The sequence below is a fragment of the Trematomus bernacchii genome, unplaced genomic scaffold (genome assembly GCF_902827165.1).
Source record: "Trematomus bernacchii unplaced genomic scaffold, fTreBer1.1, whole genome shotgun sequence".
In the NCBI taxonomy this organism is placed as follows: Eukaryota; Metazoa; Chordata; class Actinopteri; order Perciformes; family Nototheniidae; genus Trematomus; species Trematomus bernacchii.
In genome coordinates, this window is record NW_022987621.1 from 1,523,082 (window position 1) to 1,645,754 (window position 122,673).

At 40.2% G+C, this 122,673-nt stretch overlaps 3 protein-coding genes and 1 long non-coding RNA gene across 5 annotated transcripts; 3 read left to right on the forward strand and 1 right to left on the reverse strand.

Moving 5' to 3' along the window:
- Nucleotides 1–1,262: 1,262 nt before the first annotated feature.
- On the forward strand, nt 1,263–4,069 carry LOC117484286 (zinc finger BED domain-containing protein 1-like). Of its 2 annotated transcripts, none has more exons than XR_004556101.1 (3): nt 1,263–2,276; nt 2,607–3,206; nt 3,376–3,706. XR_004556101.1 is itself a non-coding variant. In XM_034132759.1 (3 exons), the coding sequence occupies exons 2-3, from the start codon at nt 2,766–2,768 to the stop codon at nt 3,787–3,789; spliced, it is 855 nt and encodes a 284-aa protein (XP_033988650.1). In that variant the 5' UTR covers nt 1,263–2,276; nt 2,607–2,765; the 3' UTR covers nt 3,790–4,069. The 2 variants fall into 2 exon arrangements, 1 of the variants encoding a protein (XP_033988650.1); XM_034132759.1 differs by having other exon boundaries at nt 3,376–4,069.
- A 7,376-nt stretch (nt 4,070–11,445) lies between these two features.
- On the forward strand, nt 11,446–17,942 carry LOC117484285 (ras-related protein Rab-1B-like). Its single transcript, XM_034132757.1, has 6 exons — nt 11,446–11,614; nt 12,437–12,509; nt 12,646–12,741; nt 15,569–15,664; nt 15,770–15,901; nt 17,230–17,942. Exons 1-6 carry the CDS (start codon nt 11,598–11,600, stop codon nt 17,461–17,463), a joined length of 648 nt encoding a protein of 215 aa, XP_033988648.1. The 5' UTR covers nt 11,446–11,597; the 3' UTR covers nt 17,464–17,942.
- A 51,568-nt stretch (nt 17,943–69,510) lies between these two features.
- Nucleotides 69,511–121,256, reverse strand: LOC117484287 (leucine-rich repeat and fibronectin type III domain-containing protein 1-like protein; the record flags this gene model as incomplete). The annotated part of the gene is given in 6 exon segments (XM_034132760.1): nt 69,511–70,190; nt 81,143–81,417; nt 81,509–81,719; nt 114,624–114,807; nt 119,857–120,167; nt 121,044–121,256. Coding segments are annotated over 5 exon segments (1,044 nt in total), but the record flags the coding sequence as incomplete, so codon positions are not given.
- LOC117484288 lies at nt 110,121–111,541 on the forward strand. Its single transcript, XR_004556102.1, has 3 exons — nt 110,121–110,179; nt 110,432–110,531; nt 111,084–111,541. It is a non-coding gene; the product is annotated as an uncharacterized LOC117484288 (long non-coding RNA).
- Nucleotides 121,257–122,673: the final 1,417 nt, after the last annotated feature.

Below are 122,673 nucleotides of genomic sequence, written 5' to 3' on the forward strand. Positions count from 1 at the left end.
GGCCATTTCCACTGATCATAATTACATTGTTGAGGTATACTAAAATAGATTTATACTGTGCAATTTTCCAAACTCACATTGGTTTCGCATACAGCATCTCTGTCAAGCATGTGTATTCAGCAGTATTCACTTTCTCCACTAAACGACTCGTTGGAGCTCTTGCCCCCCCCTCCCTGTGAGCCTAGTGTGCTCCGATTGGTCAGCTCGGCCACTCGTTCTGATTAGTCAACCACCAGAGAGGCTGCGCCCATGTCAGTGCTTTTCCCGGCTGCTCTCAGCGTAACATCAGTCTTATCATGGCGTCGGTACAGCGGTATATTTTATATACATATATATTTTTAAACTGTTGTTATAGAAGAGTGTGACGGCCTCAGGGCCTTTGTCTTACGATGGGGTGGAGCTGAAGAGGCTAATCAGCACGATCACGGACACCTCCGGACACAGTCTCTCTCCAAGCGGCTGCAGGAAGACTAACTCTGCGATCCTCTCAACCACCTGTCTCTGCATTTACCACAATAAATGTGCCGTGGTTTTGTAAACTCGTGTATGTCTCCTTGTCTTTCCGTTGTGGCCTACGAGCTACTCTCATAACAAAGAGTAAGTTATTTTTACCCGTTATAAACTACTACTGTTTGATGAGAAATCAAATCATGGTTTGCTATATATGAATTCAGGGAAGAAAGGATAGGCCTACTAAGTATTTCCATTAAACTTTATTTTTAGAAATGTACAAAATGAACATAAATATACATATATACACGGTATATCATCCATTCCTCCTCCTCGCATCTTGCCTGCGCACAGCCGGTGCGGTGCGGTGCCTTTTAGCATGAGGCCTCAGTAGTAGTAGAATCCCTTCCCCGTCATGGATTGTCCGCCAGGATCTGGCTGGACGAAATCAAATGCAAATCACAAAATATTAGAGAAACTTAGTTGTTTTAGATTCGTTAGTAGTAGTTGTGTAATGAACAGCTTGCCTGCTAATATGCTAACCTAGCTTTGTTTACCTTGGTAGCTAACACGATATGAACGTTAGCTTGGAGGAAAGGCAACTATAATGCAGTGTAATAAAACTACTATGAACAAAAGCTAGTGGTTCATATTAGGCTAGCAATAACGTGTTTATAATTGCAATCGTATACGGGTATTCTGCTACGTTCGGTCATACAATGTAACTTGCATGAATACATTGTTTTGCGCTAGCATACAGCTAGCCTCGTTAGCTACATGCAGTATATGTACGGTCACAATGTACGGTAGGGCTGTGCAATTAATCGTATTTTAATCGCGATTACGATTATGGCTTGCGACGATTATGAAAACAGCATAATTGACAAAATACGATTATTTTGCTGGGTGCGCTTTCGCCCCTCCCTAAAAGCCCACTCGGCCACGTGGGAGTGACATGTGTGAGTGTTCAGCGCGAGCGAAGATGTCAGAACAAGAGCAGCAACTCGTTAAAAAGAAGGGTAAAACTATTTCCACTATTTGGAAGTACTTTGGCTTTCAGGAGTCCGACGTGGAGCAAAACAAAGTACAGTGCAGGATTTGTTACCAGGTTGTGTTGGCACCACACGCTAACACAACCAATCTCTTTAATCATCTGAAATACAACCACAAAGTGCAATACGACGGGGCAATAATACAACAAAAAGCAGACCAAAAAGATGCCCGCTCGACTTCATCCACAACATCATCACAGTCATCGATTCAGGACGCATTGCACAGAGCAACGGCCTACGCGACGAGCTCGCAGAGACACAGAGATATTACAGGTGCCATTACATTTCACATCGCTAAAGATATGTGCCCAGTTAGCACTGTTAGCAACCAGGGCTTTAAGCAACTTGTCAACACGTTGGACAAGCGTTACGAGATGCCGTCTCGGTATTATTTCAGCAGGTCTGCGCTGCCTGCGCTATATGACAAATGCCGTGGGGAAGTTGAGAGAGATGTGGCTTCAGCTGACTACTTTGCCACCACAACGGACCTATGGTCTAGCCGCACCATGGAGCTATACATGAGCCTCACAGTTCATTATATCGATGCCGATTTCAATTTGAAGACAAAGTGTCTCCAAACCGCATTTTTCCCTGAAGACCACACGGGGCAAAACATCGCCCATGGACTGAGGGAAGCGATGGCTGCTTGGGGGTTAAAAGAGGATAAACTCGTCTGTATGACTACGGACAATGCCGCAAATATAAAGCTGGCGGCTGAGGTCAATGGATGGATGAGGCTCCAGTGTTTCGGGCATAGACTCCACTTGGCCATAGGTGAGCAGGATTCCTTCCTCCTGTTGTATGTAATATGTCATTTTAACAACAGCAACAACAATAATAGCAATAGTAAGTCATTAACATTGATGATCTCTCTCTTAATATGATAATATTAATTACATATTATTATTATTATTATTATTATGTTATGTGTGAGCTACTCTGTCATCTCTCTCTTTTTTTTCTCTCTCTCTTTCCCTCTCTCTCTCTCTCTCTCTCTCTCTCTCTCTCTCTCTCTCTCACACACACAACACACCAAATTATGCTTTGATGAAGATCATGATTATCATCATGATACTAAATAATATGTATTTGTTGTAATCTTAGAGAATGCAATGAAGGATCCCAGGATCGGCCGTGCAGTGGGGCTTTGCAAGAAGCTGGTCAGCAGCTTCTCCTACAGTTGGAAAAAGAAGAGGGAACTTGCATCTGCCTGAACACTCCCTAAAGACAGAATGTCCAACCAGATGGGGATCTAGGCAGGCCATGATCGACAGGGTCCTCGAGCAGCAGAAGGCCATTGCCCAGGTCCTTTCCAGCGACCGAAAAACCAGACATCTCTCCCTCACGTGGCAGGACGTTGATGTACTGGAGGCAATCAATAAGTCGCTTAGCCCTCTGGTGGAATTCACAGACGCACTTTCTGGAGAGAAGTATGTAAGTGTGTCTTTTTTTAAACCAACCCTGCACCTCTTCAACAACTCATTGCTGGCAGTGCAGGAGGATGACACAGACCTCACAAAAAGCATAAAAAAGAAGATACTAGACTATCTCAATGATAAATATGATGACGCAGCGACACAAGAGCTGCTTGACATGGCCTCTGCCCTGGACCCGAGATTCAAGCTCAAATATGTCAGTGAGGACAATCGAGGATCCATTGAAGCCAGCCTGACAACTGAGATGAGGAGGGTGATGACACTCATGGTAATAATAATAATAAAAAATAAAAATGTCAGATTTGACAGTAAATACAATTAAGTGAATGAATGTGTTGTCAAAGTGTTATAATGTAATTCTAGGTATAAATGTTAATACCCATAACCATTTAGTCTGATTAAACATGTCATTCTTATTTTCTTTATAATACTCCAAGGAGAACGCCCCTCTTGAGACGGCAGCGGTGCCTGCAGATGACACGGAGGATGCTGCTGCAGCTGCACCAAAGAAGAAAAAGAAGGGACTGGGGAGCTTCTTCAAGGCCACCGTAGACCAAGCTGCAGAACCTCAACCTGCTCTGGAACAGGACAAGGCCATAGCTCTTGAGCTACAGTCCTACCTCCAGGCAGTGCCACTGGATGCTGAGGAGGACCCACTAAAGTGGTGGAGGGAATCCCGGAAGTTCTACCCACGGCTCTCCATCCTGGCAAGGAAGTATCTGTGCATCCCAGCCACAAGTTCCTCTTCAGAGAGGGTCTTCAGTACAGGTGGCAATATTGTCACCTGCCTGCGCTCGTCTCTGAAACCAGACCATGTAAACAGGCTGGTTTTTCTTGCAAAAAATCTTTAAGAGATGACATGAGCAGCCCTACCAGCATTTGCCATGGTGGCCATGTTGGCTATATGTTAAGGAGTTGTCAGTAGGTTGTGACAGTGCACTGCAACATATTTGATTTAATTTATTTTTGTCTAATTTATTTTTATTTATCATATTAATATATGTTTAGTATGGTTTTGGAAGTGCGCTCCATTATGTGTTGACCTTGTTTATTGGTAAAATATTATTTGTTTTAAAGTTTAATAAATGGTCAATGAATAATCGTCAAAATAATCGTGATATCAATTATTGACCCAAATAATCGTGATTATGATTTTTGCCATAATCGCACAGCCCTAATGTACGGTAAATCACAGTACAGTATACTGTATGAGTATTCCGTGTGTGTGACTGCAGACATTCTCCTGCCATGACAAACATGTAAGGCCATCTGCTGACATTGTAGTTGATATATTTAAACGCTAGCAACGTAGCATCACAAAAATGTTTTTCTGACCAAAACTAGCTCTAGCTCCGTGTGTTAGATCGCTACGCCAGCTATAATGTAATTACGTTTCGCGACTGACCGGCAAATCACCCGGAGTATACTGTCAATAGGTATTTTGTGTGTGAATGCAGACATTCTCCTGCTATGAGATACATGTATGCAAGGCCATCTGCTGATATTAGAGTTGATATATGGAAACTCTAGCAACTTAGTTAGCACAGTTAGCACTGTGTCAATGGCTTAGCAGTCCAACACAGTTTACACATTTAAACAGTCTTGTTTGATAAATACACAAATAACAATGCAAACTTACAGGTTGTATACCCAGATCTTCCCCTGCTCCAAACGGTCCAAACAAGCTGTGCATATCCGGCCTCAAACTGGGCAATGTTTTGGAAGCTTTCGTCTGTGAAATGCCGGTTCTTCGAACCTCTGGAGGAGGAACACGCCACTGCTGGTGTGGCCATAGCTCTTCGGGATTGGTCCATTTCGTTCCGGGTACCGCATGACATCAGGCGGTACCCGGAACTAAATGGAAGACTCAAATGGGCAGTGACGTATCTCCAACGAGGCGTTTTGGGGAGGTATTTTCTGTGTTAGAGTTTTACTCGCTACAGGGTGTACTTTGAGGGTTTTGACTCTGCACACCGTTTACATGCATAAAAACCTTCATAACACACAAGGGGACGGGTAATAACCGGAAAAGCATGACATGGGAGCTTTAACATATTAAAATATGAATAAGTATGACTCACCGAAACTTTAAACTATACCTCCTTACTCATTTTGAGTAAGTTTTCTGTTTATGTTTAGTGTTGTTGCATTGAAACAATATATTAATACTGTTGAATTATTCTTCAGGTTGGAGAGCAAGCTACTGCCACCGAGTCTTCTGAGGCTGAGATCCCCAGTACGAGTGAGCCAGCTCCTCAGAGATCTTCAATCTCCAACACACAGGTAGTTCTTCAATGGATTTTCCCCTTGACATAATTTCCCTAATAATTCAGTATTTAACAATTGCCTGTTTTATTGATATTTGGTATTGGCATTTGATGGTTCAATTGGCTTTTCTGTAGATCCGTGTATCTCTGAATGTGTGCTGCTGAACACAGTCAGGTTTTTCTGATTAAATGGGGTCCAGTCAGGGGGCCTTTAGCAGAATACTCTCACACACACATGTCAGGGGTGCTGTTGTTGTGGGGTCCACGTAACTGTGTTACTAGAACCACATTAAACTACACTTCTTTCTGTTTTTCTGACCATAAACTGAAGGAAACATCATGTTTGACATGTGTGCTCTAACGCTAGCTCAGTTTGCTTTGTACCAGTCATACCAACTGTACGTGAGAGGTCAATTCATGCTCCCAGACTTCACCTACACCTCTTTTTAACTGTTTGAGTTACATGAGGCAACACATTTATAGCAGACATCAGAGACAACTTAACATATTAAAATATGAATAAGTATGACTCACCGAAACTTTAAACTATACCTCCTTACTCATTTTGAGTAAGTTTTCTGTTTATGTTTAGTGTTGTTGCATTGAAACAATATATTAATACTGTTGAATTATTCTTCAGGTTGGAGAGCAAGCTACTGCCACCGAGTCTTCTGAGGCTGAGATCCCCAGTACGAGTGAGCCAGCTCCTCAGAGATCTTCAATCTCCAACACACAGGTACTTCTTCAATGGATTTTCCCCTTGTCTTAATTTCCCTAATAATTCAGTATTTAACAATTGCCTGTTTTATTGATATTTGGTATTGATGGTTCAATTGATGGTTCAATTGGCTTTTCTGTAGATCAGTGTATCTCTGAATTTGTGCTGCTGAACACAGTCAGGTTTTTCTGATTAAATGGGGTCCAGTCAGTGGGCCTTTAGCAGAATATTCTCACACACACATGTCAGGGGTGCTGTTGTTGTGGGGTCCACGTAACTGTGTTACTAGAACCACATTAAACTACACTTCTTTCTGTTTTTCTGACCATAAACTGAAGGAAACATCATGTTTGACATGTGTGCTCTAACGCTAGCTCAGTTTGCTTTGTACCAGTCATACCAACTGTTGGTGAGAGGTCAATTCATGCTCCCAGACTTCACCTACACCTCTTTTTAACTGTTTGAGTTACATGAGGCAACACATTTATAGCAGATATTAGAGACAACTTACACATATCAAAATAAAGAATGATTGTGAGTCATATAAACATTATCCAATACCTCCTTACTCATTTTGAGTAGGTTTTCTGTTTCTGTTTATTGTTGTTGCATTGAAACAATATATTAATACTGTTGAATTATTCTTCAGGTTGGAGAGCAAGCTACTGCCACCGAGTCTTCTGAGGCTGAGATCCCCAGTACTAGTGAGCCAGCTCCTCAGAGATCTTCAATCTCCAACACACAGGTACTTCTTCAATGGATTTTCCCCTTGTCTTAATTTCCCTAATAATTCAGTATTTAACAATTGCCTGTTTTATTGATATTTGGTATTGGCATTTGATGGTTCAATTGGCTTTTCTGTAGATCAGTGTATCTCTGAATGTGTGCTGCCGAACACAGTCAGATTTTTCTGATTAAATGGGGTCCAGTCAGGGGGCCTTTAGCAGAATACTCTCACACACACATGTCAGGGGTGCTGTTGTTGTGGGGTCCACGTAACTGTGTTACTAGAACCACATTAAACTACACTTCTTTCTATTTTTCTGTCCATAAACTGAAGGAAACATCATGTTTGACATGTGTGCTCTAACGCTAGCTCAGTTTGCTTTGTACCAGTCATACCAACTGTACGTGAGAGGTTAATTCATGCTCCCAGACTTCACCTACACCTCTTTTTAACTGTTTGAGTTACATGAGGCAACACCTTTGAGATATTCTCCTCTGAAACTTTCGCAAAAAAAGCTTCCGTCCACACGCAATAGACACCGGATAGTGTCTGTTCACACGAGACAGCTCCGTTTAGCTCCAACCGCTGGAAAAGCTGCAGTACATATGCCGAGCCTGTACGTGGCGCTGTAACTTCCTCCACAAAAGCAGCAACTTCCTCCACAAAAGCAGCGAAGAAGAATGGTTGTCATGGCTGCACTTCTGTTTATTCTCCTTGGTGGGAGCCGACGGAACCGGGCAGAGTTTTTCGCCGGTCAACGTGTGTTAAATTCAGCGTCAGCGTCTGTCTCATGCAGCAGCTGATCCAGTAATGAGTGACCCGACAGTAAAAATAAACATATTTATAACTAGTTTAGGTAGTTTGAGAGGTAATTAAAATAGCTAAGGGTGATGATCTGACTTGAAGTGTGTGTTTTGCTCCCGCTGCATCACAGCGGGAGGAGCTGCGTGTCTCCGTCCTGTCAGATTAGACTTCACTCGCGTTTATGTCCATATCGAGAGAAAGATAAATAATCTGAATTCAGTGTGCAGTGTACTTTGACGCGGGGGTGAGCAGCAGAGGTGGGGGGAGGCGGGGCTATTGCGTCATCATTATCAGAAAATGATCGTATAGGGGCGATCACACGGAGCCGTTGGACCCCCCAGAGCGCTCCGTTTGCAGATCTATCCACCTTGGGACCCGTTATCGTTTGCGGGGTCCGTTTCTATCGTTTAGTTACGGCCTCGTGTGGCAAAAAGGGCTATACGCAAGAGAAATATGCGGATACAACCCGTTTTCGTCCTTGTGGGGCACCAGCCTAAATCTCATCTCTTTTTTGTAATCTTCCTTTCATCTCAACTACCTTATCATCTCTTCTAGTTTCTCATATTATCTTGTTTTTTTCTTAACACAATTTAATCTTGTCCCTTTTCACACTTTCAATTTCCTTATTTCTTTCAATGTCCCAAATATCACATCTGGTGTCCTCGTCTGTATCTACCATTTTATTGTGTCATTACCTTTGAATCGCATATCATTACTTAAGTAATCTCCCTTCATGTCTAACATAAAAGTTTTGAAGGTTAAATTCTTCCAGTGACCTTACACCCTCATTTAAATCAGCCACAAGTTGTTTTTTAAGTCCTTTTTGGGACCTCTGTTATATAATAATGCCGTTCTTAAATGGCGATACCTTTTTGTGTACACTGAATACAGTTCTTCTTTTGAAAATTAAAAGTCTAATAACGACAATCTCCTTGTATTTACTGGAAAGCTCTATAATAACATTGTATTGCTTAAATGGAAATTACAATTACTATTTAAGCAGAATAGCCTTATAAGCATGACTTATATGGCTTCAATAATTAACACTTAGAACACAAACCCCTCTTTATTTAAAAAGAAGGAAACTGATGCAAATTCAGTAAATGTACTGTGAGTCTCATTCACGAGTTCAGACATCCCAGTGTAACAGTGGGTAAATAGACTAATAAAAAACATTACTATAATAGCTTAAATATTAATTAAAATGCTATCAGTACATTGGAATTCAATATAATTGTGTCACTCAACAGAAGCTACATGTTGACACTAAAGGTGAAAATCATTCTGCATCATGATAGCCCTCACTTTGACAGTCAAAGGTGTTTCATTGTTACCTAAAGTAAGTTTAGTAATACAGTGTGCAAAGTGACCCCACTAATGTTTTAAACCAGACAGTGTATTTTTGGAGCCCACACATGACTAAAAGCTAGACAGTGTGTATATATGGACCCCTCCTGTAACTCTGTACCTGACAAGACCCCATGAAACGGGTTATAGTCCGGTCAGTGACCTCTACTTTCTCTGATTGATAATTTGAAGTGAAATCTTTGTTTGTGTCCACTTCAGGATTCTGCCTGATTTTTTACAGTGCTGTACAACCTTCAGAAAGGGTGGATCCCAAAAGTGATGGTCTGGTCAGGTACCCCCAGAATGCAATAAAGACAGGGATGTGTGTGTGTGTGTGTGTGTGTGTGTGTGTGTGTGTGTGTGTGTGTGTGTGTGTGTGTGTGTGTGTGTGTGTGTGTGTGTGTGTGTGTGTGTGTGTTGTGTGTGTGTGTGTGTGTGTGTGTGTGTGTGTGTGTGTGTGTGTGTGTGTGTGTGTGTGTGTGTGTGTGTGTACACTGTGATGGCTCGTTGGAGCGTTGGAGCTATGTGCAGCTCAAGGCATATATGCTCGAACGGGAGCTGCCTGGACGCTGCAATCATGTTGCGCGTACTATCCGTGCTGAGTGTGCTGACTTTTCGTACAATGTCCCACTGTCTGGCTACCTGCATAAAGTCAAGTGCTCGGCGCAGTTGTCGGCGAAATGTCATTGAAACAGCTCCTTATATCCGTTAGCGCAGCTAGCTAGCCCCAGATGCTAACAACAACAACACGTAAGGTGTGCCTCGCTCGCGCGAGTCGCGCCACACATACACACTCCCTCCCGGTCCTCCCGATGGCCAGTCCGGGCCTGCCAGTGAGCGTGGAAGTGTGGTCTGCCACAAGCAGGCAGCAGGAGCGGGGCTGTCAGCATCAGCTTGTCGATGGTATTTTACACTCTGCGCTCTGAAACTACGGCGGCCGAGGACAAAAAATACACATGCGTTAATCGCGTTAAAATAATTAGTGGCGTTAATTTTTTTTTGCGTTAACGCGTTATTAACGCGTTAACTTGACAGCCCTAATTTTAATACGTAAAAGTGGTAGCTACAATTAATTAAATACTTGAAATACTTTGGTCGTATAGGGAGCGTGAGCCTAAACACATTGCTAGTTAGCGAACGTTAGCTTACCAAGTAGCATTGTAGTTAGTAGTGATTCGAGTCGTCCTGTAGTCTCTGCGGCGTAGGAGGACTGCCCGAACTCTCGCGTCAGCTTCTTCTATACCTCGTCTTGCTATACGTCGCCTCTTTCGAAACAACTCTTGTCTATTTCTTGTGATAATAAACCACACAGCAAAAAACAAGCAAACGATCGCTTTCACATCTCCACATCCTCCATTGTTGTGTCGCATTGAAGATGACGTCACGGCAGTTTTAAGCAGCGTCGCTCCGCCTACACTGCGTTACTATAGATACTACCCCAGTTCCTAAACTGTAATGGAAACGCGCCATAAAGTGAGCTGGTCCTAACGAGGCCAATCGCGGCCCAGCCATACCGAGCGGGGCCGAGCGAGGCCGTGTAGTGGAAACGCGCCATAAGTGTACTCACAGTTTTACCTCCATGGAGTGATACAAAAACTGGCCTTACAGTTAACAACCAATCAGATTCAAGTCCTGTCTGTCTGACTTTTTAATAGATTTTTAAGATAAACTTTGGTGAGTACAAAGTAAAACCCAATAGACCCGATGGCAAAAAAAAAAAAAAATGAGACCAATCAATATACTTATATAACAATGAATCACCAGGTTGGGTCCCCTTGTAGAGCGGGGGCCACATGTGAACAAGTCCTTTCATCAACAAGTCATTGAATCTAGCCCCCAACCCTTGGCACAGTTCGTCCCCACTCTCTCCCGCTGTCCTGTTATCTCTGTCTGTCCAAAAAACGCAAACAAAAAAAAATACATCCAAAATGTTGTTTGTGTTGCCTTTAAGGTGATCATATTTCAGTCTTGTGTTTAGAGTTTGTTTCCACTGCCCCCAAGAGACCAAATTAGAGCCCTATGATCAAAGACTTAGGAGATACAAAAACACGAATAAATTGAAGTAAATATGTGTAATAAAACCATTGGCTGGCACCCTTCTGTTTTTTCTCGTTTGAAGTCTCACGCATCGGTTCCAGACAAACCACAAGAGCGGTGGTCTGTCCCGTGACGTATAACAGAGGAGACGCTGTGTGTTAAGAGAAGAAACACACAAATATCTTAGTTTAGACTTAGGGTTATTGTAATCAGCAATGCAGGGTTTGTGTGTGTGTGTGTGTGTGTGTGTGTGTGTGTGTGTGTGTGTGTGTGTGTGTGTGTGTGTGTGTGTGTGTGTGTGTGTGTGTGTGTGTGTGTGTGTGTGTGTGTGTGTGTGTGTGTGTGTGTGTGTGTGTGTGTGTGTGTGTGTGTGTGTGTGTGTGTGTGTGTGTGTGTGTGTGTGTGTGTGTGTGTGTGTGTGTGTGTGTGTGTGTGTGTGTGTGTGTGTGGGGACGTCTTGGTTCCAGGTGCTGTCCCCAGTGTAACCTGAGCTGCTCTTTATTAATAAATAATGCTCAGCCATCGCATATCCCAGAGCTCATCAGTCAGCCGGTTGCTCCAGCTTATTCTGCCATTTGCCCTCCAAAAGGACAAACACACACACAAACACACACACACACACACACAAACATACACAAACACACACACTCATACACACGCTCATACAAAACAGTACACCACTTCACAGAGTCTGAGATAATCGGACTGTTTTCACCTTCAGGATTGAATTATTTGGTCGTGTCACCAGCCACCTCTCCGATGATGAATCCTGAATAGTAAGTGTTGTTCTTCCTGTATGCTGTGTGTTACTGCCAGGTACACACTGACATCCACTCCTCACAGTGAGAGCTGACCCAAAAAGTTAGGAGAGCATTCAGGTGCTTGTTTTTGTCCTGGACACAGTGTTCAGGGGTCTCTGCAGTGCTGTGTGTGTTTGTTGATGCGTTAGCTCTCCCCTTGCTGTGTGATTTAATCCAGTGCGTGGGCAGGCACCAATGTTATACTATATGTGTGTATATTACATTAAAAATACTGACTTACAAGTATACACAGCTCTTAGTTACAGAGAAAAACCATCTTCTGCACAGACGATTCTAGCAGTTGGATCACTAGGCCCCTGTGGCTCATGGGAATTGTAGTTCTTACAGGCACTTCTCCCAACTGTGCCTTGTTGTATAACTTTCACAACAAGTACAAGAGTGTTATTTTTTCCTCTGATGATTATTTTAGTAATAACATTCTTTTTCACAATCTGCCACAATCTCTAAATATAAATATCAGTTAGTTCCTACATAGATTTCGCTTTGAAAAACATAAGCAGTTCCTCTTCCTGAATCTTAATAAACCGGACGGTCACATTCTGTGTGTGTCTGTATGTGTGTGTGTCTGTATGTGTGTGTGTCCGTACGTGTGTGTGTGTGTGTGTGTGTGTGTGTGTGTGTGTGTGTGTTGTGTGTGTGTGTGTGTGTGTGTGTGTGTGTGTGTGTGTGTGTGTGTGTGTGTGTGTGTGTGTGTGTGTGTGTGTGTGTGTGTGTGTGTGTGTGTGTGTGTGTGTCTGTGTCTGTGTGTGTGTGTGTGTGTGTGTGTGTCTCCTACAGTGACTACTTGTTCAAACTTCTTCTGATCGGTGACTCTGGAGTCGGAAAGTCGTGTCTGCTGCTGCGCTTTGCGGTAGGCCTGTAACACACACACACACACACACACACACACACACACACACACACACACACACACACACACACACACACACACACACACACACACACACTTTTAATAAGATAATGCTTGTTTAATGAACCCCCCCCAGGATGACACCTACACTGAGAGCTACATCTCCACCATCGGAGTGGACTTCAAGATCAGGACCATCGACATGGACGGGAAAACAGTGAAACTACAGATTGTAAGATTTTGTTTATCAGGCATAGTCAGTGGTGTGGGTGTGTCTTTTTTTATCACAGAAAGAGTCCTGTGTAACAGCAACAGAAGTAAGCTGTTTGCCCCATTGCTGTGTTTCAGCTGGCTACATTTTAGCTGCTACATCTGCTAGGAGTAGGTCAGTCTCCCAGAAACATGACTGCAGTCTTCCTTGTAACTGATTCACCAGCACTAACTATGCTATGATCTTGTTTGAAGTGAATATATCTGCACTTCCCTTGTTGTTCGGAGTTTGATTCTTTAAGGTTTTTGCACTTATTGTAAGTCGCTTTGGATAAAAGCGTCAGCTCAATTAAATGTGATGTAACGTCTCCTAACAGTGGAGAGGACAAAAGAAGAAGTCATATTCAGGCTTTTTCTCCTTTTGATTGAATTTAATAAAAATAGGAGAATGTACAGACCCAGGACATCCCTCAGTGCAGCTCTCCTCCTTTTTCCTCTCATGTTGCACTGATGGCAAACTGTGTGCGACAGTATGAGAGGTTTGTCATTACAGGAAGGGTTGGCTGCTTAGCATGCTAATTTCAGTAGATATCTCTGCAAAACAATATATAGATGCCAAAGGTCTGAGGTCATCACTGTTAGTTCTACACATTCCCTTGATAATCCGTTATTTATGATTTCAACCAAGATTCTGGCCATATCTTACACATAGCACCTGTTTCAATTCAGACGACCCTCTAAATCTGTTTAAGCGATCCCGAAGGATTTTGATATCAGTAAATGAGGTGTGGCCCTACACTAAGGCGTTGTGCACACAGGAACGTTTGCGTTTATGCACAGTATGCGCTTTCAAAAAAGTCTTCCGTTCACATGCATTCGTTTCATTTAACGTGTCTGTTCAAACGAACTGGACACACTGTAGTACATATGCCGGGACTGTAAGTGGCGCTGTAACTTCCGCCACAAAATACACCAAAAGCAGCGAAGAAGACTCCGGAGCAGCCCCGCAGCAATGTTGCCATGGCTACCCTTCTGTTTATGCCCCGCGGTGTATTTAGCAACATGTAGTTCATGTAATTCTCCATGTCCACTTGTTGCTGATGGTTGTGGTAGAGGAGCTGTAGATTTTGCACTAATATCTGTAGCATGGTCAGTAGCAGTAGCACTAGCAGTAGCTACTGACAGGAGGAAGTGTGTGTGGCGATTGCTGGTATTCAGCGGGATATAGTAATTTCCTCAGCATATGGATAAATGCAACGGGGAAGTTAACTGAAAGAAACCGAATCTGTGGATATTGCATCGACCGACCAAGAAGCACGTCTCCGTGGAGAGGACGCGCTCAGAAAGAGAGATATTCTCTACAAACACCGGGTGAGATCGCTCCTCTGGGACACGCCGGTCCTCTGCCTACAAACATTTCTCTTTTTGCCACCGACGGGCGCAGGAGCAATGAACAATAATGGCCTGGATTAGGCAGTAAAGACAAGTTTGGTGTATCGCAGAGCGGACTGTTTAATTTTGTTTGTGTTGTTTGGCTGGAAAATTGTCAATATAATGGATCAATGCATGAAATCTGACTCTGTTTATTTTGTTTAAGGAGTATATTGGGCGTTAACAATTCTGGTTTGCCTTTTATAATATTATTTCATTCAAGAACCCCTTGTGCGTTTAATTAACACAGCTATTTTTGATAGTTGATCGTTACAGATGGCTACTGGCCATGCTACAGCAGTGAGCAGCAGAGGTCGGGAGAGGTGGGGCTATCGTTATTTTTTCAGGAAATATTCGTATAGAGGTGATTACACGGACTCGGTTGACCCCCCAGAGAGTTTCGTTTGCAAATCTATCCACCTTGGGACCCGTTATTGTTTGTGGGGTCCGTTTCTATCGGCCTCGTGTAAATAATAGGGCTATACGCACGCGAAACTATGCAGATACAAGCAGTTTTCTCCTCGTGTAAACGGCGCCTAAGTGTGAGTGTGGCAGTGTGCAATCTTACCTTTGAAGCAGGAGAGGCGAGCGCAGATGTCTTTTAAGTTGTCCCAATCCAAAAGGTGGGATCAGTTTATTTGAAGAAAAATGGTCCAAACGTATACAGGGTTTTTACCTTCTCTCGTTACAACATTATAATCCTACAAAACATATCATGCTGGGGTTATTTTCTAATATGCAACTCTAATTCACAGTTTTACATTTATTACATTAAATTGTAACTTCAACTGCCCAATTCAGTTGTGATTTTTAAATCTCCCGATAGAATTTAGAGGCATTTCCTCATAAAAGACCGGTGATAATAAAAAGCACATTCAAACTTTCATTCTCTCTCTCTCTCTCTCTCTCTCTCTCTCTCTCTCTCTCTCTCTCTCTCTCTCTCTCTCTCTCGTTTGCTCCCTCTCTGCCAGTGTCTTTATGCTCAAAAACAGGATATAAAGACACCTCCTCCATACCCATATTTGTGGAAACTGGGCATGGCCTCTGATGTACAGGACTGGACATGACCAGACATATTCTATGGCTATGGCATAAGACACACCTTCCCATGTTTGTGTAAAAAGGTCATGATTGTATTTCTCCTTAAGTCAGGAGCCCCCCTCCCTGTGTACTGCTGCGAGGGGAGAGGGAAGAAACTGTCTCTCCTCTCTTATCAGTGACACCCATAAACCATAATAGGCCTTACACACTCAATTTAACAAACCACTTGTGTTTTGTTTATACTGTAAATATAGAAAATCATAAAATATGAAGCATTTTCATTGTGGGTTATACAAGAATATAATTGATTATATTTGATTATAAATAACTTTCGTTTTAAGTATTCAACCTAATATGGAGATCTCAACATGTCTCAGTGGGACACGGCAGGTCAGGAGAGGTTTCGAACCATCACCTCCAGCTACTACAGGGGAGCTCACGGCATTATCATCGTCTACGACGTCACTGAGCAGGTCAGCCATTGTTTCTGGCACATCATCCTCAACATAGTAGGAGAGAGTGTATTAAATATTAACTTTTCTTCCCCTGCTTCTCTTCTCTCTCTCTTCTCTCCACAGGAGTCCTTTAACAACGTCAAGCAGTGGCTGGATGAGATCGATCGCTACGCCTGTGAGAACGTCTCCAGGCTGCTCGTGGGAAACAAGTCGGACCTGGTTAGTAAGAAGGTGGTGGAGCTCTCCACCGCGCAGGTAAACTTCCAGTGTTCCACTTCCAGAAACTAAACTATTACATGTAATGATCATTTAAAGTGGACCTATCATGCTATATTATAATAATATAGTGTAGGACCATACCTATATAAGGCATATTTATACTTTTTTTTTTTTCAAAATACCAAACAGATCATGCATTTTAGCCATGCCTCATTTTGCTCAATTTGCACTTTTTTAGCTCTGTTTTTGCAAGGGCAGATTCAGTGAGAACAGCACCACCTACAGGCCTGGCATATGTACTACAGCGTCTCCAGCGCTTTCGAACGGCAATGGCCGTGGCTGTCTCCTCCTGATAGGTGGAGAGTTGGCCCAATAGCCGTAGCGCCACCGTCCTGACGTCAGGACAGTGTTCAAATCTGGATCAGTTTTGATCAGATCCGTTGCAGCCCCTTTTTTAGAGATTTGGGTATGGAGGAAAATAGAGAGGGTTGTGTTTTCTGACACTTAGTGAGTTCCCTGGAACACCGGGGACACATATTCATGTATAAAAGACGTACAAAAGTGCATTTTGCATGATAGGTCCCCTTTAAATAAATGGGTTGCTTTAAAAAGGAAAGACAACATTGTTAGCAGTATCAAATGTAAAGTTTGACAACCTTCAGTTTAGTTTAGAGTAACAAAGTAAAATAACTGAAATCTTGACACCGTCATAATCAGGGTCATTTTAAATATAATTCCAATGAGAATTTCCACAAACCTATTATTGAATTATTTATAACAATATTATGAATTTATTGATGTGTTATATTGTATATTGTGCTAAAAATAGCTTCAAATTTGACATGGTCATAACCAGTGTAATACTGAACAGAATTTCATTAAACAGTTCGGCAAGCCTCTGTAGGAATACATTTCTTTATTTAATTGATTAATACATTATTGAACGGAGAAACTATATATGTAATTACAGTCAGGGATATTGAGCAGAAATCATATTTAATTCCCAGCAAACCTGTTATGCTAAATGTTTTATAAATGTAAGACTTATTTGCTTTGTTATAATTGGAATTAAATATGAGAAATTATTGCTGAAATGTACTTATTTATTGATGACAACTCCTCAATAAATAAGGACACTTAGGAGATTTATTTTCAATGTACAGTAGGTGTGTACTCAGTTGTCAAACATGAGTACATGTTACTGCTGATACTTTTAAGTTGAATAATGTATGCAGACCATTATGGAGTATGTTTACACTGTATGAATGTATTGTTGACTTATCATATTAACAGATTTGTACTCTTTGTTCCACTCCCCCTGCCCCCCCCCCCCCCCCCCCCCCCCCCCCCCCCCCCCCCCTCAGGACCTGGCATCCTCTCTGAAGGTCCCCCTCCTGGAGACCAGTGCTAAGAGCTCTGATAACGTGGAGAGGGCTTTCCTCACCATGGCCTCGGAGATCCACAAGCGCGTGGCCACTGAGGGGGCGGGGATGCAGGGCGAGTCCAGAGAGGCCAGGGCCCAGAGTGCCAAGATCAGCAGCGCCCCCGTGTGGCTGGGGGGGGAGAAGCAGGCGCCGGAGGCCAGTTCCTGCTGCTGAGCAGGAAGACAGGGGAGAGAGACGTGTCAATCTAACACATGTCTAGCCTCAGGACTATGGACACACACCTTGTCAGAATGTTGACAGCTTTGCTATCAAATAAATACAACATATTTATATATAAAAATATGACTTTTCAGGAAGGAAAACTTGTCTATGATATATTGGAGTTTGGTATATTTGAGTGAAATATACAATGGCTTTTTTGGTTTATTATCAGCCGATGACGGAACACAGAAAGATTAGAAACTCAGACACAGTGTGGGTTTGGCAGGAGTTTTATAAATACAACTATATATCATATCACAATTTTTCTCAAGATAAAAGTAAAAACCTGATATCAACTGTTATGAATTGTTTGATTTGCAAAGTCAGTTTCCATCATCTCCCTCCCAAATGATGTGTTGTATTTACCAGTTTGTGTTGTGTTTGGCATGTTGATTGTTTGTGTCAATAAAGACATCTCAATGATCAACAAATTAAAAGGTACCTGAACCACATTAATATCCTTCACATAAATGTATGCTTAAATATGTACTGTATTAACAATTTGTTGACAATCAACGTGTTGCTTCAGTTTCCTGTCGCTTCCTGAGGAGTGTGAGAGGCTGAGAACAGTCTACAAGTGTTTAATGAAGAGAAGGAACAAACAGATGAGTGTTTTTTTGAAAATATATTTATTTATTGACATAGTATTTTGGAGTTCCTCCCACAGCATGTGTTTCTGCCTGACCTTCGTCTCCAGACAGCTCTCTTCAATATGAGCAGCGATAGAAGCCAGGTCAGAGGTCAAAGAGATGGAGAGGTGCAGCCAGGAGGAGTCCCTGCTCTTCAACACATAAGAGCTCCAACATCAGGCTGTTACTGCCGTTTATTCACTGGAGCTGCAGGCTGCAGTGCTGCTGGAAGATGGAAAAAGATAGAGATGAGCGGCTGATATGAAGTCCACTGTTTCAATACTTTGGTGTCGGTTCCTGCTCGAATGACGAAATGTCACCTGACTGATGTCGTGTGAAGCTTCAAACATCGGATGGAAAGAAAGGAGACTACTGAGAAGTTGGAAAGCACTTCCAGTCAAAGGTATTACGCACAGTCTTGCTCTGCATTTCCGCTCTCACTCCTGGAGCTTTCATAACCCACTTTAATGTCTTGTTTCTCCATCACCCGGGAGCAGGAGAAGAGAAGGGGGGGCCCTTCTCTTCTCCTGCTTTAGGTAATGCTTCCAACTTTGTCTAACATCTGCTCTTCTTTCTCTCTTTTTGTTTTCCTCTTCTCTCTGTTCTGTTCTTCTGTCCTCTCTCATCCTACATCCTTTCCCCCATATTTGTACTCTTCATTTCCTTAAGCTCTCCCTCTCTCTACATGCTGTTACTCCTTATATCTTTCTCTCTAACAAACGCTCTAATGTTCATGTAATACCATCTGCCTCCCCTCCACTGAAAGGTCAAATCCAACCGCTGGAACACCAGGAGGAACACAAACAAATATCCAGAACAAATAAAGACAAACATATATGAAAGTGATCTTGAATATTGTGGTATCTTACCTTGTGTTATTATTACATGTTATTGCATTTGTCCAGCAGGGGGCAAACTCACTCTTGGTATTAAAAGAGCCTGTTGTACATGTTCCCACGAGGAAGTCCCGGAAGCATGTTACCAAAGTAAAACCAGTTAAATCTACTCTTATGTTGTGGACATACAATTATTGATCACAAGATACAACAAATATGTAGCAGTGTTGGTTTTTAAATATAGCAGAGATTTAGTTTATTTCACATCAAATGGACCGCACCAAGGAGTTAACTTACTCTTTAGTCGTTGGTAGAAAACCATCAAGGCTGTTTTTATCCAGTGTTGGTGGAATCCTTTTACATTGGGATATTCGCCCAAACAAATATATGCCATGGTTATGTTAAAGTATTTCCCAGCTCTATGTATGCACACATGTCACACATGTCACCAATGCCACGTTTCCACTTCATGGTACAGCTCTATCCTTTTATTTATTTTGTTTATTTGCAAAAGAGTTACTATTAGCTAACATCAAATGTTGGATTTCATTTACCGATCCTGCAGACACCGGCTACACTTGGTGGAAAACCCCAAACGAGCAGACTGGACTTTCAGGGCAGCGTTATATACTGAGGGGGTTTAGGGGTTACGAGTAGGGTTGGGAACCGAAACTTGGTTCCAGATGAGAACCGATAAGAAAATGCCGGGTACCGGGTACCCATACAAAATACACAATTTCGGTTCTGCTTAACGGTTCCTAAACGCGGTAGACCCTGTATTCCAGCGTGTCCGTCTGCGCTGCGGTGACCCGGTGGAATACAGGGCGGACTATGAGGTGTGATTAGTGCCAAATACTATGAGGTGTGATTAGTATGAGGTGTGATTTGTGCCAAAGAACAGATAACTAAGCTCACTGAGCGGAGAACTGACGTGTCAACGTGCGCCAACGCCTCCATCAATTTAGAATGGGTTGACGTACAATACAGGCGACGTCACGACGTTGTCAGACGTCAGACGTCACGGCGACGTATCATAGGTGCGCTCAAAGTACGCGCTCAAAGTACGCGCTCAAAGTACGTGCTCAAAGTACGCGCTCAAAGTACGCGCTCACGTGGCGGCGGCGTAGCTTAGAAAGTGCTATCTTAGATATGCGTGTTGATAACGTACGTGTGGATATGCGCGTGAATAACGTACGTGTGGATAAGCGTGTGGATAAGCGCATGAATAACGTACGTGTCGCCTCCGTTAGCATTGTATAGCATTATCCTATATTATATTTTTCGAATGATTCCGCTCCTAGTTTGGAGAGTGTTACAGGTACACTTTCTCATCGGCACAGTATTGGTATCAGAAGAGAGGGGAATAATAATTAATAATCATTAGTATGAGAATATTTGCTGGTGTTGTACTCGAGACCGGTCTCCAGACCACTTTTTAACGGTATTGGTCTCGGAATCGACTGCATTTGGTTTCGTATTGTCTCTGTATCGGACCTATAGGACTCGAGATGTTATGTCAAGACCGGTTAAGACCACGGCTGTGGCTGGGGATGTGATGAGGATCGGGAACCGAAATCCGGTTCCGATTTGGAACAAATAACAATTGTCCGGTACGGGGATTAATAAGAGTTGTGTCTAGCAGCTGTCTCTCTCTCTCTCTCTGCTCGGGAACAGCTGATCGCTGCACTGCGATCAGCTGTCCCTCCCTCCCTCAAGGTGTGTGTGGGTGTGTCTGTGTCTGTGTGTCTCATTCACTGTCCCTCAGGATGTAGCATGTTTCGATTGCCAGTTTGTGGCTGGTATGTCTTGTGAACGCAACGCTGGCATGATGTGATGTGGCCTGCTGACATGGCCTCTGATAAACACACAGGACTAAAATAATACGTGTTTAATTCAGCCCAGATGCGGTGACTGCAGGCCAAATCCATTAATGCGGCATATATTGAAGGTGTTCAAAGTTGCACCGGTATGAAGCGCAGTGAGAACCACGCACCTGTCAGACCAGACCTTTATATATACAGTCTATGTGTCAGACTAGCGAATGGGCACATTTACATTTCAGGAGAATAATGAAGATGTGATTGGTTGTTCCGCTCTCCGTTTCTCACGAGACCAGCGCGCTGCTGTTTACATTAGTGTGGACTGGACCGACTGAAACTGACGGCAAGGTTAATCATTGTGGAAGGATGGACCCCCATCCTGCAAAAAAAGGCAGCGAAATGTGCTAAAATCACTGATTTATTCAGAACCCCGTATGGTATAGAATGACGAAGCAGAAAGTAAGTGAGCGAACATTATGAGCCACATTTCTTTCTATATTGTAGCCTGTGCACATCGACTGTCAACAAAACAGTTTCTCAGTCCAATGCTAAGGTAGTGGCAGGCCCTGTGTGGCTGGAGACTATAAGGCTACACAAAACCCAAACATGTCCCTAATGTTACTCAAGGCAAATATATGTAATATAACTGTTAGACTGTAGCTAACTGTGGGGCTACAAACCCCTCATACTGTGAGGGAATCACTTGAGATGGTTATGTTGTCTAAAGGGGAGACAATCATTATGGTTTTAGGCCATGCACATACAGGGTCAACTAAGTGATAAAATAAGTGTTGCATAATGTATGTTCTTGAATAATGTTATTTCATAAATAGTTGTTAATGTAATGATTACATGTTCTCCTTATTCAGTTCCACTATCAGATGATGCTGATGGTGATGGCCCTGAGGGAGAGATGCAGGCAGAGCTCAGTGGACAGAACTGGCAGGTACAGAGGAAACTGTTTCAATAGGCTATGTCTATGAAAACACTGAACAAAACAAAGGAAATGTAATGACAACAGTATAAGCAAGCTATGTTCATGTTCTCTCAATAAGTTACTATAGTTATTGATCACAGTTTAATCCATTTGAGGTCCACCCCCAAATAAAACATGTTCACATGGAAAGGTTCCCAAATACATATGCACACCTTTTTTTAACAATATCCTATGTCCATATGTTTCTATTTAAGTAGTAGATTCAAACTGTAGGGCTATCACTACGGGCAGCAACATTGTAAATATTGACGAGACATCCAGCAAAACGCCCCCAAACAAAACTAGTAGTGGCCTGGCTGGGTGTATGATTCCCGGCCTGCTATGGTCCCAGTCCGGCCCTGCTGACACATCACACACCCGTACACTACACACATTACTGATGAACTGATATCACAATTGAGTTACTCTCTTTAAATAAATATACTGTAATTGGAAAATAATCATGTGTGGTGTCCTTGTTTTGTCCGTCCTTGAGCCAGGGCTCCCTATTGTTGTATGTAGGTTATTCTTGGTTTTAGAATGAATTCAGTAATGGTGTGTGTGTAACACAAACATAATAAATCATTGGATAGTGTTTCTATATAATAGAAATAAAGTAATGTATTAAGACTCAGTGCGAGTTATTACTTTCTTCCTTTACTTGGCATTCTTCAAAAATACACAGACATTGCAGCACATCGTTTCACGTCTTTGTACTTTCTCAGCATTAAAGTGCAATGTGTTGGCGAACCTTTGTTTCCTCCTGACAGCTCACTTAAAGGTATACTCAATTCAATTCAATAGCTTTATTAGCATGACCTCAGTTACATATAGTATTGCCAAAGCTCTGTATAGTTGCAACATCTATACAAAATATATATATATATATACAATATATATATACACTCCCTCTTGTGGCCAAAGGGGGACACAACTCTTGTCTTCAGATGTATGCTTGAGTGCAGCAAAATGTAGCACAGTGACTATTTTGACAACTAAACATCATAAAACAATACATATTTTAGTAAACGGCATAGTTCACGGCATGGTAGGCGACGATCGACACGATTGTCTGCTCAGTGAGTTTGTTCTTTGGCACAAATCACACCTCATAGTTAGTGGCAAATACAGAACTAACTGAGCAGCCAATCGTGACGATCGTCGCCTACCATGCCGTGAGAGAAGTAACGTGACACTCTCGTCGCCACCCCTCTCGTCTGAGAAGCTACGTGACGTCTGCGTCTGAAGTTACTTTACTTTGGTAGTTATCACCAAATAACCCAGTAATGTTACAGCTACTTAGTTGCTGTTCAAGCTAGACTCTATTTCAATATAGTTTTGGTATTAAAATAATGTTACACCTTTGTATGCCCTGAACGCCAAAACAACCACAGACAAGAATATATATTTGTAATGATCAAAATGATAACAAAGGCTGAAAAAACAGGAGAACCTGTCTTCCCTTGGTCTCCAGGAGAAAACTGTATATCACCAAGTTTTCATATAGTTTTGTGTGTGAAATAGATCGCTGCAGTGAACACGACTTTATGTATTTGTGTATGGTTTATTTGATTTGGAGGGATGCAGTATACATAGAAGTTCAGAGAAGAAGCAACCCCTATATATTGTTTATTTCATTTCATTTTGGCACCATGGCAGAGGCAAATATAGAGTTAATGTGCGGAGATTATAATGTCCCGTTTACTAAAATATGTATTGTTTTATGATGTTTAGTTGACAAAATAGTCACTGTGCTACATTTTGCTGCACTCAAGCATACATCTGAAGACAAGAGTTGTGTCCCCCTTTGGCCACAAGGGGGAGTATATATATATTGTATAGATGTTGCAACTATACAGAGCTTTGGCAATACTATATGTAACTATGGTCATGCTAATTGAATTGAGTATACCTTTAAGTGAGCTGTCAGGAGGAAACAAAGGTTCACCAACACATTGCACTTTAATGCTGAGAAAGTACAAAGACGTGAAACGATGTGCTGCAATGTCTGTGTATTTTTGAAGAATGCCAAGTAAAGGAAGAAAGTAATAACTCGCACTGAGTCTTAATACATTACTTTATTTATATTATATAGAAACACTATCCAATGATTTATTATGTTTGTGTTACACACACACACCATTACTGAATTCATTCTAAAACCAAGAATAACCTACATACAACAATAGGGAGCCCTGGCTCAAGGACGGACAAAACAAGGACACCACACATGATTATTTTCCAATTACAGTATATTTATTTAAAGAGAGTAACTCAATTGTGATATCAGTTCATCAGTAATGTGTGTAGTGTACGGGTGTGTGATGTGTCAGCAGGGCCGGACTGGGACCATAGGTCAGGCCGGGAATCATACACCCAGCCAGGCCACTACTAGTTTTGTTTGGGGGCGTTTTGCTGGATGTATCGTCAATATTTACAATGTTGCTGCCCGTAGTGATAGCCCTACAGTTTGAATCTACTACTTAAATAGAAACATATGGACATAGGATATTGTTAAAAAAAGTGTGCATATGTATTTGGGAACCTTTCCATGTGAACATGTTTTATTTGGGGGTGGACCTCAAATCCTATAGGGGGGTCCGGGGGCATGCTCCCCCGGGAAGATTTGTTTTTTATTTTGGAGTTAAATGCATCAATCACTTTGAGTATAGGCTACTGATATCAGCTCTGCTTGCTCTCAGGAAATATGCATCTGCACTATCTCGATGCAACCCGCTTCTTTCATGCTCTTCCATTCTTTGGTGAACATGCTTCCATGCCTGCATGCCTCCTTTAACAAAAGCATTGTCCCCGGCAGGCTTGGCAAACATGAGAAACAGCGGGCAATATAGAGAGTGCGATGATTCACAGTAAGTTAACCATTTTCTATTTGTCCCATCCTTGCTGTGGAATACTTTGGGAATGGCTTTCTTGGAAGTTTGTTGTGGGTGGTTGGCTGAGGGCGAGCAAAATAATCAAAAGGCCTCTCTGTGTCAACTTCCTGTGCGTCTCTTTCGCTGTCTTTCTCCTCAGTTGCAATTTCCCTTGTGCTGGACCCTGAATCTTGACTTGTCTTGTCAACCTCCTCAGCATCTGCTGGTACTGAATAAGAACCAACATTGGGATGGATTACACTCTGATCAATAACTATAGTAACTTATTGAGAGAACATGAACATAGCTTGCTTATACTGTTGTCATTACATTTCCTTTGTTTTGTTCAGTGTTTTCATAGACATAGCCTATTGAAACAGTTTCCTCTGTACCTGCCAGTTCTGTCCACTGAGCTCTGCCTGCATCTCTCCCTCAGGGCCATCACCATCAGCATCATCTGATAGTGGAACTGAATAAGGAGAACATGTAATCATTACATTAACAACTATTTATGAAATAACATTATTCAAGAACATAATTATACAACACTTATTTGATCACTTAGTTGACCCTGTATTTGCATGGCCTAATACCATAATGATTGTCTCCCCTTTAGACAACATAACCATCTCAAGTGATTCACTCACAGTATGAGGGGTTTGTAGCCCCACAGTTAGCTGCAGTCTAACGGTTATATTACATATATTTGCCTTGAGTAACATTAATGTAACCAGTCTGTCAGGTGTGTGAAAACTGGACCAGTATTCCAGGTTCTTAAAGGATGGGTAATAAATGAAGTCGAACACCAGAGTGAATGAAGTGAATACTGAGATTTTATAAAGAAAAAAATATATATATTGGCACAGGAATAAACAACATTCTTCTAAATAATTCCAATTGTTTCTAAAGCGCTTGACACTTGGGTGCACCCCAAATCAAATAAAAATAAACCCCAAAAGAAAATAGTTCTTTGTTCAGTGATTTGTTCAGAGGTAAGGTCCTCTCAAAATCCTACCACTGGTAGCGGAAAGATGAGGCGTTCAGGTTATCATTGGTAGCTCGCCATCCCCCTCGTCAGGGAGAAAATCCAGAGTCCACAATCCAGAATCCAGAAAATCCGGAATCTTCATATCCAAGGGTATCATAAAAACCCAGCCTGTGTAATATAACACGGCTTAAAACATTGCAAATGTATCTTCAACACATGTGCATCAAATATCATAACTGTGCAGTGCTAAATTATCAATGCAAATATACAACACATTTAGATACCATAATATGGAAAACTGTTGCATTGTAAATAAAAGATTAATTCTAAATGCACTACTAAAAACACACTGACTTCAATAACCATGAAATCATGAAATGTAGATCAAAATAAGCATTTACAGTTTAAACATTAATGCTCAAAACATTGTAGTAAACAAAATAAATGTCTAGTGCTTGTTAGCACTGTATAGTAATACACAATTGTAAGAGTCGGGAGGAGCTGATAATTTATTCCGGCAAATTACTCAGACCTCCTAATTGACCTAACCGAAGTTATTGAGTCTATGTAAGTTTGCTGCTTGGCTCAGATCCACCAACGTCAGCAAGATCTCACCTCTATTAACTCCCCGAAGAACCAGGTTCAATTAACTGCTGTTTCAATTCAGACAACCCCCTAAATCTGTTTAAGCGATCCCGAAGGATTTTGATATCAGTAAATGAGGTGTGGCCCTACCTAAGTGTGAGTGTGGCAGGGTGCGATCTTACCTTTCAAGCAGGAGAGGAGAGCGCAGATGTCTTTTAAATTGTCCCAATCCAAAAGGTGGGATCAGTTTATTTGAAGAAAAATAGGTCCAAACTAATACAGGGTTTTTACCTTCTCTCGTTACAACATTATAATCATACTAAACCTATCATGCTGTGATCATGTTCTAATATGAAAACTTTAATTCACAGTTTTACATTTATTACCATCATTTGTAACTTCAACTGCCCAATTCAGTTGTGACCTTTAAAATGTCCCGATAGAATTTAGAGGCATTTCCTCAAAAAAGACCGTTGTTAATAAAAAGCACATTCAAACTTTCATTCAACAAATCAGTTCATTTTCTCATTTCCACATTCGTATACTTCAACTAGTCCCGCATGAATTCAGAGGACCTTCATTGTGGGTTATACAAGAATAAAATTGATTATATTTGATTATAACTAACTTTCGTTTTAATTATTCAACCTGATATGGAGATCTCAACACAATATATAGCTACTGTAACTCTATCAACCATAACTCATATTTGCTCAATTGAACTGAACTCTCAAAAGAGCTAGGTGGCTAACACACCACGATGGCCGCAGCATGCAGGCAGCAGCTAACGGCTGATGTGTTGGGACCATATGGCGCATTTCCATTGCAGCGCGTAGCTCGCTTTAAGCGTGCCGTGTCGTGCCGTCCCCTTTTTTGGTTGCGCTTCCACTAGGCCTCGTTCCGGCACGGCACGGCGCGGGGCCACTTTTTCACCTCTTTTCTGGCCCTAGAAAATTGTGGTTCTATCGGGGCCAACAAACAGGGCTGAGTCGGGCTGAGTATGCTAAACTAGAGAGAGGAGCGCTGGCAAGAGGGCTAGAACTACAACAAGATGGACATATTTGACCGTGATTTAATTGTAATACACGTTTCAAAATGATGCCGAAGTAACAACATACTGATACCGGTTAGTAAAAACCATGAATTAATGCTTTGTCAAGTCTGCAGACAGACGGCAGGCGAAAAACCTTTTAAAATTCGTGTTTTTCTAGATGGAGATTGGCTAAGCTAACGCAGTATATGCCCCGACCGTCCACACTCACAACAACGGCCTATACAGACATAAATAAAGCAGCGACTGTATTCACCATGACACAGGCAGTCTGTGGTGTGTACTTGTTTAACTTTTGTCGAGTTTCTGAACATATATAAGGAGCTGTGAGCTCTGAGTGCTCACAGCTAACGGCTGTGTTGTGTTTCTGGATTTCTCATTGAAGATGACGTCACGGCTCCGCCTACACTGCGTTACTATAGTAACTACCCCAGTTCCTAAACTGTAATGGAAGCGCAGCATGAAGTGAGTCGGCCCTGTTAAGGCCCAACGCGGCCAAGCCGTACCGAGCCGTACCGAGTGTGGCCGAGGCCGACCGTGTAGTGGAAATGCGCCAATAGACTGTATATATAAATGGACGTAGGGTCCGTGACGTCACCCATAGGATTCTGCAGAGTTGCCGAGAAGCCCTTAGTAGGCGGAGTCGGCCACTAACGGCTCGACAGTGGCGTCAGAGTCTAACTCCCGCCTGCTACATCCTGATCCAAATAAGGGCAAAGAGGCGGAGCCGTGGCGGAGACGAGGCGGGACAAGGCGGGACCTTCTGCCAACGGCCGTCAAGTTCCAGACCTAGCTCAGGCTAAGAAGCTAAGCTAACATGCTCACAGTATTAAGCTAACAACCCAGCTTCCGGTCACTGCTCCTCGTTCCCGGCGTTCTGAAGGTAAGATCCCCTGTAACTTTACAAAACTTGTCCTTTTGATTTAAATGTTCTTGAACCTACACTATACAATTGTTTTTTAAGTGCTTCACCGTTTTTCAAATATAAATGTCATTTGTAACAACTTTGTAAACTAGCAGAGATATGGCCAGTGTTGCGTGAATTAGCCTATGGAATTAGCCATAAACTGTGGCCTATACAGTATGTAAAGGAATTAGCGTATTGTGAATTAAACAAAGCTTTTCCCTATGATTTAACTGTTCTTGATATTACACTATACAAGTTTAAAAACGCTTGTCCATGATTCAAATATAAACAGTGTAATATGCATGGGCTAACAAATGCAAAATTTGCATATTTATACTTTTTGACCATCAATTGTATATACATTTAATCCAACGTTACTGTTTCAACAGCGCTGTGAGAGTATAAATTAAATATGACTGTAGAAAAAGAAAGGCGCTTTTATATTGATTAAACCATTTTTATTTCTTTCAGCATTAAGAAAAAAAGATGGCAACCTCCTCCACAACCTGTAAGTTGATGGTCCTGGCTTACTTTACATGACTTCAGATGGTTGACATTACACACAAACATACTATATATATATACATATATATATATACGTCAGGTGTGATTTCATATGTTATGTTGTATGTTATTGTCAAAGGAACTAAATGAGCAACCCTTTATACTTAATTTGATATTCCTCATTATCTGAAGCATTTGTTACTCTCATTTATTTTCCTCCCATAGTGACTGTATGGATAATCGGAGACAGCTATGTCCGGCGTGGAGCCCAGAGAGCTACAGAGACCATCGGCAGCAACCTTGGCCTCGACCTTCGCGCCTGCTGGTTCGGTTGGGGTGGACTGCGCTGGAGAGGTCTCCTCCCCTTCTTTTCCAACTCCCTGCGAGGAAGAGCAGCCCCGGATGTCCTCCTCATCCACTGTGGCGGCAACGACTTGGGGGATGTGCCCAGTGTTCACTTGGTGAATCAGATGAAGGAGGACCTGCACCAGCTTCACCATCGGCACCCTGGCATGAAGATCATGCTCTCCCAGATCAACCAGAGGTGCCGATGGAGGGCTGGTGCAAATCCTGTCAAAATTGACAAGGCCCGGAAGTTTGTTAACAGTGTTATGGCTACTTTTGTTCATAGCCTAAATGGTGCCATTGTTGACCACTCCAACATTAGACATGACAGTCCTGGTTTTTTTTTGCGAGATAGAGTTCATTTCACCCCTAGGGGAAATGATATTTTTTTAAAGTCACTAGCCAATTGCCTGAAAGACCATCTCCAAAGACTGTGAACTGCTAAAATGTCAGTATCACTGTTTTTGGATTTGGCCTTTAGAGTATGTTTTCTAAGGCCCTTGCTAAGCCCAGACTGTCATGGCTAATGTTGAGTTAGATATTACATCTGTAGCCATAACACTGTTAACATGGCTGCTCTTCCTCTTCCCCACATCCCACCCCCCCCTCTTCCCCCCAAATGGACTCTGTAGCTCTCCAGGCCCATGCTGGGCATGGCTGTCTGTCAAACTTTTTTTTTTAATTTGTTATTATGTTTTTTGTTATTTTATTTGTTAAAATAATTCTGTAAATATTTAAAATAAATCACATTCATATTTTCACTTCTTTTGTCTACTGCTTACTGAAAATGTTAGCTATCACATCCAAATCTGACTATCAAATGAAAGGATAAGCTAACCATACAATACAGAAAACATTACACATTAAGGCTCAAATCTTTTCCCAAGCCGTAGCAGTCTGAAAAGAGTCCCAAGTTTAAAAACACAAAATCTTGACAATGAATACTACCGTGTCATTTATCAGTGACAATGCAAACACCAAGAAGGTCTCCCCTAATCCCATGTATTTTGGCATTAAATATGTCATAAGCATACCATAGAATGTAATTATGAAATGCAATACCCACAATCCCTACAGGGTCGTAACATCACAGAAAATAATACCTTTTAGAGAGTTTCTAAATTGTTCAGTATGCAGATAATTATTTGTTTTACAATAGAAACATTTTTCTCAATAAATGTTCCCACATGTTGTGAGCATCAACTTTAAATCTTTTGTCAACAAATAAAAAACATCTTAATTTCCTTTACGACAACATTTTGTTTACAGATGGAGCCTCTTATTTTGGACCCCAGCATACAGCTTCCTGCCGACTGCCAGCCAGTTGCCAGCCAGTTGCCTGCCAAAGACCAGTATTCAGGAATGTTAGGCCCTCCCACTATTCTCCAATTTCAGGGTTTAACCAGGAGATGGCGATATATATTAAATAACTAAGACTTAGTTTTTCACAATAGAAAATGCAGATATTATATAAAAAACTAAAGTTAAAATCTTGTTTTTAATGCCCCAAGAGCAATAACATCTTGTCACAAGCTTTTTGGAAGAAAAAGACTGACTCAAGAGACCTGTAGTTGACTAATTACAGGCCTCAATAAAGTTCTGCCATTGGTTGTGAAAAACAACGGTGGACATAGTGGAAAGTGAAATTGACATTGTCGAATTTAATAAAAATACAAAATAATGTATCTGTGTACGTGTTTTACTATGTGATCTGCACTTATCAAACATCTAATTAAGGCGAGACACCCCAGGTGAATAGGGTATTTTTAACTTAAAGATATCAGCTAAATATTTCTCCAGTTAATTACTTACAATAAGGCAATTGTTTTTTGTATTACAAGTTTTCTGAAATAGCATGTTTAAATATCCAAATGAACCATTATCTCATGAAATATGCGCATATTTTAACACATTTCAGGAACCGAAATCTGAACTTTGGATAAAGCCAGGATCAAAATTATTGTTTCATTTTGTAGTCATATTAGTATCTAAGGCTTTTACAGAAGGGATTTTGGATATCTCTTTGTATCACTCCATAAATCAGAAAATACTGTCAACAGCCCTAAAATATCAATTTTCACCATGTTTTTAGGTATAAAATGTTATATAATTCAGGCTATGAATTATATATGACCAAACCCTTCTGTAAAAGCCTTCATAATATTGATAGGAATATAACTGGAAGGTTTGGTGTATGTAACTGCTGAGTGATTCTACAATTTAGGGTACATTCCATGTCCATTGATGTCCATTGATGATAATTATAATTATTCTAACTATTTTCTTCAAAAATATCATATTTTGCCTATTATTGGAAAGCATGTTATAATATCACACAAACATTATGTGCATCCTATGCTTTATTTAGCTTGAAATGTGTCATGATGTTCTTAAATTGTCAGTTTTTGCTATGTCCGTTTTTCAGTTGAGGGTGTCTTGGATTCAAAATAATGAATAAAAACCATTAAAGTAAATTTTAAAAATGATTCATTTATTTCAAAAGTCTAAATACTAAAGAATAATAACATATTTTTAATTGATTTCCCCCTTTAAATAATTTAAATATCTTAATATATGAATGTCCGCAAAAGTTCTGTCAACTATGTTACTAACAGAACTTGCCCCTTTAACTCAAAAATTGTTTGTCCCAATACCATGTCACCAGCATCACATGATGCCATGTTCCTCTTTGGCAGACATTTTGAACACACTGTGGTGATTGTCCTCTACATTTTTACAATATTTTATGTATAATAGCACATGGTCAATTAATATACTCATTGACAATCAACAATGTTACGTACATTGTTATGGTTTACAATTGTTTAATGATTTTAATTCAATTATATGTGCAAATGTGATGTTAACCTGTTCAAGAAAATGACATGTGGTCATCCAGGCAAGGCCTACCATTGAAATGATGGGTCAAAATAGGGAAATTGTCAACTAGGTTACCTGTCAACTGAGTTACCCAGTACTGTAATAACTGTAGTAACTTAGTTGACAGGTAACCTAGTTGACAATTTGTACGACATGTAGACGTCATTACACATCATTATCAATGGAATTTTGCACTTCTGCCTTGAAATTAACATAGTGCTGATGGTTAATAATGTGTCCAGTCAACTATGTTATTTGCGTCAAATGTTTGACTTTCATTGTCAACTATGTTGCACCTCATTTTTTCAAATTTAAAATATCTAAAATAGTGCTTCTGATATCCTTTATAGTATAATGTATATCTACACAGGTTGGAGTTTTACATGACATCTCTTAAAACTATCAAAATGACCTGTATGGTAGTTTTATAATACAAAATATCCCTAAACTTAATGACAGTGCTGAACATATCACATGAAAAAACAAAACTTTAATACAATTATTTTTTAAACTTTAAAAAATCTTTGGATATATGGTAGAATAGACTCAAGAGCCTTTCAAATTTGATTTTACTTGAAGTGCAGGACTTAATCAAATGATTGTAATGACATCAAGTTTGTCCGTAACATAGTTGACAAACTGAGTAGTGAAAACATCCTTTCCCTTAAAATAAAAAAATATATAAAAATGTTTAAGCTTTGCAACTAGTGGATATGTTACACTGAGGAATATACTAACTTGAACCACTGATTGTTCTATCTATACATTTTATTTGGCATTAGTAAATAATTATGCACATTTACAGATATTTTACATGATATGAGTGATAACACGTGTTATAAGGGCTATTTCGCACAATAGGTGTGCCTTGAGATTTTTACTTGTCCTTTGGTGTGCCTTGGGCACAAAAAGTTTGGGAACCACTGCTGTAGAGAAATGTAAACGTTCACCATCCCCCACCCGCCTACTGTATGTTGCTTTTTGACATGTAAATGGGTAACTACCCCCCTCTGAGTGAATACCTGTTGTACCTGTCCGGGGCTAAGCCCATAGGACGATGCTCTGATGTCATCACCCTCGCACATTGGTCATATGTTTACAAAAAACGATGTTAACACTTTCTCGTTCTTAATATATGCTATATTTAGGGTCGATATGTGTTGAATTTACTTTAAAATAGCAGATCACTGTGATTCACTTCTCCGCGGCTCCTCCGTGCAGAGAGGCCCCCCCCCCGTTGACAATTCACGAGCGTCTAACTCTCTCCCCCCTGTGAAGAGATATCACAGGGGGGGGTTGGGACACACACATTCCGATGGCCAATTCGTTTTAAACAAAGAGTGGGGTGGGGGCTGGTGAACGGTATGGTCAATGTTTGTAAACACTGTGACATTTTGACTTTATTTGATCATTTCAGTTAAAAACTAACGTTCATATTTCATATTACTGTTTTGCCTGGCTGGACCTGTAATTTACAGGAAAGGAGTGCACGCTACTAAAGAGACACGCTACCATGGAAACCAAACAATGGTGTTGCTGTATTGAAGTCCGAGTGGAAACAGTCATATTTGGAGCGTTATGTTAGAATGAAACAGCGAGGTCGTGACTCACAAAAAAAAAGTGTTACTTCACTAACTGTAAGCTTGTCACTCAGAGTAACCTACAGTTAACTTAACTGTTGGAAAAGAAAGATCAGAGTTAGGAGTGTGAACACACAGCTGAGAGCTGCCGTTTCATTCTGACTGTTTAAAAAACGGTAACAACGGACTATTTTTCTTAGCGGATGCATGTAAATTTAAATCAATACATAGAACTATGTTTTAAATCAATAAAAATATTTTCTAAATCCATAAAAGCATTTTAATTAATATTGGGAGTCATGTCGTTACTTTGTTGAGAATGTGGCCATGTAATAAGCGGGATAATTTGCAGCGACTTGGTCATTATGGGGGAAAATAACACCCAGGGATCAAGATCCCTCCGCGACGCGGAGGGATCAGTAATTTTTAGTGAATTACTGAGTTTAGGCACGTTAATAACATTTTAATGAAGTTGAATACAGTATATTCATATTTGTCAGTGATTTCATGTCAATTCGGCGAACATAAACGATTAAATTAGGATTAAAAATCGAGAGCCGGCTGCTGTTCGTTACGGTAACCCAACTAGGACACTTGACACAGTGGCTTTTGGCAAAGCACACAAAGAAAACAAAAAAAAAAACCGAGAGAGATGAGTTATTGTTATTACAACGTGACTTCACTATTATTTAACAACTATTTTTATTGGGTTCTTTTATTTGGGGTTAAGTACATTGTCAGAATAAGTGAGAAATGGATTTAACTTCTGTTAGACAGCTATCATACTGAATAAATATTTATGCAAAAATGTATGGCATTAATAATGTATATCTAATTACATTTAAAAATGTATGGCATTAATAATGTATATCTAATTACATTAACTGTGAATGTCTTTCATTTTATTTAAAATGAAATAAAATTACATAAAACATTTTCCATAAAAAAGTTGATTCAAGAACAAATCAGTACTTTTCTTATATGACTATTATTGCTAAATTTGAAAGGTCTTTACCAGCTTTGGAATTATATATATATATATATATATATATATATATATATATATATATATAGCACCTTCTGCCATCCCATCTCTACTGACATATGGATCTTAACAAAGATCCGCTATACATTAGTACCAGATATACTGTACACGGACATTTTAGTGAACCAGACCAGCTGTTTCCGCCGGGTCTTCGCTTCCCGGGCATCACGTTGTTTACAAGTGTGTTCAGATGCTAAATGACAAGTGCAAGTGACAATTGTTGTCGTCTTCTCTGTGAACGTTTTTTTCTCCGTTATTTTGCCATTTTCAGATTTAAATTTCGAGCGGAAAGCTAACCAGGAAGTAATAATTACTTAAGCGGAGAACGGAGAAAGTAAACGTTACAGCAGGCATAACAACAGCCGGTGTTTATTTTATTATAATATATATCATTTGTTTTAAAGCTCAATATATAGTTCTATCCGTGACATATGGATCTTAACAAAGATCCGCTATACATTAGTACCAGATATACTGTACACGGACATTTTAGTGAACCAGACCAGCTGTTTCCGCCGGGTCTTCGCTTCCCGGGCATCACGTTGTTTACAAGTGTGTTCAGATGCTAAATAAAAGTTTAGCTTGTACTTTTGATACCCCGCCTCTCGGCACCACAACATCCAGTTTACTGTATTTCACATGAGCGATGTCGAACATTGAAAAGTCCTTATAACATTTCTGTTATTAGATCAGTACTTTTCTTATATGACTATTATTGACTTGAACACTGAGAATGTATTTATTAACTTCAGACATTTGAAATATTTGAAATCAGATGAAAACAAACTGTAACGGACCCTGCCGTGTTATCTATGATTACTATGCCTTACTGTACATTCATAATTTCAGCCGGAGGTAGGTGGTAGGCGTTGCGGAGGAGCAGATTGCGAGTGAGGTGCCTGTTCTAAACGAACTATTCCAGCTGTTATAAAGCATTAAATAAAAAGTAAGCAAGGAATACAGAATGTTTCGTTACGTAACTTTGTTGAGAATGTGGCCATGTACATGTAATACATGGGATCATTTGCAGCGACTTGGTCATTGTGGGGAAAAATAACACCCATCCTGATCGTTTCAATGAAGTTGAATACAGAATATTCATATTTGTCAGTGATTTCATGTCAATTCGGCGAACATAAACATCAATGATGATGATTAAATTAGGATTAAAAATCGGGAGAGGCGGCTCGTTCGTTTTTTCCGACTAAACAACATCTATTATTTAGAAGTTGATTTCACATGACTCCAGTGTGGAACCCCACTGCACCCCCTGGTGGATCAATGATCCATTGCAGCTGGCTTCACAATAATTAAATGTATTTATCATGGGGGCGGTATCAAGTCTGACTGGGGGCCGGCCGGCCATCACGGAACGTGCATGAACCGATCACGACCCTCGCACTTTAAACTGTCCAAAATAAGACGCTTCATCTGTATAACACCACTACATTAACAATAAGCATAGGACAATTATAAATGTATAATTTAAGATTGTGCTTTTACTCTATATTTAATCAGATCTATTTCACATTGAAAATGTACGACTTAAGTACACTAGAAAATAAATTAAAGATGTGCAACAACTGTATCAGTAATTAAAATGATATAACTTATGTTCAGGGTTGGGAGGGCTACTTGCCAAAAACGCAACCAGTAACTTAATGTGAGTATCAAGATATAAAAGTAATGTACTGTAACCTGATAACTTTATTTTTCTTTTGGATTACCTCAATATCAAATGCAATGCAAATAAACACAGGAGAGAAGAAATATTAATATGATTTTTTTACTTAAATGTATAATATACATAAAGCTGACTCAGGCAGTAGGTGTATAGATTCACAATTAAAGTATTAGCCTACAGAACAGTACCGCTTCCAGAGAAGAGAGAACATCTGATCATTTTACAACAAACACTATATGCTCTTTTCAGGTTTTGAATAAGATTGTAATCCTGAGTTTCCCTATTATTAAAAAAAGTCAAACTAATCCGATTACATCTTTTCCTATGTAACTAAGGATTACACTTTCCTTTTTTTCTATACGATCTTGATTCGTGTTGGATGTAATCCATTACTACCTAAGCCAATAAAAGTCATAACATTTGGAAAATTGTCTCAAGTTATAAATTATGCCTTCAATCTCTTTCACGTGGGGAAGACATCACATTGGCCGAGGCGTTGCAACTTCCCTCAAGCGTCCTACATGAAAGAAAGATCACATGTTAAAAATGTGTGCACAGACTATTCAGTATGACCCGTCTTAGTTTAAAGCCCACTCACCACGACAAGGTCAATCAGCAATTTTATATGTTCAAATGTCTACTGTGAAGGATATCATAAATCCTTAATGCAATCGAATGTAAAACAAAAAAGTTATGATTGATGAAAGTAGTAAATCGGTCAGATTTGACCCGAAGACAACAGGAGGGTTAATGCCATATTCACGGCGAGACACCCCAGGTGAATAGGGTATTTTTAACTTAAAGATATCAGCTAAATATTTCTCCAGTTAATTACTTACAATAAGGCAATTGTTTTTTGTATTACAAGTTTTCTGAAATAGCATGTTTAAATATCCAAATGAACCATTATCTCATGAAATATGCGCATATTTTAACACATTTCAGGAACCGAAATCTGAACTTTGGATAAAGCCAGGATCAAAATTATTGTTTCATTTTGTAGTCATATTAGTATCTAAGGCTTTTACAGAAGGGATTTTGGATATCTCTTTGTATCACTCCATAAATCAGAAAATACTGTCAACAGCCCTAAAATATCAATTTTCACCATGTTTTTAGGTATAAAATGTTATATAATTCAGGCTATGAATTATATATGACCAAACCCTTCTGTAAAAGCCTTCATAATATTGATAGGAATATAACTGGAAGGTTTGGTGTATGTAACTGCTGAGTGATTCTACAATTTAGGGTACATTCCATGTCCATTGATGTCCATTGATGATAATTATAATTATTCTAACTATTTTCTTCAAAAATATCATATTTTGCCTATTATTGGAAAGCATGTTATAATATCACACAAACATTATGTGCATCCTATGCTTTATTTAGCTTGAAATGTGTCATGATGTTCTTAAATTGTCAGTTTTTGCTATGTCCGTTTTTCAGTTGAGGGTGTCTTGGATTCAAAATAATGAATAAAAACCATTAAAGTAAATTTTAAAAATGATTCATTTATTTCAAAAGTCTAAATACTAAAGAATAATAACATATTTTTAATTGATTTCCCCCTTTAAATAATTTAAATATCTTAATATATGAATGTCCGCAAAAGTTCTGTCAACTATGTTACTAACAGAACTTGCCCCTTTAACTCAAAAATTGTTTGTCCCAATACCATGTCACCAGCATCACATGATGCCATGTTCCTCTTTGGCAGACATTTTGAACACACTGTGGTGATTGTCCTCTACATTTTTACAATATTTTATGTATAATAGCACATGGTCAATTAATATACTCATTGACAATCAACAATGTTACGTACATTGTTATGGTTTACAATTGTTTAATGATTTTAATTCAATTATATGTGCAAATGTGATGTTAACCTGTTCAAGAAAATGACATGTGGTCATCCAGGCAAGGCCTACCATTGAAATGATGGGTCAAAATAGGGAAATTGTCAACTAGGTTACCTGTCAACTGAGTTACCCAGTACTGTAATAACTGTAGTAACTTAGTTGACAGGTAACCTAGTTGACAATTTGTACGACATGTAGACGTCATTACACATCATTATCAATGGAATTTTGCACTTCTGCCTTGAAATATTAATATGATTTTTTTACTTAAATGTATAATATACATAAAGCTGACTCAGGCAGTAGGTGTATAGATTCACAATTAAAGTATTAGCCTACAGAACAGTACCGCTTCCAGAGAAGAGAGAACATCTGATCATTTTACAACAAACACTATATGCTCTTTTCAGGTTTTGAATAAGATTGTAATCCTGAGTTTCCCTATTATTAAAAAAAGTCAAACTAATCCGATTACATCTTTTCCTATGTAACTAAGGATTACACTTTCCTTTTTTTCTATACGATCTTGATTCGTGTTGGATGTAATCCATTACTACCTAAGCCAATAAAAGTCATAACATTTGGAAAATTGTCTCAAGTTATAAATTATGCCTTCAATCTCTTTCACGTGGGGAAGACATCACATTGGCCGAGGCGTTGCAACTTCCCTCAAGCGTCCTACATGAAAGAAAGATCACATGTTAAAAATGTGTGCACAGACTATTCAGTATGACCCGTCTTAGTTTAAAGCCCACTCACCACGACAAGGTCAATCAGCAATTTTATATGTTCAAATGTCTACTGTGAAGGATATCATAAATCCTTAATGCAATCGAATGTAAAACAAAAAAGTTATGATTGATGAAAGTAGTAAATCGGTCAGATTTGACCCGAAGACAACAGGAGGGTTAATGCCATATTCACTTAACCTGTTCCACTCTGAGCCTGTTTTTCAGGTCTCAGGCTCGAAAATGACATTCCCAGAACAAATGACCATATCTTCCCTTCTAAAAGGGTTAAATTAATAATCTTTTCTCAAAGTAATGATAAACCTGTGAGTTGGATGTAGAAGTGTCAGAATCAATATAAATGTTTTTTATTTTAAAGAAAATTCAGATTTTACATAGTAAAAAACTGTAAATTATAGTGTCCGTCCAAAAATTATTTTTTACAGATAGTGAAAACTACCCTTGGATGATGGGTTAGTAGACTAAAAGCTTTAGGAATCCAAAGTACAACATATAATAAGTACCCTGTATCAAGATTGATGCAAAACAAGTGAAATTTGACCTTTTTAGAGAGATTTAGCCAAAAACTGGGCCATCTGGGGTCATTTGGGTGGATTTGACCTATCTCTGGCCCCCCTTGCTCGATCTGGTTGGTTGACATACCCTTGTGACCGTTAGAGCCAATAGAATCGAAGGAGGAGACTCACATAGACACACATTGTAAAGAAAAAATGTTGCCGCTTCGCGTGTGGAAAGCGAAACTAAACTGGAGGAATGTCTCCTTCTGGAGTTTGGAAACTAAAACGCAGTTGTATTGCTTATGGATTATCAGAAATAATTTCAAAGAAGGCACAGACACATAGGATGAACCTATGGATTAACTGCAGCATCGTTTTTTTATCGTTTTAATGCCATTGAAGACCACTTTTGACCAAGGTAAGCCATATTTACATGTTTAGCTTCTTGGCTCCACATGTGATGATGTACGCTTTCGTTGATAGCGTCGCGAATGTTTATCACTGAGTGTTGAGGTGGGCACCGTTAGATTCAGTGTCTCCAGGACACCAAAAAAGAGTCTTTGGTTGTGCATCTAGGATAAGTAATAAGGGAGTTCTGAGTGAGTTTATGTGCCTTTGTAGGTTACGTTTATTCGTCGAGGCTAATTCAGAGGCTGAGTGCTAGCATTGTGGGTTTTTTTTGAAAAAAAAAATTAAAAAGATCAGTTAGCTGAGTTTCTTCCCGTTACATGGATATAACACATTCATAGTTTTATTCAATATTAAGATTCCTTAGACGTTGTTTCCTGCAAATGACGCGTTTATCCGCCCGGTACCGGGGGGAAGGCGTGAAACAGGTTAATAACGCATGAACAACTTTTACAAATATTTCTATATAGTCTGTGTTGGTAAATGTCATCTAGGTTGCACATTTCCTGCTGAAATACATGCATACCAAGTTACTGCGTGGCACTTTGGTTTTGATAAAACAGTGTAGTTCCACTATATAAACGTTACATTCATAATCAAACGAGACAATCTGCAAGATAATGAGCTATTTGTTGTTATTTGTAATGCTTGTCATTCACACGTTAATAAAATAAAATAAGTACCGATACATAGCAGAACAATTGTGGCGATGTTCAGCTTAATAAGCCTTGTTCAACATAATTTATTTAGCTAATACTACAGCGGGCTGCAGGCGAACCAAGTCTGCGTTTCGCTGCATTCCTTGATCTCCAGTTATAATGCCGGACTCCGCCGCCGGCCGAAGCTAACGGAGCCGCCGGGACGCGCTAGCGAGCTAGCCCCCTGCGGCTCCGTTAGCTTCGGCCACCACTGGGATAATTGGGTCCCCTTTTAACATTTGCTCCCGTTTAGCATTATGGGCGTCACAGCCATATACTATAAAAGGCTGAATCATAAACTAAACTGTATATATATATATACACATGTATAAAGGGTTACGTCCTTAGCTGGCTAATAAGCTACATAATAAGCTACATAACAAGCTAAGCTAACAAGCACACAAACACCTGCTAACGGGATTAACATGTATAATATTATCATTTTACTCACCGAAAAAAGCTGAGAGTAGACTTCTTGGAAGGTCTGTTAGTACATTCAAGCGCACAGCACGACATTTTAATTGTCTGGTATTTGTAACAATATTCCCTAAAAGGCACAATCACCACGAACACGGCTAAAGGGTCAAGTACAGTAACTACAACAAACTAACGTTGTAGCCTAGCAGAGTGGACAAATTGCTGTTAGCTGACAGTGAGGCACGTACCTGTCCATCAAAGTGACCACGCCCTAATTTATGCAAAAACTTTAAGACCTAATATAAATAAAAGGGTCGCGTTAGAAAACAATTCACTCACAGATTCATAATCACGAAGGTGGAATCTAACTATATACATAATAAAATGTATTGGAGCCAGGGCTAGAAACGTTTTTTTTCTGCTGTGAAATTGGGCATTTTAACATTGGGGTCTATGGAAATTGCTCCTTTCTGCAGTCATCGCCTATCGGCCAATATATGAACTGCAGTTTGTGGCACTTCCGTATTGGCGTCCCGGCTCTTCCCCTGAGTTTGCCGCTTGGTTGGGACATATAGCTGTTAGCACACACTCAGAGCTCACAGCTCCTTATATCTGTTCAGAAACTGGACAAAAGTTAAACAAGTACACACCACAGACTGTCTGTGTCATGGCGAATACAGTCGCTGCTTTATTTATGTCTGTATGACGCTGTTGTGAGTATAGCCTGATGGATCCGATTCCATTCAGAAAACACGCATTTTAAAAGCTTTTCGCCTGCCGTCTTGTCTGCAGACTTGTCAAAGCATTAATTCATGGTTTTTACTAACCGGTATCAGTATGTAGTTACTTCGGCATCACTTTGAAACGTGTATTACAATTAAATCACGGTCAATATGTTCATTTTGTTGTAGTTGGTATCTCCCATAGAATTTACATGGAGATACGCCCCGCCCCCTCTGCAGCGCGTCTTGTTTGAATGACAGGAGCAAACACAGCTGACAGCCGCGGTGAAACTCGAGCGATTAGAGCGATGCGAATATTGGGTAGTCTACCATAGTATTTACATGGAGATAAGCCCCTTAACCTGTTACGCACCGCCCCCCCCGGTACCGGGCGGATAAACGCGTCATTTGCAGGAAACAACGTCTAAGGAATCTTAATATTTAATAAACTATGAATGTTTTATATCCATGTAACGGGAAGAAACTCAGCTAACTGATCTTTTTAATTTTTTTTCTCCAAAAAAACCCACAATGTTAACACTCAGTCTCTGAATTATCCACGAGCGAAAAAATTTAACCTATCACTGCACCTAAACTCACTCTAACTCCCTTATTACTTATCCTAGATGCACAGCCAACCACTCGTTTTGCATCTACTGGAGACACAGAATCTGGGGGTGCCCACCTCAACACTCAGTGATAAACATTTGCGACGCTATAAACGAAAGGTACATCATAACATGTGGAGCTAGGTAGCTAGAAACGCTAACATGGCTTACCTTGGTCAAAACTGGTCTTCATTCATTCATTTCATTTCATTTCAATCTTTATTTCGAACAGATTAAAAAATAACAAATGTGAAAAAACAGAATACCGTATTGTTAAAATACAGTATTTATCCACATTCACGATAATATTTATATATTCAACAAAAAAAATCTTCATATTAATAATAATAATAATAATAAAAAATAAAAATAAATCATATGTGTCCGAAAGGGAGTAGGAGAAAGCAAATGCTTATTAATTCCCACCCCTTACTTGATCAATGATTGTCCTTTAAGTCATTGTGCAAGTTATTCCTACTTGCATTTACATTTATACATACATATACAATAATTTCTCATCTTCAATCACCTCTCTTCATTCTCATAGTTTTCCAAAAAAGTGTTTCTGTACATCCTTTTAAACTGAATTATGCTTGTGCTTTGTTTTAACTCCTGCTCTAAACCATTCCATAAAATCACCCCACAGATAGTTATACTCATACTTCTCAGAGTTGTTCTGACCTTGAGTTGTTTAAAATGTAGATTTCCTCTCAAATGATACCCACCCTCTCGGTCTATGAACAATGTTTTTAATTTCCTAGGAAGTAGATTATGTCTTGCTCTGTACATGATTTGTGCCGTTTTAAATTTAACCAGATCAGTGAACTTCAATATGTGTGACTTCAAAAATAATACATTAGTGTGTTCAAGATATCCAACATTATTGATAACTCTTATAGCCCTTTTTTGTAATGTGCATAACGGCTGTAGGTTGGTTTTGTACGTGTTTCCCCAAATCTCCACACAGTAAATCAGATATGGCAATATTAGTGTGTTATATAGAGTATACAATGAGTTGTAGCCCAGAATGTGTCTGGCTTTTCCCAATATTGCGATAGTCTTAGCCAGTTTTGCTTTGACATGAGTGATATGAGGTTTCCAGCTGATTTTGTGGTCTAAAACCACACCAAGGAACTTAATTTCATATACTCTTTCTATGTTTATGTTATCTAGTATTAATTGCACCTGTGGATTTGTTTTATGTTTTCCAAATAACATAATCTTTGTTTTGCTTATATTTAATGATAATTTGTTTGTGTCAAACCAATGTTTTACTTTAATCATTTATGCTGTTATCACTTCCATTAGCTCTTTCAAATTGTCACCGGAACAAAAAATATTAGTGTCATCTGCAAATAAAATAAATTTCAATATATTTGATACTCTGCAAATGTCGTTGATGTATATTATGAACAGCTTTGGACCCAACACGGACCCCTGAGGTACTCCACAAGTTATGTTCATGTATTCTGATTTATGTTCACCAATTTCAACAAATTGTTGTCTGTTGCTTAAATAATCTCTCACCCAGTCTAATCCCACCCCTCTGATGCCATACCGTTCCAGTTTTGTCAGTAAAATATTGTGATCTATGGTGTCAAATGCTTTTTGTAAGTCTATAAATATTCCCACTGCTTGTTTTTTATTGTCCATGCAGTTTGCTATTTCCTCACTTAATTCCATTAGTGCCATAGATGTTGATCTATCTTTCCTGAATCCATATTGACTGTCGTCCAAAAGCTGATGTGTTTCCATGAAATTGTCAAGTCTTTTTGTAAAAAGCTTTTCAAGGATCTTGGAAAACTGAGAGAGCAATGGAACAGGTCTGTAATTTGTGTAATGGTGTTTATCCCCAGTTTTATATAATGGTATAACTTTTGCTATTTTCATTTTATTTGGGAATTTACCAGATTGAAAAGACAAGTTAAAGAGATGAGTCAATGGTTCTGCAATTTCTTCAATAATGTCTTTTACTATAATCATATCAATATGATTCCAATCGGTCGAGGATTTGCTTTTACATTTTCGCACAGTATCTATGATTTCTTTTTCTTCGACTGGTGTGAGGAAGAAAGAGCTATTATTTTCATTCCAGAGGTCCGTATCTTCCCCTTTAGTTGTTTCTACGGTTTTAATTTTTTCTGCCAGATCTGGCCCCACATTTACAAAGAATTCATTAAAACCATTAACCACATCATCTGTATTATTAATAACATTATTTTTGTCCACAAAAAACTCAGGGTAACCTAAACTTTTTGCTCCATTTCTAATGACACTATTTAATACTTTCCATAAACCTTTCATATTATTCTTATTATTCTCTAATATTTTATTATAGTATTCTTTTTTACATATCCGTAGAATATGGGTTAATTTATTCTTATATCTTTTATATTTATTTTCTGCTTCTGAAGTTCTATATTTTATGAATTGTCTATATAATGTATTTTTCTTTTTGCAGGCATTTTTTAGGCCATTAGTGATCCATGCACTGTGAGTTTGTTTGTGTCTCTCTCTGCATTGCTTCACAGGACAGTTTTTGTCATAAAGTGATTTAAAAATGTTTAGAAATTCATCATAGGCCTTGTCAATATCGTCTCTCTCATATACTACCCTCCAATTCTGATTTAGTAAGTCATTTTTAAATGCAATTATGTTATCTTCAGTTCTCAATCTTTTGTATTTGAAATGGCTGGCGACTTTAGGTTTCTTAGAACTGCAGTCATAGACAATAAAAACAGGTAAATGATCACTGATGTCACTATATAATAGTCCGCCTACTGTATTGTTTTCCATAATGTTTGTGAATATGTTGTCTATTAATGTAGCAGAATGAGAAGTGATTCTACTAGGTCTGGTAATTTTAGGATACAAACCCATACTGTACAATGTATTGATGAAATGTTCTGTCATTTTATGCTTATTTGGATTCAATAGGTCAATATTGTAATCCCCACAGATAAACATAATTTTTTGTAAACATGTTTTCTACCCTATCTGTAAATGTGTCAATACAGGTTCCAGGAGCTCTGTATATACAACTCACAATAACATTTTTAGACTTTTCCATACAAATTTCTACTGTAACACATTCAAACAAATCGTCAACAGCTGTTGTCATGCTCTCCGCCACCTTATAGTTCATTCCTTTATCCACATAGATTGCCACACCCCCTCCACTCTTATTCCTTCTGTTTGTATAATTCAGTTCGTAGCCATCCATCTCAAAGTCCACACCTTTCTCAGCACTGATCCAGGTCTCTGATATTGCTATGATGTTGAATGGGTTCTTAAACTGACTTAGATATTCTTTAATGTTGAGGAAGTTGGCATATAGGCTTCTGCTATTGAAGTGGATAATTGATATGTTCTCTTCTGATTGACACGTTACATTGAATTGCTCTTCTGTGAAATAGTTGCAGCTGTTGTTGATATTGTTCAGTAAGTTGTTTTCCGGATCAATGTCATTTTCCATGTCCTGTGCTTTATGCTCTGTATATGCAAAAGTTTCTAGTCTTGATGGAGATATGTGTATATTAACTGGAATTGTCATGGTAGTGTTTTTTTTTCGTTACCTTGTCTGATTTGCTTCATTGGTATTTTTCCAGTTCCTCCAGGTCCCTGATGATTAACACTTTGGCTTGTTCTGGTGATCCGTTAAGCTTGATGAAGATTCTGCAGTTTGCAGTCCATGTTGATTGTATTTTTTGCTGTTTTCTCAGGAATCGGGCCTTTCTGGCGATCTCAGCATTTCTTTTAGTGAGGTGTTCATTCATATAAAACCCACAATGCTAACACTCAGCCTCTGAATTAGCCACGAGCGAAAAAATGTAACCTATCACTGCACCTAAACTCACTCATAACTCCCTTATTACTTATCCTAGATGCACAGCCAACCCATCGATTAGCGTCTCCTGGAGACACAGAATCGTTTGGTGCCCACCTCAACACTCAGTGATAAACATTTGCGACGCTATAAACGAAAGGTACATCATAACATGTGGAGCTAGGTAGCTAGAAACGCTAACATGGCTTACCTTGGTCAAAACTGGTCTTCAATGGCATTAAAACAAAAAAGATGCTGCAGTTAATCCATAGGTTAATCCAATGTGTCTGTGTCCTCTTTGAAATGATTTCTGATAATCCATAAGCAATAAAACTGCTTTTTCGTTTCCAGATGTCAGAGCGAGAGATAGGTTCGCTCTGATGCAAAACTGCATGCGCGAAGCCCCCACCTTTTCTTTTACCATGTGTGTGTGTGTGGGGAAATTCCCCTTCGATTCTATTGGCTCTAACGGTCAGAAAGAGATTTCATTCGTCAAAATCGACAAAGGGGGCCAGAGATATGGAAAATCCACCCAAATGACCCCAGAAGTGGTTTTTGTGTGCTAAATCTCTAAAAAGGTCAGATTTCACTTGTTTTGCATCAATCTTGATACAGGGTACTTATTATATGTTGTACTTTGGATTCCTAAAGCTTTTAGTCTACTAACTATCCAAGGGTAGTTTTCACTATAAGTAAAAAAGAATTTTTGGACGGACACTATAATTTACAGTCTTTTACTATGTTCAATCTGAATTTTCTTTAAAATAAAAAACATCTATATTGATTCTGACTTTTCTACATCCAACTCACAGGTTTATCATTACTTTGAGAAAAAAGATTATTAATTTAACCCTTTTAGAAGGGAAGATATGGTCATTTGTTCTGGGAATGTCATTTTCGAGCCTGAGACCTGAAAAACAGGCTCAGGGCTTAACAGGTTAACAACCTTTGTTTTTAACAGCATAACCCCTTTTTAGTTTCTTAAAATGTTGTACCTGTTAATCTTAACCATACTCATGACACTCACATTCTCAACCATAAATGTGAGAAGTGTGAAGTCGAGAGTTATAGCCCAGACTGTTTTATCCTTTCTCAACTCTTTTAAGTCTGATGTTTTTTTAATACAGGAATGCAGCCTGCCGTTTTTAACCCACTATAGGCAATGGGAGGAGCTATGGCCACAAACATCTTTATGGAGTGGATCCAATAAAAATTAAAATGATGTAGTAGCCATTTTAATAAAAAAAAAACAGATCTTGGTGAAGGGCAGCACTGTGATGAGAGATGGTCGGGCACTTCTAGTACACTTGACTTTCATGGGAAAGGATTTTAACGTCTTAAATATTTTTGGCTTTAACGACAAGAATGATAGGTACGACCTTTTAGAAGACCTGCAGACCCACATGCTAGGTAGGGCACCTTTAGTTGTAGGTGGAGATTTTAACTGTATTTTAAACAAAAGTGATAGGAGAAGAACAGGAAATGATTTGACACTTGATAAAACATTGGTCTTATTACAGAAAATGTGCAAAGATTTTAAACTAACGGACTGCTTTAAAGCCATGCATCCTAGGGAGGAGGGCTTCACCTGGATCAGTGGTGATGGCACCAGAGCCTCTTGTATAGATTACATTTTAGCACGAGATAGCCCACCAAAAGATGCTAGATTGACACCTGTCTTCTTTTCTGATCACACAATGCTCTCCTGCACCCTCTCACTCCCTCATGGTGTGACAGCAGGAAGAGGTCTGTGGAAGCTCAACTGCTCCCTTCTAGAAGATAGGGAGTTAGTTAGACAGTATAGGGAGCAGTACCAAGAGTGGCAGACCCTTCAAGACTCAAACGATACACATGCACATTGGTGGGAAATGGTGAAAAGAAGGACTCAGACTTTCTTTAGACAGGCAGGTCAAATAAATAAACATAGGGACAACAGACGCATGCTGGGACTGCAGAAACGACTCCAGCGATATTTTAAATTAAACCAACATGGGATGGATTTTAATGAAGAAATAAAACAAATTCAAACGGAAATGTCAGTTTTAGCGGAAATTAAAAGCAAAGGTGTCATTTTCAGAAGTAAAGAGAGGGAAATAGAAGAAGGAGAAAAGTGCACCAGATTCTTCTTTAAAGGTCCCATGTCATGGCCATTTCTACTGATCATATTTCCATTGTTGAGGTCTACTAGAATAGATTTAAATTGTGCAATTTTCCAAAATCACATTGGTTTCTCATACAGCATCTCTGTATAGTATGTGTATTCACCAGGTATTCACTCTCTGTCCTAAACGGCTTGTTGGAGCTCCTGCCCCCCCTCCCTGTGAGCCCAGTGTGCTCTGATTGGTCGGGACGTTGCGAGGCTCGTTGCTGCTCGCCGCTGCTGCAAGCTGCTGCGAGCTGCTGCGAGCTGCTACGAGGAGCGGACAGGTTTCCGGGTCGGCGATACAGGGAGACACAGCTAAACTCATCCTGAGCACACATTAACACTCACAGCCGAAGTAAAAACAATAAGTGTGGCTTGATATTGAGTAAGAAAAGGTTTATAACGCTGTGAGAATGGGTCTGCGGAGAGCATTTTTCCGCCATCCCAACTCGTCTATTACCAGCGTTCAGGGAGCTCTATGCAAGTCAATGGGGACTCCCTGTTAGTTAGCCAAGGGATCCTGGTGTGTGAGGTGCTCGGCGGATTGGTCCATTTGGACCAATCGGTTTCTGTGTTAATTTTACTCGTTGCAGGGTGTACTTTGAGGGTTTTTGACTCTGCAGACCGTTTACATGCATAAAAACTTTCATAACACACAAGGGGACGGGTAATAACCGGAAAAGCATGACATGGGCCCTTTAAACAAATTATAAATAAAGGGGGTGCATTTTTAGGCTGAAAACTGAAAATGGGTCCACAGCTGAAATGACATTGGAAATAATAGAAACTGTTGAGACATTTTATAGTGAACTCTATAGGAAAAAAACTGTGAATGAGGAAATAATGACAGAAGTTTTACTTTTTATCGAAAAAACAGTGGAGGAAAAGTTTATTTTAACCCAAGATTTTAAAATTGAAGAATTGAACGAATGCTTGAAAACTTTCAAGGTAGGGAAATCGCCAGGGGAAGACGGGATTCCCTTGGAATTTTACTTGACCTTTTGGGATTTCCTAGCACCTGACCTTCTTGATGTTTTTATGGACTTTGAAAGACTAGGCCGACTTCCTGACAGCTTCACAACAGGGATAGTGACACTCTTACACAAAAACAAGGACAAGACGGACATCAAAAATTGGAGACCTACAGATGGAGCAGCTTATTTCAGACTCCAGCATACAGCTTCCTGCCTGCTACCTGCCGGCTACCTGCCAAAGACCAGTATCTGGGAATGTTAAGCCCTCCCACTATTTTCCAAGAGGGTGTTGCCAGATTTTCAATTTCAGGATTTAACCAGGAGATGGCGCTTCATTCACAAAAACAGGAAGACAACTTTCATGGACTTTCAGTTTTGTTTAGAAGAGCATTTGAACACATCAATATTTTAGATCAAATAAAGTATATCTAATCTTGTAATTCAATAATATATAGTCTTTATATATTAAATAACTATGGCCAAACTAAGACTTAGTTTTTCAAAAGAGAAAATGCAGATATTATATAAAAAACTAAAGTTAAAATCTTGTTTTTAATGCCCCAAGAGCAATAAAAACACTTGGTAAAAAAATCCTGAGTGAGGCTTTCATAAATTGCATTTAGCTGACGCTTTTATCCAAAGCGACTTACTATTTAATAAATGATAAATGATTATTCATAACAAATATGACTGATGTGTGATTATTATTCATGCTATATACTGATATAGGGCTAAGTAAGCAATCAATCCTGCAAATTAACCCTTAGTTGTTCAATATATTTATTCAGACAATGTGAGTAGAAATACAGAAATTCTGCTCCCTCCCACCTAAGGCCAACGTTGCAATATTACAACATTTCCCTAAAAACTTACCAAAACGTAAACATTTTTAAAACTCTTTCATTTCTGCTCCAGAGGCTATACAACAACATCTGAAAGGTCACAAAAAACAAACAGGGCTAGACAGCCATTTGTAGCATATGGGAGAATGGTGAAAAGAACCAACTGGACTGGGACCAATGGGAAAATGCCTCTTCCCCTCAATGTGAAGCAAAAGATTGAGTCCTATGTTTCCAATCGGTTCCCAAATGTGAACATTATTTTGTATTTTTATTAAATTTGACAATGTCAATTTCACTTTCCACTATGTACAGGTATCTTGGGTCAGTCTTGTCTTCCAAAAATCAGGAAGTAAAGTCAAGATGTGAACTCAACACGTAGTCACTCAGAGGGGGGTACTAATTATTTTCAAATGCATATAGGCAATGCCATCCATTTACATGTACTGTAGGCTCTTTCAGTCAAGAATTAGAATTAGAATTTGAATGGGATGGGGAGACGCTCTGCCAACACTGACCCAATCTTCTGCTCCTTACAACCCACTCACTGCCTGTGTTTTAACATGTTTTAACATGTTCTTTTGTTTTGTTTTATTTGTTTTGTTTTAATGTTCTGTATTTTAAATTGTTTTATTTAAGTATCCCAGTAATGTACACTGTAAAAATAAATACAGGGGATTTTACAGTAAATTACTGGCAGCAAAGTTGCCAAGAAGTTACTGTATTTTTACTTTACAGTAGCGATCTTGTATTTTGTTTACAGTATCAAAATCAGTGCTGTATTTTTATATTACTGTATATTACTGTAATTTTGTATGTTGCTGTAATCTCAAAAACAATATTTTACTGTGATTATACAATACCGGTATTGTGAAATAACAATACATTACTGTTCTGTATACAGTATAATTTTACAGTAGTGTATGCAATAAAACAGTATATTACTGCAGTTTTCTCTTTAACCAATTTTAGATCCTTGTCTCATTTGCAATAGGTGCTACCTGAAACGATAAACAAAAACTGGGATACAATTTAAATAAAATATGTTTATTGATTTCATTTCAATATTAAGTTCAATATGAAAAACATGGTAAAATAGGACAGTTCATAACAGATATAAATATAACAGTTCATAACTGATATAAATACAACAGTTCATGACAGATATAAATACAACAGTTTATGACAGATTCAAATACAACAGACCAATTAAAATACAAAATCACAAGTAGTGAGGTCACAACATCAGATCACAACAGTACATCTTCTGTAATTATGTGAAAGTAAAAGGGTCCCCTGCAAGAGAAGGGGACAAAATGGAAAAGGCAGCATATCATTGAAAATGTTTTCTACTTCAAAACTGAAAAATTAAATACTATAGAGATCATACATGTATGAAGCACACATACAGATGGAGCAGCTTATTTCAGACTCCAGCTTACTGCTTCCTGCCTACTACCTGCCAGCTACCTGCCTAAGACCTGCCAAAGACCAGTATCTGGGAATGTTAAGCCCTCCCACTATTTTCCAAGAGGGCGTTGCCAGATTTTCAATTTCAGGATTTAACCAGGAGATGGCGCTTCCTTCACAAAAACAGGAAGACAACTTTCATGGACTTTCAGTTTTGTTTAGAAGAGCATTTGAACACATCAATATTTTAGATCAAATAAAGTATATCTAATCTTGTAATTCAATAATATATAGTCTTTATATATTAAATAACTATGGCCAAACTAAGACTTAGTTTTTCAAAAGAGAAAATGCAGATATTATATAAAAAACTAAAGTTAAAATCTTATTTTTAATGCCCCAAGAGCAATAAAAACACTTGGTAAAAAAATCCTGAGTGAGGTTTTCATAAATTGCATTTAGCTGACGCTTTTATCCAAAGCGACTTACTATTTAATAAATGATAAATTATTATTCATAACAAATATGAGTGATGTGTGATTATTATTCATGCTATATACTGATATAGGGCTAAGTAAGCAATCAATCCTGCAAATTAACCCTTAGTTGTTCAATATATTTATTCAGACAATGTGAGTAGAAATACAGAAATTCTGCTCCCTCCCACCTAAGGCCAACGTTGCAATATTACAACATTTCCCTAAAAACTTACCAAAACGTAAACATTTTTAAATCTCTGTCATTTCTGCTCCAGAGGCCAGGGGTTAAATTGGGATTTGATATGTGGGGGGGCTCTGTTAGAAGGTGCGACGGAGGGGGGGGGGGGGGGGGGGAGAGAGTTAGACGCTCGTGAATTGTCAACGGGGGGGGGGGGGGGGGGGGTGTTGTCGGCCGTAAGCGAACCGGGCCGTTGGCGTCCGGCTGTTCTGTGATTCTCCAGAACTCACAGCTGGCCAGCGGCCCACCGGGATAAGTCCCGACTCTCCCGCTGCAAACTCTCTGCACGGAGGAGCCGCGGAGGAAGAGACACACGTTCACTAAGCCGAAAAAACTATATCCGGTCACAGTGATCTGCTATTTTAAAGTAAATTCAACACATATCGACCCTAAATATAGCATATATTAAGAACGAGAAAGTGTTAACATCGTTTTTTGTAAACATATGACAAATGTGCGAGGGTGATGACATCAGAGCATCGTCCTATGGGCTTAGCCCCGGACAGCCCCGGCCCAATTTAACCCCTGCCAGAGGCTATACAACAACATCTGAAAGGTCAAAAAAACAAACAGGGCTAGACAGCCATTTGTAGCATATGGGAGAATGGTGATGTGAACTCAACACGTAGTCACTCAGAGGGGGGTACTAATTATTTTCAAATGCGCATAGGCAATGCTATCTATTTACATGTACTGTAGGCTCTTTCAGTCAAGAATTTGAATTTGAATGGGATGGGGAGACGCTCTGCCAACACTGACCCAATCTTCTGCTCCTTACAACCCACTACTCACTGCCTGTGTTTTAACATTCGTACATTTCTGAATGAGCCCTAACATTCCGAGGTTATTCTGTATTTTCTGAGTTCTTGGTCATTTTCCACGGGGGCGTTGGGAGATGGCACATCAGCATAAATACAGCGCTGTGACACCACACCTCAGCAGGAGCCGAGGTAGCGTGCAAACCATAGGCGGCTACCCTGAGTTAGGAATTTCATGCTTAGTCACACTGCAGATGGCCGTTTCCAATTTAAAATCAGATTTTATCACGCTGCAGCATGCACTTCTTGATTCCAAACTGCTATTGAACAGTAAGAAAACCAAAGCAATGCTTTTTGCTCCCAAGTCAGCATCCTTCTCTTGCCTCTCCATTGACACCCTTGATGGCGTTTCTGTTGAGTTTGTTGGTACCTACAAATATCTGGGCTTTTGGTTGGACAGTAATCTGAACTTTAAACACCATATTGAAGTTTTAACAAAGAAATTGAAATTCACTCTTGGCTTCCTTTACAGACTTAAATGTTGTTTTTCAATTTCATCCCGTAAAAGGTTGGTCTCTGGCTTATTGATTGATTGATTGATTGAAAAGTTTATTAACAGCTTGTATATTGGGTACAGTACAGTACAGCTCAAAACATACAATTGTTAAGGGGATGCAGACCAGAGAAAGACTTTCGTCTTGTTTACATCAGGGTCCCCCATTTCCAATTCATCATATCATTTAAGACATATAAGACATATTTGACATACAGATGGCTTATTTACAATTTACATACAGGTGGTTTTTTACATACAGATGGCTTATTTACAATTTTCATTTTAGATTTCGTTCTAATACATCTTAACCGGACATTTAAGACATACCAAGTCTACAGATATACAGTTAGTAACAGAGTCTAAAATGCGAGTATATACATAGATGGGGGGGGGGAAGCTGTCCATTGTACGACAGGTTGAGATTTGTACCATTACCGGGGCCAGTTTTGCAATGCTTTCCCCCGAAGGTGCTCTTTAAGAGAGGTTTTGAAGGTAAGTATAGTTTTACTTTCCTTTACAGTTGTGGGAAGAGCGTTCCACCTTGATGTGGCATAATTGCGATATGTGTATTCCCCTTTTTTTGTGCCAAATCTGGGTTTTACATGATTTGTGGAGCTCCCTCTGGTGTTATGATCATGGTATTCCTTGACCTTTGGGAAGAATTTTGACATGTACATGGGTACCATAGAGGTGTAGTGGATCTTGTAGACCAGGCCCATTGCAAGTAGCTGTACTCTGTCGTCTACTCTAAGCCATCCTAGGTTGTCAAAGTGGGCAGAGGTGAGGTGGGTTCTAGATGAAAGGTCAAGCAGTAGTCTGACCAGTTTATTTTGCGATGTTTGAAGTTTTATTTTTAGCGCCTTGGAGGTGCTATGGTACCATGACGTGCAAGCATAGTCATAGTACCCTTGAATGAGTGCTCCTGCCAGAGTTTTCAGGGTGTTTTTGTTTACCAGAGAGGAGATCCGGTATAGGAATCTAGTTCTTTGATTGACTTTTTTTATTACATTGGATGCCATTTTGTCACAGGAGAGGTTTGCCTCAAGAATAGATCCTAGGTATGTAATTTCCTTCTTACTTGTGACAATAATGTCACCCACTGCAACTGAGAAGTCGTCGGATTTGCTGAGATTATGTTTCGAACCGAAGAGAATGGACTCTGTTTTACCCAGGTGTAATGATAATTTATTATCGGCGAGCCAGGTGCAGATTCTGCCGAGCTCGGAGCTGAGGGTTTTTTCAACCTGCAATCTGCTCCTGTCAGAGACCAGCAGGGCTGAGTCGTCCGCGAACAGGAACAAGTTGCAGTCACATGCTGATGACATGTCATTTGCATAAATTAGGAACAGTAACGGACCTAATATGCTTCCTTGTGGAACACCACAGCTCACTGGGAGGGGGGGGGACAGAGTACCGTTTACCTCCACCATCTGTTCTCTCCCCTCCAGGTAGGATTGCATCCAGCTCACCGATAGTTTATCAAAACCAATTGCTTTTAGCTTGTCAATCAGAATGGGGTGATTGACAGTGTCGAAAGCCTTTTGTAGGTCCAGCATCACCATGCCGCAGTATTTACCCTCGTCCACCTCTTGTTTGATGTGGTCGTTCAAATAAAGAAGGCATGTGTCAGTGGAGTGGGATGTTCTAAAGCCAGATTGAAATTCATAGATTAGTTTCTTTTCTGCGAGGTACTTTTCGACCTGTTCATATACTATTTTTTCCATGACTTTCGAGATGGAGGTAAGTATAGAAACAGGGCGGTAGTTGCCTGGGTCCAATTTGCTGCCCTTTTTGTGCAGGGGGGTTACTCTTGCAGTACTTACTTATTCCTGTCCCAGCTGGACTACGGTGATACAATCTATAGATTTGCCTGTCCCACTGTTTTGGCCAAACTTGACCCACTTTACCATGCTGCACTGCGTTATATATCATAATATATAATATATAATATTGGGAGTCATGTCGTTACTTTGTTGAGAATGTGGCCATGTAATAAGCGGGATAATTTGTAGCGACTTGGTCATTATGGGGAAAATAACACCCGTCGGGATCCTGATTTGCCTGACGAGGCTCCATTGAAATATAAATATGTTTAGTGAATTACTGAGTTTAGGCACGTTAATCACGTTTTAATGAAGTTGAATACAGTATATTCATATTTGTCAGTGATTTCATGTCAATTCGGCGAACATAAACATAAATGATCGTGGTGAAGATGATGATTAAATTAGGATTAAAAATCGAGAGCCGGCTGCATTTCCTCTAAACTAAACAACATTATTTTGTTAAATAACAACATGGTGATGTTTTGTAAATTATTACATGTCTCTTATTTAGCACAGACTATGATCCTATCCGTGACATATGGATCTTAACAAAGATCCTCTATATAGTAGTACCAGACATACTGTACATCCAGTTTACTGTATCGAAGTTGATTTCACATGAGCTCCAGTGTGGAACCCCACTGCACCCCCTGGTGGATCAATGATCCATTGCAGCTGGCTTCACAATAATTAAATGTATTTATCACGGGGGCGGTCTCAAGTCAGACTGGGGGCAGGCTCTTCATCACTGGCCTTTCACGGGCCGTTCACGACCCTCGCGTTTCAAACTGTCCTAAATAAGCTGCTACATCTGTATAACACTTTTCAACCTTGACTGCAAACTCTGTAGTAAACTCTTAGCAGCATGCAGGGGCGGACTGGGACTACAAATCAGCCTGGGACTCTCGACCGGCCCACTTCGGTACCGCCGGCCCACCTCGGTAAATTATCCTACGGGGGGGGGGGCACCTCGGTGCCGCAAGTAAATACCGCGAGGAGATTGTCGGCCGGGGGGGGGGGGGGGGGGGGGTTCAGCCTGGGGCCATATCGTTTTCTGGCCCACCCTGTGGTGATCTGGAAAGCTAAATGGGGATAAATGGGGAGTGTGTGGGTGTATGTAGAGTGTTTTTGTAGTGTTGTTGCAGTATGATCATGTTCGTATGCATCCAGTTTATAGTGTTGGCATGTATCTGTGTGTGTGTGTAATCAGTTGGGGTAGATGGTTTGATAAATGCAGAGAGTCTGGTGACTTGTCTGAGCATACCTGGGGGGAAGATGTGTGTGACAATGGCTTTGTCTGTGGATTATGAGATGACGTTTGGTAGGTATGTCAGCACAGTGCCCCTATGGTGATTATTTTTTTGCCGCACACATTGAATAGAAAAATACTCTGAGCATGCGCAGTGTAGTTTTTGACCCACGTCGCTCAAAACGGCTCAATAGACACACTGTAGACACTAACAGTGTGCCCCACCTGCCCCTAATGACCAGTCGCCACTGATGATAGCTACCAGAGTGTATGACAGCTTCCGGTTTTGGGCATTCTGGCTACGCATCACTCATTCACCAATGGGTAATGTTTAGATGGATTTTAGGAACTTCCCCTCGATTCTATTGGCTCTAACGGTTAAAAAGAGGTGTCAATCATCAAAATCTGGAGATATGGAAAATGCACCCAAATGACCCCAGACGTGTTTTTTTTTTGCTAAACCTCTCTAAAAAGGTCAAATGTCACTTGTTTTGCATCAATCTTGATACAGAGTACTTCTTATATGTTATAGTTTGGATTCCTAAAGCTTTTAGTCTACTATCCCATCATTCAAGGGTGATTTTCACTATAAGTAATTTTCTTTTTTGGACGGACACTATAATTTACATTTTTTTACTATGTTCAATCTGAATTTACTTTAAAATAAAAAACATCTATATTGATTCTGACTTTTCGACATCCAACTCACAGGTTTATCATTACTTTGAGAAAAAAGATTATTAATTTACCCCTTTTAGAAGTGAAGATATAGTCAATTGTTCTGGGAATGTCATTTTCGAGCCTGAGGCCTGAAAAACAGGCTCAGGGCTCAACTGGTTAAGAGTCACATTCTTAAAGAAAATCTACCAACACAAAGTACTTCATTTTCTAGTTTTCAGCTTTTATCCACAAAAGTGTATCTTTCAGTAACTTTTTGAGAGAATTAAGCATAAATCTGTCAAATGTTAAAAACGGCATTGTCTCCCTGTAACAGTCTTAAAAACATAAACTGCCATGAAAGAAAACCAATTCCTTACATAGTGCTAAGTGTGACCGGATGTCTCCTCCCTCTGTGACGCTGCTTGGCACCATGCCAGCGCACCTGCTATTTAAGTGGTGGTGACAAATCTGCTCCCTCCCCTCCGCTTCTCCTTTGTGGCTGCAGCCTGGCGTGGCAGCGTAGATTGTTTGGCGTGGCAGCTTGCGCATCACACTCTCTACAGACAGGTAAAGCATCTTGCATTCTGTCATTTATTCATGGGCACAAGCAACACCCGGCTTGACACTACTCTGTCTTAGCCAGTGACGTGCAGTCAGGGGAGGCAGAGCCTCACCTGTCATACTCCAATGTAACGGAAAAACAACTAAAGAAAAACTAAATAGTAATAATAATAAAATGTCTCCACTGATCTGTGTTGTAAGTGTGATTTATGTATGATTCCAATCGCTTTTTATAGTCAAAATCAGCTAATTTGCAGGGACGTGCTCTGCCTCACGTAAGCCCACAGTAACTGGCTGGAGCACGGACACTAATTTAGCGCGGGCACTTATTTTGTGAGCGCGCTCAAGCCAGTTACTGTGGGGTGAGGTGAGGCACAGATGAGCTCTGCCTCACTTCAGAATGCGTCACCCCACAGAAACTGGCTGGAAAGCGGGCCCTAAGCGCATGCCTGTTACCATCTCACTGTAGGTCACCAATGTAATGTTTGTAGATCCCTTTATTACATTTATCCTCGCCATCCATAGTCTCTAAATAACTTATTTCACATAGATATGATATTTAGGCTCGCTGGTCTCATCATACAACGGCAATGAAAAAAGCACCAGGGGAGGCAGCCATAACCGCACTGAAGGGGGCGCACGTGAGCCCACAGGTTCTTGTTGCTACTGTAATTCTACTCAGAGACGGTAGACGCAAACAACAATCTAGACTTTTGAAACTACAGGAAGATAAGGAGGACTTTTACAAAAAAGTAATAGAGATTGTTGTCCAGAAGGATAGCATGGACTTCATCTTCAAGTCAAGGTAAGACCACATTTGTAATGAAAATGGGATATTACTAAGAAAGAACAATCCAATATTTAGATTTTGGGTATCCTTTTTGTTGAACGGTCTGTTTAAAATGAATCGAAGCATCAGACTAAAAAAGCTTTTGAAAATAACCGAATATTTCGATTAAAGGTGGGGTAGGTAAGTTTGAGAAAGCGGTTCGAGATACACTTTTTGTTATATTCCATGGAATGCTCTTAACATCCCGATAGCAATGAATATCTTAAGTGCTTTGACAAAAAATCCATAAAAAAATGTAATCTGTGGAAGCCGTAGTACTGTAAAAAGCACGACCAATCATTTTAGCCGGCCCGGCGAAAATAACTGGATGGCCTACCTGCCTGTCAGCCTTCCATCTGTGCACAAACTTATCTCGTGCCCTCATTGGTCATGTGCGCGTTCGTGTGTGTTGGAGCAGGGGCTCTATAAGGAAGTGGCAGATTTTCTCCGGCTGTGTATTTTCAAATTCTAGCACACTCAAGCTGGTTTCTCCAAAATGACCTACCCCACCTTTAAGGTCAAAATATAATATTTGTAAATCTGACTCTGAAAGAGTCAGTGCCTCACCAGCCATGAACCTCACCGCACGTCACTGGTCTTAGCGCAGCTGACGCCCGGTGCTTTTGAGGAGGATTTGCTCCGCCGGAGGCTCCCTGGTCTTGCAGTGTTACAACTATTGGTGAGTTGCCGTTGTCTGCCGTTTTCTCACCTGCTGCTTGGTTCCTCTGGTGTATTGACTGTCATTCATGTCACAGTGGGATTTGGCCGTGGAATTCTTGAGTCTCTCTCCCCCTTCCTTGTGGGCTCTGTGGCCGCGACTGGCCGCACAGGCTGGTATGTATGAGTTCCCCCATAGATAACTTTTTATTCAATAAACTTAAGTATTCACAAGTCATTTTAAACATCTTTCCAGGGGTGCAGTAAACATTCTCCCTTCCTGGTGGGCTCTGTGACAGTGCCTAGCTGTAAAAGTTGGGGCGCCATAACCATTCTCCCCACCTCTGGTCATCATTCCCCCCCCCCCCCCCCCCCCCCCCTCCTTCCTGCTGTTTTGGCTCGGCGATATTTCGCACCGAGCTGTGGCGTCATAGAAGTGACAGGCCCTGACTACTCCGTGTTGGACTGTCACCAGGGCCGTTTTGAGATCACGGAATAGCAAGGACACTTATTGTTTTAGTTGATTCATTTTGATTATCTGTTTGTTTTGTGCATCTAATGTTTTGAGTACATTTATAGTATTTTGTTAATTGTGTGATTTTGTTTATTTTCTTTTGTTAACGTTTGGTTTAATTAGTTTACTCATGTTTGTTGTTTACGTTTATTTAGATTTGGTTTATTTTATTTGTTTTCCTTTTGTTTATCTTTCTCCAACCAAGTTTTATAATCTTGCTGATTTTTAACTGTTCTTGTGCCGGACAGGTGCTGTGGGCTCGAGGCGACAAACCCAATCCCTAGTGGTGGTGTTCTTCACGTGTCCGTTTTGTTTGATGTGCAGTGTCACGGGTGATTTTGATTTGACCCCTTCCTCCCCGTTTTGTTAATTGCCGCCTTGGTAAGCCCCAGCACTGTCCTTCTCCCTCCTCCCTGGAGAACTTTTAGAAAATGATATTGTTTATTATTAGAAATGTAATTGTGTATAAATAAAATAACCATTGTGGTAATATCCTTTACACTGCCTGTGGTGTTCAAACGAACCTGATTGCCTTTTATTAAATTGGATAACTTTAGTTTTTAGTAATTTCCTGGGGGCGAAACTCCCCCAGGTGGCGTTGTCAGCAAACCGAGCATTTTATACGAGCACCACACCGCCACATAAGGAACACAATGTAACACAATGTAACGCAATGTAACGTACAAAGTGCTTCATATTCTACCAGTTGAAAATTGTTGCATGTATTATAGTGTATTTATGAGTGTCGTGTACAAGAAAGAAGCAAAAATCCCATAAGTCGACAAAACGGCTTTTGTGTTGCCTTTCTTTAAAGATTAATATTAGTTTCAAAGTAAAACTGTTCAATATAAATCATTAAGGTTGATTTGCAATGTGTACTGCCCCCCTGTGTTCGTTTGCGGTACCTAGGATGTGTGCATGTAATAGGGAATTTCTTCAGTTGCTAGTGGAGCCTCGCAGCGGCGATACCACACTAATTGCGCCGCATAAGCGCATAGGTGCGCCGCATTTGCGGCTCAGTTGAGGCTCCCCCCGCAAGATGAGGCCCCCTCTGCGGGGTGAGGCCCCCTCCGCAAGGTGAAGCCCCACGCAGTCTGCATGGTCGGCCTGTAGGGAGGGACGGCCCTGGCTGCAGAGTTCATTTCTTATTACGCTTTTGCTTTGGATACTATTTATCTGTAAGTCAGGGTTGCCAACTCTCACGCATCTGGTGTGTGACACACGCTTTCACTCTCAACCTCACGCTCTCACGCTGCCCAAACTATTCTCACGCCAAAAACAAGAATACGAAGACTAGAAACGGTTTTGAAAACTTTTGTCACGTAGTGATCGTCTTCTCAATAGAACATCTTTGATAATGTCTTCTGGCCAATCAGAATCACGATAACGGCGTGGTGTTGTTGCAGGAAGTCCCGACGGAGAATACTTTTGCGGTAGTACATCTCTATACATCGACAGAACATTACGTGTTGATAGAAATCAACACGTAATGAAATAAGACCCCACGGTTTGATGATTGATAGGTGTGTGGGCTGTCTTTCATTTTGACACACAGAACAATGGGGGCTATCCACCCTTATCCACAATGTAAAGTAATTCACACAGCCTCTTCCCTCTTCTCTCTGTGAGGAGCAGCAGGTTCAGCTTTCAGAACAAAGTAACAAAAAACTAATATGGCATTCATTTTTTTAAATGTGTAGTAATAGATTTATTTATTTTTCTTCTCAAGAGAGTACCAAAATGTGTATTTTATGTTAGTATTTAAAAGAATCTCCTGGGGGAGAATCCCCCCAGAGCCCCCTGCAGGGGTTGGGTTTTCAGCATGTCAACTCTTTCACCTGTGGGGAAATTGCAGGATTGGCTCCAGGTCGCCCTTTTTATTTACTACAAGACAAATGTGCCTTTTTATTTCATACAGTTCAATTTGGATTGAGACAGGGAAATAATCTAAACCTCACGCGTGGCGTTTCACTGTCGGGGGGGGAGCGTGTATGTAATTACATTGCAAATACTGACTTGAGCCCCAACACTGTATGGGTTAGCCCTACCATAGATTACCCAACAAAAATACTCTGGAGCGCATGCGCAGATCTAAGATCCAGTAGAAATGATAAAAAAGTAAAAGTCTGCTGCTTATTATTCTACTATAGCCAAAATAGAGTCAAAGAGTATATGAGAGTGAGAGTGTGTTAATATATTTGGCAGTTTGGAGTAAGTCTGTAGATTTGTTTGTGTGTGTGTGTTTCATGTATAGGCCTCTCACGATAATTAATTTTGTTGGATACATTTTCCCGGAAATTATTGCGATAAACGATAATATTGTCGGCACCGTTGTATGACCATTTTAGACCACTGACATAATGATAATATATAATAATAATTCAAGTACATCCTTTCAAACTGCTTGTCACATCCTCATGTAAATGGCAATTTATCGAGGTCAGAAAAGTTATCGAGTTCATTTTTATTTATCGTACGATAAGTCAATTAATTGCTTATCGCGACAGGCACACAATAAAACAATGGAAACAAACATGTTTGACTTTCATTAGTGAATGAAACTGTGTGCCCTTTATAGTCTGTGTCCAATATTGTGTATTTGTATATATTGTATATATATCCTATATATATGCTAAGCTCCCGCTGCTGACACGATAGCAGTCATTTCGTGCGCATATGTGTAATTAAACCGAATTAAAACCATGATATCAAAATCTCACTCCAGCCAGGTACCCAAAGTTGGCAACCCTGCTGTAAGTACCAGAACATAATGTATAACCTGTGTAACATTAATATATTGTAGAAAATGTGAGTCTGTAACATTTTCCCTGCATGAAGACAGCTTGTTAGAACATGCTTAATTTAGCAAGCAGTTAGCAGCTAGCTTTACATTTAGCTTGCTAGTCGTAGCAGTATTGTCAATGCACTATGTTTAGGCTTATTGCATTATAAATGTTGGCGTGTTTATTGCACTTACATTTACAGTAAGCTGTTGTTTTCATATGCCTTTGATGGTAAAATGGTGAATTGTAATTTGTTTGGCTTTAAACACCATATTGAAGTTTTAACAAAGAAATTGAAATTCACTCTTGGCTTCCTTTTCAGACTTAAATGTTGTTTTTCAATTTCATCCCGTAAAAGGTTGGTCTCTGGTTTATTCCTGTCCCAGCTGGACTACGGTGATACCATTTATAGATTTGCCTGTCCCACTGTTTTGGCCAAACTTGACCCACTCTACCATGCTGCACTGCGTTATATATCAAATGCACCCTATAGGACTCATCATTGCACACTGTATAGCCTAACTGGATGGTCCTCACTTACTATGCGTAGGATGCAGCACTGGTTTTTATTAATGTATAAAGCCATTTTAGGTAAGCTTCCACTCTACATATGTGTCAGATTTGCCCCAGTATGCGACTCTTACAACCTCAGATCCAGTGCCTGGATACGGTTCCAGGTTCCTACTGTACGGACTGAGGCTGGAGAAAGGAGTCTTTCTTATTATGGTCCTTGGTCTTGGAATGACCTTCAATCACGCCTCAAACTGATGGCACTTGTCTCTATATCATGTTTTAAATTGAAGTTGTCTGAAGTCCTTACCACCAGCTGCTCTTGCAGTAACAAGTAGTGTACTTTTTACTGTCCTAATGTGCACAATGTAGTGACTGCTTTTTCGTCTTTTGTCTTTAGTTATGTTCTCTGTATTTTATATGTTTGTGTTATGTGTTATGTGTAACGTTGCTGCCTTCTTGGCCAGGTCCAGAGCCGTATAATAGAAGAGTTACGACATCTCCGTTCACTCCAATGGACCAGTTTTTTTACAGCAATGGCGGATGGCGGAGCCGTCAATAGTTCCCCGGAAGTTAGCTTGCCGCTGACTTCCGGGGGACTATTGACTCGAGAGGCTCCACGATCTGTGGCTGGCAGCGCAGTAGAGTTGCAGCGTTCTTGATGGACTTTTAAAGGTAAGAAGACGTTTAAAGATTTATATTGCGGATATTATCAGCACATCTGAGTCAAATGAACATGTGTATTAAAGGATGTTAGTGGATTATCCCTAAATCAGTAGATTTAGGGAACGTTTACAGATAACAGATTAGGCTAGGATACCGGATAAAGTTAGCAACACACGTTAACCATGAACAGCTATTAATCCGTTCTCCTAATGTTATTTCATCCAACGTTGTGGAATTAGAGAAAAAGGGCTTCTAAACGTGATTTTTTTGTGGGGTGGAGGAATATAATATTAGTTAAATATAACATTGGGGCACGTGTGATTGTAATGAGTGGAGGTGGAGAAATTACGATCTCCATTTTGGAGTAGACCTACAAGCTAGTATAATAAAGTTAACGTTACACAATAATAAGGAAGAGAGCTATTTGATATTAATTTAGAGTGCATATTTGAGACTTCCAAACAGTAAACAAAAACGTAATTTATGCGTGAGTGTTTTTAGTGTATTCTGTTGATTATTACCTGTCTGTATTATGTTGCAGCTCAGCTGATTTTGAAATGATGGCAAAGTGAGAGTGAAAACACAAGGTACATTTAATACTACTGTTGTATATAAGTAAGCATACTAAACATGTATTCTATCACTGTATTATATAAGTAATCTTGTTAGTGTATATTAGTAACCTACTGTATGGCAGGTGGAGGGGCAGTGATGTTACAGGTGGAGGACTTACTGGACATGTATACACTCATTACATACTGTACGTAAAATACGACCAAGAATGTGAGACAACTTTATACAAATTCATATCACATCCATTACTGATGCCATTTGTCATACTTTGTTAAACTCACAAATAATAAAGTTCCATAACTTCAGTGGGAAACAAAGACCACACCTTATCTCCCCAAGGCAATTTCCCATCCAATAGATGTGCTATATAGGTGTGTATAACCCTTTGTCCTGTTTGTTTCTCCCTCTTTCAGCACAAGAACCAGAGGGGGATTCAATAGAGCCTGAATACCTGCACTGAGACCCTCACCCTGCACCCTGAGTCTCAACTCTCAGAGTTTTTCAAGCCTTTCCCTGTTATTTGTATTAAACCAAACATTAAGCTTCCCAATGGTGTGGTCTTCGTTTTGTGAAAAAGTGCAAATGCAGTGTTTGAATATGATTACCTCACATATTTTGTTGCGGCTGTCTGTTTTGATTGTTAAATTGCTCCTGCTGACTTGAGCCAGCCATTCTTTCCTCCTCTCTGTGTCAGTGGGGAAGCCGTACATTCTGATTCTTACTCCTTTCTCTGAGCGATTGGAGCATCCCCAGGCAGCACAGCAAACCATGGTGGAGACTATATTCCAGGACAACACGGAGGAAAAGGCACAGACAAACTGCATGACATGCTATTCAATGTTTATTGAATTCCATGTATTTACAATGGATGTTCCTAAAACAACACTTTTAACGTCATAATCATGTTGCTGCTAGTCCATTGATAGTCACCTGTTGGTCTCCTGTCCTTTCTGAAAGTCATAAAGATGACATTTGTCATTTAGATTACTTATGTCCTCAAGTACCATGGGATTACTGAAACAACCATGAATTAAAAAAAATGGTAGAAATGAATCTAATCTAAATTTTAAAGCATTCCTTGCCATGCCTCCCTCTAAATATATCAATAAACATTAGGAAGTGATGCTCCTGACTACCATACCTGTTTAAGAAGATAATATTTGTTTTAAATAATTCAAAGCAATACACAACAGCAACAGGCTCTTTAACCAAGGCAACAGCCTAACATGTATATGTTAACAAGTAAACTAGCTGTTCACACTATTCCTAATATTATCCATAAATATTAGCAGATTCTATTTTATTTTTAAAACATATCGATGTAAATACATACACATATCGGTATGTTGTATAAATATTGCAAATCAAGACCTTTATTCACTACTTATTACCAAAAATCGTAGTTCTATCTCCGGTAATCATGCATTCAAATGTCCCGCCACGAACTTCCGGGGAACTATTGACTCTCCCTGAACCACGTGACGATCAAGCATTTTGGACTTCCGCTGTCGTAACTCTTCTATCTATATGGTGCTGGCCAGGTCAGCATTGAAAATGAGATTTTATCTCAATGTTTTTATCTGGTTAAATAAAGGTTAAATAAATAAAATAAATTCAGCTTGCTAACGTTAGCTTAAACAAACGTAACATGCAACGTTAGCCTAATCCAAAATGCTCTACTACGCCGTACCTTTCATGTGGCTCGTCAGCGCAGACTCTCCCATAGTTATTTTTGCACACTTTGCAGGAGGCTACTCGTGGGCTTCGCTTGACCCTCGTCTTAGCCATGGCTTGTATTTGTCTTCTGCTAGACAACGTTCGTTGAAACTGCAACCTCCTGGCATACTGTCATCTATCACTCTCATCAGAATGCCCAGGTCACACACGTAACAAAAACACTTGCAGGTCACGCGCATAGCGCGGGAAGGCAGGAAGCAATTAAGCGCGCTCCGACTTCTTTATTTTCTTTTAATCTAAAAAGCGAAGTAAAGCATTTACAATTTCAAGCACTTTATCCCAAATTCAAGCACCATTCCCAAAATTCAAGCACTTTTCAAACCTTGAAAACACCTCGTACAATTTCAAGCAATTTCAAGGATTTCCAGCACCCGTACGAACCCTGACTCTCCTGCGGCTTCCTCCGAAGCGTGCAATGCACCCTCTCTATCTCCGGAGTATCCGGGGGATCCAATATCGATGGTAGCCATTCTTCTAAAAATGCAACAGCATCTTTACCTTCAACTCCTTCAGGAAATCCATCCACCGTCAAATGTTTCCTTCTTTGGCGATTCTCCTGGTCGTCAAGCTGCGCCCTGAGTTGAGCCTCCGCCCGGGTGTGGTTTTCGGCCAGCTCGTCGTAGTCTTGGTGCAGGCTGGTAAGCGACTGTTGTAGCTCGGTGCATGTTTATTCCAGTTGGGTCACCCTATCTGTGTCAGGGGGGGGTTCTCATTATTTGACCTTAAGGGCTTTACTGCATAAGAGGCCCTAAAGAAACTGCTCCATTATCTGTATCAAATGCACACATTGATACCACCAAATGACACAATACAAATAAATTGATTTAGGCTACATCTTAAGTTATTAATATATACCAGAGGTGGGGACTCGAGTCACATGACTTGACTCGAGTCAGACTCGAGTCGCATATTTTTTGACTTGAGACTTGCTTGACTAACATTGATAAAAGACTTGACTTGACTTTGACTTGGTATTCATGACTTGAGACTTGACTTAAGCTTGAGACAGATGACTTGAAAGGACTTGTCTGTTTAAAATTAAATATTTGCTTTTGTTTTTGTATTGAGATATTACGTTTAGTTTTTTCGAAAAACGGGATTGGGTGATTATAGCGCCGTGCACGCAAACCTGGCAACCCACTAGACGGCAGGAGCGTCAGTTAACATGGCAGCGGCTAGCGTTACTCCAAAAATAGTGAAGTTTGGATTCAAGGATTATGTTGTTGATGACGCTAATAAGAAGAGAACAGCGGTATGCAGGGTCTGCAGCATAAAGATCAGTGACACGACCACCACAACATCCAACTTCATTCGTCACTACAAAAAAACACACAGAGAAAGGTGCGTGAATGTGTTGTGTTAGCTAGAAAGCTAACGTTAAGTTTAAGCTACGTTAGACTTGGTTTCAAATCGATTAAGCATTGCAAAGAGAAGACAAAACGGTAAATGAACACTAGAACCTCCAAGGGATTCATTTGTACTAACCCTGATACTGACGGGCCGTCAGGAGAGGGAGAGAGAGAGAGAGGAAAAGAGATGCCTCGTTTATTTCCCCTGTGTTATTATCAGAAGTTACTGTAAACTGTTGAATAATGTAGTTCATCTACTTTTAGTAGTTTGTTTAAATGTTTTAATTATGTTGTTTTTGTTTGTAGAAGTGCATCATTCCTTGATTTATTGTAAAATGAATCTGAACTTTTTTATCTGTTATGATGATAAACTGAAGCAATTTCTAAATTAAACCAATTAAGTGAGTTTTAAATCGTCCTACTTAGTTTATAAGGAAATTATGAAGAGGAACAAATTAAATGATTTGAAAATGATATCTATGTAGGTGCTGACGCTGTTGGCGGTTCTAGTGTTAACAGAAATTTAAATTAAATATGTGTAATGGCAAATGCCATATATGATTTTCTTACCTGGAATTCTGCCTTTTTGATTGAGTCATAGCTATATTGTCTGCAGTTCTAGGGTTAATATGAATCCAATATGATTGCCATCGGTCTAAATTAGATTTCAAATGATTAACTGTGTATGTAATGAAGATCACAGTGTGGGTTAAATCCATTTTCATAACCACTGTCTTTTAACTGATTTAAATGGGGAAACTGGGCTTATTCATCAGAATTTCGTATGACTTGACTTGACTTGCTTGACTCTCACCACAGTGACTTGGGACTTGCTCATGACTTGCACATGTAGGACTTACTCCCACCTCTGATATATACACAACATCTTTTTACAAATATCCAACCTTCAAATTGCTATTTTAAATCAATATTGTATCAATATCCACATCATTAATCGAAATCTGCGAAGTAACTAAAGGTATTAAATAGAGTACACTATTTACCTCTGACTTGAAGTGGAGTAGAAGTACAAAGTAGCAACACATTTAAATACTCAAGTAAAGTACAAGTACCTCAAAAGTATACATTACATTACGTACTGCAGACAATCGTTTATGAGGTCCCAGATCCACATCACAGATTAGTACTCTCAAGGAGGAGTTAATAGTTTGCTAAAAACACAGGAGAAAAAGTGCCAAAATACAGTGTGTATTGCTGACTAACATTTGAACAATTTTAGAAATAAAGCATTAGATATATTTCTCACTATTTCATCAAAGAATCTGTCTGTCTAAAAAAGTTGCAATACTGGATTGATTTGCTTCTATCGAAGTAGACTGTCCTAGCAACATGATTACCCCTTGAGTTTAAATAAACACATCAATCTTTTTCCAAGAAAAATACCTTTTTATTTAATTATAAATCCACATAAGAGTATTTATGAAAGCATAAAACCCCCATTTCATATGTTGCTGTGTTTTTCTCCTTAGTATGGTAATTGGTTTCATTATATTGTAAGTAAATCATGGATATCAAATCATCAAATATTGTAAGATGTATGTCACATACAAACACAGACATTGTCATACGGCAAAGGGGAGCGGAAGGTAGAGGGGTGATGGGACAGCGGAAGTTCTGCTGGCCATCTTTTAGAACCACTTAATACTTTCCATTTAATTACCATCTTTTTTATTATTAGGAACATTTATGGTTCAGTTTACCAGTGCTGTAAAGGTACAAGTGATTTCCAGTGTCTAAACACAAACATGTAATTCATCATTAAATGTCTGAGCTGTAGGTTTTGCTGTAAATAAAACCTTGCAGTAGTTCCTCAAGGCTTCACTCTCGGGACACCAAAGTATCTTGTATTTGTTTAATCTCATAAGAAAACAACCAATCCAATATGGACTTGAACACACTAATATTTCCACATTAAGTAATTTGCAGCCGGATGAGTTAGATTGATAATACACAGAGAGAGAGAGAGAGAGAGAGAGAGAGAGAGAGAGAGAGAGAGAGAGAGAGAGAGAGAGAGAGAGAGAGAGAGATGAGAGAGAGAGAGAGAGAGAGGAGAGAGAGAGAGAGAGAGAGAGAGAGAGAGAGAGAGAGAGAGATAGAGAGAGAGAGAGAGAGAGAGAGAGAGAGAGAGAGAGAGAGAGAGAGAGAGAGAGAGAATTAAAGTGCCACAGAAGTTCACCATTTATCATGACAATTTGTTATTATTGAGAATTATACAAGACCTGTGCCTGTGTATTCAATCCAAGGAGCATCATGAATAATCTCTGCTAAGAGATGAGAGAAGTGTGTTTTTTGCACATCTGCATATTGTCCGAAAATCTTAATAATGCTTTCATTATACTCTAGCATTCCTTTAACATATGACTTTATGCTTTGGAAAGAGAGGAGAGTTGCCACAACCTTTTTTGAAGATCCCGGAAAAATGTCATAAAAGGGGTTTTCCGTAATCCAGTAATCCTTTCAGTGCATTTTCATAGGTGCATTTAGTGTCCATATAGAGTCTACCTGAAAAATGCAGGGGCTGAATGTAACATCCTTTAGGTCATTGAATTCCTTCTTCATAAGAGATGAAGGGCCAGAGCGTGTTCACTCTGATTTAAGGTTTCAAACTGCATAGCATCTATCATTATGCAGGCTTTATAGCCAAAAGCCTGACGTGTGTCCGTAAAGGTCCAGCAGTGTGTAGACACTTTTGCATTTCAAGACGAAGGCAGTTTACCCTCTGGCTTTTCCCATCACATCCAATCGGTTTCTGGTACAAGGTGACATTAGAAGTTGGATGTGTGCCTCTGGCTCGAATACCTGATTATCGGGGCTTATTAGAAGGATGTGACCATGCAGTCCACTGGGGTACCTTAGGGAGACAAGAGTGAGAGATAAAGAGGTCACATTGAGTGATTGATTTATTCATAACTGTAATAAAAGTTGCATTTAGTCTTTAAAGACTCACTACTCCAAGTGAAATACCTGCATTTAAAATCTCTACTCAGCAAAAATGGAAGTTGATCAGAAAAATCTAAATTCAAGTACTCATAATGCAGGAATGGTTTGTGAGTATCATTGTATATTATAATTATAATGCCTGATGCATTTCAGGGTTCAGCCCAAAATTCTAAAACATATATTATTCCTTTAACCTGAAGTACTATTTTTCAATATAGTACTTGCTCCACGAGATGTCAGGTTTTAAAATCCACATTCTCCCTGTAATTGTATATGGAAACAACCCCACTTACACCAACAAACTCCTGTGTACTACTTGAACTTCAGACTGAAGCTGTACGTTTTTCATTTTATGATGCCTTACTGTTCATTTAGTTTACCTTCCTGTTGAACAGTCATGTTTGTCAGTTAAGTCACCATTAGTATGTTCGCAGGCTAATGTGACTCAGCAGCGGCTAGCTTGCATTGTAGACCCACAGACTGGAGAAATGTTGAAATATACGTAATTTAGAGAGAGATTGTTTGCCAAGCCTCATGTGAAGCCAGGTCAATCACAACAGTAGTAGATTAGAACAGGGTTCCAGCAGGTTTCACCAACTCAAATGTAAGACTTTTTAAGACCTTTTTAAGATCACTTTGAATATAATTTAAGACAATTGCTATGAAAGAAGAAATACGTACATGAAATGTATTCATGTTCAACATAAGAACGATGACTGAACATAACAGCATAACATAACACAGAACTGTGTTAGCGTGTTAGACAAAAAGTCTGTGTGTGTGTGTGTGTGTGTGTGTGTGTGTGTGTGTGTGTGTGTGTGTGTGTGTGTGTGTGTGTGTGTGTGTGTGTGTGTGTGTGTGTGTGTGTGTGTGTGTGTGTGTGTGTGTGTGTGTGTGGTGCTAGATCGTATACCTCCTGGCGGCGGAAGTGACATAATCGTGGATGAGAAGTCGGCAACTTTTGTATTAAAAGTTTACCCTAAATAGAGGAGAGTTCCGCTCAGGCACGTCTTGTCACAAATATGAGGTTCATTAACGAATAATGAGATCATACTCTATAACAACATTAAAATGTGTGAAATATACTTACATTTCAATAATAATGGTTTGATTATTAAATAATAACTTACAGTTCTAATTTGTGTTGTATTTGTGGATAAAACCCAAAGAACATTTAGGATATATATAAATACTGATCTTTTAGTGATTTTTGTCTCTCTTGGAGAAATTAAATTGCAACATCAAATACAAAAGTTAATCTGAAACAAACTCAAATACCAAAATGAAATTAATCCACAAATTATGATTGTTATAACTTAAATGTTATACCTGGAAACACAAATACACAACCGAAAATAATACATTTAATATGCTCGTCTCTTGTCCTGGGTGGCAGATTACGTCACTTCCGCCGCCTAAAACCCAGGAGAGGATCTAGCCGCTGCTGCACTAGCTAACGCTACATTAGCAAAACAAACGCTATTTTCTTTTGCAAAAGGTGCAGCGGGCTTCAAACACGTTCCCCTCAACTGGTTTCAACCAAGCACTACATTTGATGTTTTCCAACCAAATATGGTTGAATTTACACTTCCCCATATTTGTTTGTAAATAGATTCGAAGATACCTTAGTTTCTGACTGCTGCTAGCTTGGTTGCTGGGTTACTAGCTGGGTGTTCTCCGATAAGGGGCCGGGGGAAACAAAGTTAGTGACAACAGTTCCATGTTGATTTAATTCAATACAGATTGTTGGGGGGAACTGAAAGGCTCTCACCGTACTGGTTACTTTGCAGCCCGGACATTTCCCCCAAAACACATTTAGACGCGATCGCAACACAGAAGTACCTTTCAAATCCCATCATTTTTAAGACCTTCTAAATCATATTTAAGACCTTTCTTATTTTTTTGGTCATTTAAGACCTTTTTAAGGCCTTAAATTCAGATTATCAAATGTAATACCTTTTAAGACACCGCGGGAACCCTGTTTTGAATTGAGAAACAGTTGTTTCTTTGCTTTGTTTATATAAAGAGGGTCAGAGCGGGTGATATCAGCAGAATGAATTAACTGATCAAGAATGTCACAAGGACAGATACAGGAAAACATTCCTGCCATAACCAGCTCCCCCCTGGCTGCAGAGAGCTCACAGCTCCATCGTTTGTTCAGTTTCTCCCTCCTCACAACCATGAGCAATTTGCACATACTGTACATTTTTTACTTATACCACCTCATTATATACCTCATTTGTTTATGTATACAGTAAACTGTGCTTATATGTTTCTGTCCTTGTAGTAGATTAGTCTATGAAAGAGTATTCTAATATATTCTGTAAATGTTTATATTGTGTATTCTTAGTATACTTTCCTACTGTGAATATGTATAAGATCGAAAGATACTTTTAGGTATTAAATTATTCAAATATTTAAATTAGCTTTTAATGTTTATTTGATTATATTTGTCTATCGGTCTATCCTTCTATTTATCTATCAATGAATCTTGGTACATCGTTAACATCTTGTCTGCCTGATGTTACATTTTGTAAATAAACTTTACCTTGGTTTGCACTCTATCATCGCCTCGTCATTGATTTTTACACTGAACAATCCAGCCGGTCAACCTCACAGGTCCCTAAGATATATTTCAGAATACATTCCATAAAAATCTTTAGCATATTGTTATATAAATGTTCAGAAACAAAACTTGACTCTATCACCTGCTCTTGGCTGTGTTCAGTCTAGCCTGTGACATGACACTTTGGCCAATAATACGTAGGTACTTCCAAAAGAGTGGCAGGAAGCCTTGGCCACCACAGGTCGTTTCAGAAAAAGGGAGTCCTACCGGCTGTTCTACAAATGCAGAAGCATTTCTGAGATGCATGGGAAGTTGTTATACCAGCTTAGGCAAAAATATACCTGTTAAACCTCAAGCCTGTTTTTCAGGTCTCAGGCTCGAAAATGAAATTCCCAGAACAAATGACTATATCTCCACTTCTAAAAGGGGTAAATTAATAATCTTTGTTCTCAAAGCAATGATAAACCTGTGAGTTGGATGTAGAAAAGTCAGAATCAATATAGATGTTTTTATTTTAAAGCCAATTCAGATTGAACATAGTAAAAACATGTAAATTATAGTTTCCGTCCAAAACAAAAAACATTACTTATAGTGAAAACCACCCTTGAATGATGGGATAGTAGACAAAAAGCATTAGGAATACAAACTATAACATATAATAAGTACCCTGTATCAAGATTGATGCAAAACAAGTGAAATGTGACATTTTTAGAGAGATTTAGAAGAAAGAAAAACACCTCTGGGGTCATTTGGTTGTATTTGCCATATCTCTGGAACCCATTGGTCGATTTTGGTGATTGACTCCTCTTTTGAACCGTTAGAGCCAATAGAATCGAGGGGGACTTCCTAAATCCACCTAAACATTACCATTGAGGATTGAGAGTGATGCACACGCAGTTTGCCCAAACCGAAAGCTACGTTACGCTCTATATGAAAACTAGGTTTAATGCCATAAATGTTGTGATGGATTATCAGTAATCATTTCAAAGGGACACAGAGACATTGGATTATCCTTCAGCAGCGTTTATATGCGTTTTGATGCCATTGAACACAACCTTTGATCAGAAAACAGCAAAGGTAAGACATATTTGTCGTTTTGGCCCCGTAAAGTGAAGTTGTGTGTTGTCTTTCCTGGCTTCCCTGCCGTGGGTTTTAGTCGCACAGTGATGAGACTTATACCATTGGAATCTCAGCTTTCATATGATATCTAGTTTGTGCAGATCCGATGAAGTATAACATATTGCTACCGTGAGTTATGTGCTAAGTGCGTTAGCACTCTTTCGCTTGGTGCTAATTCAGACGCTCGGTGTTAGAGTTGTGTTTTGTTTCGGTAAAAATTGTTCATATCGTCAGTTAGCTGAGTTTCTTCCCGTTAAGTGGGTATGACACATTAATAGGTTGTTAACTGTTAAGAAGCCCTGAGACCAGGGCCGTATCCAGGATTTGCTAAATACCGAGGTCCAAACATGCTAGGGGGGTTCGGGGGTGTACTCCCCCGTGATTTTTGGGATTTCCATGATCTAGTTAGGTTCTTTTTAAGTCCTGTGGGGGGTCACAAATTGGATAATATATTGATTTCAAACCATGTCAGTGGGCTGCAGCATACATTATCTTTGAAAGTGTAATGCATAAGAATCAGTTGATTGTTACTATGAATGATCTGGACATGCAGAAGAGGCTAAAATGATCCCAAAACATTGTCAACATTCATTTTCCATGTCTCTCTCCTTTCCATAACCTGCAGCCTCTCTTCCATCTTCTTTAGTCTCTCTGTCTTCTTCCTGTTCATTACTCTCTCTGTCCTCTACTCTTTCTCTTTGTTCAATCTCTCCCTCGTTGTTCACTTTCTGCTCCTCCTCACTTGTCGCTCCTGCCAGTGAATTAAAAGCAATTCTGTAATTTAGTTCATTTCACTTGTTTGCATTCTTTTTTAAATACAAATCTGTTTTGTTTGATTCTCAAAAGAGAACAAAGATGTAAGCAAATTGTGTTTTATACAATTGTATGTTATTATGACATCATAACTGCAATAGATGTATGTTGTTAAAAGTATGCCTATTGTCTATATTGTAAATGAAGATAGATAGATAGATAGATAGATAGATAGATAGATAGATAGATAGATAAATAGATAGATAGATAAATAGATAGATAGATAAATAGATAACTAGATAGATAGATAGATAGATAGATAAATAGATAGATAGATAAATAGATAGATAGATAGATAGATAAATAGATAGATAGATAAATAGATAACTAGATAGATAGATAGATAGATAGATAAATAGATAACTAGATAGATAGATAAATAGATAAATAGATAAATGGATAGATAGATAGATAGATAGATAGATAGATAGATAGATAGATAGATAGATAGATAGATAAATAGATAACTAGATAGATAGATAGATAGATAGATAAATAGATAAATGGATAGATAGATAGATAGATAGATAAATAGATAGATAGATAAATAGATAGATAGATAGATAGATAGATAGATAGATAGATAAATAGATAGATAGATAGATAGATAGATAGATAGATAGATAGATAGATAAATAGATAGATAGATAGATAAATAGATAGATAGATAGATAAATAGATAGATAGATAAATAGATAACTAGATAGATAGATAGATAGATAGATAAATAGATAACTAGATAGATAGATAGATAGATAGATAGATAGATAGATAGATAGATAGATAGATAGATAGATAAATAGATAAATAGATAAATGGATAGATAGATAGATAGATAGATAGATAGATAGATAGATAGATAGATAGATAGATAGATAGATAGATAAATAGATAGATAGATAGATAGATAGATAGATAGATAGATAGATAACTAGATAGATAGATAGATAGATAAATGGATAGATAGATAGATAGATAGATAAATAGATAGATAGAATAATAGATAGATAGATAAATAGATAACTAGATAGATAGATAGATAGATAGATAGATAGATAGATAGATAGATAGATAGATAGATAGATAGATAAATAGATAAATGGATAGATAGATAGATAAATAGATAGATAGATAGATAGATAGATAGATAGATAGATAGATAGATAGATAGATAGATAGATAGATAGATAGATAGATAGATGGGGTTATTAAGCCTACATTCTTTTGTGTGACTGTACCTGCAGTTCCTCCCTGACTTCCATCACTTTCTCTCTCTCTCTTTCTCTCTGCCTGTCCTGTCTCTTCCTTACCAAAGCTGAGCTTGGACTGGCGTAGTCTTTTCATTATATCTGAGTCAGCGTAAAAAGAAAACAATACAATGTTATATCTTCAATGTTTTACTCAAATTGAAATGAAAGAAAAGCATTACAACGTTTGTTAAAAGGTAATCCTTCTGACATTGGATGAATGTAATTAACTTTAGCTCTCTAGCTAGTTTATTCACGCAATTTAAACCAAAGTATAGCCTATAGCTGCAATATAAGTTAGTGTGCATGTTGTCGGACGTCCACTGACTAACGTAGAGCGTTCACACAGGATCTGCTGGTCATATGATGTCCTGATGAACAGAAACACAAGCAGCCCGCTGGACTCAGATCTCTAGATACCTCATCACTCCTCCGCTGCTCCGATACAAGTCCGGGCTGCGGTGGTTTGTTGATACATGTCGTCTTCTTCTGTTTGCTTTAATCGAGGCTACGTAGTTATGCAGCGCCCCCCATTGTCAGTAAATGGAAGTACTACAAAGAACCCCGTTTAGTGCCGTTATTTCACAAGTTTTTTTATACGCAGCTCGGAAATAATCACCGAGGTCCGGACCTCGGTGACCTCAATGGTGGATACGGCCCTGCCTGAGACACAGTTTCGTGAATATTATTGTGTTTTGCCCCCGTGGGAGGGGGCATGGGGTTTTAACAGGTTACATTACAATATTTCTAAATTATTATGACCAACGCCGCCAAAAAGGTTTGTTGTAAAATGTTTACAGAGTATCAAGAGAAACAAAAATGCTTGTATGTGTCAGATCATACAGGACATGTGATCACAGGCACACAGGACTTATTCTGCCCTTTAACCGTGAAAAGAGCTTCTCCCCCTGACAGGGTTAGGGTTAGGGTGGGGGGGGGGGGAAATCCTCTAAAGCTTTAACAGATTCCTCATGATTGGGTATTTATCACAGTTTGTAATTAGTAGTGAAATATTAAAAGATAAAGAGAAAATCTAAGTAAAACAGGCCACTATGCACCCATGAAAATGAAGATATGAAAGGATAAGGAAGGCATCAAGACAAAACTAGTAATTCAAACCAACAAATGACTACCGAGAGTGGGGGACACTGGGAGGGAAACCCACACCAGTTCAGCAATGTTATGTAATGCTATTATCATATCACACAGCATAATAAGTCAAGGTAGACAGAATGTGCTTATCAGGAAGTGAAGATTTTAACAAACACTGATGATCAAAAAATGTGTGTAAGACGTGCACAAAAACAAATTTGGTAGATTGTTTTGCATCATTAATTTGAAAATAATGTTTTGAAACCATTTCATTCTATTTAGCTTTTGCTTTTATCGAAAGCCACTTAAAAGGACCTCTACACTGTTGGCCATGGCTACGGGGACATTGTGGGTTCAGTGTCTTGCCTAAGGACACTTGTTAGGGGGGTTAGGCAAGGGTTAGGGACTGGGATCTACTGACTCTGATGGTTGACAATCATTTCTCCCCAGGGACAATATCCGTGTCATAGGTCTTTAAGAAGGTACGGAAGGGAGACAGGCGTACAAGCTTTTCGAAACGTAGCTTCCCGACACACTGGGTCTGGATACCAAGCGGGGAGTTATTAAGATTGACAGGGTGCACAGGGCTCTGGACCGCCGAAGGAAAATTACCAAAGACCCGTTATCATTAAACTGCACGACTTCGGTGACAAACAACGGATCCTTGCAGCGGCTAAGGAGAAAGGCGACTACCTCCACTACCAAGGAAACAAGGTCTACATTCGCTAGGATCTATCGGCACATGTGAGGGAGGCCAGACGGCAGTTTAACGGGGCGTGCGGACAGCTTATCCAGAGAGGAATACGCTTCCAGATACGCTACCCGGACAGCCTATGCTTCGCTTTCAACGAAGAGGAGCGCACCTTCTAAACTCCCAGGGAGGCGAATTACTTTTTGAGCAAAAATGGACCTAACTGAGTGGTAATTCCTTTACTACCAGAGTGATCTGGATCTCTCTTTGCTCTGAGCAGGATTACCACTGAACTCAGGTATTATTATTTGACATGCAATGGTTCCTAAGTGTTGAAATAACATGTTAACCACCTTGCTCTACCCATCATAGTCATGTTGTTACGTTAGCCCTATTTTACTTTAAACGGGATGTTTGATCTTGTGGAGTAAATCGGCCCGGGGCGGGAGGGTGTAGGGAATGATCGTCAGCAGCGGGATGACGGCGGCTGGTAGGATATTCTCACTGGTGGAGAGTTGCCTCTTGGCTTCACTTGTCAACTGAAAATTTGCCATCTGTTTTTATTTTTAAGGGGTTCTGTTTTATGTTGAGACTTGGTTCATCGTTTGGGGATGGACCTTCACTTGCCGTGTTATTTCTCGTTTTGACGTGTTTACGTTATGCTTTGGTCCTTAAGTATTTGATTACTAATGTTTTATTTTTCTGTGTTATGCCAAAAACCACCTGTCATTTACATATTACTGATAATCCATCATAACATTTATGTCAATAAACGTAGTTTTCATATAGAGTGTAACCCAGCTTCCTGTTTTGGGCATGCTGGCTGCGCATCCCTCTCATTCACCAATGGTAATGTTTAGATGGATTTAGGAACTCCCCCTCGATTCTATTGGCTCTAACGGTTCAAAAGAGGTGTCAATCACCAAAATCGACCAATGGGTTCCAGAGATATGGCAAATACACCCAAATGACCCCAGAGGTGGGTTATTTTTTCTAAACCTCTCTAAAAAGGTCAAGTTTCACTTGTTTTGTATCAATCTTGATACAGGGTACTTATTATATGTTATAGTTTGGATTCCCAAAGCTTTTTGTCTACTATCCCATCATTCAAGGGTGGTTTTCACTATAAAGTAATGGGTTTTATTTTGGAAGGAAACTATAATTTAATTTGTTTTACTATGTTCAATCTGAATTTACTTTAAAATAAAACATCTATATTGATTCTGACTTTTCTACATCCAACTCACAGGTGTATCATTGCTTTGAGAAAAAAGATTATTAATTTACCCCTTTTAGAAGTGAAGATATAGTCATTTGTTCTGGGCATGTCATTTTCGAGCCTGAGACCTGAAAAACAGGCTTGGGGTTTAACAGGTTAACCTCCCTTGCAATGACGCAGAGAAGTTCATCTTGGAGTGCCAAAATTCCAAGCATTTTATCTCGTCATTTTATTCACTCCTTGGTTCTACTGGCACATACGAACTGCCGAATATTTCCCGTAAATGGGAGAAAGATTTGGGTACTGACTATATTGCAGATGATTGGCAGGCATCTATAAACTTAATCAGAACCACGTTTATATGTAACAGACATTGGGAAACCCAGTATAAGATTCTTCACAGGCTGCATACTCCTGTCACATTGCATAAAATAGACCATTCCATTTCCCCTTTATGTGTTAAATGCCATTCTGACAGGGGGACATATTTCCACTGCTTTTGGGAATGTAAATTAATATCTAGATTCTGGACATTTATTTCCAGGGAAATAAGTGCGATATTTAAAAAGAAAATTAAGAAGGACCCTGGTGTTTTCCTTCTTGGCCTTCCCTCTAGAGAACTGACTCTCCCTGCATCACATTACAAACTTCTTGAAAACTCCTTGTAATTGCTCGGAAGTGTATTTTGCACAGATGGATAAAAGACACCCCTCCTAATGTTACCCTTTGGTATAGGGAGATTGGTAACACTCTCCCCCATGAGAGACTGCATGCTACCTCAAGGGGCAATGACGGGCTGTTTATGAGGGTCTGGTCACCTTTTCTGGATTATTTGCCCACTGACCTGAAAGCCTTACTTCTCCGGGGGGGGGGGTTCTGATTGGAAAGCTAAGTAACATCAACTATGGATGACGCTTGAGGCTTCTGTTGACTGATTACCCTGAACTCACATATTGCGGACTGAAAATAATATTCCTCATAGTTTTGTATCTATTGATTAATAATATTTTAACACATATTTTATTTATCCTTTGTGGTCCATCTATATTATTGTGATTAGGTAAATGAGGATTATTATTATTATTCAATTGTTGTCAAATTGTGGGGGGGGGGGGTGTTATGCATTGTTTTGTATGTTGTGTTAAATGTGTGAAACTCAATAAAGAGTATTTTTTTTAAAAGAAGAAGAAAAGTCAACTGTTTAATGGTGTGTTCACACTGAACAAGAAGAAACGTTTTATTTCTTGCAAAGTCCTTTCGAAGAGTTAAATAAACAGGTTTGACAGGGACACGTGAATTCCACATCATTTTTAAACTCTCTACCGACTTTACTGACATCCTAACGATGTGGAATTAGAAATGACAAAAAATAATTGATCCAAATTGAATTTATAATACAAGCATTCAAGCATCAGGCGCGTTCACACCGGAGTACTTTTACCCCGTACTTTTCCCGTTTAGTTCCGTTAGTACCCCTGATGTCGCGTTCACACCAAAAAGAGTACTTAGTGCCGGGAACTTTTACCCCCATTTTTAGTGCCTGCTAGAGAGGTGGTACCAAAAAAGTACCAAATAAGTACCAATTTCTATTGGCTGGGCGAATTGCAAACCACGCCCCGTAAAACTGTGAAGCCGCCATTTTATTATCCTCGCATTAGCATTATTAGCATTAGCATTAGCCCAGCGCAGAAACGCAGAGAGACTAACTTATGGCAACACAAAAGAAAACATGGGAGCGGTGGAGATGAGGTGGTGTCGGCGTTCTGGCGATTTACTCGGAATGCTTCAGTAGAAGCTGCTGGGAGTTCCAGCAGCTTCTACTGAAGCCAGTCCCCAACTCCGGGGACTTCGGGTGGCAGTATACGCCGTGAAGTTGTTTGCTGCCTGCCAGTAAACCCAAAGCAGAAGAAGACCAGGTGACGTCAGCTGCTCATTTGCGTAATCTTCCCTCAGGGAAAAGTACTCCGGTGTGAACGCGATTGGTACTTAGTGCCCTGGGGTAATAAGTGCCGGCACTAAGTACGGCAAAGTACTTGGTGTGAAAGCGGCTATTATTACAGTTATTTGACAAAGAATGAATTCAGACTTTTTACAAACTGGCTTCACAGCTACTTACCAAAGACAGGAGCTGCTCCTCAGCGTGAAGTAGAATAGATTTCAGGCACCAATAACAAATAGTTTAAAAAAGGGAGGGAGATGGAGTTGGAGTATTGGTTTGGGCTTGATGATTGGTGAGTTGAAGGTTTGATTAACAATTTCTTATATGTTATTGAGAGATGGCGTCTTCGTCATGGGTGGGATTTAAGTCCACTACAGTCGTCCCTCGAATGGATACTCCTCCCATCCCTTCAGTTGATGATGAAGGTTGGGAGTTTTTACCATCACCTCCACCTAGGAGACAACCAGGTGGAGGCAAATTATTAGAAACAGATGAAAAAAGAAAAATAATTCACATCTATTTCCCTCCTTTCCCACCGCTTACCCTGCCCTGCAGAGGAGAAGAATGGAGGAACAGTGAGTGTGTTAGCTCCCCCACCGTTGGTCTGGGAGCAGACGTTGGCATGTCGTGCTGTTGCTTTCTGTTTGTAGTGGTTACTGTGCAGCTTGTACTTCATTAGGAGGATGAAGATGAAGACAAGGACAGAGGCCACGATGATGCCTCCAATGATTATAATCATGGTACCGCCAAGGAACTGAAGAAAGATAAAGACATAAGGACAGTAAGCCTGGTTTGCATTTATGATTTTTAAAGCGCTACTTTTTGCTTTGTGGTTCACTGAGTCCGACCAAGTGAGATGATTCAGGGTTACATTAAAAATGGATCACATGACTTGAGGGATTCATATCTGCTTTCAAACTCCTGAATTAGACCTCTCAATACACCAACCTTGTCCCTGTCAGAATCAGCATTTGAAACAGTCTCTTTCCTGTACTTGCCTTCACTGTCAAGCAGAAGTGTCAGCTGTCCGATAGCTACCATGAGCTCATCCTTGCATTCACCAATAGTCAAATTATCTTGCTGGAACTTGAGGGAGGTGAACTGTAAAATGTTTCCAGTGTCAAGCATGTTGGCTAGGAAACACTTAAAACGCTCTGTGCAGACATGTTTTAGGTCACTGTCATCACTTGTAGCCACTTGAGATTGAATGGCAGGTAATAGCCTCCATATTTTCAAAAGAGTCTCTTGTCTCCATGCACACCATCTAATGTTGTGAAACTTTCCTAGTTTTACAAAGGCAATGCCATTCTCATCACATATCATCTTAAGTTATTCTGTTCTTTTGGTGCCCCCTTTCTGTAAATAAAAGCGTAGCAGCTTGACAACGGAGCTATTAAATGTCTCACAGTATGGAACCATGCGATCAGCTGACTTGGCACAGTTCTCGAGGGTGTGGGCGGTACACAGAATATGCACAAGGGAATCCCCAATCGCCACCAGTTTACGCAGTTTGGGGACGACCCCGTTGTAAACTCCGACGTTCACTGCAGCCCCGTCTGTGCATACAGAAACCAACTTCGTCTTCCACTCATCTCCTAAGCCACAAGCATGGAAGAGTTGCTCCATCCCGTCTGTTATGTCCTGTGCCGTTCGTTTCACACCCAAATTAATTAACCCAATGAAATCTGAGCTCAACTCTCCCTTGCTACCCACAGACACAATGTACACAATTTCCTACTCCACTTTTGTTATGTCTTCTGATCCATCAAAAAGCACACCCCAACATTCAGCTGCCTTCAATTTTTCATACAACTCTGAACTGATAACTGATAACACCTGTGCGATGGTCTCCATGATGCGGGATCCCCCTTCTCTCGAATGATAAGCAGTCCCAACATTAACTTTAAGCCTCTTGAGAAGCGCAAAGTCCTCCTCATATGAACGCATAGGACGTGCATGTTTGGCTTTGTGGTTTTTCTTACCAGTTCATATGCAACTCGCAAATATCTTTCTCTCTCCTCTCTTTTCTCTTCTCTCTTCTCTCTTTTCTCTTCTCCCTTCTCTCTCTTCTCTCTCTCCCTCTCTCTCTCTCAATGTTGGTGCGCAAAAGCGCCTTTTTACAAATGACCCGGTGCTCTTTTTTTGGCGGGGGTGCGCATGCGCACCTGCGCACCAGTTATGTGCAGCCCTGGATATAACATAACAGCAAGGGGACTAGTTTGCAGGCATGGATATAAGTAGTAGCTCGATACTTAATGGAACTTGAAAAGAAATTGTTTTGTCAACCAGCTGATTACAAATATTTGTTTTTATATAGCAATTATTGAATAATTGAGAATAACATCAAATATGCTTGCAATCTATAAGTTCACAACCCTTCAACAGCTTCAATTTTGCTGTTAACTTGTCCCATAACATTATGGTTTGAATAATGTTGACCATGCACAATAAGGTGTAAGGATTTTATTCAAAAAAATGCTGTCATGATACAGCGAAGGTTAAATTCATATTAACCGATGGATGCAAAAAAATTCATTAACTATAAAAATACGGACTTGTACATGCTATTATTTTTCGACATAATACTTCCTGAGTGTAAATGTCATTTAAATGTAATCCTCAATTACAGTCTGTATTCTTGCAGACAGCATGAAGAGAAGTAAGGGTTTTTGAACATTACAGCATGTAAACATATTCTAGTGGAACCAAAAGATACCAACATATTACCCTAAATATTACTTTCCTCTTTGTTAAAGCGTATAGTAAGGACTGGCTTAGGTTTGTCTTGAAATAAGCCTCTACTCATGCTGCTATAGGCTTATATCAACAATCTCCTCTCTCTACTCCCTCTCTTACTGTGTGCATTTGGATCTTTAACTGCATGCATTCATCTCCCAATAACTAACTCGCCATTCTAATAATACCGGAAGGGAGGGACCGCTGGCAAGTTGCTGCCGCGCCTCCTCCGTTGTCTGTCGATTGTTTCGTGTTGTTTCATCTCGATCTGTTGAATGTTGTCTTTTGCAACTGGACTCCAAACCCGTCTGTTACAAACCCGTCTGTCCCATCTAACACTGACGATTAATTTAGCCGTACACGGCTCACCGTACTGGACTACTTGGGCCCCTTTGTGCTGTGCTCTCTTAAACCGGATAGCCCGATCTGGTGCGCCCTGCAAAGCACACCTGTTTGGATCTGTCCGCTGCCATTCTGCCAGCTCTCCTGGGTGCACATCTCCACCTGTGGATTGCTGCCAACACGGAGGCCGCCCCACACAGGTTAGCCACTACCGGCTAACCTGTCACTCGTCCCCAGCGCCGTACGTCTGGTTGCTCCGCCTCGAGAGAAAACCTGCGGCTACAACCAACACCACGACTACTCCTCCGCCTCAGCAGTGCAGGTTTTGTCGCTTCACTTTATCCATTTGGATCATCAAACCGCTGGATTACATTGTTTTTTAACTCTCATCATGTGGATTTTTAAACTGCTCATATGGTGTGCCCTGTGTCTCACGGTCACGAGTGCGTCTCTACCGCTGCGCTATTCTGCAACGGAGCTGCTACGTCTGCGGTCTGACCCCTCCAGCTCTGCTTGTCCAACACTCTAGTATTCTAGACGACCAAGATACACTCACTGTGGATCTGTACTTTGAGTACACAAAACACAACAATAACAAAATAATCCGCTCTTTCTGGTCCACTGAGCCACGCCCCCCTCGCACTACCCGTGCTGTCAATCACAGTGTGTTATCCCCCCTGTCTAAAGCATCCACATACGCACAACGTACCTATCTGAAACATATGTCTGTTTAACATAAGATCCCTCACCAATAAGGCCCTGCTGGTTTCTGACTTCATTATGGACAAAAAGCTTGATTGTTTTATGCCTCACTGAGACCTGTCTGATGACTTCTCCCAGCTTAATGCAGCTGTCCCTCCGGGTTACGCTTTTATTAGTAAACCCCGTGCCATTGGGAGGGGGGGGGGCTTGCTGTGTTGCACCGTGAAAACATTAAAGTCATTGCTGTCACTATCCCCCCATCACTCCTCTTTTGAATGCTTAGCTGTAAAACTCACTGGCCCCAAACCCATCATCATTATTTCCATCTACAGACCACCGAAGCCCTCTGCTGTTTTTCTCACTGAATTTTCATCACTACTAACATCTGTATGTGCAATGTCCCCTACTGTTATCCTCTTAGGCATCTTTAACCTGTTAAGCCCTGAGCCTGTTTCTCAGGTCTCAGGCTCGAAAATGACATTCCCAGAACAAATGACCATATCTTTCCTTCTAAAAGGGTTAAATTAATAATCTTTTTTCTCAAAGTATTGATAAACCTGTGAGTTGGATGTAGAAAAGTCAGAATCAATATAGATGTTTTTTATTTTAAAGAAAATTCAGATTGAACATAGTAAAAAACTGTAAATTATAGTGTCCGTCCAAAAATTATGTTTTACTTATAGTGAAAACCAGTGGCGTAGTGGGGATTTTTTTACTGGGGGGACGCTATTTTAATTAGGTCATCCCAAACAATGCCACACAAGTGCGTACGCGCGCAGTGCACTCACAAAACGGGCAGACAGGTCCACAGAAACTACCGGTATGCTTAGTCCTACTTTAGTTACTGTACTGCAAAAAGTAGACGGCGCTGCGCTCAACACACACATGGACTCAAAACCATGGACACACCGGCACATAAGTTACATAAACAATTTATAGGCCTAAGTTGCATAAGCTACAGTATTGCAACTAAGCAGACATCGCTGCTTCTCTCTCTCTCTCTATCTCCACTTTCAAAATCTATTTAAAACTCATAACAAACAAACAAAATTCCCAAAGTTGTCCTGAAATTAACTTATTAAATAAATGAAATGAAAAATATAGCCTACTTATGCAAACAACATTGAATCTGGACTTGCAATTATTCTGATTAGGCCTAGCCTATATTGCAAATAAGCAGACAGCGCTGCTTTTCACACACACACACTAGCATTATCCACATCTTTAGGCAGCTCTTCTGATGATGTAGTGCTAGTTGCAGCTTCACTTGTAGCTTCGGTGCTGCTAGCCTCTTTCTTCTTGTGAATTATATTCTTTTTAGAAAAGAAGTCAAGTAAAAAAATGTTTGCCTGCCATTATAGAGCTTTTTCGTTAGCGTTCTTGAGGGAAAGAGCTGCCGCAAAATCGCCGTGGGTGTGTCACTGACACACCCCCAGCTCGCCGCGGGGTCACGAGCGTGATGACGAATCATAATTTTTTAAGGAAATCGTTTTTATTTTTTATTATAATTACTGTGATATGTACTATGTTTTTGTCATTATTACAAATACACACTTGCAACTGATAACACTGGCAATGATTTTATATTTATTAGACTATTAAAAAAAAGATCATGCTCCAAATAAGTGGGGGTACGGCGTACCCCCGCGTCCAACGCCCACTACACCATGCTGTCATTGAAAACGACCCTTGGATGATGGTAAGGTAGACTAAAAGCTTTAGGAATCCAAAGTACAACATATAATAAGTACCCTGTATCAAGATTGATGCAAAACAAGTGACATTTGACCTTTTTAGAGAGGTTTAGCAAAAAAAACTCCACCTCTGAGGTGATTTGGGTGGAAATGGGGGTTTTACCGTTTCTCTGGAACCCATTGGTCGATTTTGGTGATTGACATCTCTTTCTGACCGTTAGAGCCAATAGAATCACACACACATGGAAAAAAGGTGGGGGCTTCGCGCATGCAGTTTTGCATCAGAGCGAACCTATCTCTAGCTCTGACATCTGGAAACGGAAAAGCCTATGGATTAATTTCAGCAGCGTTTTTATCGTTTTAATTTTAATTTTTTATTTAGCCTTTATTTATACAGGTTTAAAATCTCATTGAGACACAAGGTCTCATTTCCAAGAGAGACCTGTCAGTGGTAACACTACCACACAAAGTTACAGACAGACAGGACACTAAACACAGAGGCAACAATAAAATACAACATCGTAAAAAAAAGTAGTCATTGAAATCCATATAAAGTATTCAGATATAGCAGTGCAAACACCCACAGATGATTTCTCCAGTTTTTTTAAAATTAGTTTAAAATCCGTGATGGGTATCAAACTGGTCAGCTTGAGTTCCTGCTGAAGTGTGTTCCAGGTCGAGGGGGCAGAGTATGATATGGCTTTTTTTCCAAGCACCGTGCGAACTGAGGGGACGGACAGAGTGATGTAATGTTGAGATCGTAGGCTATAGGTGTACTGTTTGTGTGATATGTAAGTGGATATGTAGAGGGGCAGCAGTCCAAGCATAGCGGTATAGATGAATTTGTACCAGTGCAGTGATCTGCGCATTGATAATGATGTCCAGTTGACTAAAGAGTACAGCGTGCAATGGTGTGTGAGGGGTTTACAGTTTGTTATGAACCTCAGAGCCCCATGGTAGACAGCGTCCAGCAGATGAAGTGAATGAGCTGAGGCGTTCATGTACACAACATCCCCGTAGTCCAAGAGCGGCAAAAATGTGGCAGCTACAAGCCGTTTCCTCGCACTTGTGGAGAAGCAGGCCTTATTTCTAAAAAAGAATCCCAGTTTTAATTTCAATTTCCTTAAGAGATTGTCAATATGCTGTTTGAAGCAGAGATTTTCATCTATAGTGATGCCTAAGTATCTGTAGGTGTTAACAGCTTCAATGGGGTTATGCTGTGCAGACATGATGCAGGGAAGAACAGTTGGTAACCTTTTCTTATTGGAAAACAACATGACTTTTGTCTTATCTGAGTTTAACACCAACCTAAGGTGGAACAGATGTGACTGAAAAGTGTCAAAAGCAGACTGCAGACGTTCAAAGGGCAACAGTGCTAGCACAACGGTACACAACAGTATCATCTGCATATAGATGTACAGAGGCATCAATGCTTTTACCCACATCATTTATATAAATAGTAAAAAGGGTCGGTCCCAAGACCGAACCTTGAGGAACACCTCTGGGCACATTAAGAAAGCTTGAGGAGAGACCGCTGGATTTTACACATTGCTTGCGATTCGAAAGGTAGTTTTCAAACCAACCAACAGCTTGGTCAGACAGGCCTATATGAGATCACTTCTGGCATAGAATGCCATGGTCCACAGTATCAAATGCCTTGGATAAGTCTATAAAAAGGGCAGCACAGTAGCTCTTTGCGTCCAAGCTTTCGACAATGTCATTCACTACTTTCAAAGCAGCCGTTACTGTACTGTGCTGCTTCCTAAAGCCTGACTGGTGAGGAGATAGAATGTTGTTCAAGCTTAAATATTCTTTGATTTGATCATTCACCAGCCTTTCAAGTACTTTAGCTAAAATAGAGAGCTTGGAAATTGGTCTGTAATTATTCATCACCATGGGATCACCACCTTTCAATAAGGGGAGAACATTTGCAGTTTTCCAAACATCTGGAATGACATTGTTTGTTATAGAAAGATTAAAAACATGACACAGTGGTTTGGCTAAAATATCTGCAGCTAGCCGTAAGAAATAAGGGGGGAGATCGTCCGGGCCTGCTGATTTGTTGGGGTCTAGGCCCTTTAGAGCCTTACAAACCTCCCCAACATTGAAGGGGTTGAAGGAGAAAGTGTGGCTACTGGAGGCATGACTATTGGCGATGGAGGGAGATGATTTACCAAAAGATAATGTGTCAAACAAGGAACTGGACACAATAAAATGTTTATTAAAACAATTAAGCATCTCTGTCTTATTTGACACAGGGGTGGAGTCAACAACAATGTTTGGAGGCAGCTCTAAGGAGCGAGAGCTGGCAGAGAGGGATTTTATGGCATGCCAAAATCTCCTAGGATCGTTCAAACTGTCTGTGGTCTGGGATAAGTAAAAATCGCTTTTGGCTTCTTTAATGGAAGCAGTACAGCGATTACGTAGTTGACGAAAAAGAAGCCAGTCAGCCTCAGAGCCTGTCTTCCTCGCAGCAGCCCAAAGGAGATTCCTCTTGCGTAAGAGGGCTGCCAGATCAGAAGTGAACCAGGGGGTATAACGGCCCTTCACCCTGAACCGGCGAAACGGAGCATGTTTATCTAAAAAATAACTAAAACTGTCATAAAAATACTTCCAAGCATCGTCAACATCACCAATCAATAAAATACGATCCCATTTAAAATGAACTAAGTCATGAAGAAAGGCTTGCTCTATAAAGTGCTTAACATTTCTTTTCAGAACAACACAGGGTTTAGTACGGGGGATTTTGGTATCCCTAATAGCACCAACTAGACAATGATCACTTAGGTCATTAGCAAAGACCCCGGTTGCAGTATATTTATGGGGTTGATTAGTAATTAAAAGATCGATAAGAGATGATTTTTCTACACACCTGGTGTTAAGACGAGTAGGACTTTCAATTACTTGTGTAAAATTTAGAGACATACAATGAGCTTTAAAATCATCAGACACTGGTGAAAGCCAGTCCCAGTTAAAATCACCTACCATGATGATTTCCTTAAACTGTAGTTGAGATAAAAGCTGCATTAGCGAGGATAATGTGTCGCTTGTAGCAGAAGGGGGCCTATAGCAACCAACAACAGTTAAAAACTGACCACCAGATAAATCAATCTTTAGTGCTAAAATTTCAAACTGCTTAACAGCAGATTTGGAGAAGATGACCTGTGCAGCAAGATTTTGTTTTACGTAAATCGCCACGCCACCACCTTTCCTAGGGCGGTCTCATCTTTATCCAATATTTTCTTTGAAAGCCAAGTCTCAGAAACAATAATTAGATCAGCTCCAGTTGACTCTGACCAAATTCGCAACATATCCATTTTGGGAAGCAAGCTGCGAGCATTTACATGGATGATGTGTAACCCAGACAGGTTCTTAAAGTCCGTCGGGGTATTACATGCCATTAAAGGACCAGGATTAGGCTGAATACCAGACAGAAGAAGAGGCAACATGATTAAGCACTTCTGCTTAAATTTCGTTATAGTCGGGAGACTAGAAGAGTTAGAAGAAGAATACTGGCAAAGGGCGTCTGTAGGGTTTCCCACGGTGAAGGCCCCAGGAAAACAACAGATCTCGCGAACCCAGGGGCAGTAATTCAAATGAGAAACATTTCCAAAACTAATCACATGCGACAACCATCCATTATGTTCATGGCCCAGTGTGGATGTCACACCATCTGTGGTAACCAGCCGCGGGCGTATGGAGTCTGGGTTGCCGATAGCATAGCCGCTAAAACTCCATGCCACGACAAGGCAGAGGAACACAGGAAAATACGCCATCGTAATAGCCAGAGGGGAAGAGCGGGGCAAGATCCACTCAGCAGGTAAGCATAGGCCTACCCGATCCGCCGATGGAAGCCCGTCCTGGATAGACGGGGCCCGGACTACTGGCCTTGCAGGGCTCGGCGCCGGCGATGACAGTTGGCAGTAGCCTCCACACGTGCGAGGCCCACTCTGTGTTGCTGGTGAGTTGAACGGGGCTCGGTCCTCCGCAGGAAAACACACCTCCGCAGGAAAACACACCTCCGCAGGAAAACACACCGGGCCGTGAGTGCTCGGCGCCGGCGATGACAGTTGGCAGTAGCCTCCACACGAGCGATGCCATTGAAGACCACTTTTGACCAGACAACGACACAGGTAAGCCATGTTAGCGTTTTTAGCTACCTAGCGCCACATGTTTTGATGTCGGTTTTTGTTTATAAAGTCGCGAGTTCTTATCATAGAGTGATAATGTATGGACCCCTCGATTCTGTGTCATCTCACGATCAGATCGATGGGTTGGATGTGCAGAAAGGATAAATAATAAGGTTTTATTAGTGAGTTTTCAAACTGGCTGCAATCACTCCCATCCTCAAAAAACCCGGTACTGACCCAGCCGATCTAAACCACTGCAGGCCCATCTCCAACCTACCCTTCATTTCCAAGAGCCTTGAGAGGTTTGTTGCTGCACAACTTCAGTCCCATCTTGACATAAACAACCTCTATGAACCCTTTCAATCTGGTTTCCGCCAAAAACACAGTACTGAAACAGCCCTGGTTCAAATCACCAACGACCTCCTCCGTGCAGCTGACTCCGGACTTCTCACCATCCTCATCCTCCTTGACCTCAGCTCTGCATTCGATACCATTTCTCACCCACTACTCCTGGACCGCCTGGCTGGCATTGGGATCACTGGTGTTGCACTCTCCTGGTTCACATCATACCTCACTGACAGACAACAGTTTGTACAACTCGGTAATCACAAGTCAGGGTGTTCTATTTCACTGGGTGTCCCCCAGGGGTCAGTACTGGGTCCACTCCTATTCATCATATATCTCTTCCCCCTGGGCACAATCCTCCGTCACCATGAGGTTCATTTTCACTGCTACGCCGACGGCACACAGGTCTACATTTCCTCATGGTGTGACCGCCCACAACTGCGGTCACAGACGTGCACGCAGTTGTGGGCGGGCCTTCGCGTCCGAGCGCCTGTCGGGGAGGGTCGCCGGTCGTCCCGGCTTCAGGCAGACGCGCGTGAGTCCTCCGAAATGAGCCGTTTATAATTTCTCAAATGTTCACAAACTGGAGTCCTCGGTCCTCCGGCAGCGACCCCCGGAAACGGATGTGGGTGCGCCGCCTCGAAGGAAATCAAATTTCTCTCAAGGCTCACCGAGGATCGATTATCTGTCTGTCTGGAGGAGCAGTGACCGTGGCGTGTGGTGCAGTGGGTTGTGCGGTATTCGGATCAGGGGGTCACAGGTTAAAACCCCACTGCAGTCAGCATGTCGTTGTGTCCCTGGGCAAGACACTTCAACCCAAATGACCCCTGTGGGGATTGCCCACAGTATTGAGTATGTAAGTCGCTTTGGATAAAAGCGTCTAACAAGTGACATGTAATGTAATGTAATGTAACCGAGGATACACTGATTTAGAGGAGAGAGGAGTCTCTCTGGAGGAGCTATAACCGAGGGTACACTGATCTAGAGGACAGAGGGGAGAGAGGGGAGAGAGAGGAGAGAGGAGGCTCTCTGGAGGAGCTTTAACCGAGGGTACACTGATGTATCCTTAGGAGTCGATTTCAGGCCACAGAGACCGGGTGTAAATGAAATTAGACTTTATTCACAACAGCAGAGGTGGGAGTAAGTCCTACATGTGCAAGTCATGAGCAAGTCTCAAGTCTTGACCTACAAGTATCAAGCAAGTCCCAAGTCACTGTGGTGAGAGTCAAGCAAGTCAAGTCAAGTCATTGCTCAGGTCAAGCAAGTCAAGTAAAGTCAAGTCATACGAAATGTTGATGAATAAGCCCAGTTTCCACATTTAAATCAGTTAAAAGACAGTGGTTATGAAAATGGATTTAACCCACACTATGATCTTCATTACATATACAGTTAATCATTTGAAATCTAATTTAGACCGATGACAATCATATTAGATTAATATTAACCCTAGAACTGCAGACAATATAGCTATGACTCAATCAAAAAGGCAGAATTCCAGGTAAGAAAATCATATATGGCATTTGCCATTACACATATTTAATTTAAATTTCTGTTAACACTAATAGCATCGACACCTACATAGATATCATTTTCAAATCATTTAATTTGTTCCTCTTCATAATTTCCTTATAAACTAAGTAGGACGATTTAAAACTCAGTTAATTGGGTTAATTTAGAAATTGCTTCAGTTTATCATCATAACAGATCAAAAAGTTCAGATTCATTTTACAATAAATCAAGGAATGATGCACTTCTACAAACAAAAACAACATAATTAAAACATTTAAACAAACTACTAAAAGTAGATGAACTACATTATTCAACAGTTTACAGTAACTTCTGATAATAACACAGGGGAAATAAACGAGGCATCTCTTTTCCTCTCTCTCTCTCTCCCCCTCCTGACAGCCCGTCAGTATCAGGGTTAGTCAAAATGAATCCCTTGGAGGTTCTAGTGTTCATTTACCGTTTTGTCTTCTCTTTGCAATGCTTAATCGATTTGAAACCAAGTCTAATGTAGCTTAAACTTAACGTTAGCTTTCTAGCTAACACAACACATCCACGCACCTTTCTCTGTGGGTTTTTTTGTAGTGACGAATGAAGTTGGATGTTGTGGTGGTCGTGTCACTGATCTTTATGCTGCAGACCCTGCATACCGCTGTTCTCTTCTTATTAGCGTCATCGACAACATAATCCTTGAATCCAAACTTCACTATTTGTGGAGTAACTCTAGCCGCTGCCATGTTAACTGACGCTCCTACTGTACCTGCCGTCTAGTGGGTTGCCAGGTTTGCGCGCATGGCGCTATAATCACCCAATCACATTTTTCGAAAAAACTAAACGTAATATCTCAATACAAAAACAAACGCAAATATTTAATTTTAAACAGACAAGTCCTTTCAAGTCATCTGTCTCAAGCTTAAGTCAAGTCTCAAGTCATGAATACCAAGTCAAAGTCAAGTCAAGTCTTTTATCAATGTTAGTCAAGCAAGTCTCAAGTCAAAAAATATGCGACTCGAGTCTGACTCGAGTCAAGTCATGTGACTCGAGTCCCCACCTCTGCACAACAGGCTATAGTGGCGAGATAGTAGGATGTAAACAGGTATAAGTCTAAGTGTAATTAAAATACATGAAACTGTAAAGATAAGCATTAACAGTTAAAAGACACATATCAACAGTAGAAAATATAATATTTTCACTGAAAAGAGTAGAGACTAATGGAAAGACGTGCAGTACACAATTAATAGCATGAAAATTAATCAGTGTACCAAAAACTAATATTGTCATCTCACTCCAAGCTGAACTCCAAAGTGGCCAGCCCTGGACTATATGTATGTGTGGTCTATAACAGAGAAATACAAAATTACAAGTATAATGAGAATCAGTGACTTACATATATTATACAGCAAGCAATAAGCATAACTTTCTCTTCAATGGAACATATTCTCCAAGGCTAATTAACTGTTCAACAGGCAGGTTGCAATAAAACCATGACAAATATAAACAGGTAATATACTGCACAGATAGCTCCTTTAACGTACAATATAACAGGTTAATATGTTATCTAAACATTACATTGGCAACATTGGCAAAAAAAGCTGGACTTATCCGCTAATGTCAAGGAAGCACAGCTCTGCAAACTGTTCCCGTTGTGATTATAAGTTATTTAAGATGATCAAATGTGCATCAGAATTTCTGCCCTTTACCGTTTGTTTACTCACTAAACGCATCTCCTCTGCATATTAGGCTATGTATGTTTTTAATACAACTGCTTTAATTGTGAGCCGACGTTTACAGTGAGAACAGCTGCTGAGGCCAGTGCAGAAAGCAGAACAGTGTGTGTAATATATATCACTCAATAATATAAGTAACAGGCCTACATTACACACTTTATTTGCATGCTTTAGTAGATATCTATAAATAAACAGTTGTTATTTTTCATGACACCAAATAGTGCTTCACATCATAACATATACATATATATGCTGATATATATTATATGCTTTAACCTGTTAAGCCCTGAGCCTGTTTTTCAGGTCTCAGGCTCGAAAATGACATTCCCAGAACAAATGACCATATCTTCCCTTCTAAAAGGGTTAAATTAATAATCTTTGTTCTCAAAGTAATGATAAACCTGTGAGTTGGATGTAGAAAAGTCAGAATCAATATAGATGTTTTTTATTTTAAAGAAAATTCAGATTTTACATAGTAAAAAACTGTAAATTATAGTGTCTGTCCAAAAATTATTTTGTACTTATAGTGAAAACTACCCTTGGATGATGGTAAGGTAGACTAAAAGCTTTAGGAATCCAAAGTACAACATATAATAAGTACCCTGTATCAAGATTGATGCAAAACAAGTGACATTTGAACTTTTTAGAGAGATTTAGCAAAAAGAAACCACTTCTGGGGTCAGAGCCAATAGAATCGAAGGGGGAGTCCCCCACATGCAGTTTTGCATCAGAGCGAACCTATCTCTAGCTCTGACATCTGGAAACGGAAAAGCTTGGATATGGATTATCAGAAATCATTTCAAAGGGACACAGACATATTGGATTAATTTAAGCAGCGTTTTTATCGTTTTAATGCCATTGAAGACCACTTTGGAGAGACTACAGAGCCAAGGTTAGCATTTTTAGCTACCTAGCGTCACCTGTTTTGATGTCTGTTTTTGTTTATAACATCGCAAATTCGTATAATTCAGTGATAATGAGGGTACCCATCGATTCTGTGTCACCTCACGATGTGTTGGATGTGGAGAAGAGATAAATAATAAGGTTTTGTGAGTGATTTTCGGTGCAGTAATCTGTTAGCATTTTTCGCTCGTTGCTAATTCAGAGGCTCAGTGTTACCATTGTGGGTTTTCTTTTTAAAAAAAAAAAAAAAGATCAGTTAGATGAGTTTCTTCCCATTACATGGATATAAAACATTCATAGTTTATTAAATGAACATGCCCTCAGACACTGTTTCCTGCAAGATGTTGCGGCAGTGCCCCGGTACCGGGGTCTCTCGGGCTTAACAGGTTAAGAGCTGTATGTGTGTGTTATGGAGTGTATATGTGTCTGTTGTAATTGCATGTGCCGCCAGCAGAGGGAGCTGCTGGACTAACAATCAACATCATTGCCAGCAGAGTGTGTGTGTGTGTGTGTGTGTGTGTGTGTGTGTGTGTCTGTGTGAGAGGTGATGTGGAAGGCAGAGTAGGTTATCAAAATGGTGGAAAATGATACATTCTAGCCCAGGCATGGGCAAACTAAGGCCCGCGGGCCATATACGGCCCGTTGGGCTTTTGAATCCGGCCCGCCGAATATTGGTACAAAATTGTCCAAATTATAGTAAAGACCGCATTCATTTTGCCTTTTTCCTGCAATACCCGGCATTTCAGTTGATCCCACTAGATGGCGGACTCTAGACACAATTTACCTTTGCTGGAGTCTGGTCTATTCTCTCAGCTGGCCCCACTCGGCAACCCGCCAAGATCTAAGAACCAAATACGTCACGCTTACATTGGAGGGGGTCGAGATTAACCTGAGCAATAACAGTTCATGGCGAGTACGGCGATTAAAAGTTGTAACAAGCAGTAGCGCTGAGCAAAGGGACTAGAACGCGACCACACACTTATAAAAAACACTTATATAAAGTCAGGCAACACTAACCAGGCTTAGTGTGATTCTGTTTATTTGACCTTACTTTAATGACCATCCGTTCACTGTTATTGACCATTGTGAAGAGGCAGACGTTTTCCTGTTGTTTTGTATTATTGCAGCTATCGGGTGGAATCAATACATGGGCTACATATGGCCATCACAAGTAAAATCATAACGAAAACTACGCCGGTAAAATATGCGTGTAGAAAACGGCTTATGCCACAATATGATAGCAACAAGTAGTCAAGATAGTCTGATTAGCTTCGGTTGCTATGCTAACATCACCTGTAGAATGCCAGAGAAACTTTCATAACAGCGTTGTGATGCCAAACAGCTTTCAGACTGAAACACATTCACTGATGGGGATGGGGGATATTTATCAGCTGCTTGTGTGACAGTCAGACAATGAAAACTTTACAGCGGCTGCTGCCGCGAGTTAACGGGAGAATAAACTCCGGTAGACGAGCAGCACTGCAGCAGGCAGTAATGCAGCTGAACCACATTAATAAACAATGCAGTAGGGCTGTGCGATTATGGCAAAAATCATAATCACGATTATTTTGGTCAATAATTGATATCACAATTATTAAATACGATTATTCATTGACTTTGAAAACATCCATTTATTGAACTTTTAAATACAAATAATAATTTGAACAGTATCTCTTTAACTGTTGATTTCCCTGAACGTATAATTCAACTAAAAAACCAATACAAAAATAAATGATACATAAATAATATCAAAATAATAAATACCAATAAACAAGATCAACAAATATTTTGGAGCGCACTTCAACAAGCTACTAAACATATATAAATATGATAAATACAAATACATTTGATGAAATATGTTGCAGTGCACTGTCACTAGGTTGTGACAGTGCACTGCAACATATTTCATCAAATGTATTATCAAAAAAACTAAACGTAATATCTCAATACAAAAACAAACGCAAATATTTAATTTTAAACAGACAAGTCCTTTCAAGTCATCTGTCTCAAGCTTAAGTCAAGTCTCAAGTCATGAATACCAAGTCAAAGTCAAATCAAGTCTTTTATCAATGTTAGTCAAGCAAGTCTCAAGTAAAAAAATATGCGACTCGAGTCTGACTCGAGTCAAGTCATGTGACTCGAGTCCCCACCTCTGCACAACAGGCTATAGTGGCGAGATAGTAGGATGTAAACAGGTATAAGTCTAAGTGTAATTAAAATACATGAAACTGTAAAGATAAGCATTAACAGTTAAAAGACACATATCAACAGTAGAAAATATAATATTTTCACTGAAAAGAGTAGAGACTAATGGAAAGACGTGCAGTACACAATTAATAGCATGACATTTTGTAGTGAAATAGCATTTCACTACAAAATAATCGTTTTTTTCGATTATGTTGTTTTCGTAATTGTGGCAGGCCAAAATCGTAATTGGGATTAAAATACGATTAATTGCACAGCCCTAGGAATGCACCACAGCACTCTGGAGAAAGGTACAAGGTTGTAGAAGTAGCTCTTTAATTTAATCTGGCTTCGTATAATTAAAAACTACCCGACGCAGTCCTCTATTGATGTTGTTGTGAGCGGTGTTGCAGAGAAAATCAGCGACGTAAAACGCTGTGTGGGTCATAAGAAGGCACGTAAACGGTTACGTCATGACGCAAACGATGACGCAATGACGCAATAATTCACCTTTGAACCTATTTCACCTTTGAACCTGCATCTGTAACAATGAGTGGACCAAAGAAAAGAAAAGTAAACATTGAGTGCCGAGTGTTTAATGAGGAGTGGACAGCTAAATATTTTTTTACCGATCTGCTACTGGCCCGGCCCCTCTGTCAAATTTTAAAACTCATAGTGGCCCCCGAGCCAAAAAAGTTTGCCAACCCCTGTTCTAGCCTGTGAGCTCCCCGTTCGCGCGACTGACTATTCCTTCCCAATGTAGCATCGCATTGGATATGGGCTGAACTGGTCCTGGAATGGAAGTTTTCCGGCCATTTCCCTAGGAGGAGTTTGCAAAAATGTGCTTGAAATGCATGAAAAACGCACATTTTTCAAAATGGCCGACTTCCTGGGAGGCGGGGCTAATGCAAGGCAATTTGAAATATGTGTGCAATCATAACAGCAATGTGTATACAGCGTTTCGTGATTATCGGAAAAACTATATGCGAGTACTTTGGAGTAATTTGCGACATGTAAATCGTCAAAAATGGTGTATTCGCTGTTAGTTTACGACCTCCACGATTGAGCTATCAAAAATTGGCTTCGCAATTTTGCATCATATTTGATAGGGGCTGAACTTGTCCAGGATTGGAATTTTTCCGATCATTGCCCTAGGAGGAGTTCGCAAAAATGTCCGTAAAATGCATGAAAAACGCATATTTTTCAAAATGGCCGACTTTATGGGGGGCGGGGCTAACGGAGCCATTTTGAAATATGTCCTCAATTCCATGAGGAATGTCTGTGCCAAGATTCGGGTAGCTCGGAGAAACTATATGTGACTACCGCACAATAGGGGGTGCTATTGATTTTTTTGTACAGTCTGGAAAAGCTTGTGGGCTATCACGTGTGTTCCAAGTATAAAGGCCGTAACTCATTTCAACACAAAGTTATGTGTCCATAAGTGTTTTTAACCCTTCGATTTCGAGAAAAAACTGTGTAGAACACGCCCACATTCGCCATTGGTTGCGACTCTTTAAATCTCAGTTTATACTCATCCTGCCAGTATATCCATTACAAAATATATATATTTCGTCCATCCGTTCTTGAGGTATACATTTGTTGTGTTTTTCGCGCCCCCTATTGTCCAAAATGAACATGCTTTTTTGTGCCTATTCCCCAAGACAGACTGAAGCTATCCACTGAAATCTGTGATATTTGGATAAATTGTGGATGAATTATGAGCATTGATGTCTAAGCCACACCTTTTTGCTAATACGTTTCGATTGATGTCGGCCACATTTTTCCACACATCGTGCTCATTTCCTACGGTAATGTGTCTGACCCTCCACTGATGCTGTACACTGAGTTTGGTGTTGAAAAACAACACATTTAAATTTAAATGACCAGACCTAAGGGTAATCTGGACCAGCAGCAGAGCCGGCCCGACCCATTAAGCGACATAAGCGGCCTTAGTGGCTGCGGGGCCCTAAGCGGTCGCTTAGGGCGACTGCTTAGGGCCACTAAGGGGCCCCCTAGCAACAAAAAAATAATGAAAATAAAAAGAAATCTCAGTACACCGTCGCCGTGATAAGTATGTTTAATTAATTGTGTTAATATGCCTAGATTGCCTACTCTCAAAGTCATGTATTATATTATTGAGTCAATAATATAATACATTAACCGTAATTTACCTGAACCTCATCATGACACTAGAGAGGACGGCAGGATTGTAATTTTTCGTGTTCAGTGAATGCAACAGAGGCAAGACACCAGACCAACCAGAGAGTTGAATGGAAATAAACATCTGTCTTATTGGCTGACAGGTACCTATCCTGTGAGCTGTGACAATGTTTAAAATAAACTGTCAGTCGGACTCAGAGTTTTTGAAGATGGCCATAAGAACATTTTTTCTTAAAAAATACGAAAATTCTCAAGTGGTGGCTCACACAACAACCCCAGAGTCACCACTTGAGCCAGGTAAACAAGGTATGTAAATGTCAGTAAACTTCGAAGTTATGCGAACATGTAAGCAAAGCATTAATTACAGCTACGTTGACGTTACTTTGAATCGCGGGGCTAAGCTAAACCGTTAGCAAGTAGCTATAGCTAGCCAGATATATTAAATAAACACTTTGTCATACAATCTAAATGTAATGTTTTTTAGCGTTACCTGGTGATTTCAAAGAAAGCTCTCTGGGAAATGTTGACTTACTGTTCGACATGAAGCTAGAAGCTACCTTACAGTACACAGTTGATCCTGAGTCCTGTCAGTTAAAGTGTTTCATAGTTAGCTTAGCTAAGCATCAACCTAGCACTGAAATATATGGATGTTATGTGACAGTATTTCTGAGAAAAAGTCAGCTGAAATGGTGGCATAGTTGCCACTGCTTTACGTGTCGACAGCATGTTTGAACGTATTTGCAGCAGTAAATGTGGCTGTTTGGCCACTGACGTTGCCATAACAACACCTGAATTTAAATGTGCAATCTCTTTTTGTGACAGATTTTTGCATGAAATTATAATTTTTCTGAATGATATTCCTATTGACAGCTAGTTTCTATGTGAACAATATGAGATGGACAGCCAGAGAGAATAAATGAAAAACAGTTATGAAATACTATATGACAAAACAAGAATACAGTTTAAAGTGGACCTATCATGCTATATTTGAATAATATAGTGTAGGACCATACCTATATAAGGCATATTTATACTTTTTTTTTTTCAAAATACCAAACAGACAAACATTTTAGCCATGCCTCATTTTCCTCAATTTGACAATTTCTAGCTCTGTTTTTGCAAGGGCTGATTCTGTGAGAACAGCACCATCTACTGGCCTGGCATATGTACTACAGCGCCTCCAGTGCTTTCGAACGGCAAAGGCCGTGGCTGTCTCCTCCTGATTGGTGGAGTTGGCCCAATAGCCGTAGCGCCACCGTCCTGATGTCAGGACAGTGTTCAAATCTGGATCAGTTTTTATCAGATCCGTTGCAGCCCCTTTTTTAGAGATTTGGGTATGGAGGAAAATAGAGAGGGTTGTGTTTTCTGACACTTGGTGAGTTCCCTGGAAGACCGGGGACACATATTCATGTATAAAAGACGTACAAAAGTGCATTTTGCATGATAGGTCCCCTTTAAGTGATTTGTAAAATATCCATAAAGAAAAATCTGTTTACAGTTCTGTTTCATATGGGTGTTGAGAGATGTATCCATAGATCTCTTAATTTTGCTCTCAAAGTGCACCAGATTGATGCTTTTAACTTCAATATTTAAAAAAAAATCTTCCCGGGGGAGCATGCCCCCGGACCCCCCTAGAGGAGGTTAGGTCCACGGTGTTTACATGCTTATCTATACAATATGTGTGCTTATGCTAACATCATAAGACAAAAGTTGGTTCCGTGTTGTGTGTAGTGAGAACCCGCTAGCCAAAGCTCGCTTAGGGCCCCCAAAAGTCTAGGGCCGGCCCTGACCAGCAGCAAGGTTTACACAGGCTAAGGAGCACTGTGTAACCAACATATAAACTGTCTGTGGATTTGTAGAGAGAGGACCAAAGTTAGCGTCTTGCTCAGATCACAGCACGTTTATTTCTTACATCAATGGCATACAGTTCAGTCACATTATGTCAAGGCTCTCAGTTCAAATGCATAATAAATTAATATCAAACCGTCTTACAGACAAAACATATAAAAAGTATAAAGTATAAATAATATAAAACATTCTGCCTAAATAAGAAATACATGCATATTAATGATTTAACATATATTCCACATAAACAATAATTGGCTTAACTTAGCATATGAATAGGTACCAAAATAATATAACTCAAAACACACACTCACTTAACAGCAGCACCAAAGTTAGCGTCTTGCTCAGATCACAGCATGTTTATTTCTGACATGCGCAATGAGCTGAGCTCCTCCCTAATGGATCCACAGCAGCGCCAGGGCGCCATCTACTGACGTTACAGTGTATTGTATAAATGTTAGGAAGATTATATTATTAACAAAAAATAGGGTGGGGTGTCTGTTTAAACTTAACATCTAGCATTTCCAACCTGCTACACTCTCCCCTGCTTCAAGAGATGTCTCCGGACATCTAGAACCAACCTAACACAAGTCGTATGTAGCAGTCCAGAGTCGAGAAAGTCTGTCGGTCAAAGTACAGTCTGTTACAGTCGAAAGTATTTGAAGGTACTGTGGACGTTGTCACAGGTCTAGCATGTCCATACTGGTGTAGGGTAGTAACAGGTTTCAGGAACAGCTGGGTAAAATGGCATGTGGTAGGGAACACAGGCAACCATCAAGTTTGCTCCTGGCCTCCAGGGCTGGTATGAAGGTTGTCCAAGGTGGTTATATGTGAGCATTTCTCGAGGTTTCATTGCTCGGGTTGACTTCCTCACAGGCAGCATTTCGTCATCTGATGGTCCTGTTGCAGGCTCACTATTGTCCACCTGTTCCTCTGACCCTGCATCCTCCAAAATGTCATCCATCGCTGGTTCCTCCTGTAGTTCCTCGGCTGGTGGAGTAGTAACCTGCGCCGGCATCTGCACTGAATCTGGCTCTGCAACTGGGTCAGTTTCATGTGGCTGCTGCATTTGAGCGGTCTCGGTTGCTTGTCTCCTTGGCTGGAAATCTGGAGCTAAAACGCTGAGTTCACTGTTTGGTTTAGGCTGAGGCATTAGGGGTCTGACTCTCCTCCTTCCATACACAGAGGTCCAGAGGCAATATGTGTTTTCTTCCTCCTCATCCGAATGTTCAGACTCCTGCTCCACCGCCTCACTGTAGTTTACCTGGTTGTAGCTCTGTTTTTGTCTTTTCTTGGTTGGACGCTGACTCTGCTCATCTTGTTCCAAGAGCAAATCATTAACAGGTAGCAGAAGGTTACAATGCAGGACACGGAGGGTTGGATCTCCTGTTTCTGGCTGAACTCTGTACACAAGCCCATCGCCAAACCTTTCAACAACACGATGAATTCTCTTTTCCCAGTAAGCACGAAGTTTGCCTGGGCCACCCCTCTCTGATAGGTTTCTGACAAGCACCCGATCTCCAGGCTGCAGCACCATGCCTTTAACATGCCGATCATAGTATTTCTTCCCTTTAGCTGAGCTCTTCCCACTGTTATCTGAGGCAATCTTGTATGCTTCCTGCAATGCGAGAAGCCCATTTCTGTGCATATTCCTGTCTGGACTGTGGCTCTTGTTCAGGTTTCAAGTCAAAGAGCAAATCAACAGGCAAGCGTGGGGCTCTTCCATACAGGAGAAAGAACGTGAATAGCCTGTTCCCTCATGTCTCGTACAATTGTACGTGTGGACTATGTGGGGTAAGTGATCCTTCCATTCAGCCTTTTTGTCCTCTTGTAAAGTGCGGAGCATCTGCAGAAGTGTCCTATTCAGACGCTCAACAGGATTCCCTTGCGGGTGGTAGGGGGTTGTTCGAGAATGAGCGATTCCTGCCAGCTGCTGCAGTCTCTGGAAAAGGCCGTTCTCAAAGTCCCGGCCCTGATCATGATGGAGCTTTTCAGGATAACCGAAGCGTGGAATGAAGTCATAGAAGATTTTCTCGGCTGTTGTTCGGCCTGACTTATTCTTGGTCGGGTAGGCTTGTGCAAAGCGAGTAAAGTGGTCTACTAGGACTAGAATGTACTCATAGCCACCCTTACTCTGTTCAAGATGGAGATAATCAACAGGGAGGAGCTCAAATGGGGCACTGGTTGTTATTGAACCCATAGGTGCTCTCTCTGGAATGCTTGGCCGCTTCTGTTTAACACACTGGCACTGGCGAATGACGTAGTCCTCGATTTCACGTTGCATAAAAGGCCAATAAAACCTTTCTCTCGCCAAGTGGATGACTTTGTCTGCGCCGACATGCCCCATATCATCATGCAGGTGTTTCAACACAGTTGGCTTCAGCCGACTGGGGAGGACCAACTGTTTTCGTTGTCCTGTCTGCCTGTACAATATTCCCTTGTCAAGTGTGAGTCTATTCCATTCATGTACGAGTCTGTGTGTCTCTCGTCCCATTTGTCTCTTGTCTCTATCATTAGGATTCCATCCTCTACTTTTCAGGTTCATCACCTCACAGATGGGAGCATCTTCCTTCTGAGCAGCTCGAATGTTTTCTGGAGTGATAACTGGAATGCCTTCATGAAGTGTGTCGTCTGTACCCGGATGCAGCTGCAACGCAGCCACCCATGGCACGTCATTGTCTCTCATGGCTTTATCCCCCTGCCAGATGGCAGAGACAATCTCTGGGAGAAGTGTTTCTGTGTACTCTTCCAGGTGATTGTGAAGTTGCACTAGATACCGTGACAGGGTGTCAGCGTCTGCATTTGACTTGCCTGGCCGATATTTGATAGTGAAATTAAAGTCAGCTAGCTCGCCAACCCAACGATGCCCACTTGCATTCAACTTGGCCGTGCTCAAAACGTAATTAAGGGGGTTATTATCTGTGTATACGGTGAACGTGGGGGTGCATAATAGAGGTAATCTCTACATTTATCGCAGATTGCCCACTTCAATGCAAGGAACTCAAGCTTGCCAGAATGGAGATGGTAGTTTTTCTCAGCTGGCAAGAATGCCCTTGAACCATAAGCGATGACACAGAGTTTGTTTCCCTGTTGTTGATAGAGCACGGCTCCCAGACCTTCATTTGAGGCGTCGGTGTGAAGGACGAAGGGCAAATCAAAGTCCGGGTAAGCCAGAATGGGTGGACTGGTTAGCATGTCCACAAGACGTGACACCACAGCACCGTGTTCTGATGTCCACTGGACAGGTGCTTTGGATGAAAGCTGTCCATTATTTGTGGTCTTGGGCTTGGTCTTGTTAGCTCTAGCTGTGGTGAATGTCTGGCTAGACTCTTTAGGGCCCTCTATTAGTTGAAACAGTGGCCTGGCTATCCTAGAAAAGTCCTGTATGAAGGTTCTATAATAGCCCAGAAACCCAAGGAGCGCTCTAACTTCTCCAACATTCTTTGGCTCTCTTTTCTTTAAATGCTGAACTGCCTCAAGGTCTTTAGGGTCTATCTGGACACCTTCCCTGGTCACTAGGCGCCCTAAATACCTGACCTGACTTTTAAATAGCTCACATTTGTTTGGACGTAGCTTGACCCCATGTTCTCGAAGGCGGCGGAGCTCCCGACTCAAGTCGTCAACGTGGTCATGAAAGTTCTTAGAAAAGCAGAGCACGTCATCCAAGTATGGTGAGCAGCACTCATCCCTTAGATCGCCAAGGACTCCCTCCATGCACCTTTTAAATGCCGCTGGGGCGTTGGTAAGGCCAAATGGGAGGCGGGTCCACTCGTACAGCCCCCAAGGCGTGCTAAAGGCGGTCAGGTGTCTAGAACTCTCATCAACAAAGCCCTGGTGGTAAGCACTGCCTTGGTCGAGTATTGAGAACCATGAATAGCTCCCCAGGTTATCCAACAGATCTCGGATGCGTGGAAGAGGGTGGCGATCAGGGACAGTTTTGCGGTTCAAGCCCCGAAAGTCAACACACAGGCGTAAACTCTTGTCTTTTTTTCTGACGCAGACCACAGGAGACGAGTAGGGTGAGATGGACTTTTTGATCCAGCCGTGGTCGAGCAGGTTCTGGACATATTCCTTCACCTCTTTGTACAAAGGCTTAGGAACTGAATTGTAGGCTGCTTGGACTGGTGTTTCGTCTTTTAGGTGGATTTTTTGCTGCAAGTTTGGAATGCAACCAATGTCAGAATCGTCCTTAGCAAAGACATCTGACTCTTCATACAACATGTCTCTCACTATCTTTTGTTCATCCTCTTGCAGGTGTGAGACATCAACAGGCGGGTGCGATTTTTGTTTTTCCATTTCCTTTGTCTCCTGTTTGTCACTTGTTTCTCTCGGCTTGTCTGTGCTTAGCTGAGCTGAGTATGTGTTCACAGTGGCATGGGACTTTGACTCTCCACCATCTGGAAAACAGTTAACTGGTTTCACTTCAAGAACTTCCTCCAATGTGCCTAGAACTGTTCTCTTTGTGAGGTAGATATCATGTTTAGTGGGGTTCTGAATAGGAATTTTTACCATCTTAGTGGACCCACTTGGAACATCTACTAAAGCTGGAAACAGCTCTAACCCCTCAGAACAGTTACTCACTAGGTCGGGTTGAAAGAGCATGTCCCGCCCCTTGGCCATTCCCTGACTCTACACCTAACCTCACCGATCTTTCCTGCTGGAATAGTGACACCTTTCTTCCCTGTTCTCACACTGCACTCAGGGGCGGTCTCATCGGGGGTCAAAATCTGCAGAGCAGAAACTAGGGCTTCCACTGCACTGTCACTGATACTTAAAGCTTCTTTAAGCAAAGCAGAAATATCAGCCTCACCTTTCTGTTCTTAATTTGTGTTGATTATCTCAGCTATGACATTACTGCCGAAAATAGGACAGTTAAGACAGTTTTTGCTGATTAATACTGGCACTTGTATTGTGACATGTCCATAATTCTCATTACGGACCTGGAGTTCAACCTCTGCCCATCCATCAAAGGGAACATCTGTGCCATTCGCTGCAGAAATCTCCAAAGGGGGGTAGCAAGGGAGGGTTTGGAGTGGCTGGATTTGGAGGTTCGGAAGTGTCGTTTCCATCCATTCTCTCCCTACCATTGTCATTTGAGCCCCTGAGTCGAGCAACATTTGAAGAGGGACTTCGTTGATAGCACAGGAGACCATGCATTGCTTTCCAATTAGTTGTGCTATGCGCTTTCTTGGTAGTTGTTGACACTGTGTGTTTGCTTTTACACTACTGGTTGATTTCAAGTGGCTGGCTTGTTCTGGAGGCTCCTCAGCTGTCATGGTCACTGGCTGCCTCTCTCCAGTGACCACGCCCCGTTTCCCGAAATCTTTCTTTTCAGACAACCGATGGCGCGATGTCCAGCTTGGCCACAAATAAAGCAGTGAGGGCAGTTTGCCCTGCTCTGTTGTACGCATTCACTGCATCTGCCTCTGGTCTCAGATGTTGGTGCCTGAGGACGGGCTGCTGGTGAGATGGGGTCCCCAAGTGTCGCACTGTCAGTTGGTTTCACCATCTGAGCCATATGTTTGGTCAGTGAGGACACCTGTGCAGTTAGTTCTCTAATAGCAACACGGTTAGCCTGTAACTCAGTGTCAACTTGGTCTTGCTTAGCTGAGTCACTACTGTCAACCTGAGCTGTGCTTACAGTCACTGGTCTGGTTTTAGCCACTGTGCCAAGGCGTCTTAGTCTTTCTACCTCCTCACAAGTAGACTTAGTGATTTGATCTAAGAGAAAGTCATCACTAACCTGCAAATCTCTGAGAAGTGGTTTGAGATCATGCCGAACATGGTTGTTTTTCTCATTTAACCCTTGGTAAAGCGTGTGGAGAAAAGTACCCTGAACAAGCCTCTTATCATAGCTAAACTCTGCACCAATGTTGCTGGTCTCGCTGCCGTCACTAATTGCACTTGCAACTGCCAATAGCTGACTTGCACTCAAACCAGAAAGTCTCTTTTGGATCTCGAAGACCAGCGTTCGCCGTGGGGTGACAGTGGCCATGATGATGTTACACAGGTGGCCTCCGCTCTCTGGATGACGCACTGGATTGCAGTCTTCCCTGAAGCGTTGGACACAGGTTCACGTCGTCTCAGCACCAACTTCACCAGGCAGCGACGCTAGATCATCTCGGACGAGCCCCCAATTGTTACCGGCACCAGACCTAAGGGTAATCTGGACCAGCAGCAAGGTTTACACAGGCTAAGGAGCACTGTGTAACCAACATATAAACTGTGTCTGTGGATTTGTAGAGAGAGGACCAAAGTTAGCGTCTTGCTCAGATCACAGCACGTTTATTTCTTACATCAATGGCATACAGTTCAGTCACATTATGTCAAGGCTCTCAGTTCAAATGCATGATAAATTAATGTCAAACCGTCTTACAGACAAAACATATAAAAAGTATAAAGTATAAATAATATAAAACATTCTGCCTAAATAAGAAATACATGCATATTAATTAAAATGATTTAACATATATTCCACATAAACAATAATTGGCTTAACTTAGCTTATGAATAGGTACCAAAATAATATAACTCAAAACACACTCACTAAACAGCAGCACGTGACAATATGGCGTGACCACGCCATGTTACTGAATGGTCGGAACTGTGAAACTAGCTTAACTATGGTATTTTCCTCATCACCATTAATCACTGCTGGCTGGCTAATACTCTTAACAACATTTAAAATACATTTGCTTATGCCACAGTTTTAAATGTCAGTTACTTACACGTACAAAACTACTGTGTAAAACTGTGTTTTATGAAAACAGCTACTTAGCATGGCGATGCTAACCAGAACAATTAGCTACAAAAGGACACTTGCTACACTTACACACATATCACAAATCCTGTGAAACATTACTAAACCATTGACAGTGCATTTACATTATATCTTGATGCAAGCTAAAGACAGAAACGTTAGTTTTGCAGTACCTGTGGACAGTGGCGGCCGGTCCATAGGGGCGCTAGGGGCGCCGCCCCACCTCTTCCCATATTAAAAAATAAAAATAAAAATAAAAATAAAAAATATATTTAAAAAAATATATATATTTTTATTTTTATTTTTAATGAACAAGGTAAATATTATATAATTGGTATCAGTAAAATGTATAATCTACAATAAAATCTCGTTTAAAATTGTGTTACGATGTCTAAAGTTACTGATAAGTCACATGTTTCCTGCCTGGCCTTGCCCGTGTACCTTCTCTCGTCTGGGGCGCTAAGAGAGGAGCCCTCAACCAGTGCAGCAGCAGCCACTAGCAGCTGACTGTTGCTATCTGTAACGTGTAAACTATGCCGCGAAAACATAATTTCAGCCAATCAGCGTCGTCAAATATGACGGTCACGGGGCGCCAATGTCAGCGCCCCGTGCAGTCTGTGAGTAGTTTGGACAGTGACTCGTATCCGGTTGACGCAGTAGTTGATGAGGATGGCTTCGTGTGCAGGTGGAGTCTCCGGACCTCGGTCCCCGCCTAATTCTGTTCAAGAGCTAATCTCCAATCCTTTCGAAAGGAGAAGTTTGGCAGATAAATTGTTGCTTAAAGACCTTGGACCGGACCAACCCGATTTGAATATATCGCAGCAATCTCGTGAAAAAGACAAAACTTATACACGAGGCTTCGCAAGTAGCTGGTACACAAAAAAGGCTTGGCTAGCTGGATGCAAACAGGTAAATGCTGTCTTTTGTTTCCCATGCTTGCTCTTCAAACAGCCGGGGACAGATACGATGTGCCCGTGGACTGTGATGGGAGTACATGATATGAAGCATTTGTCCGAAAGAATTAAAAAGCACGAGTGCACAAAGGCACACATGACAAACACCTTTAAGCTAGCCATGCTAGGCAAAGCTAACATAGCCGCACAGCTAGATCAAGGGTACAAGATGTCGGTGAAAAAGCACAATGAAGAAGTGGACACGAATAGGCACGTCTTGTCTAAAATAATTGATTGTGTGAAATTTTGTGGGGGCTTCGACCTGGCTTTGCGTGGCCACGACGAGACTGACACATCCAACAACCCCGGCGTTTTTCTGGGTTTAGTTAATCTACTGGCCTCGTTAGATAGCGTGTTGGAGGATCACCTTAAAACGGCTACGGTTTTCAAAGGCACCTCAAAGACGGTGCAAAATGAACTTTTGGACTGCATGTTATCAGTTTGTAAAGACTACATTCTGGAGGAAGTAAAAAATGCCAGTTATTTAGCTATTCAGGCGGATGAGACAACTGACATTTCCACCCACTGCCAGTTAGTGCTTGTGCTACGCTACATCGACCCGCATAACAACGTCCAGGAGCGTTTTTTTGAGTTCATTCCTCTTCAGAATGCGAATGCTGACACAGTTGCCACCGCGCTGATGGAGAGGCTGGGCACTATCCTCCCCGATGGACAACAGGGCAAACTAATCGCCCAAGCCTATGACGGTGCAGCGGTGATGAGGGGAGCTAAAGGTGGAGTTCAGCGGAAAGTGAAGGATGTGTACAGTAGTGCGCACTACATCCACTGCTATGCGCATCAGCTGAACCTAATTATGCAGCAGGCAACATCCCACATCCCCAAGATAAGAACATTTTTTTCAGACCTTGGTGGATTTGCTGCATTTTTCTCCAGGTCATTCAAGCGAACTGCGATCCTGGATCAAGTGGTGGCACACAGACTTCCTGGCACTTCCACAACAAGATGGAACTTTCACAGTCGTGCTGTTAACACTGTATATGAGCACAAGGAGAACATCCTGAGGTGTTTCCAGACAATCAGAGACTCAGGTGACTTTGATCCCATAACAGTGAGAGAATGATGGAAGATGAAGTTTTTTGCTTTTTCCTGACATTGTTCCACAAGATCATGCCACATGCTGTTTAGCCAACTGCAGAAGAGGAACATTGACTCTGTCTACATCACAGGACTCATCAAGAGGTTCACCAGCAGCATACAAACAATCAGGTAAATCATTATTTACAATGGCTGAGATGTGCTTATTATAGGAAATCTGTGAAACCTAAATGTGATTTAGCTGAACACAATAGACCAACTCACACATACTTGTTTAAATATCTTAAACGGGCTTACTGGAAATGTATATATTATATAACGTTTATAAGGTGTATCTCTGACTACTATTTCAAATAGTCAAGTTAATTTGTCAATTCTTGCCACAATGAGTAATTGTACATGGTTACTTGTGGTTTGGATCAGGGACTCCATTCCTTCTGGTGAAAGCAGTGGATCTCAGCAGCTGCCCACAAAGAAACGGAGGGGACTTGGACATGAAGAGCAACAGCTGTTGGCTAGAGAGGTAAGCAGTAATAGGAACGTGTTCTATGACTAAAAGCTCCTTTCATAATATAGGTCATTTCATATCACAATAATGATACATTTCACAAGAAAGCCCATTTTCTGTAAATTAAATAAATAGGTAGGCTAGTTAAAATATCCACATGGAAAGGCCTATTGCTTATTACATTCTGAATTGTATACACTTAACAAGGCCTAAACTGCAAAAAGTGTCCCACAGTCTCTACATTTCAAAGGGGATCAAGACAGATCAGAAAAGGTTTAGGCTTCCAGAAGCAACCACAGTGGACAGAAAGGGCCCAACAATAAATGAATGAAGTGTAAACATAGTCATTAAATGTATATATTGTAGTGACTTAATTTTAAACAGTAATATTGTTCTGTTGATGCTCAGATAGATGTCCTGTTATTCTGATAGGTTCCATTCACAAGAAAGCTCTTTGTTTGTTACACATCTTATAGGGGACACTAATGACATTATGACTGATAGATGTGAAAAGGTGATTCTGTTATTTATTATGTCTTGATTTTTTCATTGTGCATTATTTCATAGGTATGTGATACCATACTGAGTCACGCAAAGGAGAGATTTTCCTTCACCAAACACCTAATCAGCTCCACCCTCCTGCAAGGAGACCTGTTCCAGCAGCACAGCCGAACATTCCCTGAAGCAGCGCTGGAAACAACTGTGGAGGCCTACCCTCTACTGGACAAGGCAAAGCTCAAGACGGAACTGTCCCTCGTCTATGACAATGACCAGTTCAGGGCTTGCAGTGGTGCTGTTACTCTGCTCCAGTTCTTCCTTGACAATAATCTGCAGGAGACATTCACAGAGACTGTCAGTCTTCTGAAGGTTCTTGTAACCACACCCATGGCTACGGCTGAGGCAGAGAGGTGCTTTTCCACTCTGAAAAGGATAAAGACTTTCTTGAGGAACAGCATGACACAGGATCGCCTGAATGCTCTGGCTATGCTGTCAATTGAGAAAAAACTCATTAGGAGCATTCCTGACTTCAATACCAGAGTCATTGAGAGGTTTGCCACTCAGAAGGAGAGAAGGGCAAAATTCCTCTACAAATAGACACACACACACACACACACACACACACACACACACACACACACAAGCTCTCGCAGCAAACACAGATGGCCGACCCTTAAAAAAATGCGTTTCATTAGAGAGACAATTAAACGGCCGCAGAATGTTGTGAAGTTACTTTTGGATACCTAAGATGTTTTGTTCAACCACAAAGTCCAGGAACATGAGTACTGTTTGGAAACCTGTTGCGTTCGACTCATTTTCCCCAGAGGAACAGTTGTTTCTTGTTTCCTTTTGTTTTTGTCTTTTTTCTGCCTGTTGCACATTTTGTTATTCAAAGCAGTAAAAAAGGTGCTATCGGCCAATAAGCTGGATATCACTTTATATGTAGAGAGGAGGTTTCCCATGGTTGTTACAAGTTTATTAATAAGTGGGCATTTATCACAGAAGTGATTGTTCTGTCTCCACGTTTGTTGCATTGTCTGTGATGTATTTTCCAACGGTTATAGCTCCTGTCCTGTCCCAGCAACACTACACGGTTTGCAGCTCCACCACATTTTTGGTTTATCTTCGGTGTCGCTTAAAATCTGCTTCCCATCGGACTAAAACCTCCACGTAATCTGAAGACAGATACTTGAAGTTATTTAAACCTTTTGCAAACTTTATGTTCTTTCTTGCTCTAGCCTTGCCAGTTACATTGTACATAACACATATATTATCATTATGCTAACTGGTTGTTCGTGTTAGACGATGTAGCTTTTTCATTTCTGAGTTATTGCTATATGTAAATAAGCCTGTTTGTAAATAATCCTCAGAGAAACAAAGAAAAAACACAATTTATGACATTTTGTGCTGTGGTTATTTTTTTTAAATTGCATTTATTCACAGTTCAGTTTGAAATGCTGTAGTGACTTGTATTGAACCACTTAAATATTTATAATTAATGCTACTGAAAAGATGCTATTAATTTTATATCTCACATGCAGTTCACTGTAAAGCTACTTGGTGAAGGTGTTGGTTCATAAAACATGAACAGTTTTAAGAAAGAAAAAAACAGACCAGTTCTGAGAACACAAATTCCTGGTAAAGTAGTAGATGTTCAGGTTGATAAATAATATTTTCCACACTGAAGATTATGGAGGTATTGATCAGTCTTCTCATATTTTTAAGCCTCGATTTCTCCTTTCCCCCCCCCTCTAACATCACCAGAAGTCATCATTTAAGGGGTCATTTCTCGAAAAAAATGGGAAACCCCCCGGACCCACCAGGTAGATCACTTCCGGTACGTCAAGAGCCCCACCAAAAAAAAAGACCACCGGCCGCCACTGCCTGTGGATTTGTAGAGAGAGGACCAAAGTTAGCGTCTTGCTCAGATCACAGCACGTTTATTTCTGACATAGTGATGTGTCGCCCGCGAACGAGCCGTTTTTTTGTTTTTGTTATATTTTAAGTAATACAAGACAGAATGATATGATGATCTCCGCGCTACAGCTGCTCCGTGCATGCATGCAGTGGCATGTAATATCCAAGGATTAGAGACTGTTGGATGCTGCTGTTTTGAGCATTGCAATACATTTATTTGTATTATGTTTTTTTATGATTAGAGACGGTTGGATGCTGCTGTACTGAGCATTGCAATATATTTATTTTGACTATGTTATTTATTTATGATTATCCTTGGGCTCAGCGAAGATTTGATGTCAGCAATACTGAAATAGAGCCCTGCTGTTTTGTCAGGGCCTTTTCCTTAAATATAATTTTAAAATGTCGATACAGTAGCCCCTTTTTTTAAATGTCTATGCTTAAGTTTGTATAGGTGTTGCTATCTGCTTTGTGTAGCGTGGTTCTACAAGCAAGTCAGTGCATTCTTTGGGTGGTATCAGAGAGTTACAAGGGTCTGTAAATGCAATGAAAACAATTGGCCACAGCAAATCATTGATATTAAACATGTCATTTTTACTTTTGAATACTTCAGTACAAAGGATGTATTGAATAATTTAAGTGATATGTGTACACATATAAATCATTAGTCAAAACAGGGCTACATTTGATTGAATTATAAAAGGTATAATATGTGGTAAACTGAAGAGCCGTTTGGGAGCCGAAAGAGCCGACTCTTCTTGGTGAGCCGAGCCAAATGATCCGGCTCACCAAGAAGAGCCGGAATTCCCATCACTATTCTGACATGAGCATGAGCTGAGCTCCTCCCTAATGGATCCACAGCAGCACCAGGGCGCCATCTACTGACGTTACAGTGTATTGTATAAATGTTTGGAAGATTATATTATTAACAAAAAATAGGGGGGGGGTGTCTGTTTAAACTTAACATCTAGCATTTCCAACCTGTTACACATAACAATAGGTCTTCGCACACTTCGTGCTCAGGCCCTAATTAACTGAGAGTGGCAGTCTCAAAACAATAGTCCCGGTTTGGGAAGATCTGCAAGGGAAAGCAAGCACACACAAGTCATTGATAGGCTATGTGTGGAATAGGAATGGTATAGTGATGTGATCGTTTGCAACCTGCAGTAGAAATAAGTGTTCATTCATATATTTTCCTTAAAGAAATTCGATTTTAAAAATCTACTACTCAGGGAAGAAGGCCTACTAGTTTTAATTAGGCCAAATTAATTCACAGTATCTATTACAAGCACATTTGTTCATGTGTAATCCATAATAAAATATAGAATTATAGTTGGATCTTTGTATCTTCTTATTATTAGCAGAGAAAATGTAATGTTTTTACAACAATATACAATTAATCCTACCAATATAGATGGGAACCGGGTTGGGGGTGCCCAAAAATATTTCCAATTACCCAAGGGGGGCCGGACTGAAAAAGTTTGGGAACCACTGCACTATGGCATTGCATACATATTGACTGTCACAGGAAGATATTCCTAAAGTACCTTCCATTTATTTCCTCCTGAAATAACAACTGTTTCTTCTGAGGAGTATTTCCTTGTCTGCAGCAATGGTCTTAGGGCATTGAATGCTGTTCTGGCTAAATAACATTTGTTTTATTAGATGATGATGCAGGTATAACACACTTACCTGGTCTCTTATTGAGTGACAGCGTCCATACTCAGTCTCCGTAGTGAAGGACACGCAGCCCACCAGCTTTGTTCCTGTCAGGGCGGTGATGCCATCATCGTAGACGGCCAAAACACATAGCTCATAGTCTCGCGATGACGCCAGGTCACTCAGCAGGAAGTACTTGTGGTTGGCCGGGATCATCCTGAATGAGCCGGAGAAGGAGACAAACACATTTTAGTCTGTATGTTCTATATTTATCCTGATCTCTAGATTGTTTGTAGATTATGGTTTTAAGTTTTGGAGAGACGATTATTTCAGCTTCAAATTTGTTCCCCCTTCAATCATCAAATATAGGGGCTGGGTAAGAGGCGATACATGTAAAACAGCCCGCCAATTACGGCCCGCCGTCAGATTAAATAAGGCCCGCCACTTCGTTCTTATAATGTATTATTTATGACCCTGTAGCACTTTCAATAAATATTTCAAATGTAATTCCTCCTTTCACCGCATGGCGGCAGAACCTGCTCTAAGGGGCTGTTCTAATGCCGCAATTTGCCTTTTCTGTTAAAGACGCTGTTTTGTGGTTTTGGGTGGATCCGCGGTAAAACCAGGAGCGGACTTTTTTAGTTGCCTTTGTTTGTTGGCCTATGAACTGGATTGAACCGTTGGGGTTGTAACCAACTGGCCTTTTTGCTAAAGCGGATTGAACTCTATATATTGACTCTTTTCACCACACATTGCACACACACTGATCTTATATGCAATTTTCCCCCCCATGAAATATATCTGACCAAAATGAAAATCGTGTGATTACTGAATCATGGACAGAATCTACTTTGAAAACAGTATCATCAAGGAAGCTGCAAGTCCATACATCAGGGGACATTTTGGGTCGGATCACCGCTTCTTCCAAGACAATGACCCGAAACACAGCGCGGCTCCAGCTGCAATTGCGGCTGAGGGAATAAACTGGGTTAAAACTCCACCCGAATCTCCGGATTTGAATCCCATCGAGTTGGTCTGGCACTTGATGAAAGACTTCATTCGGAAGGAGGCTAAACCAGGCTCGAAGCAGGAGCTGATGCAAGCGAAACAGGATTTTTGGAAGACAAGACTGACCCAAGATACCTGTAGTCGACTAATTACAGGCCTCAATAAAGTTCTGCCATTGGTTGTGCAAAATAATGGTGGACATAAAAATAATAATAATAATAAAAATACAAAATAATGTATCTGTGTACGTGTTTTACTATGTGATCTGCATGCACTTATCAAACATTTAATTAAAGAATGGTGATATACACAGCTGTGATGCAGCGGGAGGAGGAAAACACACATTTCAAGTCAGATCATCACCCTTAGCTATTTCAATTACCTCTCAAACTACCTAAACTAGTTATAAATGTTTATTTTTACTGTCGGCCGGGTCACTCATTACTGGATCAGCTGCTGCATGAGAGAGACACTGAAAAGTATTATCATCTGAAATTAATCATTATGTTATTAGTATTAAATACATATAAGTATTTTTACAGCTTGTATTTAGAAATACTCTGTTGTAATTATTGATGCATAAATGTGTTCATCCATTCAATGTGGCATCTGCTATAATGGGGTTAATGTATGATATTACTTATTAATACAATACACTATATAATATATGATATGATAATTACATTTTAATTTGATTCATTTCTTATTTCATAGTTTCTCATCATTATTATAACAGTTCTGTTTCATATGAGTGTTGAGAGCTGTATCCATAAATCTCTTAATTTTGCCCTCAAAGTGCACCAGATTGATGCATTTAACTTCAATTTAAAGAAAAACATCTTCAGTTGCCAAAGTGCTGTACAGTATATGCTGTGATGCAGCGCAAGGAGGAAAACACACACTTCAAGTCAGATCATCACCCTTAGCTATTTTAATTACCTCTCAAACAACCTAAACTAGTTATAAATGTTTATTTTTACTGTCGGCCGGGTCACTCATTACTGGATCAGCTGCTGCATGAGACAGACACTGACGCTGTCAGAAGAGAGGGAGGACAAAGAGAGGCCAGGCTCCGTGTATTTTATTATTATATATAGTCGTTATTCATTTGTTTTAAAGCTCAATAAGGAAGATTTAAACTTTAACACACGTTGACCGGCAAAAAACTCTGCCCGGTTCCCTCGGCCCCCACCACGTTGAATAAACAGAAGGCTGCTTTTGTGGAGGAAGTTACAGCGCTACGTACAGGCTCGGCATATGTACTGCAGCTTTTTCCAGCGGTATCCATAAATCTCTTAATTTTGCCCTCAAAGTGCACCAGATTGATGCATTTAACTTCAATATAAAGAAAAACATCTTCTGTTACAACAATAACATTATAAATAGTAACATAGCTGAACATGGTATTGCACATTTAGCTTTTCAGTGTTACTGACCTGAGATGTTTTTATTACATGAATTAAGGTGACTGAGGCTTTTTAACATAGACTTTTCAGTGTCCCACATTTTGCACAGAACTGTCCCACATTAGGAAATGCAGATTGTCTGAGACAACTTGGCACTAAGAGTAGGCTACTGATATGTCTACCATTTCTTTTATGAGTGTAATATCTGCATTTTCTATTTTGGTTTGATAAGGACACATCCTGGGGATTGTGTTTACAAACATTGACCATACCGTTCACCATCCCCCACCCCCCTACTGTATGTTGATTTTTGACTTTGTTTGCCTACATGTAAATGGTTGGCATTTAGTACCTACCCCCCTCTGAGTGAATACCTGTTGACTTTACATCTTGTTACAAACCAGGGACTTTACTTCCTGATTTTTGGAAGACTGACCCAAGATACCTGTACATAGTACATGGTTTGAATTGGAGAAGGGCAATGGTTATCGATGGTGCTTTTAAAGCCTATTAACTGTGTGATTTATATTGCTTTTCAAATGCATATAGGCCACCCATTTACACTGTTCTTCCCGTCAAGAATATGAATAGAACTTAGTTAGATCACTTTACATTTCTGCGAATTAATTTTTAATCCCACACGTCTCGCCGACCCTGGAGTGACCACTGGCAGTGGAATGACCGGTGGCAATGGTGTTTTTATTTATTTATTCATTTATTTAACAGGGACAGTGCACATTAATGAACATTTCTGTAAATGTGCCAGAGTTAGCCAAGAGGCTATTTTTCATCTGTAGTTAGTCCCTGGACAGATTTTAAAAGTCAATCTAAAACACATTTCATTTTAAACAAGTAAATACAATACATTTAAAACATGCAACATACATTACTGGGATACTTAAAGTGGACCTATCATGCTATATTTGAATAATATAGTGTAGGACCATACAGAACATTAAAACAAAACAAATAAAACAAAACAAAAGAACATGTGTTAAAACACAGGCAGTGAGTGGGTTGTAAGGAGCAGAAGATTGGGTCAGTGTTGGCAGAGCGTCTCCCCATCCCATTCAAATTCAAATTCTTGACTGAAAGAGCAGTGTTGCCTACAGTACATGTAAATGGATGGCATTGCCTATATGCATTTGAAAATAATTAGTACCCCCCTCTGAGTGACTACGTGTTGAGTTCACATCTTGACTTTACTTCCTGATTTTTGGAAGACAAGACTGACCCAAGATACATGTACATAGTGGAAAGTGAAATTGACATTGTCAAATTTAATAAAAATACAAAATAATGTTCACATTTGGGAACCGATTGGAAACATAGGACTCAATATTTTGCTTCACATTGAGGGGAAGAGGCATTTTCCCATTGGTCCCAGTCCAGTTGGTTCTTTTCACCATTCTCCCATATGTTACAAATGGCTGTCTAGCCCTGTTTGTTTTTTTGACCTTTCAGATGTTGTTGTATAGCCTCTGGAGCAGAAATGAAAGAGTTTTAAAAATGTTTAAGTTTTGGTAAGTTTTTAGGGAAATGTTGTAATATTGCAACGTTGGCCTTAGGTGGGAGGGAGCAGAATTTCTGTATTTCTACTCACATTGTCTGAATAAATATATTGAACAACGAAGGGTTAATTTGCAGGATTGATTGCTTACTTAGCCCTATATCAGTATATAGCATGAATAATAATCACACATCAGTCATATTTGTTATGAATAATCATTTATCATTTATTAAATAGTAAGTCGCTTTGGATAAAAGCGTCAGCTAAATGCAATTTATGAAAGCCTCACTCAGGATTTTTTTTACCAAGTGTTTTTATTGCTCTTGGGGCATTAAAAACAAGATTTTAACTTTAGTTTTTTATATAATATCTGCATTTTCTCTTTTGAAAAACTAAGTCTTAGTTTGGCCATAGTTATTTAATATATAAAGACTATATATTATTGAATTACAAGATTAGATATACTTTATTTGATCTAAAATATTGATGTGTTCAAATGCTCTTCTAAACAAAACTGAAAGTCCATGAAAAGTTGTCTTCCTGTTTTTGTGAATGAAGCGCCATCTCCTGGTTAAATCCTGAAATTGAAAATCTGGCAACGCCCTCTTGGAAAATAGTGGGAGGGCTTAACATTCCCAGATACTGGTCTTTGGCAGGTCTTAGGCAGGTAGCTGGCAGGTAGCAGGCAGGAAGCTGTAAGCTGGAGTCTGAAATAAGCTGCTACATCTGTATGCTGAGTCATAAAGTCCCTGACAGGGTTGACTAACAATCTTTGAGCAGATTTCCAGCTGGTGGAGCAGTTTTGATTTTAAAGCAGTCGACACACATTTGTAGCATGTAGTATTGCAATATCGTAGAATAGTCAAAATTACAGACGTGAAGAACAAAAGAGGAAATGGTCTACTCGCCCCAAAAAACCTAAGGAAGCGGCGAAAATAAATTATGTATTTTGTTCTTTTGCAGAGATAATCAATATGGTCTTTCAGGTGGTGATTTCTTTCAGTATAGATTACAATGGGGACTATATGGGAGTCAGATGGTGAGCCAAAAACAATCTGTTGGGAAACTTTTGTTTTCCTGGTGTTAATCTCAAGAGTAGCTGATGTTCTGCATAAATAAATGATCATATCTAAGGCTGGTCTTCTGTAACTTGTCTCTTACTGTGGAGTATCTGAACAGAAATCATGTTGTCTTATAGTGGATCATTAACCTATAATTATCTCCAAACAATTGATTTGAAGATGCAGAAGAAAGCTTGAGCGTGAACATCAGTTATGTCCTGTCACAGGACAAAAGTTAAATCAGACACATTATCGATCTAACCCAAAGCAGCCACACTCACCTATATATCAGGATATCGTCTGTAGAGCTATTGTACTGGATCTGGTACATGCGGACTCCGGGTATGTGGTTCTGCGGTGGCCATCTGATGGTGGCAGAACTGGACGTAAGATCAGACACACTGACCCTCTGCAGGTCGGAACGCGCCTGACCCCCGCTTGCGTTGGACTTGATAGATGTGGGGATGTCTGAAGGCCCCGGGTCAGGGTCCAATTTAGGGTCAAAGTGTGGTGAGGGGTTGACCACTAACTCAACAGGAGCAGTGGCTTCCCCTGCTGCATTGGATGCTATGCATGTGAACTTTCCAGAATCCTACAAATATTTGAAGAAAAGAAAAGGCCGGAAAGTTTATACAGTATTTGCTTTTATGGGAATTCAGCCTCATGTAGCCAAATAGTGTATTACTAAAACAAACATTTCCCCCCTTGCTTTTACAGATGAAATAAAGAAGTGTCTTAGAAAAATTATCCTGGCAATTGTTTCTTCATTTTATTTGAGTTTCCTCCTAAATGCCAACACTAAGCTGCAGTTCTGGTTGTTGAACTTTAATCCTATACATATATGTATAGCAGGTGTTAAGTAATTATGGAGGATTTGAATCAAATCTAATTTTAATTTACGACACATATAAAAAGCACTGCACAAAGTAAAATTAAGACTCTTCATCTCACCCATCCTAGCATTAGAAGGCAGGAGGCAAAATGGTTGGTCTCCAGGTAACAGTCTACCTGTACTTGAACCGGCGACCCTCTTGAACCAAGCCAAATCCTTACATAAAGAGCTACTCCCCTCCCAAATGGTAAATAAATTCCATGTCTCCTATTTCAAGCTATTATGTATCTTAGTTCTTAATTTCATTAAGCATTAATAACTGTCAAAAACAATAACAAAGTCAATAATTCCTTATTGATTTGGAAACATGCGTATACTCACAAAACAATGTTTTTCTAAACTCTCAACAGCATTCAAGGCAACATTATTTGTTTTCAAATGTTCTTCATAAAATGAATATAATAAGCTGACTAGTCTTTACACACTAAACAGTACACAGTAAATTATTATGAGCTGCAACATCTTTTGGTATCTTTCAATTAAACAGCAATGCATAGAAAATAGGCCAACAGTTTAGAATAAATCAGCATACCACACAAATATACTAATTCCATGAGAATTATAGCATGCATCTACCTTCACTGAGGCTTTGAGGATGTCCAGCGAGCCATTCTCATAGCAGATGGTTCTGGACGTGTTGCCTATAAGCTTTCCATCAGGAGTGACCCAGTGTGTTGAAGGCTCAGGATCGCCGATGGACTTACAGCGTAGGCTGACCTCCTGACCCTCCATCACAAACATCTTGGAGGTGTGACGAGTGATCATTGGTGGTTCGCAAACAAACTCCTCCTGTTAAGGGACATATGAAAAGACACCGTTAATTAATTGCTACACAAGATTCCAGCCTGTGGAACGCATTAAGATAAGATAAACCTTAATATATCCCTGTAAGGAAAGTCAGGTGTTTTAGAAGCAACAGGAACTAGATATAAACACAGCACCAGTTACGGGGGTTGTTGTTAGCATCTGGTGCTAGCTCGGAGCTAACGGAGATTAGAAGCTGTTTCAACAATAAGGAGAGGGAGAGTCCTCTCCTGTCAGACTGAGATAACGTCAGTTTAGGTGAGGTAAAGGACTCGCTGAGTGATTAGATTGTAAACTCTAAGTTATCTCAGTGGGTCTCAAACGGTTTGGTCATCTATGTAAAGAAATATTTGCATCTATTTAATATAGTTGTAAAAAATAAGTTAAGAAATCATTCCAATGTGTACTATAGGTCGGTAAAAAATTCAAAACACAGTTTGAAAGGGGAGTGATTAGTAAAATATGCATAAATAACAAGAAAGAATGCAGACTAGGTAAGATAAAGATAGGAGAGAGGAGTTTATCAAATATTTGTTATTGGTTGTGAGCATATTCTAATGTTTTTTTTATTAGTTCTGTTTCATATGAGTGTTGAGAGTTGTACCCCGGACCCCCCTAGACAATGTGTAATAATCAGCTTATATTTTAAGCCTAGTTACCATTGAAAAAAGGTCGGGAGCTACTGTGGTAATTTAACCAGGAAAAGAGAGTGGCTGAAAATGAAACGTGTCCTCTAAATCAGGGGTTCCTAACCCCCGGGAGGTGTTACTGCCGGGCCGCGAAATAGCTGTGAATTTATCGTAATATTTGCAGAATTATAAATATATAAAAATATTTTATCATACCGTTTTTTTCAAAAAGTGTAATTTTCGCACCTATACAAGTCATATTATTTCATCCAGTAGCCTAGTTAAACTTCCACCAGAAAACAGTTGAAAATGGCTTTTATGGTGTTTCGAGGGATTCGGCGGCTCAGCAGGTCTCAGCCTCTCGTTCGCACGAGAAAGTTACCGGTGCGCCAAGTAGGAAGAGGCTAACTCCATAGTAATATATGTGGGTGTTCCCAAAATAAATTAGTTTAATCTTAATCTCGATGTAGTGCTAAATGCTGTCGGAGTGCACCGGAACGAACGACACTATCATAATAACAAATGCCAGTGTCAAACACACACAAGGCATCGGCCTTGAAAAAGCCATATCGGTCGATCCCTAGTGCTGTAGACACTAAATACCGTAGTTAAACACCAACACCAACAGCAACGACGAAAGATTGTAGCCAAGGCAGCAGAGCTCTGAATATAGCTCTTGTCACACTCACTCTCTCTCACACACACACACTCTCTCTCACACACTCACACACTCTCTCTCTCTCTCTCTCTCTCTCTCTCTCTCTCTCTCTCTC

What these genes read in the sequence shown, in the direction of transcription:
- LOC117484285 (XM_034132757.1), top strand. An exon ending in AAACAGTGAAACTACAGATT is followed by an intron (nt 12,742 to 15,568) that starts GTAAGATTTTGT and finishes AACATGTCTCAG; the next exon opens with TGGGACACGGCAGGTCAGGA. An exon ending in TGGAGCTCTCCACCGCGCAG is followed by an intron (nt 15,902 to 17,229) that starts GTAAACTTCCAG and finishes CCCCCCCCTCAG; the next exon opens with GACCTGGCATCCTCTCTGAA.
- LOC117484286 (XM_034132759.1), top strand. Translation starts at nt 2,766, where the DNA reads ATGATCGACAGGGTCCTCGAGCAGCAGAAGGCCATTGCCCAGGTCCTT. An exon ending in GGAGGGTGATGACACTCATG is followed by an intron (nt 3,207 to 3,375) that starts GTAATAATAATA and finishes TAATACTCCAAG; the next exon opens with GAGAACGCCCCTCTTGAGAC.